Source organism: Canis aureus, chromosome 2, assembly GCF_053574225.1.
Source record: "Canis aureus isolate CA01 chromosome 2, VMU_Caureus_v.1.0, whole genome shotgun sequence".
Lineage (NCBI taxonomy): Eukaryota > Metazoa > Chordata > Mammalia > Carnivora > Canidae > Canis > Canis aureus.
The window spans coordinates 20514455-20653118 of record NC_135612.1 but is presented as its reverse complement, the minus strand read 5'-3'; the positions used below and the strand labels follow the sequence as shown (position 1 = coordinate 20653118).

Sequence of the window (138664 nt, the reverse complement as noted above, 5' to 3'; positions counted from 1 at the left end):
ACAATGAGATCATTGTGGTTTGGATTTGTATTTCCCTGATGGCAAGTGATACGGGACATTTTCTCATGTGCATGTTGGCCATGTGTATGTTTTCTTTGGTGAAATTTCTGTTCATGTCTTTTGCCCACTTCATGATTGGATTGTTTGTTTCTTTGCTGTTGAGTTTAAGAAGTTCTTTCTAGATCTTGGATACTAGCCCTTTATCTGATAGGTCATTTGCAAATCTCTTCTCCCATTCTGTAGGTTGTCTTTTAGTTTTGTTGACTGTTTCTTTTGCTGTGCAGAAGCTTTTTATTTTGATGAAGTCCCAATAGTTCATTTTTTGCTTTTGTTTCCCTCACCTTCATAGATGTGTCTTGCAAGAAGTTGATGTGGCCAAGTTAAAAAAGGGTGTTGCCTGTGTTCTCCTCTAGGATTTTGATGGATTCTTGTCTCACATTTAGATCTTTCAACCATTTTGAGTGTATTTTTGTGTCTGGTGTAAGAGAATGGTCTAGTTTCATTTTTCTGCACGTGGCTGTCCAATTTTCGCAACACCATTTATTGAAGAGACTGTCCTTTTTCCAGTGGATAGTTTTACCTGCTTTGTTGAATATTAGTTGACCATAGAGTTGAGGGCCCACTTCTGGGATCTCTATTCTGTTCCACTGATCTATGTGTCTGTTTATGTGCCAGTACCACACTGTCTTGATCATCACAGCTTTGTAGTACAGCTTGAAATCCAGCATAGTGATGCCCCCGGCTCTGGTTTTCTTTTTCAATATTCCCCCGGCTATTTGGGGTCTTTTCTGCTTCCACACAAATCTTAAGATTATTTGTTCCAACTCTCTGAAGAAAGCCATGGTAATTTTTTTTTTTTTTTTTTTTTTTTTTTTTTGCCCATGGTATTTTGACAGGGATTGCATTGAATGTGTAAATTGCCCTGGGTAGCATTGACATTTTCACAATATTAATTCTTCCAATCCATGAGCATGGAATATTTTTCCATCTCTTTGTGTCTTCCTCAATTTCTTTCAGAAGTGTTCGATAGTTTTTAGGGTATAGATCCTTTACTTCTTTGGTTAGGTTTATTCCTAGGTATCTTATGCTTTTGGGTGCAATTGTAAATGGGATTGACTCCTTAATTTCTCTTTCTTCAGTCTCATTGTTAGTGCATAGAAACGCCACTGATTTCTGGGCATTGATTTTGTATCCTGCCACGTTGCCGAATTGCTGTATGAGTTCTAGCAACCTTGGGGTGGAGTCTTTTGGGTTTTCTATGCACAGTATCATGTCATCTGCAAAGAGGGAGAGTTTGACTTCTCTGCCAATATGAATGCCTTTTATTTCTTTTTGTTGCCTGATTGCTGAGGCTAGGACTTCCAGTACTATGTTGAATAGCAGTGGTAAGAGTGGACATCCCCATCTTATTCCTGATCTTAGGGGAAAGGCTCCCAGTGTTTCCCCATTGAGAATGATATTTGCTGTGGGCTTTCGTAGCTGGCTTTTAAGATGCTGAGGAATTTCCCTCTATCCCTACACTCTGAAAAGTTTTGATCAGGAATGGATGCTGTATTTTATCAAATGCTTTCTCTGCATCTTATTGAGAGGATCATATGGTTCTTGTTTTTTCTCTTGTCAATATGATGTATCACATTGATTGCTTTACGAGTGTTGAACTAGCCTTGCATCCCGGGGATAAATCCCACTTGGTCAGGGTGAATAATCTTAATGTATTGTTGGATCCTACTGGCTAGTATCTTGTTGAGAATTTTTGCCTCTGTGTTCATCAGGGATATTGGTCTATAATTCTCCTTTTTGGTGGAGTCTTTGTCTGGTTTTGGAATTAAGGTGACGCTGGCCTTATAAAACGAGTTTGGAAGTATTCCATCTCTTTCTATCTTTCAGGAACAGCTTTAGTAGAATAGGTGTGGTTTCTTCTTTAAACATTTGTTAGAATTCCCCTGGGAAGCCATCTGGCCCTGGGCTTTTGTGTCTTGGGAGGTCTGATGATGGCTTCAATTTCCTCCCTGGTTATCGACCTGTTCAGGTTTTCTATTTCTTCCTGTTCCACTTTTGGTAATTTGTGGTTTTCCAGAAATGCGTCCATTTCTTCTAGATTGCCTAATTTATTGGCGTATAGCTGCTCATAATATGTTTTTAAAATCATTTGTATTTCCTTGGTATTTGTTGTGATCTCTTATTTTTTATTCATGATTTTATTAATTAGAGTCTTTTTGTTTTTAATAAGGCTGGCTAATGGTTTACCTATCTTATTAATTCTTTCAAAAACCAACTCCTAGTTTTGTTGATCTGTTCCACAGTTCTTCTGGTCTCTATTTCATTGAGTTCTGCTCAAATCTTTATTAATTATCTTCTTCTGCTTGGTGTAGGTTTTATTTGCTGTTCTTTCTCCAGTTCCTTTAGGTGCAAAGTTAGCTTGTGTATTTGAGTTTTTTCCAGTTTTTTGAGGGAGGCTTGCAATGCGATGTATTTCGCTCTCAGGACTGCTTTTGCTGCATCCCAAAGATTTTGAATGGTTATACCTTCATTCTCATTAGTTTCCATGAATCTTTTTAATTCTTCTCTAATTTTCTGGTTGACTCTTTCATCTTTTAGCAGGATGCTCTTTAACCTCCACGTGTTTGAGTTTCTTCAAAATTTCTTCTTGTGACTGAGTTCTAGTTTCAAAGCATTATGGTCTGAAAATATGCAGGGGACAATCCCAATCTTTTGGTATCAGTTGAGACCTGATTTGTGACCTAGTATGTGGTCTATTCTGGAGAAAGTTCCAAGTGCAGTTGAGAAGAATGTGTATTCAGTTGCATATGTATGTAAAGTTCTATAAATATCTGTGAAATCCATCTGGTCCAGTGTATCATTTAAAGCTCTTGTTTCTTTGGAGATGTTATACTTAGAAAACCTGTCATTTGCAGAAAGTGCTGTTGAAGTCTCCCAGTATTAGTGTATTATTATCTAAGTATGTCTTTACTTTAGTTATTAATTGATTGATATACTTGGCATCTCCCACATCAGGGGCATACATATTCATGATTGTTAGGTCCTCTTGTTGGATAGATCCTTTAAGTATGATATAGTGTCCCTCTTCATCTCTTACTACAGTCTTTGGGATAAACCCTAATTTATCTGCTATGAGGATGGCTACCCCTGCTTTCTTTTGAGGATAATTTGAATGGTAAATGGTTTTCCAACCTTTCACTTTCAGGCTGTAGGCGTCCTTAGGTCTAAAATGAGTCTCTTGTAGACAGCAAATAGATGGCTCTTGCTTTTTTATCCAGTCTGAACCCCTACGCCTTTTGATGGGATCATTAAGCCCATTCACGTTCAGAGTTACTATTGAAAGATATGAATTTAGTGCCATCATAATACCTATTCAGTCCCTGTTTTTGTGGATTATTTCTTTGGGTGTCCCCTTTCTTTTACAGAGTCTCCCTTAATATTTCTTGCAGAGCTGCTTTGGTGATCACATATTCTTTCAGTTTCTGCCTATCTTGGAAGCTCTTTATCTCTCCTTCTATTCTGAATGAGAGCCTTGCTGGATAAAGTATTCTTGGCTGCATGTTCTTCTCATTTAGGACCCTGAATATATCCTGCCTGCCTTTCTGGCCTGCCAGGTCTCTGTGGAGAGGGCTGCTGTTAATCTAATATTTCTCCCCGTATAACTTAGGGACCTCTTGTCTCTTGCTTCTTTAAGGATTTTCTCTTTATCTTTGGAATTTGCAAGTTTCACTATTAAATGTTGAGGCGTTGAATGTTTTTTATTGATTTTAGGGGGGGACCTCTCTGTCTCCTGGATTTGAATGTCTGTTTCCTTCCCCAAATTAGGGAAGTTCTCAGCTATGATTTGTTCAAATATGTTTTCTGGTCCTCTGTCTCTCTCCGCAACCTCTGGAACCCCAATTAAACATAGATTTTTCCTTCTGAGGCTGTCATTTATTTCTCTTAACTTTCCTCATTGTCTTTTAATTGTGTTTCTCTTTTTTCCTCAGCATCCTTCCTTGCCAACAATTTGTCTTCTATGTCACTCACTCTTTCTTCTACCTCATTAACTCTCACTGTTAGCACCTCCATTTTGGATTGCATCTCATTTAATTGATTTTTAATTTTGGCCTGATTAGATCTAAATTCTGCAGTCATGAAGTCTCTTGAATCCTTTATGCTTTTTTCCAGATCCACCAGTAGCTTTATAATTGTGCTTCTGAATTGGCTTTCTGACATTGAATTATAATCTAAATTCTGTAACTCTGTGGCAGAGAGTACTGTTCCTGATTCTTTTTTGTGGTGAGTTCTTCTTTCTAGTCATTTTGCTTAGTGCAGCAGGGCTAAAAATGAGTTGTACTTGTTAGAAGTGCAAACTCTTTTCTCTGAGTGTTCCAGCTGTTCTCTCTTTAAATATCAGGTCGAATTCGTAGGTTTTCAGTATGATTTAAAAGTTATAAGTTGGTGAGGACAGGTGACCTGGGGATCCTACTCCTCCACCATCTTGCCCCTTTTATCTGCTGGAGACCCACAGCAGAGTGGCGGACACTGAGTGCTCCATCAAAGTCCTCCTGATTCTTTTTATTTTATTTGGTATATTAATCATTAAAGAAACATGGATTTATTTATGTAATGTGATGGCAATCTTTAGTAAAATCATAAAAACAGATATTATCAACACCACTAGAATAAGTACTAAAATTTCAATTTTCTTACAGCAAAAATAGAAATCAAAATAGAAATCAACAGAATTATCAAAGAAACATAAAAACAAAAATGACACATGTTAAAATGCATGAAGCTGTCAGCTAGGACAGTAAGTGTCAGTGGGTTAAAATTTTCAATTAAAATACATAAATATTCTCAGACTAAGTCAAAATACAAAGTCAATTATGTGTTCTTTACAAAGAGACATATTGCCAAACAAAATAGAAATGTTTTAAAGTAAGATACCTAAACTATTTCAAACAAAGTAAAAACAAAGAGAAAAAGGACAAAAGGGAAAAAGCACATGTTCAATTATTAATGATGGCCAGAGTAGAACCCAGGGCAAGGAAAGAGCACCAAACAGGACAAAGATGATGATTATTTTATTTTTATAAAGGTAACTTTATAACAGAAATAAGTGATTATGTATCTGACATATCATCAAAATTTACAAAACAAAACTGTAAGAGTAATGGATACAAATTCTAATTGTTAGAAATAAATATCTTTAATTTTGTACCCCATGAGTAGAGGATAAATGATCTTTCAAGAATCTATAGCACTCTTTACAAATTGATCATAAATTAGATCAAAGTTTGAAGATTTTCATAGTAAAGTTTGGAAATCTACATACAACATGAGAATAATGTAAGTTTGAATCTTTCTCATTTCACTCTCTTTGCTTTTTATGTGTAAAGGGAAGACTTTTGTGGAGGACTCTGGCATTTGTCATTGTGAGAACTAATTTCATGGTGAATACTACCTAGAAGAAATTGTGTGTTTTGAAATAATTTGGAAGATCACTTCTGTTAGCATGTTGGACATTTATTTTTTAACTAATTTATGCTCACAAGGTATATGGCCTTCATGAGCATGTGGCCATTCAAACCACTTATCTACTTTAATACAGTCACCTCAATAGAGTTATTCAGGTGGTTATTTGAAGTTTTGTAGTATAATCTTCTTGTATGAGACTGTGCTTTTGTGGGTTAGAAATTAACATTAAAAAGAATCATGCACATGATACTCTATGTGGAAAACGCAAAAGACTCCAATCCAAAATTGCTAGAACTCATACAGAAATTCAGTATAAAATCAATGCACAGAAATCAGTTGCATTTCTATATACTAACAATGAGACAGAAGAAAGAGAAATTAAGGAGTCAATCCCATTTATAATTGTGCCAATAATCATAAGATACTTAGGAATAAACCTAACCAAAGAGGCAAAGGATCAGTACCCAGAAATCTATAGAATACTCATGAAAGAAATTGAGGAAAACACAAAGAAATGGAAAAATGTTCTATGCTCATGGTTTGGAAGAACAAATATTGTTAAAATGTCTACACTACACAGAGAAATCTATACATTCAATATGATCCCTATCAAAATACCATCAATTCATTTCTTAGAGTTGGAATAAATAATCCTAAAATTCGTATGAACCAGAAAAGACCCCAAATAGCCAAACGAATGTTGAAAAAGAACACCAAAACTTGTGGCATCACAATTCCAGAGCCCAAGCTCTATTACAAAGCTGTGATCATCAAGACAGTATGGCACTGGCACATAAACGGACACATAGATCCATGGGACAGAATAGAGAACCCAGAAATGGACCCTCACCTTTATGGTCAATTCATCTTTGACAAAGCAGGAAGGAAGGAACATATAATTGAAAAAATACAGCCTCTCCAACAAATGGTGTTGGGAAAATTGGACAGCCACATACAAAAGAATGAAACTGGACCATTTTCTTAAACCATACACAAAAATAGACTCAAAATGGATGAGAGATCTAAATGTGAGTTAGGAATCCATCAAAATCCTAGAGGAGAACACAGGCAGCAACTTCTGTGACCTTGGCCACAGCAACTTCTTTCTAGACACGTCTTGCTAGATACATCTCAAGAAGTGTCTAGTTTATCCAATGAATACCCACCATTTGCTTCCACGTGGATGGAACTGGAGGGTATTACGCTGAGTGAAGTAAGTCAATCAGAGGAGGACAAACATCATATGGTTTCATTCATTTGGGGAATATAAAAAATAATGAAAGGGATTATAGGGTAAAGGAGAGAAAATGAGTGAAAATATCAGAGAGGGTGACAGAACATGAGAAACTCCTAACTCTGGGAAATGAACAAGGGGTAGTGGAAGGGGAGGTGGGCAGGGGGATGGGGTGACCGGGTGACAGGCACTGAGGGGGAGCACTGGGTATTATATGTTGGCAAATTGAACTCCAATAAAAATATACACAAAAAGTAAAAAATAAATTTAAAAAAAGGAGTGTCTAGTTTATCAAACTCAATACCCAAAAAACAAACAATCAAGAAATGGGCAGAAGACATGAACAGACATTTCTCCAAAAAGGCATACAAATGGCCAACAGACACATAATAAAATGCTCAACATCACTTGGCTTCAGGGAAATAAAAATCAAAACCACAATGAGATACCACCTCTCACCAGTCAGAATGGCTAAAATGAACAAGTCAGTAAATAACAGATGTTGGTGAAGATGTGGAGAAAGGACAACCCTTGTATACTGTTGGTGGAAATGCAAGCTGGTGCCGTCATTCTGGAAAACAGTATGGAGGTTTCTCAAAAAATTGAAAATAGAGCTACTTTATGACCCAGCAATTGCACTACTAGGGTTTTACTCCAAAGATACAAATGTAGTATGATCTGAAGAGGCACCTGCACCCTAGTGCAGCAGCAATGTTTACAGCAGCAATGTCCACAGTAGTCAAACTATGGAAAGAGCCCAGATTTCCATCAACAGATGAATGGATAAAGAAGATGGGGCATATATAAATACAATTGAATGCCACTCAGCCATAAAAAAAAAGAAAGAAAGAAGAAAGAAAGAAGAAAGAAAGAAAGAAAGAAAGAAAGAAAGAAAGAAAGAAAGAAAGAAAGTTCTCCATTTGCAACGATATGGATTGAACTAGAGGTTATTATGCTAAGCGACATAAGTCAAATCCGAGAAAGACAATTATTATATGATCTCATTCGATGTGGTTTAAGAAACAAAACAGAGGATCATAGGAAAAGGGAGGGGAAAATAAGACAAAATCAGAGAGGGAGACAAAGCATAAAAGGCTCTTAATAATAGGAAACAAACTGGAGGTTGCTGGAGGGGAGAGGAATGGGAGGATGGGGTAAGTGGGTGATAGACCTTAAGGAGGGCACATGATGTAATGAGTGCTGGGTATTATTTAACACTGATGAATCACTAAACTCTACCTCTGAAACCAATAATACACTATATGTTAATTTAATTTAAATTAAAAAATAAAAATAAAAAGGTTCATGCATTAATTTAGGTTGTATATGATTCGTCACTCAGCATGTCATTGCAGACTACCTTGTAATGGAGGAGTGGGATTAAGTGGGAAGAAAAATACCAGAGCTCTCCTTTTTGATAGAATGAAAATTTTAAACCTTTAGGAATCCTACTTGGAAGAACATGTACTTTGGTGAAAATACAGGATTTAAATGTTATATTCAAAAGATCAGAACTTGACTTTTTTATTTCTAGATGTGAGAATAACTCATATAACTACATCAGAATCTTAAAAAGTGAGCACTGTTTCAATTTAAAATGGCACACTGTTACCATTAGGGATTCAGGTAAATTAGTTTTCAGTTGGACTTCCAGTCTCATATCTGTTCCTTGAGTTGGTCAATGTTAAAATGCAGTTCCCAAATATTTGGTAATTTCTGCCTTTTTCTCAAATTTCTGTAGCAGTTACCACTTCATTTCCTTTTTTCACCTTCCTTTATTTTTCCTTCCTATTTCAACCAAACAACTCATTATGTAATTAACAAAATAACATTTTTAAGTAGTAATAAGAGAGAGGTCAAGAATATCTTTTGAGAGTCCAGAAATATGACTATCTTAAATCTTATAACCCAAAATTATTTTTCAAAGAGTATATTATTTTAAAAATCTAGTTTATAAGGTTCATTCAGGATTTACTAGGCTTATACAAATAACATCAAGATAAAGAAAGGTAATCATAGACATATTAAATGTCTCACTTTAAAGTTGTTTTTCTCTGTGTCATTTATCTAATTTCTAGATGAATTTCTTTTTTTTTTTTTTTTAATTTATGTATGATAGTCACACACAGAGAGAGAGAGAGGCAGAGACATAGGCAGAGGGAGAAGCAGGCTCCATGCACCGGGAGCCCGATGTGGGATTCGATCCCGGGTCTCCAGGATCGCACCCTGGGCCAAAGGCAGGCACCAAACCGCTGCGCCACCCAGGGAGGGATCCTCTAGATGAATTTATAAATTCAATGGTTGAGAGCAATGAACCATATCCTTAGAAGTGTTTTCCCTCTGGTGAAATTCAATAAGATGTTGAAGTATTACTGTTTCTAGGAATTAACATTTTTTTTACCATAACAATTAAAGCAATTTGATGGGCATCTGGATTAAATGTTCATCTCTTATTTTGGCTCAGGTCATGACCTCAGGGTTGTGAGCTCAAGCCCCTCATCTGGCTCTGCACTGGGTGTGGAGCCTGCTTAAGAGTCTCTCTCCCTCTCCCTCTGGCCCTCCCACTGCTCATGCTCTCTCTCTTTCAAAAAATAAATACAATCTTTTTTTTTTTTTTTAAGAGAGAGGCAGAGATATGGGCAGAAGGAGAAGCAGGTGTCCTATGGGGAGCCTGATGGTGGACTCAATCCCAGGAACCCGGAATCATGACCTGAGCCAAAGGCAGACGCTCGAGGCTGAGCCACCCAAGTGCCTCAATAAATACAATCTTTAAAGTAACTTGAGAACAGGACAATTAAATATATGTATATGTATCAGGTTCATCTCCCAACATAAGAAAGAATAAAACTGGGACTCCTGGGTGGCTCAGCAGTTGAGCATCTGCCTTCGGCTCAGGGTGTGATCCCAGCATCCTGGGATTGAGTCCCACATCCGGCTCCCAGTGAGGAGCCTGCTTCTCCCTCTGCCTATGTCTCTGCCTCTCTCTCTGTGTCTCTCATGAATAAATAAAAATCTTAAAAAAAAAAAAAACAATAAAACTTGTTTGTTATGTCAATAATATCTCAATAATATTTTTTAATTAAAAAAGCTTCTTTATTAAATGTCTATCAATCTTCATGGATTGGAAAAAAGTGTACTTTGGAAAAGCTGACATTTTACTGCACATATTATTTATCTTTATGTTGTAGGATTTAAAGAGATAAAATACTACAAATAAAATAACATTCAAACAAATTATTTGCCACGTTCTCAAGTTAAACATATCCCTTTCCCTTCCTCCATCATCTTCTTTTTTACTTTTACAGTATAGCCTCTAAAAGTCATTGTGTTATGTATTCATAGTAGTGTACCTTAGGATGAATGCTTTGATTTCAGCTTCAGAAAAAAAAAAAAAAAAAAAGAAGAAAAAATTGAGCAATAGAATTTTGATAATAGAATACATTTCCTTAAATTTTATTCCAATCTTATTTAGATTTAACACAGCTTTACAAAGGATTTACACCTCACAAAAATATATCTATTATGTTTGAGGTGAAAGTGGCAAAGTTTGTAAACATGAGAAAAATAAAAGGCATTCTGAGTCTGAAAGATTATCTCACATTAGAACATTTGATTAAAGCTAAAATGTCTGTTATATCTTGATCAGGGGTAACCTTTCCTTACAATTACCCAGAATTACCAACATTATACACAAAACTTCACTATGCCAGTCTTTCTGTTTCATTGCCTTAGTCACCAAATTGGAGTTGTTTTAAAAAAAAAAAAATCCATCCATTTGCTTCAAACAGCTATTCCTTCTCTTTTATGAGGTAACCAAGAATTACCTATGCTATGCTGCTTGTAGATCAAGCGATTAAGAGCTAATTAGCTGGACGCCTGGGTGGCTCAGCAGTTGAGCGTCTGCCTTTGGCTCAGGGTCTGATCGGATTCCCAGGATTAAATCCCACATCCAGCTCCTTGCATGGAGCCTGCTTCTTCCTCTACCTGTGTCTCTGCCTCTCTTTCTGTGTCTCTCATGAATAAATAAATAAAATTAAAAAAAAAAAAAAAAAAAAAAGCTAGGGCAGCCTGGGTGGCTCAGTGGTTTGGCGCTGCCTTTGGCCCGGAGTGATTCTGGGGACCTGGGATGGAGTCCGTGTTGGGCTCCCTGCATGGAGCCTACTTCTCCCTCTGTCTGTGTCTCTGTGCCTCTCTCTCTCTCATACTCTCTCTCTCTCTGTTTCTCATGAATAAATAAATAAAATCTTAAAAAAAAAAAAAAGGAAATGCTATAAGAGTAATTTCTGTTTAAAAAAAAAGAGCTAATGGGATCCCTGGGTGGCGCAGCGGTTTGGCGCCTGCCTTTGGCCCAGGGCGCGATCCTGGAGACCCGGGATCGAATCCCACGTCAGGCTCCCGGTGCATGGAGCCTGCTTCTCCCTCTGCCTATGTCTCTGCCTCTCTCTCTCTCTCTATGTGACTATCATAAATAAATAAAATTAAAAAAAATTAAAAAAAAAAGATTTAAAAAAAAGAGCTAATTAGCTAGTTTTGCTAATTGTACTGTGTTCCTGTGTCCTTTGCATTGATCACTAAATACTACATGTAAGTTAAATCTTTACCTTATATCCTTAGGAACGTGAAGAAAAAGAAAAAAGAGCCCCCAGAATGCTCCATAACATAGATGAAATACTCATACCAAAATATATCATTGCAAAATTTTAGTACAATGGAAATGGTATTCTAGAAAGAAAATAACAGGTTACACAACATGAATGAAAAATCAAAATAGTTTTATACTTCTCATTGGAATAGAGGAAGTTCAAGGCTAACTGGGGTTCACTTTCAAAATTCTGAAGAAAAATTACTTCTGTCCTAAAGTTCTGTATTAAGAAAACTTTTAATCAAGATTTACTGTAGGATAAATAAATTTCAGCTAGGCAAGTTCTAAGAAATATATTTTCCCTGTTCCCTTTGCTCAGGAAGCTACTGAAGGCCGAATTCTTCAAAATGAGGGATCAAACCAAGAAAGAACTGGCAAACCAAAAACAGTATTTCCAACCCAACAGAGAGATGAAGTTAATAACCATGATGCTCATGAAGGGAAATCTCAGGACAAAAAAAAAAAAAAAATGCAGGAATAGAGGATAACTCATTCATAGTGGAGCGTGGCAGAGACTCTGTGAGAGTCTCCATTAGGAAGATGAAAATGATAGGATGAGCATTGGGTGTTATACTATATGTTGGAAAATTGAATTTAAATAAAATATTTAAAAAAAGAAAATAATGGAATATCTGATACTTTTGAGCATTTGAGAGATTTATATAACTTGTTAAAAGTTTGGATGGAATCATTCATAAATATATGGAAAGTTAAGCAAATAAGAAAAGACAAGTATTAGTTCTAAACAAATAGAGTTAAGCAACAAAGGAAAAATAATCATAATTTCCTTTCCTGGTTCAGCTGGGAATATTATTTAAATTACATTTGTAAAGCCACTCCAGCTCCCTATTATTATTTCCATGATAATTCTGTTTTCTATTATTTTACTTTCAACATATTTGTATCTTTGCAAGGGTGTCTCTTTATATAGCACATGATTAGATTTTTTTGAACCACTCTGCCATTCTTTGTCTTTTGATAAGACTATTTAATACATTTACATTTAATGTAATTACTGATAAGGTAGGATTTATGTCCATCACTTTTTTTTAAGATTTTATTTATTCATAGAGACATAGAGAGAGAGAGAGAGAGAGAGAGAGAGAGAGAGAGAGGCAGAGACACAGGCAGAGGGAGAAGCAGGCTCCATACAGGAAGCCCAATGTGGGACTCGATCCCGGGTCTCCAGGATCACACCCCAGGCAGCAGGCAGTGCTAAACCTCTGCATAACCGGGGCTGCCCTATGTCCATCACTTTGATATTTATTTTTTTATGTCTTCTTTATTCCTTTATTCTTCCACTACTACCTTTATTTTGTATCTTAGATTTTTTTCAGTATATCATTTTATTCTCTTGTCATTTATTTTATTATTATTTTTGAGTTATTTTGTTAGTGGTTGCCCTCAGGATTCCATTAAACAGCTTAATCTAATTTGGGTTAATATTAATTTAATTTTTTGAAAATGTCTTCATGCTCTCTTTATTATTAAGTTTTTAATTTTAACTTCAGTAAGTTAAAGTACAAGTTTAGTTTCAAGTTACAATATGTTGATTCAACAATTTTATACATTATTCAGCATTCCTCATGATAAGAATACTTTTAATTCCTACTGCTTATTTCACTCATCCCCCTACCCACCTTCTCTCTGGCAACCATCAGTTTGTTCTCAATAGTTAAAAATCTGTTTCTTGTTTTATCTCTTCTTTTTTCTTTTAAGGATTTTATTTATTTATTCATGAGAGACACACATGGAGAGAGAGAGAGAGGCAGAGACAGGCAGAGGGAGAAGCAGGCTCCATGCAAGAAGCCGGAAGTGGGACTGGATCCTGGGACTCTGGGATCACGCCCTGGGCCAAAGGCAGTGGCTCAACCGCTGAGCCACCCAGGCGTCCCTCTCTCCCATTTTTTACTTTTTCTCATTTGTTTCTTAAGTTTCACATATGAATTAAATCATATATTTGTCTTTCTCTGACTTATTTTGCTTACTGTTATGCCCTCTAGATCCATCCATGTTGTTGCAAATGGAAATGTTATAGTATTTTTTATGGTTGAATTATATATATATATATACACAAATATTCATCAATTGATAGATACTTGAGCTGCTTCCATAGTTTGGCTATTGTAAATAATGCTGCAATGAACATAGGGGTGTATATATCCTTCCGAATTATTGTTGTTGTTGTTTGGTAAACATGGAGTAGTGTGCTTACTGGATTGTAGGGTAGTTCTACTTCTAACTCCATACTATTTTCCACAATGGCTGCATCAGTTAGTATTCTCACCAACAGTGCACCAGGGTTCCTATTTCTCCATATCTTCCCAACACTTGTTTTTTCTTGTGGTGTGAGGTGATAGCTCATTGTGGTTTTGATTTGCATTTTCCTGATGATAAATGATGCTGAGCATCTTTTCATGTGTCTATTTGCCATTTGGATGTCTTTTTGAAAAAATGTCTGGCATGTCTTCTGCTCAATTTTTAGTTGGATTATTTGGTTTTTGGTTGTTGAGTTGTATAAATTTTTTTTAAAGATTTTTTTAAAAGATTTTATTTATTCATGAGAGACAGAGAGAGAAAGAGAGAGAGACAGAGACACAGGTAGAGAGAGAAGCAGGCCCCATGCAGGGAGCCTGATGTGGGTCTCGATCCCAGGACTCCAGGATCACGCCCTGGGCCAAAGGCAGGTGCTAAATTGCTGAGCCACCTAGGGATCCCCAAGTTGTATAAACTTTTTAATAAATTTTGGATACTAACCCTTTATGGATATATGTCATTTGCAAATATCCTCTCTTGTTCAGTAGGTTGTCTTTTAGCTCTATTAATTATTTACTTCACTGTGCAGAAGCTTTTTATTTTGATGAAGTGCCTAGTTTTTGCTTTTATTTCCTTTGCTTTAGTAGAAATCTAGAAAAATTGCTGATTTCAGAGAAATTACTGCCTGTGCTCTTTTCCAGGATTTTTATGGTTCCAGGTCTCACATATAGGCCTTTAATCCATTTTAAGTTTATTTTTGTATATGGTGAAAGAGAGTGGTCCAGTTTCATTCTTCTGCATTTAGCTGTCCAGTTTTCCCCATACCAATTATAAAGACGTTGTCTTTTTCTCATGATATATTCATTCCTCCTTTAATTTCCATATAACTGTGAGTTTATTTCTTGGTTTTCTATTCTGCTCCATTGAGCTATGTGTCTATTTCTATGCTAGTATCATACTGTTTTGATTACTACAGCTTTGTAAGATAGCTTAAGGTCTAGAGCTATAATACATCAAATGATATCTTTCTTTTTCAAGATTGCTTTGATTCTTTGGGGTCTTTTGTGGTTCCATAAAAATTTTAGGATTGTTTGTTCTAGTTCTGTGAAAAATGGTGTTGGTATTTTGATAGGGAGTACATTAAATCTGTAGATTGCTTTGGGATGCCTGCGTGGCTCAGTAGCTGAGCATCTGCCTTCAATTCAGGGCATGATCCCATGGTCCTGGGATGGACGCCCACATCTGGCTCCCTGTGCAGCAGGGAGTCTGCTAATCTCTCTCCTTCTGCCTCTCTCTCTCTCTGTGCCTCTTTTCTCAAATAAATAAATAAGATATTTTTTAAAAAATGAAGATGTTTCTGGTCATTACTTCTTCAAATATTCCCTCTGCCTCTTTATCTTCCTCCTCTTTTCCTGAAACTCCTATTATACATATGCTAGATGCTTGATGGTGCCCTGTAGGTCTCTTAGAATATTTTGAATTTTCCTTCCTTTTTTTTTTTCTTATTCCTTAGACTAAATAATCTCAATTGATTTACTTGAAAGTTCATTGATTCTTTCTTCTGCAAACTCAAATCTGCTGTTGAGCCTCTCAAGTGAATTTTTCATTCCATATATTACACATCTTAACTCCAAAATTTCTATTTGGATCTTGTTATTATTTCTATCCTGTTGTTAACAGTCTTTATTTGACAAGTCATCATTCTCAGACTTTCTTTTAATTCTTTAGGCATTATTTCCTTTGGTTCTTTCAACGTATTTATAATAGATGATTTAAAGTCTTTGTCTAGTAGTTTAACATTTGGGTTTTTTTTAAGGACTGTTTCTATTAACCGTTTTCTCCCTCTGTGTATATAGCCATACTTTCTGGGGTTGTTTGTTTATTTTTGCATGTCTCATAATTTTAATTAAAATGTGGACATTTAAAAATGTATGATAGGGATCCCTGGGTGGCGCAGCGGTTTGGCGCCTGCCTTTGGCCCAGGGCGCGATCCTGGAGACCCGGGATCGAATCCCACATCGGGCTCCCGGTGCATGGAGCCTGCTTCTCCCTCTGCCTGTGTCTCTGCCTCTCTCTCTCTGTGACTATCATAAATAAATAAAAATTAAAAAAAAAAAAAAGTGTTTAAAAAAAAAAATGTATGATGTGGCAATTCTGGAAATCAGGTATCCATTCCCTCCAGGGATCATTATGAATGCTGAGTTTTGTTTTGTTTTACTGCTTTTTTTGGTTGTTTTTAGTGATTTTCCTGGACTAATTCTGTGAAGTCTGTATGCCCTGTTATGTTTTGCTACTTATATCTTTCCTTGGTTATCTTTGTAGTCAGCTAATGTTTGGACACAGATTTCCTTAAGTGCCTGAACTAATAACTCCTCTGCCTTTTGCCTAAGGTCTCTATGTGTATATTGGGGCTTCTCACAATTTAGCATCCTGCCTTAGCCTTCACTTCCTGATTGCACAGAGCCTCTAGGTTAGACAGAGGTGAGAAATGTTCTCAGGGTTTTTTCCTGGAAATTCACATAGTCCTGCACAGGCATGGCCCTCTAGATTCCCAGAAATATGTTAAAGCTTTTCAAATTCCCCTGTTAACAACTCATTTCCCAGATAGTCTTTTAAAGTCTTTTGGCCATCATTTTGTTTGCCTCAACTGGTGTTCCTGCCTCAAGTGTCTTTGAAGTTAAACAATTTCCTGTGATTGTTTTCCGCCCCCCACCCCCCGTGATTGTTTTTGATTAACACCCTGATAATAGGGCTTTTCCCACTGAATAAGTTGTAAGTCTAGTCAAATAATGACAAGTACTACGAATAAGGATTTTCTAGCAAATTCCAGACATGTCAAATAGTGACATTCTTTGGGGATGGAACATTTTAAGGAGCTTCAAACCTGGTCAGCACCTTTCTGTAGTTGCTAGGCTGCTGGTTTTCAAGGCTACTGTGAAGCCGGTGAGAGAAGGATGGGAATAGTGCAAGTTAAAATGCTCACTGTTTTTATAAAGTTTCAGCAGTGTTTCTTGAAATACTCCTTGGATTCTTTCAAATTAATTTTCAAAGTTCTGAAAAAGTTGATTTTGACAATTTTCGCCTGTGTTCCCACTGCTTTTATGGAGGCGTGAATTTTCAGAGGTCCTTAACTCCACCATTCTGGAAGTCCCACACCTGAGTACTGTTGAAATTATAAGGTAAACACTGATTATTTTTTTAACCAAAATTATATTGTTTGGCAAGTTAGAGGGGGAGGGGGATAAATGTTTGAAGAGTGGTTTCATGTGATACAAACAGGAGTAGAGAGAAAACTAAATATTTACCTTCTTCAGTGGGAAGTTAAGAGAAAATGCCCCAAACTAAGAAGTCAGAAGCTGACATTCCAATAATATCATTTACAAACAATGCAAGTAAATACTAAATTGATTAGCTTAAGTCTTTTTCTCCCTGGCTGCTTGAAGCTTAGCCACCATCATTAACAGCACGGTAACTATCTAGACCAGGAAATTCATGACCAACTGACTACTTCAACAAAAGTAGTAGAACATCATTGATGTTCTTCACACCAGAAAAGCTACAATACCTCGAAGAGAAATTCAGGAAAAACTTGCTAAAATGTACGAGACTATATCAGATGTCATCTGTATATTTGGATTCAGAACTTATTGTGGTGGTGGCAAGACAACTGGCTTTAACATGATTTACGATTCCTTGAATTATGGGGGGAAAAAAAAACAAACATAGACTTGCAAGACATGGTCTGTATAAGCAGAAAAAGATCGCAAGAAAACAGCAAAAGGAACACAAGAACAGAGTGAAGAAAGCCAGATGGACTGCAAAAGCCAATGCTGATGCTGGCAAAAAGTGAACTGGAGATTGGACAACGGAAGGAGTAAATATTCTGCAGTGACTTTACCTGTGGTGACTGCGCAGTTTTTTTCATGAAAGGATTAATAATCCAAGAACTATAAATAAATTAATTAAGTCCATGGCAATAGAGAAGCTGTGTTGCAGGTATGACATAGATCACTAGCAGTCTGCTTGATGCTAGTGACAAGGCTCCAGTTAGACCACCTGACAGCAACTGCATTCTTGTAGGCCACAGAGAGGAGGTTTTGATAATAATGGAGAAGCTCCGGTTGAGCTCCATGACAAGAATCATTCACTGTGCTATTCCTTCTACTCTACTTCCAAGGACTGGAGCAGTGTTCAGTCCAGATTCCTTGTTGCACAAGGAAGCAACACAGGTTCCTGTGTTGTAGACAGGAGCAACCCCAAAGTTCCTTGTCTCATGCCTTGGAGAAAGGAGCCTCTTACTTCCTTCCCCTGGAGGTAATCATCTCTGTTGCCAGTGAAGAGCAAAATTCCCCTGGATCTACTCAGCACTCACATGCCCACAGAAGCTTACAGCTTGGTAGGGCTTGCGAAGTACAGTTTGCTGGTGGGCAAGTGCCGTTAGCACAGAGCCACTCACTGGCTGACTGTGCACTGTGGCCTAAACCTGGGATGTTACCACTGCGTTCATAGGTTCTGGCTTCCTCAGCAGCTGCTTGGATAGACTAGATGGCACAGACTGGAAATGCTGAGGAGATATACAGTGGAGTCAACTGCTGCAGTCACCACAAAACCAAGACCAGCTAGGTAATGGATATCCTATTATTTGTTCCCCATGTTTCCCTCCTTTATTTTTCCCTCACTACCAGATTCCTGGGATCACACCAAAAAAATAGATAGAGAAGGTAAGTTTTTTCCCTCGAACCCTGTTATCTAGGGATCCCAAGCAAGGAGACTATGGTATCTCTTAACATACCTATAAAACTATGTTTTCTTTTTTAGACTAGGTTTATACATAATGTTCATTAATATAGAATCTTAAGGAAAGAAAAGGGAGGGAGAAAGGGAGAAGGAGAAAAAAAGATACTAGATACTGTGTTACATCAAATGAGAAAGTAAACCAAGAGAAGATATTTCATCCAAAAAACATGGAATTTATCAAAAGAGAAGTCTTAGAATGGTAACTGAAGTATGGATCTAGAGTAGAGCAAGAAAATAGAGGTTTATAGGAGGGAGGTCAGGACAATGACTTTTTAAACTGTGTTCATGTATTACTTTGGTTACATTTAAAATTAATTAAAATATGTAGACAGTTTCCAGATATTTAATTTCTGAACTATGTGGTGCATTCCTAGAACTGGGCAGCAGCATGCAAAAGTACAAGACAAGTAGCCAATAGAGAGCTATAGTGAGGATGGCAAGGCCCTTACACAATGAGAAGCAGAGCAGTGTGCAATATGCCAATATGAGCTGGAGCAAAACCATAATCAGGTTCAGGATTAACTATGGATTGGAGGTGCATGGACAGATTAGAATTTGATGATGGTATCTTAGGGCTCAGACAGTGAAAGCTGAGATAGACTAAGTGGCCTCAAAACACTGAGGTGGATCAGATAGATTTCTAGGCAAATGGTTTGTATTGAGTACTAGAAAGTCAGGGATCTAATTAAGATTAATAATGGATCAAGAATTCAGATAAGGGATCAAATAACAGGAATAGAACACCCTTGAGGAAAACAAGCAAACAAAACAAAATTTGGCATTCTAAAGACATTTTGACTCAGGTCAGGAACTATTTCTGAACATAGGAACCAGCTGCCTTTATTATCTACCTTGAAGCTTTCAGCTGGAGTCCTTGAGGGTAGGTTAGATCTCTAGACTGGAGTGGAGAATGAGGAAGCGGCATTTCTGGTGTAATATAAATCATATCTTAGTGATGTATGTCATAAACTTTCAATAAAACGGCACAGTTAACATTTTATGTGTTTGATAAATTGAAGCTGGTATTCCTTCCATCTCCAGAAGTGTATAAGTCACTATTTTGAGCCAAAAGGAATAAAAAAACCCATTTTCTTCTGGGATATTTTTCTAGAACTGATGGCCTCTACAACAATAATCAAAATTGCTTTCCCACATAGTTTTATAAGGTACACAGTGGTGGGTGGCAAACCTTTGTCTAATCTAAATCGCTCCTTCTGGGTGTGAATGTTATTCCTATGCAGCAGTAGAGGAATAATCTCCATTGCGACCTCTCTCCTCTTACTATAATTCATTCATTCATAGAAATGACTAGTCAGAAACGGGTTCTCAGACCAGTTGTCCATCTTCACAGAGAAAAAAAAAAAGTTGGTTGCTAATTTAAATAATTAAGAGTTTAAGCCTTCATTACACTTCTAGAACATTCTAGAACTCTACCAGGACCATTACTACAAGGTAAACAGAACAGAGTGGCTGCCCTCAAGAAGCTCACAGTTTAGTAAGGAATGGAGGCAAGAATATAATCCTTTTTCCCCAACTGTGATTAGTGCTCTTGTTAGGATATGGGCATAATGTTATGGAATCCCTCTGGGGAGTACCTAACCTAGTCTTAGGGATAGGAAAGCTTTTTGGAGTAAAGACTTTATCCAAAAGGGTTATTGCAATCAGAGGAAGGTGACTGTTGCAACAGGAAGAATACATAGACTGTACGATCTAAAAGGTCATGCAAAAAAATTTTTTTTCCTTTTTTATAGGGAAGGAGAGAAAAGCTAGAGGGAATCAGGTGTGGGGGAGTGGGATGAGTAAGCATCATCAGATAATTATCAGGGAAGGTCTTTTCTTGCAGTCTGCTGATGACCTGGAGAGGCTGTTAAGGAGGACTGTTCTGCCCCAGAGCCCAAGGGTGGGGCAAAGTTCAGGCACCTAGCCGGAGAAGAGAAGCCTGACTAAAGTTTTTCAAGTGAAGCATTCTGTCCAGGTAGGCCAGCAGGGACAAACCGTTCACCTAATCATTTAAGAGGCAAAGAATAGGAATGGGAGGGTCTGTGTCTGGCCTTGTCAGAGGTAAACAAAGAGGGCATCAATGAGTCCTATTTAAGAATCGAGAAGACTGGCTCTTTGCAGTAAATCTTTTCCTGGAGCACAAAAGAATTGGAGTTGGGGGATTTATTAATCATAGCTTTTTCTAGTGGCATAGGGCTCGGGTAGAGTTTGATATTATCAGTATCTACAATGATACTGTCAAGCAGATCAAGGGGGCATTTGAGATAGGAACATTTGTGAGGCAAAATAAATATGGTATATCCAAGGAATATGAGGAGTTGGTGCAGTTGACCTTGGAAGTAGGAGACTTTGAATTCTACTGCAGCAATTCAGAAGGAAATGTTCACTTGAATTAAGGAGTAGTAGTCAAGTGCCAGATAAATGTTGGCCTGTGAGATGGACTAAAGCTATTGTAAAGGGAAATCTAGGCAGTGTGAGCTATAAAACTATCAAAGATTTACTAAGGAATCATGTACCTCGGTTAAGAAAGCAGTCAAAGGAGTAATCAGATCAAGAGGGTGGATACTCCGTTCTATCTGAGATAAGGTATCAGATCCTTATATACAGAAGGCCAAGAAGCAAAACTACATAAAACAGACCTATTTTCTCGGCAATGACTTTTTGGATATGATTCCTAAAGTACAGGTAACAAAATAAAAAAATAGACAAATGGCTAAAAGCTTCTGTACAGCAAAGGAAACAGTCGACAGAGTGAAAGGCAAACTACTGAATGGGGAGGGGGGATACTTATAAACCATACAACCGATAAGGTGTTATACATCCAAAGTATAGGGCAGCCTGGCTGGCTCAGCGGTTTAGCACCGCCTTCAGCCCAGGGAGTGATCCTGGAGGCCCAGGATTGAGTCCCACGTCGGGCTCCCTGCATGGAGCCTGCTTCTCCCTCTGCCTGTGTCTCTGCCTCTCTTTCTGTGTGTCTCATGAATAAATAAATAAAATCTTTAAAAAATATAAAATAAAAAAATAAAATAAAATCCAAAGTATATAAGGAACTCATACAACTCAAGGGTAAAAAAAACTAATAACCATTTAGAAAGTGGACCAAAAAAGAGAACACATATTTCTCAAAAGAAGACACACAAATGGTCAACAGGTATATGGAAGATTATTCAACAATACTAATCATCAGGGAAATGTAAACCAAAACCACAATGAGATATCACCTCATACCCATTAGAATGGGTACTGTCTTTTTAGACAAAAGAACCAATGTTGGGAAGGATGTGAAGAAAAAGGAATCCTTGTTCACTGAGCAGGGAGCCTGATGCAGGGCTCTATCCCAGGACCTTTGGATCATGACCTGAGCCTAAGGCAGATGTTTAGCCAACTGAACCACCCAGGGACCCCTCTAGCAGTCCTACTTCTAGGTATATATCCAAAAGAAATAAAATCAGTGGCCAGAATAGATATTGTCTGCACTGTCATGTTCATTGTAGCATTATTCACAGTAGCCATGACATAAAAATAAACTAAACGTCCATCCACAGATGAATGGATAAAGAAAATGTGGCCTATACATACCATAGAATATTACTCAGCCTTAAAATAAAATGAAACCTGGTCATTTGTGACATGAATGAAACTGGAGGATATTGTGATAGATGAAATATGCCAAACACAGAAAGACAAATACTGTATGTAGAATCTAAAAAAGTTGAAGTTATGGAAGCAGACAGTACAATGGTGGTTGTGAGAGAGGAGTAGGGAAATAGGGAGCTGTTAGACGAAGGGTATAAAGTTTCCATTTTATAGGATGAATAAGTTCTGGAGATCTAAGGTACACCATAATGACTATAGTTAATAATTACTATATTGTCCCTTGAAATTTGCTGAGATCTTATATGTTCTCACCAGACACATAAAAATAACAATCTAAATTGATGGATATGTTAATTAGCTTGATTGTGCTAATCATTTCATAAGCTATACATATACTAAGCCATCATGTTGTACACTGTAAATATATGTAATTTTTGTCAGTTATACCTCAATAAAGCTGGAAAATAAATATTATAAAATGTTAAAGACCTATTTTAAGCTAATTAGATGACTATGAGCCCACTGTAATATGATATACTTCAGCACTCTGTTCACATTTTCAATATCGATAGCTTGGAATTAAGCAATGCATTCATTGCTAGTCACATTTAAAGACTTAGCTAAGTTAATATATCCAGTACTAATCCAGAGCTTTAAGTACAGCACTCGTGCTAGAGGCCCATGACTCAGATATATTCCCATTCTCATCCCTAGATATGGTTGCCAAAACAATTTCCCTAAACACCATATCCAAGAAATGAAACTCCATGTTCCTAGAAGTTCCACAAAGGCAAGACCACATTTCTTCCAAACAACAAACAAAATGAATTACTTGCCAAAATCTGCTTAACATAGTCATTGTCAACAAACATTAATATTAAGGTAGCAGAGTTTCTTGGGGTATGGGTTTTGGGTTTTTTTGTTTTTTGTTTTTGTTTTACTGTTTGTACTGATGAAATCAATTGGGAAACTATCACTTATCATTGGATAGCTTTTGCATATGCTATAGTCTATAATATTAATCTTTTTAGTAGACCTTCTCTCTTCTATTCATTTATCCAGCAATTACTGAGCGACCATGATGTGCCAGGAAATGTGCTATGTTCCAGGAATACTAAAATGAATAAGACAAGGCTTTATACTCAAGGATTTCGTGATAATGAAAAGGGTAACCATCTATGTAGTTATACTATATATGCATCATGTACTAATTTACAAACTATGATGTGAGCTCTCTCATTCCCTAAAATCTCATTCAGTTCCTGGCTTGTTTTTGTACGGTTGAGGAGTTAAGAATGTTCTTTACATTTTTAAAGGTTTCTAAATAAGTAAATAAAACAAAGAAGATAAAACAGATTCCTTATGTGCCTGTAAAGGCTAAAATATTTACTATCTGGCTGTTACAGAAAAGTTTGCTGACCCCTGCTCTAGACCAGTGATTCTTAAATGAAGGTTTTCCTCAAAACTGTCTGTGAACTTTATTTATTGTTTTAAATACACATGGTGGATGGGATCCTGGCATTGGTATTTTCACTAGATTCGGGTGATTCTTATGTGTACTGTGGTTGAGAAGCTTTGCCCTATGCACTTTGTCTAAGACAGTTTCCAGAACGCTGACCTGGGTTTACGGAGACTTTCAGGAAGGATTTTTTTTCATTAACACAGCTTACCCTGTATACCACAGAAAAACCTTTTACCTTATTTTACATGCCTTAGTGGAATAGCCCCCTACCTCTTACATAATAACATTTTAAATTAACACTGTTCTTTGAAAGGCAGAAAACACATTCACATCTATTATATAATTTGATCTTAATTATGGCCTAGAATTACTACTTTACAGATAAAAAAAACCTGAGGTTTAGAGAAGTCAAGTGCTCAAGGTCATATAGGGCTTCTGGTTCCTACTTCATTGTTCTTTCTCCACATTGTCTCCTACTTACTTTTTTCTGATTCTCCACTGAAATAGACTAGACAGTCTATTCTTACTACCCAGTAGCAAAATTTCATTACATTCCATAAATCTGTTAGCTAAAGAACGTAATTCCTGTTTAACTTGAGAGCCTGTATGTCTTAAGGCAGACTTGTGTTACAATAATTCCTCTAATTTGCAAGCACTTTTTCACATATATTATGTACTTGAAATAAACTAGAAGCTAACTCCTACTCGGGTATAAATGGAGAAAAAAGTATCTCTCTAGAGCATTATTCAACATAAAGCTCATGAAATAATTTGCCCAGGCACAAGGTTCATCCTGCCTAAGCAAATTAAACAATTTTGTTAACCCTGATGTCTTTTGTTAGAAGTGAAATTTATGATAACTGTATTGGCTCTACGTAGCACCCAGAAGTCTTTGTTTGCTCTCAGCTAGAGCTATTTATATCCCAGGATATTGATATTCTTTCACTTAATCAAAAAATATTCCAACTAAAATAAATATAAATGCCACATTCTTTTGAATATGCAAAGCCAAAACAAAGGCAAAATAACCAAAGAATTATTTGCAAACACTTTGGATATATTCTTACTTCATTCTTTCCACAAGTCTTTAGTTTTGACCAATCCTTATATTCAGAAGCTGTCAGAAGATGGATAACTCAAATGTATCCTGTATTAGATTGTGTGTTTGTCAGGTTCATTGATAATGTTGATGTTAGAAATGAAAGAGTAACACATTTTAACCCTGTATTGGCGTAACTTGGGAGAATACTTAATGCTGCCAAACAGGAAGTGTCACGATATCGGTGTTGGTGTCCAAGGTGAGAAAGGGAGGAAGGGTTCAGTTAGGAATAACTTTAGAAATTCAGGCCAAAGTGGAGAGTGGAAAGTAGAATTCCATAACATCCACTGTATGCAGAACAGAGAGGCAACTGCTCAGGGGATTCTGAGTACATTTTTTAAAAAAGCAGACTTCATTTTTAGAGCAGTTCTATGTTTATAGAAAAATTGTGCAGAAGTACACACCTCCCCTCCCTTCACTGTTCCCCCATCATCAACACCTTGCAATGGTGTGGTACATCTGTCACAACTGTTAAACCTACATCGATGTATTACTGAGTGTAGCTTTTAGAGACAACAAGTTCAAGTTATGTAAATCAAAAGAAAAGCCTATTTCAGGATAGTAAGAAATTAATAATGGGCCTTTTGAAAAGGATATTGGAGGAGGTAAAGTATCATAAAAAGTTTTCTAAGTCAAAGGAAAGAGAATGAGATTAGCTTTTCTGGGGGCTTCTAAGAAAGAAGGTTCTTCACTTTTCTGTAGCTTCCATGAGCTAGCCTTCTCTTTCTACAGCCATTTTGCCACCATAAGAGAAACTCACTTTAAGATAAAGATGACAGGGAACCCTGGGTGGCGTAGTGGTTTGGCGCCTGCCTTTGGCCCAGGGCGCAATCCTGGAGACCCGGGATCGAGTCCCACGTCGGGCTCCCGGTGCATGAAGCCTGCTTCTCCCTCTGCCTGTGTCTCTGCCTCTCTCTCTCTCTCTCTGTGACTATCATAAATAAAATAAAAAAAAATCAGATAAAGATGACAACGTAGAAGACAGAGAAGAGAGAATAATGAAATAAAACAACCTTTGTTTTGATATCCTTGAGTCACTGGATCAAACCAATCCTGAAGCACACCTATATTACTTTATAATCGAGTGAACCAGTAAATCCTCTTTTTTTATTTTTTAGTGTTCAATGACTTATCAGTTGTGTATAACACTCAGTGCTCATCACATCACAAGCCCTCCTTAATGCCCATGCCAGTAAATCCTCTTTACTATTGAAGCTAGTTTCAGCTGGATTTTCATTGCTTACAACATGAAGAATTATAATGATGTGATAATTATATTTAAGATAACTGCAGAGTCATGTTGTTTTTCTTCACTGTTCACATCAAACACTATTATAGATGGATATCCAGATCAAGTGGGTGCTTACCTGACCGCTACAATCAAGATGCTACAAACTGGTTGCAAACTAGGTAAACTGCAACTTATGTGCCAAAATTTCTTCCTTAATTGTTTTCATTTCTGTCTGGGAGTAGTTGCACTTACACATGGTTATTAACCATGCTGGGAAAGATCACTGTGCCTGAAGAAACATCAGGGGTATGACCAAAGGCTCAACATGCGAGAATATTTCGAGCACTCCTTACCCCACTTAACCTCACAAAAGGCATGAAAGAAAAGAGCTCACTACCTAAATAATTTGGTATGAAAAGTAGAAGTGGGCACATACGGTACGATATTCTTTTTTACAAAGTTAAAAACAAAAACATGTTTTAACTAGTATTTACAAATGTATTAAAATATACAAAAGAAAGCAAAGGAACCACGAAATAGGAGGTAAAAGGATGGCTATCTCCATTTGGAGATGGGTTGGTAGAGAACCACAAGGTTAATTGTAGGTTTTCGTCATGGTCCTAACTTTTGTGTTGAGCAGGTCTTTGCAGATGCTTACTACATTATTGAAAAAACAAAACATGAATTGAACAATAAAAATTTTTAAAAACTACAGGGTATATTTTTATAAAATATATTAATATCTTTTTGTTTCCCTTCTGGAATTAAACTTCAGAGATTAAGCTGAATAAAAAGGCCTAAGTAGGAGACCTGTTTCCAAAAACTTTGGAATGACATATGGACCATCTTTTGGTCTGCCTATTTGCTGAGGTTTGAATGGGACAGGTAATGGCAAATAAAGTTAGGTTAGTCAAATCCAATCTCCTGCTTTCTTCCCTGCTATCTTGTCCCTGAGGATGCCTAGGAATAGATTTGCAGTGACTGTATTAGCATGCTCAGGCCGCTATAACAAAATACTATGGCCTGGGTGGTTTAAACAACAGAAATGTATTTTCCCACAGTTCTGGAGGCTGGGAAGTCCAAGAACAAGGTGCCAGCACGTTTGCTTTCCGGCGAGGACTTTATTTCTGCCTTGCAGAGCCACCTTCTTGATGTGTCCTCGTGAGGAGGAGAGTGAGAGCTCTCTGGTGTCTTTTCCTCTCCTAAGGACACCAGTCCAATCAGATCAGGGCCTCCCTTCTCTGACTTCATTTAATCTTAATTACTCCCATAACGGCCCAGTCCACAAATCCCGTCACAGGTAAGGTTTCAACATGTAAATGTTGGTGGGACATAAACATTTGGTCTATCACGGTGACAAATACCCTGAAATTTTTTTTTTCTTGGTAAAACTACTTATCTAGTTATCTTAGTCCTTTAAGTTACAATTGTAAATAGCTTTTTCATACTTTTATATATAAAATCAGATAACATTCTGAGAACAGATTAGTAGATTAATCAAATGGAGAATATGCTTGGGTCTCACTGCCAATCTGGCCACCCTGGCACTGGTGTGTAGATGTTGGTGTTGGTGAGCAGAATGCTCTGCCCTTTGCTATAGATAGAGTCTAAGAAGCAAAGAGCCTGGGATGCCCAGATGGCTCACCGGTTTAGCATGGCTTTCAGCCCAGGGCATGATCTTGGAGACATGAACTCGAGTCCCACGTCAGGCTCCCTGCATGAAGCCTGCTTCTCCCTCTGCCTGTGTCTCTGCCTCTCTCTGTGTCTCTAATGAATAAATAAAAATCTTAAAAAAAAAAAAAAAAAGCAACAGAGAAGCTGTGGCCACAAACCAAACTCTACTTATCCACACTTCTAAATATGTTTGATTGATTATGAGATGCCCTTTTCAGCTATACCTGCATGTGAGGATAGTAATCAATGTCAATAATATTTTCTTCTAATGTAACAGATAACTATATATGTAAATTTTTTATATATGCAAATTTTATATATGCACAAACACATACACTTAATTTGTTTCAGAAATAATCTTTTCTCTTCAACTAATCATTCTTTTAGTGGCACCAAAATTCCCAAACCCTTTTATGCAGTACTTTGTCCCAAACAGGTTTTCCAAATTTGGGGTGGTAAAAATCCAATTTAGAGTTGTAATAAAATCTCATGCATGTATATTTGTAAAGTAACTTCATGTATTTTAGGTGAGCAAATGGCAAACCTGGGACTTATCTTTTGACCCCCAACTATGAAAATTACCCTATTTCCTTTGTGAAATACCTACTATTCCTCTATAGCTAACTTTTAATTGACTTATCAATGGTGAAGTCATTTTTTCTATTCTGAATTTAGAATAAAGTTGTTGAACTAAAAGCGGATTCTGGCTGAGAAACAAGATGTACGGGAAAACCTCACAGTGTAGTATGACACTAACACTGTTTCAACAATAACTCTCATGAGAAGACTTTATTTCCTTTAAAATTACAGATGAGAGGTGTGGATAGTTTCCTCTTCATATGTCATTTGAGTTGGTTATTTCACTTAAAAAATATTTATAGTTCGGGTACATTCAAATCCTTTAAAGCTGGTATTTGAGAATAACAATACAAATTTAATTAAGTTCAATATAGTCTCTTTTCTCACTGGCAGCCTGCATATTTCGAAGTTTTAGCATGAATATGAGAACTTCAAATTGAGAGAACTGTTCTAGATATGTACTGAAGAAAATTTAAAGTCCTCTGCAGTGTCTCTAGTTAATAGATGTGAACAATAGACTCATACCTGCAGCGCATGAATGGGGAAAGCAGCTTGTGCTGGGTGCAGGAACAGGATCACCAAAGGTCTTATGGGTCAGAAATGGAATTTTAAAATCACTCCACTGCTTCACAAGGAACCTGTGTAAAGAATAAAGTCAGTACAGTGTGCTCTGAGGCTGGGGAGAGAGTTAACAACCTGGTGGCAACTGCCTTCAAAAGCTGTGCAGAAGTGCTCTCGTCCTCTAATGTATTCCAAGGCTGGGGCACGGCATCCCCACCTACTGATCCTCAATTCTGATGAAAATACAACCAAAGTACTTTGCTGACCCTGAAACCAGTTTCTTTGGGTGGCCCCTGAGGTTAAAGTGGAAGGTTAAAGAAGCTCTAAGTCTAGACACCAATAAATAATGACCTGGGCCTCACAAGTCAGCATTTCTGCAAACTGCAGCAGGCTGTCTTTGGTTTCTTAAGCCAGCTACTACTTTAGGCATCCTTAGTCTATGGAAATTGTAATAACTTCATCTCTAACTGACTTTTTTAGAAATGTTGAAATGGAATAGCATGACTGTGTTTAAGGAGGTCAGCTGTTTGTTTAACTATGGGGGATCTCTTTTGTTCCTAACTAGTAAATTAATAATTATAAGTGTTATACACAAAGAGTGATTTAGAAAGGTTCTCCTTCACTAATAGGATTTGTGTCCTATAGATGTTCAAATGCTTTGCTTATGTCACACTGTAACAGTTAGCACTTCAGTGGAGGAGAAGTAGAAATATTTGAAAATCTTCAGTGATTAGCAAATCAAAGCCATTAGGGATTTTGATTGTTTTTGTGTATTTCTTGCTTTCCAGGATTAGTATTAAGTAGAAGGAATAAGATGCCTTTTAACTTGGAGGAAAGGCTGACATGATCTGATATGGATTGACTGAGGACAAAGTTTTTAGATACATCCAAAAAAGCTGAAAATAAGATTAAGAGGAGGAATTTAAATTTCTTAAAAGGATGAAAAAATTTGTATTCGCCTGGTAGTGATTATAAAATTATCCTCACAGCAAAAATTTCAGGAAATGTAATATCTCATAAGAATAACCATTAGTTACTAGTAAAATGAATAGCATAATCTAGTTGCTGGCAAAGGAGGCTCAAGCAGTTGATATTTTCATGGGAAACTACTCATTTCTGGATTACAATTGAGTTTGGAGAGACCTTTGAAAAAGCAAAGTGCTTTCAACCATGCCTTGGTGTGTTATTTTGATTAAAAAAATAGCCCCTCAGGTAAAATTTAAATACATTTTCCAAAAAAGTCATGTTATATGTTTTCTAGCAAATTCAAACAATTGCTTAGAAGTACACTCATCAGTATTAGCAATTATTAGTAATAATGGCAATTAAATATATTTATATGAACAATGAGCACAATTATTTCCCTTTAAAATTTACTTTGTAATCAAGCAAGCATACTCTCCACCTGATAAAGTGTGCACTGGTGAGCAAACATTTTTTCATTTAATATCCTTATTCGCATTTTTCTTGATGCTTATTTGTATATTTCTATTGATATAATAGTTTGCAAGAAAAAGAGCTCATGTCTGTGCCTGAAGGTGGAATCTTATGAATATGCAAATAATGTTTTGATGTGATGAAGTTTTTCTTTGGAATGGAACTGTGCCTCTTAAGTTATATTGAATATTAGCCGTAGCTTAGGAAGGACATAAAGCACATGAAAACCTGAGTTTTAAAGAAAAAATATCTGAGAAATAGTTGCTTTCTAGTCACAAAATGCTACATTGTTAAATCTGGTCTTCTTAATTTAGGTTAATGCTTTGTTGTAAAAAAAAAATTACTGCTATTCAATTTTTATTGTATAGAAGAGTAGTGAACCAGTAATATGCAAAGATGTATGGATTATCTACCTTGTATGTTATAGTGCACTTCGCAAAATGCAAATTCTGGGACACATCTTGTAAGAGTTTTAATTTAAGTGATATGACATGTCCAGATGGTTTTAAAATTTTCCTTTTGTGGACTCTTAAGAATAAACTAGTTTTTCATAATATCTCGTACTGTAAAAATATTCTACTGATATTTAAGTTCAACCCCTGACAAAAATCATGCACACAAAGCTATGGAAATATTAGGTTGAGGACACAGCAAGACAGCAGAATTGGCTTCTCAAACCGTATCAGCGTCTCAACAGGCTGACTGTGTGTTTCCTATTCAGGATTATATTCGCCCTCAGTCTGAACACCAAACCAATGGTTCTCAAACTTTGGTCAGTAGTAGCAAAACCATAGTGTTAAACGTTGCACAGTAATGTCAAAACAGTATCAAAAACACCTGTGGATCTTGATTAAAAATATAAAGGCTTAAGTCTTTTTTTTTTTTTTTAAAGATTTTTTTTATTAATCATAGTCACAGAGAGAGAGGGGCAGAGACACAGGCAGAGGGAGAAGCAGGCTCCATGCACCGGGAGCCCGACGTGGGATTCGATCCCAGGTCTCCAGGATCACGCCCTGGGCCAAAGGCAGGCGCCAAACCGCTGCGCCACCCAGGGATCCCAAGGCTTAAGTCTTAATTTAATGAACACACATCACTGTTTCTTTTCTTTTCTTTTTTTTTTTTTTTTTGGCTGCCTGAGATTCTGATACACACCAAATTTGGGGAACCATTACACTAAAATAGCCTTTAAGGAAAATATTAGGAAAATAAAAAGCCTGTGATGGAGGTCAATCCATTCTAAAATATTTGAAGTATGGCTATAGCTATTTAAAATAATATTTTAAAGAAAGAGAAAAGCATAAGATTTTTATGAGGGAACAATGAAGTTGTCTCTTTCTTTCTCACTTTAAGAATTTGGAAAGAAGATTGCCCTCTGAGATTTAAACTAATACAAATTTACAATTAAAGAAAGAGATCAGGCCATTGTAAGTAATCCAAGATACTGAGTCTAAAAGTGAGATCGAGATTTGGAGCATTCTGAAAATACTCATCAGGATAAATTCACGATTTTATTTATTTAATCATGAGAGACACAGAGAGAGAGAGAGGCAGAGACCTAGAGAGAGAAGCAGCCTCTCTGTGGGGAGCATGATGTGACATGTGACTCGATCCCAGGACCTTGGAATCACGACCTGAGCCAAAGACCTATGCTCAACCACTGAGTCACCCAGGTGTCCCAATCAGGATAAATTCAAATATGACTGTAACTTTAAAAAATGAAATTCTGTCACTTACATTCTGTTCCATCTAAGGAAAGAGTAGGTTAAAAAGATGGATGGAAGGCAGTGGTTTAGCGCTGCCTTCAGCCCAGGGCGTGATCCTGGAGACCCGGGATCGAGTCCTGCATCGGGCTCCCTGCATGGAGCCTGCTTCTTCCTCTGCCTATGACTCTGCCTCTCTCTCTTCCTCTCTCTGTGTTCTCATGAATAAATAAGTAAAATCTTAAAAAAAAAAAAAAAAAGAAGAAGAAGGATGGACTAAAGGGGATATTCAGATAGTAGGCCCATAAAAAGATGCTCACCATCACTTGTCACTATGGAAATGCAAATTAAACAGCAGTGAGTTACCACTGCACACCAATTAGGATGGTTAAAAACCAAAACACTGACAATATCAACTGCTGGTGAGGATGTAGATCAAGAATTCACAAAACAAAATGGCACAGCCACTTTGGAAAACAGTTTTGTAGCTAAACAAAGCTAAACATAGTCTTGCCATACAATTCAGTAAATCATGCTTCTTCCTCAACTGATATGAAAATTTATGTTCACACAAATATCTGTACCTGACTATTTAGTCATAATCACAAAGAAGTTAAAACCCCCAAGATGTCATTCAGTAGGTAAATGGGTGAAGAAACTCTTGTACAGGGGCGCCTGGGAGGCTCAGGTGGTTAAGCATCTGCCTTCAGCTCAGGTCATGATACCAGAGCCTGCTTCTTCCTCTCTCTCCGCCACTCCCCCTGTTTGTGCTCTCTCTCTCAATTAAATAAAATCTTTAAAAAAGAAGAAACTGTTGTACATCCATAAAATGAAATACTATTCAACAGTAATGAGAGATGAGCTGTTAAGCCACGCATAGATCAAGAGGAATTCACTCTGAAAAGGCTTCATGTATGATTCCATTTATAAAACATTCTGAAAAAGGCTGAATGCTACAAACATTGTAAAGTTCAGTGGTTGCTAGCAGTTTTGGAGACTAAGAGAAGCACAGGGGAATTTTAATGTAGTGAAACTCTTCTGTATACTATTGTAAAGGTAGCTGTGTGACACAATGCATTTGTTGAAACCCACAAAACTTTACAGCACGAAGTTTGAACCTTAATGTGTACAAATTTTAAAATACCATTCAGGGGGTCAAGGGATCCCGGCATAGAATGAAGACCATGAGGTAAGAATCTAACTATACTATAAATGTATAAAATACTCTCATTAAAGGCAATTGGGAAATAAGTTGGAGACCTAAGGAACTTTGGAACTGAGTAGAGTTTGTAAAACCAAAGGCAAAAACAACTGTGCATAAACACTATATTCTAGTTGATCAAATTGTTTTCTATAGGGTATGGGTTAAAATGAAAAAACCAGTATACATATATATTGGATTGAAAAATTAAGTAAACGGATGATGGTCAGTAGGAGCCAGGTTTCTCATCGTTGGACTGGGTGGGAAGTTACCGATTAGCAAGTAGAAAAGGCTAGAATGATCCATATTGTAATGGATTAGAGTTAGCAACTTCAATATGAACTCATGTTTAGCTTTTTTTTTTTTATGATAGTCACACAGAGAGAGAGAGAGAGAGAGGCAGAGACACAGGCAGAGGGAGAAGCAGGCTCCAATGCACCGCGAGCCCGATGTGGGACTCGATCCCGGGTCTCCAGGATCACGCCCTGGGCCAAAGGCAGGCGCCAAACCGCTGCGCCACCCAGGGATCCCCTGTTTAGTTTAATATACATACAGATGGATATGTATAGAGATATTTATCAATTTGTGTATATACACAGGTTAGTATACACCCATATATTTCCTTGCTTTGTTAGCTAAGGAAACCTAGAAGGACACCACAGCAGAAATGAGCACATGTAGAAGCCAGATCTTGGTTTCTAATACTATTCTAATAAAAAGAAGCAAGCCTCCTTGCAGAAATAGTCAATTCTAGAACTGGGGAAGGAAATACAGAACAAATCTAGAGCATCTTATGGTGCCAAAAAAAAAAAAAAAAAAAAAGGAATTGCTGAAAATACAAAAGTAGAACCAGAAAACCATAATAAGTAAGCATATTTTGGGGAACACAAAAGCTAAGTGAAAGAATTCCCAATGGCCAAACTGGAAAAATGTGAGCAACTAAATAAACATGTGGTATTGGATCGTAACTGAAAGTATAAAATAAATAGCTATGAGTCCATATAGGAATAGATATATAATTATATGGATATAACAAAATATTTTTAAAACAAAGAAATAAATAATAAGTCGGAGGAAATAACTAAATCGCCTATGCGGAATTCCAAATGATTTTTTTTAAATTTTTATTTATTTATGATAGTCACACACAGAGAGAGAGAGAGAGAGAGAGAGGCAGAGACACAGGCAGAGGGAGAAGCAGGCTCCATGCACCGGGAGCCCGACGTGGGATTCGATCCCGGGTCTCCAGGATTGCGCCCTGGGCCAAAGGCAGGCGCTAAACCGCTGCGCCACCCAGGGATCCCGGAATTCCAAATGATTAATGTAGATGCTCAACCTTTAAGGAGGTGCAGTTTAGCACCTTATACTCTAAGTGTGGGCTAGGTACAGTGACTTCCTTACCAAGAGTTCAGTATGGAAACGGGAAAAAGGGTAACTTTAGGGTAGATAAATCTGACAAACATCCCCTTAACCAGATAATCAAGGGGAGCATCAACAGGGATGAGTTATATCAATAATAGTACGTGTGGTTTTCCTCTCTCAAACCCATAATTCCAGTTTAATCATGAGAAAAATATCAGACAAATTCTAATTGACAAACATTCTACAAAATACCTGACCAGTACTCCATAAAATTATCAATGTCATTGAAACCAAGGAAAATCTAAAAAACCATCACAGTTAACAAGAACCTAAGGAGACAGGACAACTAAATGCAATGTGGTATTCTGGAACAGGAAAAGAACCTTAGATAAAAACAAAGGAAAGAAGGTTTTTAAAAAGATTTTTATTTGTTTATTTTTTTAAGTAACCTCACACCCAATGTGTGGCTTGAACTAACAACCCCAAGATCAAGAGTTACATGTTCTACTGACTGAGCCAGTCAGGTGCCCCAGGAAATCTTAATAAAGTATAGACTTTGATTAATAATGAGGTATCATTATTTGTTCATTAGCTATATGAAATGTACCTCATCAAGGTAAAATGTTAGTAATTGAGAAAATTTGGTATGGAGTATATGGGAATTCTCCATTCTATCTTTATAATTCTTTTTGTAAATTTAAAACTGTTCCAAAATAAAAAGTTTAAATATTTAAAAAGGGCATGGATTCTGGAAGAAAAAATATAAAACAACAGCAATAATCACGATCTTATGCCTCCTTTTACTAAAGATTTGAGGAGACTGAGGAGTGAACAGTACATGTAACCTCATACTGAACTTTCACATTCCACTCTGTCCTTCTCACTGCCCGTGTTCTCTTTCTCCCCTACTTTATTCTCTGCTGTCTCTCCATCCACAAATTCCTGTTCATTTCCAGGTCAAAGCCATTTAATTATACTGTTGCATCCTTGGTGCCTGCTAATCTCTGACCTCAGGATTTCATTTCCATCTTAAAAAGATACTACATTGGCCAAGGCAACTCTATTGCCCCATAGGCTCCTTTACCTTTTCTCTGCTGCCTACAAGGCCTACTCCAACCAACCCACTCTGTAAATGCCCTCTTTCTTCTGATTACCTTCAACAAATTAATTTACACATTTATTTTATATTAATTATATTTCTGTCATGTCTTCTTGAGATTATAGCCTACTTTTATTTCTTGGATAGCAATGCACTGAATCATTTGTTTTCTGTTTATTAATATATAAAAATTTACTTCTAAGTAGTACATCTTTCATGTTGAAACAGTTTTCCCATTAGAAGCTGTATTAACTAAAACTAAAACATATTTTCATTTTGCTTATTTTAAGTAGGAAGCTCTGCCTTTGGAGGGGTTCTTCAATATATATAGTCTCAAGGGTCAGAAATGAGATCCCTTATTCCAGGTAAAAAGCCATTTTCTTCATTGGTATAGACTGGGCTACAGCAACAAAAAGACTCAAGTTCTTAAAGAATGCACTCAATTTGCTTAAAGACAATATTTCTTTTTTATATGATATTCCAGGGCAGCTGCTCAGAATGGCAGGAATAGCTCTCTACCGCATGCATTTATGCAAGACCCTAGGCTACTTCAACCTGGATCCACTGACCCCTAGTGCTTCCTCATCTGCATCCAGATAGCAAAAGAGAAAAGTCCATGCTGAAGCATGGCCCTGACCTGGGAATGGTATTTCTTCCATTCAAGTTCCATGGGCTAATCTACCTGCATGATGGGATAGGAAATGCAGTCTTTCTTTCCGTTCAAGAGGAAAGAATAATAGTGGACATCTAGCAGTCTCCTCTACATCCAAGTAATACTATCTGAAGCTTGGAAAAGTTTATTTAGTAGAGCCCAGAGCTGCATGGTCACAAGGTCTCCATAGTTGAGAATGTGATCAAAATCAACAGGTTCCTCTATTGGTGAGTTCTAATTAAACATTTCTGAGAAAAATTAGAAGACTTTGACACCACATTTTCCATGTCATTCATCACTGAAGAAAGGAATGTCTTGGATTCATCAATATAGTAATACCAAAGCTGATGAGGCAATAATGGATCCACTTACCTTATACAACTACATAGAAGTCCATTCACAGGTATAGATTTACTTCTAGTCATAGCTCTTCCATTGAGAGAAGAAAATAAATCACTATAAGGAGTTCTGCTAATTTCAGTGGGTGGCTCAATCCTACTTGGATTTGGAAGACAGGACAATCACCTATCATATGTAAGCTATATTATATATATTTGGCCTTTTTTTTCCTCCTAAAATAATTTCTGTAGGTTTCTTTTCTTTTTTTTTAAGATTTTATTTATCTATTCATTAGAGACACAGAGAAATTGGCAGAGGGAGAAGCAGGCTCCTGTGGGGAACCTGATGCAGGACTCAATCCCAGGATCCCGGGATCACGACCTGAGCCAAAGGCGGACGCTCAACCACTAAGCCACCTAGGTGCCCCTTTCTGTAGGCTTCTAACATAATATTTTTGTTTGTGTGCTTCGTGAAGAATATCCTTAACTTCTTTGTGGGAGCACCTTCCTAAAAATGTAGCCTCATACACATAATAATTATGCTCCAAAGACAAAATACTTTTACGATCCTTTTCCCTTTTAAAGTCTTTTTTACAGCTAATTTATAAACCATCCAAAAAAATTAGTTGTATTAGTTTATTCTCAGACCTTAATTTTTAATTCAAACTGGCTTTAGCTAGGTTGACCAGTCAAATCTAATGTGATTTCAAATGATTCCTGGTTCTTTCAAAATATTAAATCCATGAATTGACACCTTTGAAGTTATTTAAAGAAGTTTGCCACAGGCTTTGAAATTCTAAAAACAGTTCCAAAAACATTTTTTTTTTTCAGTTCCAAAAATATTTCAAGTAGTTGCAGCAACTTTGGACTAAGTGTCTAACTTCTCAAGGAGAATGGCTCTGAAAGGAAACATTCATTTGATGTTTAAGTTCTGGTAAACTTGATTTTAAAACAACAATAAAACAAACATTACTTTATAGTGAATATATATAAGAAAGTAAAGAGTCAACATATCTGGTATGAAAGGTGAAACAGTTATACAGATAATTGCTTTATCTAATCATGGCTATTTTTACTTATTTACTTTGCATTTTTCACTAGAATCATATATGCAGAGTTTAAAATGTAAAATACATTTATTAGCCTTCTTATAGAGAAATGGCAGTCCTCTATCTTTTCTCCCTGCTCTATTTCCTCTTTGTCAGGAGCACTTCCAACATTTTTGGCTGATCTTTTGATATTTACCTCCATGTCTCCAAATAGCATGCTGCATAGTTTCTTCCTGTGTTCACAGTTTGGGATATTATCTATAGATCTACTGCAACGGAAGGAGAAGACCTCGCTCGCTTTCCTTCATGCTCTTATAACACATGCAAACCCTTCTCATTCCTCATTCTCTCTGTATATTTCTACCTCAATTTTGTGCTGACATTATTATTACTATGGAAACATTATTCATAGCTGTGCCATGTAGTAAATCATGATTCCCTTCCCTTTCCTGTACAACTTTTTCAATTAATCATTTTGTGTTGTTTTCCTGGTTTTCTCTAACTTATTTAACACTAATTCAAGCCCAAACTCTATGTCAATTGTCTAAATTTCTCTCAAATATGCTAAGATGTTGGAAATGTTCTATCAGTTTTATTCCCCATTCTCAACTTTATCTTCTAGAAGAACTCTTTCTCGAAGCCTTCTGGCTTTTCCCATTCTGGATGTACTGCTTCCTCAAACCTGCATTCTGATGGTTTGGGATCTCCCTCCACCATGATCTTGAGATTCTCTTTGCCTTATTCTGCTAATTCTGCTGTGTTCTCTTTCTTAATTTTCTCTCCCTTTTGATGGAGCAAATCCTCAGACATTCTTCTGAAAAAAGATGCATGGGAAATAATTGAGATCTTACATGTCTGAAACTATCTTTATTCTGTCCTGAACCTAAATCAATAGTTTTCTAAGTGTAGAATTAAAGCATAGAAATCATTTTGCTTCATTATATTGAAGACATTGCTCCATTGCCTTCAAGATTTAAGTAGTGCTATTCAGAAATTCAATGCCATTTTCCTCTCTGATCCTTGGTTTGTGACATGCCCCCTCTAGAAGCTTACCAGAACTCTCTGTGGTCCACAGTGTTCAGATAATCTAGTATGGATCTGTCTTCAATTTGCTAGCCTATATTGAGCTTTTTCAATCCAGAAAATTATGTGTTTTAAGTCTGAATAATTGTCTCATATTGTATCTCCGATGATTCCCTCCCCTCCTGTGGTCGGCAGAACTCTAAGCCAGCCCCCCTGATTCCCACTCCATAGTATACATGCCTTTATATCCCCTTGCGTATAGACAGAACTTGTGACTTACTTCAAACCAACAGAATATGGCAAAGGGGATGAAACTGCAAAACAAATATAGCAAAGACCCATGATTACACAGTGTTATATGGCAAAGTGAAGGGAATTTTCAAATGTAATATAGATCCCTAATCAGTTGACTTTAAGTTAATCAAAAGAGAGATTATCCTGGGTAGACCCGACTTGCAGGTGATCCTTTTAAAGGAGAGTGTAAAGGTAAAAGTCTCTTTCCTGCTGGCCTTGAAAAGCAAGCTGCCAGAAGTTCTAATGCTATAAAGAAACAAATTCTGCCCCAAAACACATAAGCTTAGAAATGGACATTGAGCCTCTGAAGAGACCCCAGCCCCAGCCATCATTTATCATAGTTTTGTGAGACCCTGAGCACAGGATCCAGTTAAGGGTACCTGGACTTCTGACCCAATGGGCCCAATTTTTCTGATCTGTTTTTCATTTCTGCTAATATATATGTATATATAAAATTCCAGTAGCTTATTTTGTTCTCTGAATGTTTTCATTTGTTATAGTATCCTTTTTTAAAAAAGATTTTATTTATTTATTCATGACAGACACACAAAGAGAGACAGAGAGAGAGAGAGAGGCAGAGACACAAGCAGAGGGAGAAGCAGGCTCCATGCAGGGAGCCCGACATGGGACTCGATCCTGGGACTCCAGGATCACGCCCTGGGCTGAAGGCAGGTGCCAAACCGCTGAGCCACCAGGGCTGCCCTGTTATAGTATCCTATTATTGCTTCATGGTTGCAAGGATTTTTTAAACACTTCTGAGTTTATTAATAACGTGATTTATGTTTTATTTTGTTTTTGGAGTTTTGTTCTCCACTTAGGGCATGTGTTCCCTCTAAGTTGCTTTTATCTGTTGCTTTATTTTGGTCTCTTTACCTTTCAAATTGAAGATTTCTCCCTGGTGATAAAGATAACAGGTATCTGTGGGGGCGAGTGTTGGGGAGGAAGTGGGAAAGTGACTCATCCTACAGTTTTACTTTAGGGTAATCTGGCTTGGCTATTTGGTTGAGGAGCCTAGGATGCCAATATCTTTAAACTTTTTCTTTTGAGCTTGTCAGACTGCATGGAGATGGATCTTCCAATCTCCTGGCTGAGGGTAAAAGTCTGTCAACTATTATTCTGGAAGGTAGGTAGGTAAAAAGACTTAGGGTTTTCAGCATTTAGCATGTATATTTCTACTTCTTTTCCCCACTTTCCGTATCCTATTCTCCCCTCCAACCCCCATCCAGCCAAGAATCTGTGTCTCACCTTCCCCAAGGACTAGATCTCTAGTTCTCTGCCAGGGTTGGCGGGTTATTTGGCGGGCAGAGGAGGGAGCAATGGTTGCCTGGATGCTGGGAGTTGAGGATGTCAATGATAGATCTGACTGATTTTTCCACCTTCAGCATATTCTCCTATTTTTCCCACCCTCCTTCAATCTCCATTTCCAAAGACATCTAGTGCTGCCAGTCTCTGCTGTAAAATTGAGTTAGTCTACAACTTTCCTCCTTGCCAGCTTTGGGATCTGTATTCTCAGGTCCATTAAGTTCTCTCTACCACTCATTCACTCGCTGTCTAGCCTCCAGGTCGTTTGCTTGCTTGTTTGTTCTCTGTTGTTCTGCTCTTCTGTTCTCCCCGTCTTCGCTGGTTTGTGCTTCCTAAATATGTATCTTACTACCATTTCTGGGGTTTGGGAAGAAAGTAAGAATAGACGTATATAGTCAATTTGCCATAATTACCAGTAAGTCTGTTTATGTTTTACTGGAAAAATTTTATGGTTTTGTAGGGAGAAGGTATTCCAGATAATTGCTCTATGGAAAAACAAATATAGCAAAGACCTACATGCTCTGTCTTTTCTGGGATCTGTCTGAGGAAGTACATTCTTTTTCCTCCCCAAAGCTTTGACTCAGGTCAGTAAATTGATTAAACAATTTTAGAGAGTGATTCTTTCCTCTGGGGAGATAAAGAACATTTATTTGTCAATAAATATATGGACTCTGAAAAAAAGTAAATGCCTCTTCATTGATAATTAATTTTTCATGCTCACATAAAACTGGCAACTTCCACTCCCTGAGAGATTATTTTGGAATACGGCTGCTTGAAGCTGAGGTTTCTTTCTGTTAAGTACTGGCTTTATTCCATTGTTGACAGCCCAGTCCATCAAACCAGAAGAGCTTCTGACAAAGTGATGAAGAACCAGCATCGCCTTTGTCTTCTCTATTTTGTTTTTAGTACTTGTTCACATAGCAACTACCCAAAACAACATATAAGCCAATTCGTAGTTGTAAAAGAATATTCATAAGTTAAAGAACTATCTCCCTAAAAATGTGGTCACACATATTTGGCAAGTTTAAGGTTGAGAACATCATCAAAAAGATTATCACATTTGGCATTTAAAAATCTTTTGTCTCTACGGGCATTTTAATATCTGTTGGGTTCTCCCAACATCCCAAACCTTGGCAGAAATGGCCCTGCAATATTTGTTTTTATTTTAAGAACTCTTATGAAATTCATTCCCTGAACAGGGTGTCCTGATACTGTACTCGAGGGATTTTTCTCTAAGTTATAAATCTACGTCTCTGAGGACCGTGACCTTCTCAGAGAAGCCTTTACTGCCCACCCTGTCCAAAATTGTCCCCTGTCTGCAGTCTATAACTCTCTTTCATTTTCTTTATAAAACTGATCACATTCTGAAATTCTGCTACTTGCTAGCTGCCTACCCTTAACTGTCTAAATATCCTCACCAGAGGTAAACTCCCCTAAGGCAGGGCCCTTGTTTGGTTTGCTCTCTGCTGGACTCCTAGTTCTGTACAGAAGCGTTTGCACTTCGTTCCTCAGCTCCAGCTCTCCCCCGCCAGCCACTCATACTACTTGCTCCTCCACATTCCTCCTGCCCCAGTTCAAATGTCACCTCAGAGAGGCCTCCCTGACCACTATGTCTAAAGTTGATCTCTCCTAATTACTGTCTATTCTCATCAGGGCCTTCAGTCGCAAGCAATCAAAGGTGACTTCAGTTGGTTAAACAGAAAAGGAGTTTAATAGAAGATTATTTTGCAGCTTACTGAACGGTTGAAAGAGCTGGAGAGCTAGGCTTGAGTTCAACTTCCAGACTAGCAACCAAAATTATGTTGCAGAACTGATTTGATAAAGGAGTAACTCTAGCTGCTAAGGACAAGTTGGTTCTTTTATGCCAGTTAGTATCTTATATCCCCAGTTACTATTAAAGGAGGGAGGGAGAGAAATAACCTGAATTATCTTTTTTTGCATCACTAGCATCTGATTCAAATTCTGACATGGCTGTATCTAATTAGTGGAACCCAAGTCAAATGCTCTAGGCATAGGTGCAGATGCAAAAGGCGCCATTAAAAACTATAAACTAAAAAACAAAAAAAACCAAAACCAAAAACAAAAAAACCTATAAACTATAGGGGGAGCTAATCTTTACCCAACACCAAACCTCAAACTATGGAGCATTCGCAAAGCATTGAAAAGTTTTTATATGCGTCCATCATAGTTTCACACCCAACCTGCTTTGTCTGGCAGCAGAGGAAGAAGTTTTGGGTAGCAAAACTCTATCAATAGCCCATCAGAGAACTGGCCCAGATTCACTTCTACACCTGCCCAGTGCATAATGCTGTTTTTTTGACATGGAAGACTGGACCCCATATTTTCTACCTGTCCTGACCAACTGAATCTATATCACTGGCATTCAGATGTAGATCATTAGAAAATTCTTACAAATTTGGAATCTCAGAAACTGATGGTGACCCTGAGATGGGTAATCACCCTCGCAAACAAATTTGAAGTGTGCCTAATTCAACCAAATCCATAACATTGTGACTGCTCAGCCAACTACAATTATTTATCCTCCTTAGTGCAACCCTCTAGATGTTCCCATGTGTGTGCAAGCATGTGTGGGCAAACTGAAACACAGTCAGCAGGACATTTCTTCCCAGAAAGCCAATTTTACTAATAGCAAGTCAATTCAAGCACATTTTTCTTGTAAAACAAACACGGACCTATTATGGGATAGTATATAACCATTTCTTACATTTTCAAGGTAAACAACCACAATATTTTAAAGACATTTCAGACTTGCTGCTTTGGGTTACCTTCAACAGCCCCCCTAATTTCCTGCCATAACTGTGTCATCCTATTGATGGAATTTGGTCACCCAAACTCACTCCTTTACCATGATTTAGGGGGTATGTTGATGGAAAATGCCAAGAAAACTGCTCTAAACCTACCTCAAGTACCAATTACTCAGCTTTCAATACAGTCTAAGAATATACAATAGTCCTTTTTAATCTTTCTGGGGTTGGAACTATCACTATGAGAGATCACTTGAAGGTGATATTTTGCAGATATCACCCAAGGTTGATAAAATCCAGAATTCTCTACTAAAGTTTATCAATACACAGGTTCGTGGGTCAAGAAATTGCTACCAAGATCCTTGGGCAAAAAGGAGACAGAGCTTTTCTTGGTCATCCTCCTACCTTCTTTTCTCTACGAATTCAGAACCTAAGGTAACCACAAACTTTCTACTCTGGGGTCACATTCTGGTATGCCTTCTCAAAATTCTCCATGCTCTAAAATTCTCTCTCACTTTTAATTGTTCTTGCTCAGCTTACTGCCCTCAATCCTCACCATAAACAATGAAACTGAGCCTTTACTAATGAATATCTATCTACCTAGAGCAAAGAATCAAGAAAACGAATTATTCATCTGAAGTAATTCATACCAAAATATGAATGGCTGATAAGCTGCTTCTGTTTTGAAAGTAGAAATAGAATGGTTATTCAAATTAGTTCATTCAATAGGGTGGGTATTGTGTCTGTTTTGTTCACTCTCAGGACTCTAACACAAGTGCCTGGAAATAAATATTAAATATTTGTTGACTGGCAGAATATTTGGGGATGGCAGCTTTGAGTAAGGAAAACATGTTGGTGCCCATGTTATTCTTCGACCGCCTACATCCCTACTTATTTTGACAGGCAGAAAAATAAGACCAGTGATTTCGGTTTTGGTTTCTTCTTCACTACTCATAGCTAAAAATTTGCTTGTATCTCATCTATAGCATTAAATAGTAACAAATACATGGTAGGGTTGTTAGTAAGGTTTGGGCTGCGGGGTCGTTTAACTTAGAATTTCTCTTCCTCCAAAAGATGTTTAAAAAATTTCCTTCTAGAACTTTCAGGGGCACACCCTAATATAAGAATAAGCCCATGAGCAGGGAATTCGAATGCAATCCTCTATAGCACTTACACTGACAGAACTGAATTTGGGAGACAATATGTAGGATGCAGAGTCTGGAATAAAAAGTCCAAGTTTCTAATTCAGACTCAGCCAGTGGTCTGATCCCATGCAAGTCATCTAACTGCTTTCATGGGTTATTTTCTCCCACTATTCCCATATCTTACCTGAAACCTGCTAACCTGCAAGGCTTAAAATCTCTTATTAAAATTGCAAAGTAGTCCTCCTTGTTAGCAGGAGTTTGAGCCAAGACCCCCTGCGGATGCCTGAAGCTGCAAATAGTACTGAACCCTGTATATACTGTTTTTTCCTATACATACATACCTATGACAAAATTTGATTTATAAATTAGAGATTAACAGCAATAACTGATAATAAAATTGAACAATTCTAGCTATATACTGTAATAAAAGTGATGTGAACGTGGTCTCTTTCTCTCTCTCAAAATAACTCAACGTGCTGTACTCACCCTTCTTCTTCTTGTGATGATGTGAGATGTTAAATGCCAAATGATGAGATGATGTGAGGTGAATGACGTAGGCATCAAGTCCATAGAGTTAGGCTATTTTTGACCTTCTGCTGATTTGTCAGACGAGGATCACCTGCTTCCAGACTACTTAAGGTTCACCGTGGGTAACCAAAACCACAGACAGCAAAACTGAGGACAAGGAGAGACAACTTCACAAAATTGTTTTCAGAGAAAATAAAAATGACAACAATGACACCAATTATACAGGTTATGAGTGTGTTACATTTCCAGAAAGAGATTGAAGATACAATATATAAAATATCAGTTACGTAGTGGCAGTGAACTATATTTTTAAGTGAATTCATCCATGTAACTAGTAAAAGCTAAACACAGAATATAACATGGCCTCATGCTTAAGGGGAAATGCATAATAATGCCCACTGGGGAAATGGAACAATGGAGATGTAGCTCTAACAGTGATCCTGCTTACCAGGCTTTTCCTGTCCACCTTCTCCTGCCTTTTGTCATCCTCTTCTTCTGGGGGTACACTTTCACTGGCAAGGAGTACAAAAAAGCCATTACAAAAAGAAACTGGTAAAGTGATAAAGTATTGACCCAGTGGGCAAGGAAATGAATTATATAACTATAGAATGGTGTGTGGGAAAATATGTACAGACAGGAGATGAATAAAAAGAGGCACTGTGCATGTTATTAACTTGGACAGGAATAAAAGAAAAGGATCTTATCATCTAACTTTTTTCTCTGCCTTATTTTTCTGGATAGATTTGACAGCTCGGAATTCCTCAGTGACTTTCCCTTCTTTGTTTTACATCTTTTGGTTCATCTTTCTTCCCTTTCTTTCACAGTTTTCAAGCTCCAATCTTAAACTCAAAAAAAAAAAAAAAAAAAAAGTAAAGTAAAAGAACAAGGAAGAAGAATGCTGGGCCTGGGGCTTGCACGTAACTCTGCCAGACTCAGAAGAGTCTCGGTTTCTCTGCACTGTGTTTCTCCATCTGTAAAGTGGGGATGATGATACTTGTCCCAGCCATGAAACAGGAATGTGTGACTAAGGAGTGGGAGGACGTGAGCAAAAATTAACCTCTCAGGCATCATTGTCACTATCTCTCCTCTAGAATCTCTCCTCATTTGGGAGAAGCCTTGGTGGTGGGGCACCTCTGAGGACCATGTCTTCTCCACTCCCACAGCCACAACTCTTTATTTACCTAGTCCATAGACAATTGTGTTTTTTGCCTGGGCTATGATCCCATTTTATTCTTTCTGCTTCTCCCATATTTTTAGTTGAAATGAACTAATATCTCATTAATATCTGTAATCCATTTGTCTATGATTTTTTAAAGACATGTAAAATCCTAATCCTATGTGAGATTAATTGCCAATTCTAATTCTTAAATTGGAACCATGTGACATTTTCTTTAAAGTCTATTAATCATATTTATCAATAAGAAAGCTTACTTTTATACTCTTTTATATTCATTATAGCTAATGACTTTTTGTTTTGTTTTTGCCCTCTCTGACCTGTTTTGAAACTGCCCTTTCAAAATTACCCATAGTGTCCCAAGAAATAAAGTAAGTATGACAAATCCCAAAACTCCTGAACATTTCTGTAGGAAACACGTTTTCTTGACACTGTCCACACCAACTGAATATTATGAAACCTTGTTTCCTTTCATCTCTACACCCTGAAGAAAAAAAATAAAAAGTTCGATTTCCACATTACATCAAGAATTTAAATTTTCCTGTGGGATATGGAACTCTGTAACACCTCCAGCAAAATAGTCTATACTTCTCCTTAAATCTTTACAATTATTGTTTTTAAGAAAGCAAATTAAACAAAGCAAATGGTGACATTGGATTGGAGTTCTCTAATGCAAAATGATAGATCTCAGAGGGCCTTTTAAAAATATACCTTACCTAGTTGCTATTTATTATCAAACATAGCTAAATGTTTGTAGTGTGTGAATATTTTAAAACAAACCTATCAGGGTGTCTGAGTACAGAGTTAAGTCAATAGTTTGCAAACATCTCTTTGTTTCTTTAGACGCATTTAGCTACTGATATATCTTTTTCAGTGAATGAAGCAGACCTGCACACATACAATAAAGGAAAGCAAAAATTACCAGGTTTGGACTTTGCTTCACAGCCAGAAAGATTCTGTTGAGCCTGCCAGCAGGACATCTTGCGTATTAATACTCTACCTGGAAGAGCTGACATGTTGAAAATGAGATTAACACCTTCCTGTTTTACATTAACTAAGGCTAAAGTGTCATTTGCCTTATCAGGAGAAAAAAAATTCAATACTGAAATGATAGGGTTGCCAGCAAGGTATGGTTTTAAGCAAATGTTGAAATACTAAGTAGGATTTTTTTGTGTGGTGGTGGTGAGTCTTTGAAGATAAATGCGTTGTGCGAATAAAAGTCAAAATAATCAGGATGACTCCAAGACTAAATACAAACACGTGGAGCACAGCAACTCCTTTTCAGGCCAATACTAATTGACATTTGGCTCGTCGTAAACAACTCGTCAGAGCACTTAAAAAATAATAAATAAATGAATGAATGCACGATGTCAAAGAGTACTGATGCCTTAGTATGTGTTGCCAATTCCAAACCAGCCTAGAAACAGAAGAGCTAATATAAATGATTTATTTGTTCAGATATAAGATAGCACTTTTTAATTCCCTCACTTCACAACCCATCCAGTTATGTATTTACTAAAGATGAGCATTTAGATGAAAAAATATTAAAAATTCTAATGTAGGGAAGTCTCTGGATCATTGTCAAATACGGTGTGGGAGGAGTGGGCCAAAACTGGCTCCATGTTCCTCTCCTCCAAAAGGACCCCAAACAGAAACTGGTGGGCTTTTCTCAGGCTGTGAAGGCCAGGCGGTCATCCACACTATCAGGGATAGCTCCCTTCTGCTGCACGGGGCACACTTGTAGGAGTGGCAGAGAGTCCAGAAAGGAAGACAGGAGTTCTTTGTCCTCCAGGCCTCAGAGTCTAACTAATTGTACTGACAGGTATCAGTGATGGCTAGAGTACAAAGTGGACTCCAATCAGAGCAGAGGCATAAACACCTGAAATGGGAGCAGTGAAAGGAGGGAGAAGAATACTCCGGGGACGACCTGGGACAATTTCCTGGAGGAGATACGGTGTGAGCTGGATCCTGCAGGATGAATAGGATTTTAACAGGTGGGAAGGGAAAAGGATGGTGAGGGCTTTCTAGGTAGAATGGACCAATTCATTATATTTTGACACCATGATCACATAGAGCATTATGGTTAAATAGACACCTAAAATACATCAATGGAAAATATGTTATTACAGAAAATGCTGTCAGCAATCCACTTAAAACAAAAAAACTACCTATACATGTGGACTGAATACACAAATGGTAAGAAAAAGAGAGAAAATGAGACTTTATTCTCCTTGCTAAATGTCTACTATTCGAACCTTAAGAATAAAACATACCAGTAGCTATTGTTTCTATTCATTTCAGAGCTTCTAATTGCTGCTATCTCATGGGGTCTCCAGGAGAAGGAAGGAGGAAGGGGAAATGAAAATGCACGAGATTTTCAGGAATGCCAACAATGTGAAGTTGGAATCCCACTCTAACTACTTTCATTCATTGTTCCAAAGGTGACACTGGTCCTTGTGTTCAAACGGAGCAGGAGGAGGACAAGCAGTTTTAAGGTGGCACAAAGGAAGGCAACTTGATGCCTCCTTAAGGAGAAGCTGCAGAGGGCTGTGCTGGTGGGGACGGTGATAACAGCAAAAACAGCAATGTGAGATGGAAAAGAGTGCTGCGGTGGGATGGAGGGGGGGGAGCAGTCCTGCTAACTTGGGATGAGGTAGGAGGAAGAGGTGGAGGTAACTTGGACAGGTGTTTGAGGAGGATCTGTGAGTGATGCAAATGCAGGGGCAGCAGAAGCAGCGAGGCAGGATGCAGGAACATATCCAGGGAGCTCCCAGGAATAATGGAGAGCACACGTTGCATCATCAGGATCATTGAGACCCGAATCCTCTGGGGAAGTCATGTCTTTTTTGTACTAAATGTTTTGAAGCAGAGCTTGGGGGTGGAGTGAAAGAGGAGGGGAAAATCACTGGGAAAAATTAAGCAGTCTGAAAGGAGTGTAAGATTATGAAGATAAATGTTTACCTCTCTGCTGCATTGTATCTCTTGAAATGAAACTGTTTTTGAATAGTGCTGCATCCGTACTGCAAGAATGTGGGCATTGTGAACAAATTGACTGTCTCAGATGATTTGACACATTTTGATTTCTGCTTAGGAAAATATCTGTTAATCCTATTAGAAAGAGAAGGAGAGGGTCCTGAGTAGGAATGTAAGAGATCAAATCACTTACCATCTTGCTCACACTCTCCCACCGCCAAGGTCTTAAAGTCAGCATTTCCACAAGACCTGGCGCCTCCCCCCTGCCCCACCTGGCACTGCATCAAGACCCCTACTCCACCTCCCCATCCTTGCCATGGCCCTGGCGAAAATCAAGACCAGACTGGATGGTTGCCTTGTCGCTGGCAAACTAAAGCAGAAAAGACCCGATTTTATGCTTTCTTTTCATGTAGTTTTGTTTTCTTTTCCTCCCTCCTCCCTTCTATCCTTTTCTCTTTCTTCTCTCCCCCCCCCCCCTTTCTTCTTTATAAGGTTCGCTGTTTGCTAATATCCAACTCCAGACCATTCTTCCTGTTTGGCAAAGGAAGCAGTTTTATTGTTTGGTATCCCCAGGGGGGATATGGTGTCTATGATGTTGTCTAGGCCCAGCCTCCCCTAGGAAGGTTAACTACCTCCAGCTTACTCTCCGAGGGGGCAAAGGATGGCAACCACACGCTTGAGCACCAGCCATCCTCTTTTGCCAGAAAGTGGAGCTGTTCCCGCCCTGGTCTACCTCTGCTTCCCACGATGGTGTATCTCAGCATCGTAGGGCAACTCACTGGGACCAGTCGCCTGGAATCTGAGTCGATAGAGTACAAATTAGGAACAAGGGAAACAGAAGACTTTTCCCCCCAACTACTTCCTGAAAAAGGTTCTTCTGGGAGCAACACCCTAGTCTGATCAAAGGATCTGTTCATCTGTCTCAAGAGCCAACGCTGGAGCCCAGCATGTAGCTAAAAATATGCACTCACAGTCCTAGAAAATTGTATTCATTAGACTCTACCTACAGGTCCTCACCCAGAATCTGCTCTATGCCAAAGCAGCGTGCTGCTGTTAATCCTCCTTTATAGATTAGGCAGTAAAATAAAGAGGGTGGGGCTGAAATGCAGGGGAAGCCTGCACACGTGTTTGGAAAGGAAGAAAAGCAAAAGCACGGGGATTTCTTGCTCTCTCCTTTACGTTCCCAGTTGCTGGGGTTGTCCAGAGAGATGCAGGGCTTTTTCATGTTTATAGTATTTTCACTTCCACGGGGTTAGTGCTACTTATAAAATGGGAATTTAGAGACAGAGCAAATAAATGCTTTTCAAACTGGGGCACGTTATTATTTTGGGGGTCCATCTTCCCCTCTTCTTTATATGTGAGGGAGGAAATAAAAAGCACCAGAGCTGACATTACTGAGCACTTACTACGTGCCCAGCACTGGGGCGAGTGCGTTATACATGGAATCTCCGTTCCTTCTAAGATACCTGGGAGGTAGGTACTTCTGCTCACCACCACTTTGCAGAGGAGGACACTAAGCTTGCAGAAAGGTGAAAGAACTCAAGCAAGTGAGTGGCAGAACTGGGATTCGAACCCGAAGCTTCCAAAAGTCTTGCTCTTGATATCTGCGCCATAAGGCCATCTCTACGTAGTTCCTGTAAAAATACGTCTTACGGCTTTCTTCTGAGATCTCGGTGACTGCATCTTAATAACAATTATGTCATCATCTTCCTCTTTACGATTTTCTGCCCTCAAATAGTAGGGTTCCCTGAAGGCAGGGACTGTGTCTCCCTCACCTCTGCACCTCCACGACCCTTAAAACAAAGTATCTTGCACAGAATAGGAGCTAAAGAATTATTTGTTGAAATGCACTTTAGAGTACCTCTGAATCTAAATAAAGCCCATCTAAACAAGTCCATTTCCCAAACACTGGGGTTTTCCTCTTCTTTGTAGCCATCCTCTTCTTGTTTTGTTTTCAAAAGGTTGATTTTGAACTGGAGGGACATTGCAGTTGTCTTGTCACTTAGCGTGATTTGAAAGTGAGAGTCTGTGTAGTGCTTTAGCCTGCCCTCAGCAATCAGGCCTCACACTCACGAGGCTCTGATTGTAGGAGTTGCCTTATTTGCATTGATGAGGATGAGCCAGCTGCTAGAGCATACAGAACTGCACCTGACACAATCACCGAGTTCAGGATTAGCGCGGGGAATCAGGAATCCACTGCGCTGCGTGGCAATCTCAGCCCTACATTAGAGTCACTCATGCAAAATGACCCAAATTTGCAATGAGCACAATTAGCAATCCAAAGATGCATGTTAATTTGGGGGCCGATATTTTCCTACATTTCCCTAAATTAAAAATAATAAATATACTCTTTCCTAGTTGAGTCTAGGCATGAAAATAATTCAGGGGATTGTGAGTTTGTACAAAATGCATAAAGCCCCCAAAATGTGGATTTCTCTGGGTAACTAGTCCCCAAACATGCACACACACATATACACCGGAGGGAGGTATTAAGTTTGGCATCAAATATGGTAAGATCTTTGTGGTGTCACGTTCCTTTTTGAGTCAGTAGAAAACAGCCATTTACAAGGATAAAAATACTAGAAATAACAATAGCTATGATATGTGGAAAAGGAAAATCGAAGCTTTAAAAAAGGGATTTGATATTTTCTATTATGTATTAATATTTCTGAGGCTATGTTTGGGTCACATATAACCACAGATACACTCGGTGATTTCAGGATTTTCTAAAAGTGCAAGAGATTATGTCGAATTTTTATTAAAGAGAGTCTATAAATCAAATGGAACATTCTCAAACCCTGTACTGTGTTTCCATATGTCTGCAGTCTAGAGGTATTGAAATGCTCACCTATACTTTAGGAAAAAAAAAAAAACACAACATTTTGCAAAAATGGAATAAATGATCATTTGAAGCAAAAGCATGCAGTTCAAAAGCTAAACCTCCCATTGGAGAACAGAAAATTTAATGAGCTTTTAATGGAATGCAATGCTCAGAGTAGTAAATTATTTGTTAGTTGACGATGCAATCAGCATGCTGATTAAGGTTGCTTGGTTTTTTACTAAACATTAACTGAATGAAAACGGGTAGTCCTTGTTCTGCTTGGGGGGCTTTAAGGAAGCAAATGGACTTTCAGAACAGAGATTGTCAATAAAGGTGAGTGCACTCCAGGTGTCATTTGAATATGATGATAAAATACTTCTGATAAATATTTAAAAGCATTTTAAATCCACAATGTTCGCCTAGTGTATTGTGGACTCTGTTTAAAGAAACAGTGGGCCTTAGCAGGCCTAACGACCATCCCTCTCTCTCTCTCTCTCTAGAAAGAAATATCTAGATCTGCTTTCTTTTATTGCAAAAGAGAAAAAAGGGAGGGTGGTATGCTTTGAAAATATAAGCCAGCATGGACTCTGAGACCAGGAACTGTTTGGAATGGGAACCTACAAAAAAAGACAAAAAAGGACAAAAATCAAAACAAAGGAAAATATTCTGACAGCAAATAAAGGAAGAGACATCTGTTTCTCTGGATAGATTAAGATAAAATTTTAATGAAGCAGTTTTGATATTCTGATGTTTTAAAATAATTGCCATTAAAATACATATATATTTTTAAATCTGTAAATGACGGCATTCTGAGGGCAAGAAGTATTGTGATATCGGAGTTATATCCTGTCTCATTCAGGAGGTCTGAAGGGGGAGTGAGAGAAAAAGAACAAAAATTGTAAATAAATTCTATAATGCTTATTTTTGTTGTTAGATGGTTGATACAGAATTTATAAGGTCTGTCATTTACCATATATTAATCGATATATACATTTACTATAAATTATTGTTTCTGAGAGGGATTTTGTTACTAACTCTGTTTAAATTGCTAGATTTCTTCCCCCCTCGAAAGAAGGGTGTTTTTTTGTTTGTTTTGCTCTCTACCAATTGCAGAATTATGGGTTTGTAGGTTAATTTTCTTTGAACAGCTACAAAGTTCTTTTTCTATAAATCCTAATTAGTTTCATCATTGGTGATTCTCTGGCAATGATCAGATACCCTTAAAATCCGATAAATAACTACCTCTCACTTTTAACTATTCCTGTTTATGACCCAAGAGGTTAAAAGCCTTTGACTGGCATTTGACTTCTGACCTCATATAAATGTTATCTTATCAGTTCCTGCTTGTTAACTTGTATTGAGTGCTTGTCCCTGATGGCTTTTAGATAAAGGGTTGTGGGCTTTTTTCTTTTTTTTTTTTTCCTTTTTAATATATTTCCTATAGGAACTAAACCATTTGCTTTGTTCTATGCCTAGTGCACTCCAGTCTAGAGAGTAACCTGCTATAAATCTGTGATAAAGCCCTAAATACACTTTTATTTATTCTCAACATTATTTTAGTTTAGCTTTATGGGTGGGATTTGATCATTGAGAATATATGTTTATTATAATTAAGAGCAGTAATTACTAGAGATCTTAATCCTTTAACATGTTAGGGAACTGGTTAGCTTGGTATTCTCTCTTTTTTAAAGAAATGCAAAAAATAAAACACACACACACACACACACAACAATTTTAGCTTTGCATTTTGCACCAGCATGAGATGAGTTAGAGAGATAATTTATGGAAATCTTGTCTCCCCAGACTTTAGAAGTCTGCCTAATGAGAGAGTCATCAGTAAGATATATCTTTTTTAAAAAATCGAATCCAGACCAGGAACAGGGCATTTTCGAACCTTTGGGGAGGAAGGAGGTGGCCTGGAGCCCTCCTTTGCCCTTCTGTCCTAAGAATTAAGAAGGATTTCGGCCTTTTATTCCATTTGCAGCTGTGTGTGTGGCTCACACATTCAAGTGTGTATGTATGTGAGTCCAGTTACTGTGTACAAATCTAAATACATTTGAATGTTTGCATTTTAATCTCTCCATACCTCGATGGCATTGTGAGAGCATTCTAGGCAGATATGGGTGCCTCCGAGGCTGCCTCATTTGCAAATGACCTACAATGTGATTTCTAAACAAAATATTACATTAATTTCTATGTGGAAAACAGGCAGTAAGGAGGGGAAGGAGGAAGGGGCAGCCATCTTGGAGTCATTTTGCCTTTTAGCCTCTTTTCTCCTCCCCAGGCTCGAGAGTTAGAATATTATCTTTATTTTTAATTGGCCTTGAATGTAATGCAGTAAGCACATACAAGAGACCTTTGTATTCGTGTTTGGGGTAGGAAAAAGTTGTAACCTCTTTGGACTTTAAATAATAACTGCGACTATAGACAAACTACACCTATTCTTCTCAATCCTTCTAAATAAATATACATATAAATGAAGCATATGCCACAGCTTGTAAGAGACCTGTACAAAACCTATTAAGGGAAACAAATGTCTATTTGGACCATTCATTTACTGCTATCTAAAGAATTAATATGTCAGTAAAGTTATCTGCCCTTCCTCGTCTCCCATTCTTTCTCTTCTCCCCAAACACACTCTCACATGCACACACACAAACACACGCATTCAGACACCCCCAATCTGCAGAAATGGCAACTCTGGAAACTTGCTTGCATTTTTTTTTTCTTTTTTTAAATAGGAATCCCCTTTCTCTTAGGTCTTAAGTATTTCAGAAAGTAAAGAAGGCCAGCTTTTATTTTTTATTTTAATTTTCTGTGTGTGGAGAGCTGCTCTGGCTCTGTAATGTCCTAACACTGCTTTCATCATGCTCATATTCTGGCGACACACAGGTTTAATACAATTTGTCCTAACTTTTCATTTCAACCATTGCTTTTCTCAAAGTGGCCAGAGTTTAAAGACTGCAAAAGCAAAGGGAAAAGAAATACCACGGCAGGGGGAAAAACAAACCAACCCCCAAACTGGTGCTGGTATTCACAGCATTGACACATTCTCAAATGTTTTCTCTGTAGTTATAACACAAAAGCGCTTTCTTCCCTGTTTTGATGTGTTAAAGACGGGAAAGAGAGAGGACACTTGGAAGTGGTAAAGTAAGTATTTGGAAGCACAGAGAAGGTGTTTCTCCTTTGAATATCCAGCATGTGTCAATAACGTGTAGTTGCTTACAGTTGAAGATTAATTAAAATTTTTTAAATGGAGAGGGGATGAAAAGTTAAATCTAAGCAAGTTGTGTCACATCTGCTGAACTTTTAAGCTACCAGTGTTGCCTTTCTGTGTGTAATTAGAAGTAGGTCCGAAGCCAGTCATTCTGCTATCTCTGAAATAAGGATAACCAGGATGCTAAGTCCCTCTGGAAAGGGTGTGAGGGGATCGATAACAAATTATCATCTAATTTTGGTATTTGGCAGAAGAAACCACAAACTTTTTTTTAAAAACTCCTTTAATGTCAGTAATCTGAAGCAATGTCAGTTATTTTTCTAGCCAATATTATTTTGCAGATTGTTTTACTGGGTGAAACAAATAAGGATTTGAAAGACAAATAATGACCTGATTCCTAAACACTCTCTCCTATTCTCATGGCCAAATTCTCTGAGTTGAATCCCAGAGTTTTTGCCATTGTATTTTGTATCCTGGCTTTAAAAAAATAAATAAATAAATAAATAAATAAGATTGAAACATGTAAGCTAGATGATTCCAAAACTGGTGTAAGTTACACTACCACTTTTTAAAGATGTAATTAATACATTAATATAGAGAGGTGAGCCTTAGTATACCCAAAGCAGAAAAAAAGTGTTCACTTAAACCAGTTTCTATATCAATCAAAGTGAACTGCCCGAAACATTTTTGGTATAATATTTTGAAATGTAGTTAGAGGAAGAAGATGAAGGGGAATCAAGGCCCTTGGTTTTTCTGCAGAGCTGTATCACCCAGATTTATAAAGTTTCCTAAGGGTGTATTAAAATATATTGCCTTTGTGTGTTTATATGTTTATAAACTTACCTCAGGAATATATTAGGAAAGACAGCCCATTTGATTTTTTTCCCCCCTGTTTCTTGTCAAAGATCAAACCTGCTCTCTCTGGAAAAAACAGAGACTTCTGGGTATCATGGCCTTTTTGTATTTCAGCAAAGAAGTAGAGGACCTAGAGTCAGAAATATCAACATTTCTAGGACTCAAGTTATTACTGTCAAGGTTTCACTTCCTTCCTTTGTAAAGACTGATGGAAATGGGTTTCTGATTTCCTTGGTTTCTGTCCTCTCTTTTGCGTGTTTTCTTTATTTGTGTAAATTAGCTTTGTCCCTTCTTAGTAGAATGTTTAGTTTGGGCACAGGCTTTCCCAGATAGATTCTCATTCTCATTCCCCTCATCTTCTCTTGATTTTGGAATGGGGAGTGTGGTTCCTTATTTTAAAAGCTTTGTAATTCAGACTCAGAGAGCCAGTACTCCTTCTACCCATCTGCACGCACTCAAGGGTCATACCCAAGATCATAAGCCATGTTTGTATCCTTCTTATGGGAAAATGATAAAATAATATCCACAAGGATATCAGATACTACGGGCATGGCCTGGACACACACCTTGCCTCTTCCCCTTGGCCTCGCCTGCCCTGAAGAAGGAATACATCCATCTCCAAAGTTGATGCTTAGGAGTGACCAGTCAGATGCTAGCAGGTCAGCTGGCTGTCCTCTCGGACAGAGGGGTCCATAAATCAGAGACGTGTTGGTGTGGTTGAAAGAGGAAGGTAGTCTAGCCCGAGGGAAGCCACGTAAATCTCTCCCAGAGCATTGTTCCTGGTAGGGAGTGGGGGTGAGAGTTGGGGTAGCTCCTGGGGCCGCGAGCTGTTATTAATGCCCCGGCCCTCCTGCAGTGGGTGCTAACTTGTTGTGCATGAGAGCTGCCACCACCCTTCCCAAACATCGGGCGCTTGGAAAAGTCAAGCACTGCTGAGCCCTGATTTTCATTTAATAGTCAAAACCAAGATGCATTTGGGCTATGATGATAGGACAGCTCCCTTGAAAAGATTATTTGAACTACAAAGGCATTCATTTAGGGCTAGCGATGTTGCAAAAGGGCCTGCTAGAAATTAGCAGCCTGTCCCGGTATTTGGAGAGCAAGAGTGACAACTTATTGGAAGTTCTCAAGGAATCATTTATATTTCACACTCCACTAGGCAGCTGATTTGAGATTGTCTGTTAGCATAACAAAGGCTCTGAGCCTGTGAACTTCAGAAACCTTTCGACCTCTTAGCTGCTGGCATGAATAGCCCCCAGTCCTGCCTATAGAGATCTCCCAAAGCTCCCCTGTTCGTGGCTAAATTGTTAATCAGGGTAATTTAATATAGTTTTCAATATGCCTCATCTCTTATTGGGAAAGGTATTCACAGCTCCCCTACCCCTGAAAAAAAAAAGTTCTTTTATTCCAGTGTGAGGGGCAGCTGCAGACAGACCCCCGCCCCTCGCGGCGGGCCCGCTCCCGCTCCGCGGCCGCCCGGTGCAGGCCCCGAGCAGGCCCCGGCGCCGCCTCCGCACGCCCGGCCCCGCCGCCCCGGGCGCCTGCCCGTCCCGCCACGAGCCGGCGCAACCCAGGCCCGCGCCGCCGCCGCCGCCGCCCGCTCGGGGCCGCCCCGCGCGCAGGCACAGGCACAGGCGCACGCGCTCCCGCACACGCCACACCCCCTCCGCCGCCCCTCCCCCCGCTCCCCTCCCCCGCCCCCTCCCCCTCCGCCTCCGCCTCCGCCTCCGCCTCCCCCTCCCCGCCGGCAGCCCCGCAGCCCCGGCCTGCCCGCCTCCCCTCTCCCCTCCACCTCCCGCTCCCAGGCCCCGCAGCCTGCAGCAGCCCCCTGCCTCGCCTCCCCTCTCCCCTCTCCCCGCAGCCCCCTCCCCTCGCCTCCCCTCTCCCCGCAGCCCCGGCCTGCCCGCCTCCCCTCTCCCCTGTCCCCGCAGCAGCCCCCTCCCCTCGCCTCCCCTCTCCCCGCAGCAGCCCCCTCCCCCCTCCCCCCTCCCCTCCCGCCCGCAGGCCTCGAAGCCCGGGCCTCCCCTCTCCCCTGTCCCCGCAGCCCCCTCCCCTCGCCTCCCTTCTCCCCGCAGCCCGGGCCTGCCCGCCTCCCCTCTGCCCGGTCCCCGCAGCCCCGTCCCCCCGCCTCCCCTCTCCCTCCCGCCCGCAGCAGCCGGGGGTCGGGGCCCTCAGGCCCAGGCCCCCTAGTTAGCGGGAAAGAGCCGGGGCGCGACGCGTTCCTCTTAATCCACTGAAGACCCAAGAGGTCTCCTAGGATAGTGTCCAGCGGTTCGAGAATCGAGTATAAAACTCAGATTGTCGCCACACTGTCTCCTCCCAGACAGGCCTGCAGCCGGCCCGCGCCTTCCTTCCCCTCTCCTCCCAGCATATAAGGTACAAAAGGCAAGTGAATAAAGCCCATCACGAGCGAATGAATCCCCATATTCAGGCAGCCACGGTTCAAATATTATTATTTTGTCTTTTTGTTTTGTTTTGTTTTGATGTTGTGTTTCTCATTCCCCGTGTGCAAAGCCAGAAGAAAAAAATCATACAAGGAAGGGGGAAAATTGGAGATCACGCTTTTTCAAAATGGAAGGATACAATCTCTTATTTTTTCCACGTGAGAATTTTAAGACACCTGAAATCTTATATTTTTACATGGGAATTTTTAAGACTTCTGCAAAATGTTATCTGAGCATGTCCTGATTGCTTTGGTGGTGATTTTCTGTGCAATTGTGCTCTGTCTTTGTGCGGGTTGAGGCCCTGGGTCTTGCTTCTCCCTGGAACAGCCATTTCTCGTTAGCCCTGGCTTGGTTGGTGTCCTTGCCTCCCAGCCTCCCACACTGGGATAAAACCAGGATCTAGTGCCTGAACTATTTTCTTGGAATTTGCTCTAGTTAGAGTGGTGTCTGATGAGGGTGTGGACTTCCTTCACTCACTTGGGATCCTAGTCTACCCAGCCTCTCAAAACTGCTGAGATGGGAGACGAATTCTGTTTATAGGATCCGAGACAGAATTACTAACCTCCAAAACCTCCAGAAGTACAAATAGAGACCCATAATTAACAAAACAAAACAGCTCAGCCTCTTTCTCAAGATAATCTTTCTTGGAGCTAAAATAAATAAATAAATAAATAAATAAAAGATTTTAAAAATCTGTTTTCTAGTCAATTTTAATATCTAAACACTGCCCAGAGGTGACACTTGAGAACAGAACAAATAAATAAATAAAGTGTGTCTGGTTATTATTTTATATGGCAATCCAAAAATCTGCATTTCTCTTAAAAAAAAGAATCTGACCACTTAAATTTCAATAGTGTGGAAGTTTTTAGATCATAAGCATTTTTGTCAATAATATATGCTTGTCAATAAGTATGCATTTTAATGACAGGCCTTTTAGTTTATTTTTCTGTAAGTAGGGATTTTCATGTTCTGATGTCTCAAGCCAGAATATTTAGAAAATGTTGATAGTTGCCACAAGTCAGTGAATCAGTATTTCTGGTTTCTCCTTTAAAAAGCCCCCCTCCCCCCAAATCATTCATATATAAATTAACAGAAATTTAACTTTCAAAAGATGGTGAGAGAGAAAAAATATTATGACTTTTAGACCCAAGAAAGAAAAAATACACAATTTGCATTTTTTCAGTGCTTTTGCTTAACATTTTTTTCATTAGCCTTTTCTTCATTAGAATTTATGATCCATGTCCATCATTACACTTTCACATCTCTGATTTCTGTTAAATTTTCTAACAAAGGTTAATAAATATAAAAGGGTAAAAAGGCCTATTTACTTTCATCTGAAGTGCTCAATATTTCAAGGTTGTTTGTATTTGCATGTAAATTTTTCCATGTTCTAATTTAAATTATTAAAATTTGACTGGAATTAATTCTATTCAGAGTTAAGAAGTAACAGGGATTTTTTTTTTTAAAGAATTAAACAATGTGATTTTACTAAATTATAACATTTTCTTGGTGTTGGGCCATCTAACACCCTCTCTAGCATGGCACAGTTTGGGCTTCACATTTATGGAAGGAAAAGGGTTGGGGGGAGAGGGATATATATTTGGAATGGTGTTTGACAGGGGGAATGAACGCAGACACCAGAACAATTATATTACAATCCCACTGGGAATGCCAGCACCAAATTTAGCCAGACTGATGGGGTACTGTCTAGACGGTCCCTTTTGTGTATCAGCTGTTTTTTCCCTGCTTTATTGCACTGCCTGAATGTGTGAGTTGAACATGCATATGGATCCCAAACATAACCATTCCTACAACCATACATTGCTATTAAACTTCCTCTCATTTGGCTCAGAATCAAGGGTTGTGTATTCCTACTGTATTCCTTTTACAATATTTTGTAATTAAAATGCAGCTTCCAGAACTAGTGGTTTAACAAAGCTTCTAAGACAAAGTACAAGGTGCCTAGACTGTTTTTTAATATGAAAAAAAAAATGTACTAGGTAAACATTTCTATCTTCTCAAACATGTCCACCTCTTTTCTACAGAAGTTAAAGAAAGCCAGGAAGAAAAAAAAGAAAACAATGAGATGAAAAAGGCATAGCACATGTAAATTACCACCTTTCCTTTTGAAAAGGGCAAGGATAGAAATAAAGAATATTTATTAAATGTTTACAGTATAATTAATGGCAGTGTGTGTGGTTTTCCTTTTTTTTTTTTTTTTTTTTTCTTTTCTTTCTCTCTATTTGGTAAATCAAATAGAGTTCAGGAATCAGGGTTCTTGTGAGGGCTTAGAAATAGATTTCTAAACTCTTTTAAATACATGCTTACAAGATTACTTTAGTGTTATTGGGCAGATAGGAAATCCCAGAGACATTTCACATCTGGGCAACTGTCAGGATTTTGTTTTGTTTGTCAAGATAATGCAGGAAGGCTAGTTCCTACTTATATGTGATTACAGTATCCACACAAAACATTCATTGTTCAGAGGAGCAAGAATGCACCCCTAAACAGGACATACATTCCATGGGTGATAGGTACTAAGGTTGGATGCCTTTGCTAACAACCAAGAATTGAAATGAGCACAAATTAATTATTCCAATTAGAAGGTGAGAAATAGAAAAACACATTAACGTTAATGAAAGTAGGTATCAGATCTACCTCTGCCAATGAAAGGTTTATCAGCAACTTTTGTCTACAATCACCAAGAACTGAAAGGTATAAGAAATTGGAATTCCACAAAATATGTCATTATAAATAAAAAATCTTGCCTTCTAGTAGGAGTACAAATGAACCCACTGTTTAGGAAGAGAATCCTGTAGCACAGATAACTTTCACTAATATGTACACACAAACAGGAATTTTGTGTTCCATTTGCTTTAATTTTTCCCCTTAACAAGAAGAAAAACAGTAAAAGTTTTTGCCCTTAAGGAAAACAAAATCAAAGGTAAAGTTGGTCATAGAAAAAAAAATTAAGAGATATATTCTGATTTCCCGAGCTAAATTTTGTCAGTGACTAAATGATGGAATCTGATTTTTTAAATAATAATTTTCCATGCCTTACCTTTAGAATTCAATAACTACCGCCTACTCAGGACAATGAAGATTTTATCCGTCTTTTGAGGACTGGGTATTGAAGAGGGCTGGAGGGAAGAGAAAAAGTAAATTTTATTCCCAATTTTACTGAACAGGATAAGGCTAGAAGTCATCTATTTTTCACTTTGAAACATCAGATCACAAATCAACAATCATACAGTATGATGGGTGACACAGGATTGGGGAAATTTCCTGGTTGGAAGAGGTTGAGTCTTGAACAACTGACACTGACCATAGAAATCTTGAGTTGTACTTGTGGGCATCCCTGAGGCCTAGGTTTGTTATGGTTGAGAAAAATAGAACCAAAGGCAGTGACAAAGAGCAAAAGAAACCAAGATGGGAAATAAGAAAGCAAGAGAAAAATGGTGTGGGGTGGGGAAGAGCGGGGGTGGAGCCGGGGGTGGTGGCATGCAGGGGCAGTGAGCGAGAAAAAGGAGAGAATGAATATTCTAAGCATTGTTTTAATCTAAAACAGAGATGCTTCCAGGAGAATGCATTTCAATGGAGCTGAGCCAAAAATAATTATAGAGATTTTCTTGTTTTGTTTTGTGAATGAAGAGCATCTCTTTTCTCTGGAGATGAGAGAGAGGGAGAGGGAGAGAGAAAGAGAGAGAGAGAAAGAACTAGAGCCAAGAGATTGAAGTGATGCCCCTCTGCCCTTTTGCTTCCACACAGCACAGTAGCAGACCTTTCTTTCTTCCCTTTTCCAAAAGCTATTGGCACCAGATTGTGCTAGGAAGAGAGGGAAGTGGCAGCAGCCCTCAAACCTAGCTGGGTTTTCTATTCTAACAATAGCTTGTTTACTTTGATAAGGCTGAAGTATTGAAATTGGAAGCGATATTGGGGGGGGGGGCAGAAATACATATTTTAGGTTCTAGAAACAAAACTGAGCTATTTGCAACTAAAAATATTCCCCTATTTGAGATACCTGAAACTTCCTTTGGGGTTTGTTATCAATTACATTTGTTTCCTTGTTTTTCATCATCAGTAGCAAGCTACTACAGGAAACAAAGTATTCTCTCAATTTTTCTCCATTTTTTTTTTCTGTGATGCAAAATCTTTATCTTGGAACCTTTTTTACAGGGAAAAAATTGTCATTTGTTAATATAGCTTGGGCTATGGCTGAATTTTTATGAAAGCAACATAATAAACTCTTCATGAGAGGTGGAATAAAAAATTTTATACTAATATGAAATACATAGGATTGGGGGAGAAACCCATCAACATTAACAGACTTTGAGGAAGAAAGTAAGTAATCATAATTCAGAACACTACTGAAAGACTATTAGTTTTCTTAAGTTAAATTGATTTACGTACAAATCACACCATTAAGTACTGTCTGAACCTGAAATATCCTCTCCAAATCTCTTATATTAGGTGTTGTGCCATGCTAATGACCTTGTTGTCATTTTTATCATTCATAGATGTTAACTCTATACGTAGGTTTAAGGTACTACTTTTATCTTTGTATTACCTGAATTTTTAAAAAACAATTTCAGAAACCTAAGAACCAGCTCCTTTCCTCCACATTATACTTCACAACTTATAAAAATTAACTTGTTTGTTTTTAGGAATATTTGACCTGTTAAGTTAAACAATTTAGTCATCCAGTAGGAGAATAGCATAGCGACCTTACTGGGTTAACACCAAATAGGTAAACTCAATGGGTTAACATCAAAATGACCTTGATGTGAATTTAAAACAAGTAAAGCTACTTGTGTTACATTAGTAGTCAAGATTATCTATTGGGTTAAGTATCAACATCCCAGAAAGTAGCAAAAATGGATATAACTTCCTTTAAAACTTTTACATATTAAAATTGTCCCAGGTTTTCTGTCAAAAAACTCCTGAAATGCATAGTAGATGGCAGTAAAGTTATATGATTCTATTATGTGGTTAAGTTTTTTTTTTCTTAAAGATGAAAAATGTCTTCATGTACATGGGACTTTATTTAGGGATTTTCAAAACATGTTTTAAATGTCACTGTGAATATATTGTGTAAATCTATGAATATGAGTTTTATAAATCCACATTTAATTTAATTAATCATATTGATTCACTTGACATTTTTCTCCTCCTAAATCTCCCTTTCTCTTTTTTTCCCCAATCTCTCTATTAAAAGCAATTCTTTCACAGTGGTAGACTAATTTTTGAAGCAGATTTTACAAAATAAAACCTACAATGGTTTTAGAAGAACTTTTAAAAGCATTCAACTTAAATTTGTTAGAAGTGGTTAAAATGATTTTTTAAGAATTCAGAGTACTTAATCACACTAATCTTCACATTCTATGTAAAGCCCAATACCCCAAATGAGCAGATCTACTTTTTTTAAAAAGAGCACTTATTAATATTAAATAACCAGAATCATCATTAATATATACTTTAAGGCAAAACAAGTGATGAGATTAGCAACAAATACTTATTTTGCCAAGTTTTAAAAGAAAACTTTACCTCTTAAAAAAAATAACCTGTAAAACAGAAAAATATTTAGTGATATTTAGTATCAAAGCCCCCAATATACACAATTTGAGAATTTCTATTTGATTTTACTACATCATTAAAATTGTCAGGGAAAATATTGGTCTACTAAAACATTTAGAATATGGTATATAATAATTTATCATTAAAGGCAGTGCAATATATCACAGCAACATATGTATTTACTCTCAAGCTCTGGAACTAATTTGGAAATGAGCAGAAAAAGATAGATTTACACTTGGTAAGTGTCCCAAAGATATTAGCAATATTAACCAAACTAAAATGATATAGAGCCCCAGGTATCTGCATCAAGGTTTCTATATTTTATAAGAATATAGAAATATAGGTATACAGATAAGCTAAATGTAGATATATTCGTCATTTGTTTGCAGCGGTCATCACAGTATAAAATGGATTTTTAAAGGTTCTATTTTGATCACTTCTTTTCCAGCCCCAAATTACTAAACCAATTTCAAAGCTTTGCTCAGAAAAGTTATATTTCACTTAAAACCAACCATAGAAATTGCCCCAAAGGAAGTCTTGTTTGCTTGTTCTTTTCATTTTGTAGTGGTATGGAGTCCAACACGCAACCGAGGGGGTGCGTGGGAGGGGGAGGAAGCAGCAAGAAGCAATCAAAAGGATTAGGATGGAAACTTCCTCAAGCTTCACGGGCTTGTTTGCTGGCCACAGATGCCATTATGGTGTATAGATAAGATATGTTTAATATTAAGACTTTAAAAAGAGCCTTCACACTCCTGAAAATTCAGAGGCAAAGCCGAGCCTCTTCTTTAGCCCATATACTTCACTACATTGGCCCAGGAAGCCTGGCTAAAGATAGTTTCATCCAGCTCACACGCTTGGTTTTGTCACTTCATGTCATAACCTCCACATTACTTAAATGTAGTTTTAAAATGTGTTAAACGGAAATGCTGATATAAGCCTAAATGTAGCTGTACTTGCTGTTTCTGCTCTAAGTTCATTCATGGTAGTGGATTTAGTTAAAGAGCCCAGAACAGCCATGCTTAACTGTAAGGAAACAAAATCCTCCTGGCTTCAATGGGGGCAAGGTATATGTCAGAGCAGAGGGAACTCACTGTAGATATTTGAGATAAATACCTTCTGTAGAAATGGACACATTTCATTGGTGGCCTGTATAATGTAAAGAAAAATATGCTGCATTACAAATAAAGCCCCATTAGCTTTTTCTTTTCTTTTTTTTGGGGGGGGGATACTAAATGCTATTTTATATATCTTGGACACAGAGAACATGCAGTAAAATTTATGATAGTAAATAGCCGACTCCAAATAAGAACTGCTAGGGATCCTAGGTGTCTATTGAATCATAATCAAGGACTACCTGGTTAGCAGTAAGCAACAATAAAGGGTATTCTTACTAAAATATTAGATGAATTGATAATAGAGAAAATGGTCACTTTCACAGAAAAGCCAACAGAAAATAGCAGTAATTATGTGTGCCTTGTACACGAGCATCCTGCATTACACCCAGTATGCAGTGTACTATTATTAAAAAAAAAAAAAAAAGTATGGTACCTCGTCTGGATGATCCAGCTGTATTAGGAAGTTTTACAGAATGGCTCATTTTCCAGAGCACAACATTTAGCTTTTCCACATGCTTTTTTTGGTGGAATTTCTCCTCCCAGTTAAAAACTGGTTTTCATCACACAACCGCATAATTATTTTTCTGCAACTAGCGATAATTACTTGTTTTGTGTATCTCTACTAGAGTGATTCAGTGTTTGCTGTTCTACCTCATAAAATGCATCTGTATTAGAGGCATGTGAAAAGGAGTATTGACCTTATATAATATATTGCTATATTGGTAGGGGCACACAGCTCTAATTCTTTGTAAAAGGCACAAAAGTCTATATTGCTTTGGGTTTTCCTTTTTGAATGCTATGTGAGTTTTCAGACTAAAGCATAAAACTGGAGGTAACTGAAGACAAGAAACCTCACAACATGGAAATTACTCAGTACACAAAGAAACTCCCTCTCAGATAAATGTACAATGGGTGACTGAATAAAAAAGGCTGTTGGAAGGATTTGTTGATAGTGGCATCATAGAAAAGTCTGGAATCAGTGTTTGTGAGATTTGTCACACCAAAAAATCAAGACCAGATTTCAAATCATTCAAGAATATCTAATCATTTTATGTCACTCACAAAGCTCTCCACAAATACAAATGAAAATTAAGCAGAGCCCCTCCTGCCAGTCTTCTTTTATCTTACAACAGCACTTCGCTTTCTCTCTTTTCCTTCCAACTCTTATTTGTCTGAGGTTCTCCTTTCTTTCAAGTTCTCTTTAATCCTTGCTTTCCCATGTCCCTGTTTAGTTTTATTCACCAGTGATGCCAATAAAAATAAACAGTCTATTTAAAACAAGTGAGTCAATGCCAAAAAATGCATGATTGATGTGCAGCTTAATATTTTATTTTTATTTTTTAGTGAAACTACACCTGTGGCATTGTTTTACTTATTTATTTATTTTTTATCATTTAAAAAACACAACACAAAGGACACAGCTGAGAATTGAAGGGCTATTTGAGGTCTTTGGGTTTATTTATAAATATATGTAATGTTAAATGCAGTGAAATCCTTGTGAGACTACTTTCGTGCTTACTGATCCCAGGGTACAGAAAGAATTAGCTTATCCAGGAAAACTCAAAGTCATAATTAGTCTTGTGAATTATAATAATCGGGTCTCATCCTACATTTCTTTCTCATGTGGTACTCCCAGTGGGAGTTCTGCAAGAAAAAGGACTACAGGATTGGCCATTAATAATGGTATACCTGCGAAATACGAGCATTTTCCTATCGTGCCAATCAATGAAATTAGAAATCTGCCCCCATCTTGGTTCTGTGCCCTTCAACCAATTAAAAGATTAACATCAACAGATTTTTCAAATTTCAAAAGGAAATCTTATTCTTAGTTTTAAAAATACCTCTTAAAATCATAAAATAAAAATAGAAGTTTTTCCCCCTAATGAAATATATCTTCTATTCTTGACTTAGTTATAAGGTGTAATTAATTCTCACTTTTAAGAGTTAACGATGCTTATGTTTTAGATAATTTCCTCAAGGAAACAAAAACAAAAGAGAAAGTAAGAAAAGTCAGTGAAACTCAGTGGAAAGCTATATGTAATCTCAAGGCTTTCAGATCAGCTATGCTTCCTAAATTGATTACTCAGGGTTGACTGACTGAGATGACCAGTTGTTTTAATGTACAGACCTAGCCTAAATTAAAGGGAAAAAAAAGTGTAATAGTTTACCAATCCCAAGATGCTGACGTTTTGCCACAGAAGTGTTTTTTATATGAGTTGCATTATGATGGACTGCTAACTAGTCTTAGAAAAGTAAGCAGAATGCAATCATACTTGCACATCCATCTAAAGCCCAACCCTTCAAGGCCCTCATAACCCTAAACATTTAGACAATAGTCCTTCAACAGGTGAATGGATAAACAAACTGTAGTATATTAAAACAATGGAATACTACTCAACAATATAAAAAACGAACCTTTGATACATTTTGCATATATGGAAGAATTGCAATGTAAATATGCTGCAAGAAGCTAGACAAAGAAAAGGGTACAAATTCTTTATGTAACAATCTAGGAAATTCAAATTAATGCATAGTGACATAAAGCAGACCAGTAGTTATCTGAAGGAATGATCAGGAGGCAGGAATCCCAAAGAGGTAGGAAGAAACATTTGTGGGTGATGGATATATCCATTGTCTTGACTGTGATGATGGTTTCACAGATAGATATATCTATATATAGAAATATATATTTCACATATACATATATGAAAAAACTTTAAAAATATACAATTAAATATGAGCAGTTGGTTACATGTCAGCTTTACCTCAATAAAGTTGATAAAGATAAATGGTGTGATTAGAATGGATATAGCAACCAACCAGAATGGATGCTTGCCATTAACAATAACAAAAAATTCAGACAATAGGTATCAGGATTATCCAGGTAATTGGGAACACATATAGTTGACCACAAAGAATTTGGAGATTGAGATGGCCCTCTTCATCCCCTCCCTGATGTTTATGATCCCTGGTTTAATTCAAAACCATTTCCCACATTCTTCTGCTAAAATTCAATACAATTCTGAATGAGGTGAGCATCACAAGTTCTAGATTCTACCTCCAGCAGTGCTACAAGCTGCGTGATTTAGGAGGTATCGAACTAATGTCAGACTACTACCAGGCAAGTGTTTGAGGTAAACTGAAACATACTTTCTTCTAGAGCAAATCGGATCCATCTAGAAAGCTTTTCAATTTTACAATTGTGTGTTTTGCCGCCACTTTTCCAAAGATTTTCTCTTCTCTTTCTTTACTACCATGTGTATGATAAAAATGGAGTGGGGAGCTGAACTGGGGATACTGTTAGCAAAACAACAGAAATTACCAGAAGATATTTGTCTCAGCTCAGTATCCTATGTGAGCTGACCAATTTCAATTCAATTCAGCAAAAATGTGCTAAAATCTGCAATAAGGGGCAAAATCACCATACTGCAACTCTATTCTGGAATGGAGGACAACTGTTTTGAGTTACCTATCAAAGTGCTTTGTGTAGAACAAAGGACTGAAATAACCGCAGGTTATTATTTTTATTGTTCTATTTTTATCAAAGCAAATGTGCTTGCTTACTTACAACTAAAATTTTAGATGTGTAACTTGAGTTAGATCAGTGCCCATCTCAGGCACAGAGGAAAAAGAGCCCTACATAATTTTTAAGAACCTCAGGGATAAACTGAAAGTCAAAAAACATGGGGGTGGGGAACTGGAATCAAATAAATATATGTGCAAATTGACATTTTATTAAATGGACATGCTTAAAACTTTGGGTTTATCAAACATATATCAATGAAATTGAAACTGAAATCTCTTCAGCAAGTAGAATGGGTTTCTGAGTGCAGAAATGTATGTTTTACATTACCTGAAATGGAAACATTTTTCCATCTTGTTCCCATTATGACGTATTATTCTGATTTTAGAGCTGTAATGTTAAAAAAAAAGTTAAAGAAAACATTTCTGTTTAAGGACTTAAATATATTTTAGTTTTTAAAAATGTCCATCTTTTTGCCAGGGTCAATCCTCACATCTCATAGTTAGATTTCCACATTAAGATTTACAAAATGAAAAATGTGCCATTGATCTTGGATTTAAACGTATAACTTATGTTAGCATGTAGCTAATTCCTGAATTTTAAACCTGTGTACAATAGTGGTTAAATATTTTTCTAGATATTTTTTCAAAATGGAAAAAAACCCAGAAGTTCAACTTTGTACTTTGTTCATGTCTCCTAGTTTTCTTTTTCATGTCTTCTTTCCTCTGCTCTTACCTTCTTTTCCTGTCACTTCATTACTTAGCCACTGATTTTTTTTCTGCTATTGTTAATGTGGGTCAGTGACCAAGACTTTGTCTTAACCTTGAAAACGCAATTGCTTTAGGCAAGTCCCCGCACGATTTCTTGAAAAGAAATTAAAAGAGCTCTTCAGATACAGTGTCTGTGAGATTGTTTTCTTTTGTTACTTTTAGTACTGGATTTTAGCTTTAACCAGGACCTGTTTGGTGAGAAAGAAATTCAAAAGGATCTCAAGAAAAAAATAATTTAAAAAACAAAAAAATAATAATTTTTTCTTAAAAAAAGGTTTTTAAGAGGTCCCACTACTGCCTACTTCCTGCCTGATATCCGATGTTCCAAATAATCTAGTGAGATGAGTACACATTCTTCCCCTTCAGACTTTTGGGAAGGGTCCAAAACAAGCTGTCTAGAAGCTGATACACAGAGGGGAAACCCAGTACTTAGGTTTCTGGAACTGGGGAGTCTTGCTAGAATAACCCAAAGAGTCTCTTGGTATAGAGATAAGTGAAAAAGCTGCTTTCTTTGCTCTAGAAGACTGTCAACTTCCATTCCTCCTGTATCCCATACCTGAAGGGAGGTTTAAAGTGGCCATGATACTTTATGGCCACATTCTAGATATCTATGTTTTTTTTTATCTGTATACATTGGAAAAAACCCACCTTACTCATTCCATTGGATTTTCTTTAGGGCTCAATGTGGTAATGTATGTGAAATCACATTGCAAACTATAAAAGAATGATTAAAAATATGAGTATTGTTTACTGGAAACAATAGAACATTAGAAATGGATATGGTATTAGTATTATCAGCCAGGTACATATTGATCAATTTGGGACCTCCAATTTTTAGATCCTGACACAAATACCTTGCTTGTGCAAACCTTTTTTTTAGTTCACAGAAAGTCAGATCATGAGGTAGAGCTAAAAAACTGCTCTTTGGGATGTTTTCCCTGTAATCTGGAGGAAATATTGAAAGAGTTTGTCAGCACTGAACCATTTGGATATAGGAAATCGCAGCAGAAAAAAAAATCTTTTCTTAGTGAATATGTGAAAAATGTCTATGGACAAACAAACCCTATCCTCTCTTACCACATTCTCTCCTGCAAACTTAAAGACCTTCCTTTTCCTCTCATCGATCCATTAACATATAATCATTTTATAATTCACTATTATAAGTAATTACAATTAGAATGGATTTATTAATTAATGTCTATTATAATCATTATTAATTAATCTTAACTATACAGCATTTCATATAATCTGTTCCATAACTCTTCATCTTTTGAAAGATAGAATTCAGAGTTACCACTGAGGACAGTGGAACACAGAAAATCACTTAGGGACTATAGATAGAACAAAGAAATAAAACTATTTAGCACTTCAAAATGAAGTAATAAATATAAATCTTTGTGTTTATCTTGCCTGCACTGGGTTAAATTACTTAAGATTTAAAAAATCAATGTAATATTCAAATTCTACTGTATACATTACTTTTATTCATCAACTATCCAAGGAATGTGATCATCTCAAAATTTTACTTATATAGAACTATAATATTTAGACATAAATATTCATCTACTTTCATCTACTTTCACTAAAATTTCTGCAAAATACAAAATCAAGAGAAAGTAGTTTTTTAACCCACACCTAAGAATTATTTGCAAGATGTTGACTGGGAAACAAAACATTATTTCAATGTATGCCTAAGGAAAGTTATAAGAGCATTCTAGAACATCCAAGTTTCATGCATTTACTTTACCTAAAATGACATCCTTTGCTAACCACATTATTTATCTGTAACTAATTATTTTTACAGGTGTTTACTGTCCTATCCTACAACCAACATGTCAACACTTTTTCTAAAATAATGACAAGAATAAATTATACAGAATCCTATTTGAAAGTAAGCAAAATTATACTGTGGGGATGCCTGATGTAACCTAAGCAGAAATAACAAGCAGACACAGAGAGTGAGACATGAGATAATGGCAAAGTTCTTTGCTTTAAGAGATCTTAAAACAAAAACTGAATTAGAGGAGATACAAAAGATATACAACTATACCTAAATTTTACCTTTTCCCCAGGTAAGTAACTCAGTTATTCCCTCCTACTGATGACTGATTTATGGTTCAATCCAATAATCTCTTACTTTTAGCCACCATGGAAGGTGCTAGCTGCATAACTCCTGCGTATAGGGAAAGAACTTGAGACCATGTATCTCAAGAAAGGTGCTCCATGACATCTTTTCATATGTCATTTACACGAACCAGCAAGTATGCACCTGGTCCATTAAAAATGGCCTGGATAAGAAATGGGATAGTCTGCAGAATCCGCCAAAACTCACCGCTGCTACTTCCCAGTTTCTGTCAGTTAGCTTGATTGGTTTAAAAAGTCACTGATCTTTGGTTCTTGTTTTTACCTCAGGCTTTGGCATTTCCTGCATGACTCCTGATAATCAAATTGAGGAGCCCACCATGACCCATCTGAAACTCTTTACCAGTACTCTCGCTGCCTTTTCCCCAGTCTTTCCGTATAGTACCATATTATGCACTGACAGCTATGTCAGGTGTTCGCTTTTATCTATGTTAGCACACGTATTTGGTCAACTGAGAAAAATAAGCAGTTTATTAAAATTATTAAATAATTTTTATTAAAATTATTTTTTAAGATTTCACTATTTATTTGAGAGAGAAAGCAAGAGGGAGAGTGCACAAATGGGGAGAGGAAGGGCAGAGGAAGAGGGAGATGCAGACTCCAGCCTGGGCAAGGAGCCTGACAAGGGGCTCAAATGCAGGACCCTGAGATCATGACCTGATCTGAAGGCAGCTGCTTAACAGACTAAGCCACCCAGGGGCCCCCAGCAGTTTATGTTAATACTTAGTTGACCACCTGGGCGGCCAATTAGGAAATAACTGCATAAGATAGTCAAAAGACTGTAAAATTCAGAACTAAGATGATAGCAATAGGGAGGAAATATGATGGGGCTTAAGAGCTACTGAAGAGATAGAATCAACAGGATTTGATGACTGATTGGTTCACAGAGATAAAGGAGAGGGAAAAGCCATGGATCATGCCTTAATTCTGGCTCAAGAAATAGAGGTAATCATGAAGCCATTTATTAAAATGGGAGACACAGGAGGAAAAGCAGATTTTGGCTGAAGGAGATGTGATGAATTCAGTTTTGCATAATTGAATCATAGGTGTGTCTGTAAGACGTCTAAGTTGTGATGCCCAGTGTACAGTTAAATATTAGGTCTGCACATCAGGCAAGAAATCTAGCTTTGTGATACACATTTGGGAATAGAGTATTTTAAGAAACTAAATGGTCAACAGTGCTTTTTAAAAAAAGGAGTCAAGAAGTCACATAGGACAAATCACATAGGACAAGGACAAGAAGTCACATAGCACCAGGACCCACTGGGTTTACCACAAAAGGCTGTTGATAAATATGGCTAGTAGAGTTTTAATGAAATGATGGAACAGAAGCCTGGAGGAGTAAATAGAAAGTGAGGGAATGGAATTGCCCTAGCCTTACAATGAGAACAGTATTTTTTTTTTTTAATTAAATCTCAGGATTAAGAACCAGAATTTCTTACATTTTTTTCTAAAAAAATTAAGATGAAGTATTTTTTACCTTTCTCATCTATTCTTTCAGGTATCTCTGCTGAGGTTTTTTTTTTTTTTAAGATTTTATTTATTTATTCATGAGAGGCACACACAGAAAGAGGCAGAGACACGGGCAGAGGGAGAAGCAGGGTCCCTGCAAGGAGCTGGATGTGGGACTCAATCCCGGATCCCAGATCACACACGGGAGCTCAAGGCAGATGCTCAACCACTGAGCCACCCAGGCATCCCTGAGGTCTTTATTTTAAAGAGACAATGTGCATAAAATGTTTAGCATAAAGTCTAACATAGTAAATGCTCAAGTAATATAACTGCAGGCATTGCTAGATATCTGAATCTATCCACTTCGGAAAACATGTGGGAAAGCAAAATTTTTTTGTAGCAAGAGCAAATATTTCATTATTTTAAATGGGAAAAATAACAATGCATTCTTAGTACAAGCCAAAGCCCAAACCAGTTCCCCTAAACATCATTAAGGCACTCTGAAACATCTATATAATAATCTACTAAGAATTTATGCTATTGTAAAAATATATAATACTTGATTATGTGACATTTAATGAACACACTGGTGAGTATGTTTGTATGGATTGCAGACAGGATCAGATACATATTACATTTTCCTTCTACACTGCAATGAATATGTGTTCTAATGTAAATAAGCAAGAAGATACATAAAAATACATATTGAATGCAAGTAACAACAAAATAAACAAATGACTTTTTTGTTTTGAGTGGTTACTGTCAGAGTGAGAATCAGCGATAAGGGAGACTGTTTCACTTGATAATGCATAACACCTTCAGACAAGGCAAATGCAAAGTACTGTTTATTCAGAGAAATATCAGAGATACGAATGCAACATATTTTGCACTCTCCTGTGTAAGTCTGTGGAAGTTACATGGAAATTCATTTCAATCTTAGCTTCAAGCACTAAATTCGGGGTAAATGTTTTTAAAAGTTGCTATAACCATTATTAGTGTTACATACACACCTATGCTGTGACTCCAGAGCGCTCTTGTGGGACGTGTGCAAAGCAGAGCAGTGGTTCTCAACTGGGCAAGATTTTTGCCTCCCAGAGGATATTTGGTAATGTCTGGGGACATTTGTGGTTGTCATAAAATAGAGGTCAGAGATACTGTTGAACATCCTACAGTGCACAAAACAGACCCTCCTAACAGAACAACCCATCCCAAAATGTCAATAGCGCTGCCGTGGAGAAGCCCTTGAGGAGAGAAAGAATGGAATCAAACCAATAGTTCAGAGGAAACCTCAATTGGAATAAGGAAGACACTGAATATTGCAAAATCAGAAGTTGGAATGAATAGATGTTATTAGCTTGGGGAACTATGGCACATGTCCTTTTATCTATGGCACTAATGAATCTAAGAAAAGGAGCTACTTTGGGAAGGTACTATGAGGAAAAATATTAAATTTATTTTTTACTACGTTATACTTAAGGTATTGGGGAAATATCCAAATGAACTGAATAATTTTAAGTAATTTTAATTCATGCAAGAGTTTTTGTCTAAGTTTTTTAGTTAATTCTTTTTTAAAAAAAAAAAGTGTTTAGGGGCACCTGGGTGGCTCAGTTAGTTGAGAGTCTACCTTGGGCTCAAGTCATGATCCTGGGATCCTGGAATGGAGCCCCACATTAGGCTCCCTGCTCAGTGGGGAGTCTGCTTCTCCTTCTGCTTGTGCTCTGTCTCTGACAAATAAATAAAATCTTAAAAAAAATAAAAAAGCATTTAGGTACTCTTTAGGTTTTAAGTCAACTAATACATCTAAACTCTAACTCTATGCCATATGGCATACTTTTTTCACATGCAAGCTCAACCTTCAAGAAGTTGCTGGAGAATGATATTACTACCTCATTTAATGAATGAGAGAGATAAGGCTTAGAAAGGATAAGTGACCAAGGTGATACAGCTATGAGATCATTATACTAAGATTTAAGCCAATGTCTTCTAAGTCTTAAGCTTTTTGCTAAAATAATTTTCTTTTAGTACTCACGCATGCTCCAGTTATTTCAGACAATCTCCTGCAACCACATCTTCACTGAGCTTAATAAGTGACTTCCTCCAGCTACACACACACACACACACACACACACACAAATACAGTAATGCACATACACATTTTACATGTATTTTGTTGTTGTTCTTATAAAAGTCATTTATGTCAATGCAGAAGTTTGGAAAATATAAAGCCTGAGTCAAGAGGATAAAAATCATCATTACTTTCACCACATAGAAATATCTACTAATAAATAACTTTTACATAATGATTTGAATTTTTACTGTTTTTCTCTGTTGATGGCTTTGCTGATATGCAGTGGCTAAAATTAATCATGAGGAATTAGAAAGAGGAGATAAAGGGAATGATGGTACAGAAGCCAGAGAATTAGCTCTCAAATTTATAAAGAACTTTGGGTGAGGTGAGGGTAGTGGGAAAACATGGGGAGGGTAATTTCTAGAGCCTCTCTTTGCCCAAGGAGTTCTAGGGACTTAATAAGTCTTAGTTCATCTGTCATCTCTATGCTCTGCTAATGACAAGATTAAATGGAAGCTACACATTTCAGAGTGCTTATCATTTGCAGACTCGGTACTAAGAGCTTTACTCACATTATCTCATTTTATCCCTGCAGCAACTTCGAGGAGGATATTCTTATTTCCAACTTAGAGAAGAAACTTAGGCTTAAAGAGATTTTAAAAACTTGCCAAGTTCCACATCTAGTAAGTGGGGAAGCGAGGATGCAAAAGCAAATGTGGCCACAGAGGCAGTGTTCTTCCTCTTTGCCCTGCTGCCTCCTCTTACTGCAGAAAATCAAGTGCAGAAAGGTACGTAATTCAGGAAAGTGAGAGCAGAGCATAGAACACCGTCTCAAGGTTTCCAGCTTTAGATTTCCATTTCTTTTCTCTTTGTAGGAGTGGGTTGACACATGGCCTCCAGAATACAGTTCAAGTTTCAGTCACTACATGTTTTACATTGGATTCCATTGGAAAAATACACTGTGTTAGATAATGCACATGAGAAAATTACTATGTGCCCAACACAAGAGTTTGCCGAATAAAGGATCAGAAGAAGGGAAGTCTACTAAACTGAAGATCCCTTCTCTGGAGTAACATTAATAACAAGTTGAGCCAGACACCTACCAAAGCTTACCACTTATCTATCTAGAAATGCTGCATTTTAACAGATAGATGTCAGCTGACTGAAATTACTACTCCCTGCTACTTGTCTTGAGGTCAGACCACTGTTCATGGAAAAGAGATGAATACCAGAGTTAAAAATTGTGGGATTGTCACATTTTGGCTCAAATTTAAAATAAATAAGCATAATTCCCTTGGTTCTGACAAGTATTTGGAAAAATGTCGTCTTTGGTTTTTAGCTTTAGTCTGTAGGATGGAGCTGATGTAGAAAAGTAGACTTTGAGTAATATTTTGAGTGCATTTTCTCAGCTAGCTGTCTAGCTTGGTAATATTCTGTGGTCTGTGGAAACAGGCTCTTCCTGTGAAGCTCAATGTAGATCATTGGCTTTACATGAAGGCCTATATTAATCTAATCACTCATGGACATTTTTATGCATAATTGTTAGGTAATAGTCTGTGGTCATTTTATGCTAAATGTTTCAAAGCTACTGTTCTCTGGGGTTCTCACATAAAGGAAAATATTTATCTCATTGGAATTTTTTTAAAGATTTTATTTATTCATTCATGAGAATACACAGAGAGGAGAGAGTGAGAGAGGGGCAGAGACACAGGCAGAGGGAGAAGCAGGCTCCATGCAGGGAGCCCGACATGGGACTCAATCCCAGGTTCCCAGGATTAGGCCCTGGGCTGCAGGCGGCGCTAAACCGCTGAGCCACCAGGGCTGCCCTATCTCATTGGAATTTTAACCACACTACAATTAAAATGAAATGCAATAGATAAAAAATTAATGCAGGTATGTTTGAAGATCAACTACTTAATGGTTAGGCCCCTATCTATTATTCTCTAGTATTCTGAAGGTCAATATATAGCATAGTCAATGAGTCAACCAGCAAATCAGAAGCACAGTATCTGTCTAATTGTGGGTCTATTATTAATTGCTTAATGAAGTGCATGACTTGTTGATCAGAGTTTATGCTGGCTATTCTCTTTAAAATCTTATGCCAGGCTGGATTGTTCTTTAAAGTCTCAGATAATTGAACATTTTTTTTAATGCTAGATATCATTGTAGCACTATAGGAAGTAGATAGAATCATAGGATGTGCAGGCAAGAAATGGCTATATAGATCTCTTCTCACTCTTTCTCTTAGAGAAGGGGACATTGAAAATCAGAGCTGCTCAATGTGACACAGTTAGTGGTGGAGCTGACCTGGAACTCAGGTCTTCTAGGGTCTCCAAGCCACCATGCCACTGAATTGCAACTTGTGAGCCTGGTCTTTTGTTTTCCGTGTTGTTTTCTAAGCAAACTGAAGTAGGAATTAAGTAGGTAAGGCATAAAGGAGCAGCAGCAGCTTGCACTAACTGGAAATTCTATGTCACAGCAGCAGGTGCTATGGAGATTTTTTGAGGCTACCTTTGGTGAGGATGAGCCACCTATCTCTCACTCAGCAGTGAATGTCTGAAATGACTAGCACCAACTTTAATCTTATAAAAAGTACTACCTCTAGGTTCCAGGCAGAAGGATAGAGCTCCATGGTGTTTCTGCCAAGTAAAATGGATTATTGAAAAATAATGATATCTCAATTGCCATTATGGTGTTTTATGCTGGCAGTAGAAGTCAAAAACTAACAATGAATTTTCCCACTAATTTCCATTGCCACTTTCTATGTGAGTCAGTTTTAATTATTCATTTTACTTAGTGCTGGATAACAAAATGATTCTGTGCTTTGGTCATTTGTGTAACTCTAGCAGCACCCTACAAAGGAGAAAAGAAAGTTCTTGAACTAAGGTTTTACTCTAACCGTACAAGCCTGTCACAAAAAAACAAAAAAAAATAATTAGAAATTGCTATTAATTTCAGTTTTAAAAACATTTATTTTCATCATGCAAATGATCACTGGGCAATTAGAACTAGTTAAAGATAATTAAGTTTGGCAATATTACCAAAACTGCATCAATTCTCTTATCAAAATACAGCTACTGTGTCAAACTGATCCCAGAATTTGACTTTCAGCTCTAGCAAAAAAAAAAGTTTCAACTGATTCAATGACACTTTTTGATTTGATTTTTAAATAAAGGTCTTTTGAAACAATCAAATCAGATTGGCCAGTTGAATCCTAATTCCTGCTCTTATTCCCACTTCCTCATTACATTTTCATGTCTGAATAATTTAGCCAGGGTTATGGAGTAGAGAAAAGAGTCAGTTCTTCCTACAAGATGTTTGTGTCTCAGCTTTTTGAAGCACCAGAAGAGAAATGGACCTCTGGGTCTTTTGTGTATCTGTAAACTGAAATGACTGGTTTGCAGTATAATAAAGTGTTACAGCTGGCAGGGGTCTTGGACAACATTCAACCCCGTGTTTCCCAGGTTGAGGGACGTGTATGCACCATTGGTGTGTACAAGATAATTTTAGGAGGCATATGGATATTCGATATCCATATCGAATACACACACACACACCATTAGTGTGTACAAGATAATTTTAGGAGGCATATGGATATTCGATATCCATATCGAATACACACACACACACCATTGGTGTGTACAAGATAATTTTAGGAGGCATGTGTTATTCGATAATAACACAATAAGAAGATTTGCATCATTTCAGGTTTTTTGAGACTTCTAATTATATCAGGAAGAAAGTCACAGGCTGGTGCTGACAAAGAACTCTCTAACACTTTTCTCTTGCTTTTTAAGAAATAGAAAGTAAGCCTCAGGCTCAGTCTTCAGCAGACAGCTCTGTGGAGCTAGAATTTAATAACACTGTATGGTTTCCATTAAATTAATTTTGGCCATCTATTTATGGCAAGGACACAAAACTTCCTTTTAAGATACATTTAGTTAAATTTTTTAAGCTAATTAAGGACAAAAATTAAGTAAACATTAGTGCAGTGAATATAGCAATGCAAACGTTACATAAAGGCTGTAGGCACTGATACAGTGAAGATCACAGAGCTGCTGGGGAGCTGGAGACTGACTCACTGAGCAGGTGGGAGATTCAAAGCTTCAAGAGGGCAGGAAATCCCAATCAAGACAGCAATGCACAAGCCATTCACCAAGTAGATGCCTCCCCTTTATTTCATTTCCAAAATATTACTAATTTGAATCATTTTCTTTAAAATGGCCTTTCCCCTCATTGCTTTGTGAATAATATACTTTAAGTTTGAGCTTGGAAAACAATAAAGGGCAGAAGTGATTTGATAAGATTATTTAGAAGAAATCCTATTATTAGGAAAATTAAAGTATATTTGAGAGACATGAGGGGCGCCTGGATGGTTCAGTTGGTTAAGCATCTGCCTTTAGCTCAGGTCATGATCCCAAGGTCCTGGCATTGGGCTGGGAATCAAGCTCCCTGCTCAGTGGGGGAATTTGCTTCTCCCTCTCCCTCTGCTACTCTCCTGCTTGTGCTCTCTGTCAAATAAATAAAGAAACTCTTTTTTTTTTTTTTTTAAGGATTCATCAGGCATGAGTTAGAAAAGTGGAAAAAAATCCCCAGTATAAAACTTTTTAAATTTAAATTAAAAACTAAACTAGTGTTTTTTCTCTTTTAAGGCTAGTTTGCCTAAGCAAATCAAAATGTTTTGTTTTATTTTAAATTTACAAGTCCTGAATACTTGGAAAACTAACAAGACTAATTTTCTAAGCTATATATATATATATATATATATATATATATATATATTCTAAGAGATATAAATATATATATATATATATTTAACATGTACAGGCTTTCATTGAAATATAAACCTAAATGCTACTAGAAAAAGGTTTAAATTAAGGGAAATTATGTGTCTTGTAACTCTTAAAAATATAATTAAACTTACAATTTGAGAAAAGAAATCTAGAAGTTTTTGTGAAATCCAAAGATTCTTGACAAAGTATTTTGGTGAGGTCTGAGAGGGACGGACGAGCTACTTTTACTGACAACTCATGGCCTCCTAAGGTTCTAGCCACTCCAGCTGAGCAGACATTCTAGAGCACAGGGAACAAAATTTGAGAATGACAGAAGAATGATCACTGAACTACTGACTTCTAAAAATAAATAAATAAAAACTTTCCTCTTACCATCTTGTGCACTTGAACTGAAGCCTACCCCCCACCAGAGAAGTAGAAGAGTTGGTGGGTAGCAGGATCAGGCTAGTTAATTAATCAATTGGGTGTTGAAATCTATGCTGTATATGGAAAGAGATGAAACAAAGAAAGGCATTTAATATATTTAAGAATTCTAGCCAGATGAGAACTAATTCCTTAACTTTGCACTGCCTCAGTTTCCTTTACTTAAATATTGGGACTAATAAGCATCTATGTAATTGGGTTGTCTAAAGAAATAACTAATATCTATTAATGAAATAGAAAGTCCAAGGGCTGAAATAGGAAATAATTAGACTGATTCTCTTTTTTAAATTAATTTTATTTTCAAGGTTTTGTTTATTCATTTGAGACAGATACCACGAGAGAACATGAGCAGGGGGAGGGGCAGAGGGAGAGAGAGAAGCAGACTCCCTGCTGATGTGGGGCTGGATCCCAGGATCTGAGCCATCCAGGTGCCCCTAGACTGATTCTCTTAATGCCTAAATAACATTCAGGTTGTGAATGAGGGAAAAGGAAATACACTACATTTTCCAAGTAACTAATACTCTCCCATATTGCGGATTTCCACTCTCTGGGTCTAACATTGTTGTTCTTGATTCTGAGAGCCCAGCTGAAGAGCCTTTAGAGAACTTCCAGTCTCTGGGGATTTCCAAGGTGCATACCCCACCCCCACCCCCAATCCCACCCCCATCCCCCCATTGCATGCACAGCACAGTATCGGTGTATGGGAAGTTGCTGGGCATAACTCACCAGAGAAGGAAGATGCTGCTACACCCTCTTTGATTTTCTCCCAAGATTTTAGACTCATTTCTGATGCAGAGTCCCTGAGCAGAGCAAAAATGTTAGCCATTTGAATTGGAGATCACTAGTGAACCATTCTCACAAAAATCTGGAACTCATCATTACAGCCCTTCGCCTCACTCATGAGACTGCCACAGGTGACATGGTGCCACACCATTCAGGACTCATCTCAGGTACCCAATCTTTACAAATTTCTCTCCTGCAATCTCCCCTGAAAAGGGGGAGGAGGGTAGACTAGAAGCAACACTGAGTAAAGATTCCACAATACCTCTTTAGCAGTTCACACCAGTTTGAGTCAGTTTAGTGTATGTGACTGCAAATGATTTTTATGACTTTGCTCTTATAAGTTTCAATTGTTTTATACATCCTGAAAATCTCCCCACTTCATCAGTGAGGAATCGGACACCCAGAGCTATTTACTTACGAACACCAAGTCATCCCATAGCTGGGTCGTAACTGGAATCTGCTCCAACACCCAGCCTCCCATTTAAATGTTTCTTCTACAGTGCAATTCCCAGCGGCGTTATCTCTCTCAGCTTTCCCAATATCCCAGGTCTGCTTGTCCTCATCATTTATGAAGGATGTTACAAGGCCCCATTTACAAACGAGGGCACTGAGTCTCAGGGAGACTAAAGGACATACCCTAGATGACAGAGAAGCCACCTTGGTCAGCTGTATAGCGTATTGATTCTTTTCAGTTAAAAAAAAAAATCACTTATCCTTGCTTGCAGGGTTTCTGACCCAGGGGCCTCCAATCTTTCATGCCAATCCTTCTTAGCTGGCCTACTTCTTGGTTCTTCTGCTCAGCAAATACAAGTCACGTGATTCAGCTGAATTGAAGTCACCTGGCAGATTTTTTCCATCCTCATCAATAGCATACATACCAATTGTCCTTTAACCAATCACAGAAGAATTTTCTTATTCTTTATTATCTTTTAAGCACTTAAAGAGAGCTTTAAATAATTCTTTTTCAAAGGAAGCCACTATCATTTGCAGCTTTAATAATTCATTCATAAAAAAATCAAAAATTTGTAGTGAGACATTATAAATTGAAAACGTTATTTGATCCTTTGGTTTCATCATATTTGCTTGAGGAAATGACCAGGAGCTTAAAAACCTGATCTAATGTTGACAACCTCAGATATATAATCATCAAGGAAAGACTGAAGACCTTGGAATCATTAGAATTTGTTTTTGTCAAGACAGATGCCTTCACCTTGTATATGTTTTTCCCTTCTTTATTAATAGTACAAGCAGATAATTATAATAAAATAGCCCAGGAGAGTTAAAATAGCCTGAATTAATGAGAGAATTCTCATGAGAATTAAAATAGCCTGAATAATAATGTGTTTGATTTTTTTGCCCACTTTGAAAGGACAAAGATGTGGCCTCTCCAAGTAAGGCCCAAGGAGAAAGTTTTCTTTCTTTCATCCCTCCTTAAAGAAGACTGAGTTGCTGTGCTAGAGGAGGCAGGAAAAATATTCCACAAAGAGGGAACAATTCTTCAGAAGCGCAGAAATAGGAACATTGGAGATTTTAAGTTCAGGAGGTAAATAACTCAAAAACTCAAAATTTGAAGTCAAAGTTCATCAAAAATGTTTTCTCTCCTCCAGTCTTTTAACAAGTCTAATTTGTTGAGATAGCGATATCACTTTAATCCAATGCATCATTTAAATTCCTTCCATGAGCAGACTTAAATAGTCTTTTCACAGTATCCCTCCCCCACAAACTCTGGTGGGCCAGAAAGGTGCCAATAGAAAAGTGAGTTGACATAAGGAGGCCTGCATGGTAACCGACTGGTCACTTTCTCCAAAACACAGGTCCTCATGAAAGAGCATGTTGTAAGATGTGGAGTACCCTAGAATAGATGCCATTATAAAACCACATGGACTCGGTTAGTGAAATCTAAGGTTAATGGGTCTAAATTTTGGAATCAAGAGGTTTTTAAATTCATATAGAATCATATATGTGAGGCAGGGAGGTGATATGAAAGTGGAGACCAGTGTTTTTTCACAAATGATTATTCAAGGTAGTAAGGCTGTCATGGAAGGATTCTTTGCATCAGGAGACATTTTGGCATGGCATGAGGTTGTTGTACATTCTTTAAAAGCATGAGGATTGGGATGCCTGGGGTGGGGGGGCCTCAGCTGTTAAGTGTCTGCCTCTGGCTCAGGGCGTGATCCCAGGATCCAGGATCCAGTCCCACATCGAGCTCCCAGTGAGGAGCCTGTTCCTCCCTCTGCCTATGTCTCTGCCTCTCTCTCTGCGTGTCTCTCATGAATAGATAAATAAAATCTTTTTAAAAAGGCATGAGGATTATTTTTTTTTTACTTTCCTTATGATAGTAATTTTACAGTTAGATAATCAAATATAACTGAACAGCAAATCATCTACTTTAGGTATCTCCATGCATTTATTCAAACTGACTCTATAGAGCACATTCTTGGGTGCTAGGGATACAAAAAAGAAAGAGAGAAAAAAAGGCCAGAATTCCTGCCCTTCAGGTGCTGCCATTGTGAGATTTGAATAATATGTTAATGTGCCAAAAGGCAGTGTGAAGATTATGAATCATGCTTACTTTTGGGAGGTACTATAGCAGTGGGAATGGTTAAAACTCAAAAGAGAAATAATTCCCATGGGAAACCTACAGTCATATGAAACGTATTTCCTTTAGAAAGTATGAACTTTTTTTCTCATTGGATTCAGGATCAGCAAACCATCACATCTTGAATAATCTGGAAATCTCAAGATGCTATAAAAATGGGCGTCTAAATACATGACTAGAAAAATACTTTAATCCTTAACACCACTCTGATAAACCTAAAGAATCCATGCCCTACTACTCCTACTATAACCATACACATGAAGTAATTCATCAGAATTAGTGTTTTTTGAAAAAGACTTTATTTATTTGTTTGAGAGAGTATAAGCAGGGAGAGGGGCTGAGGGAGAGGAAGAAGCAGACTTCCCATTGAGTGGGAGCTCTACCCAGGCCTCCATCCCAGGACCCTGAGATCATGACCTCAGCTGAAGTGAGACACCTAACCAACTGAGCCACCAGGCACTCTGATTTAGTGCTCTCTTTGATGAGGCAATAATGAGCGGATATCTGATTTGCTATATATCGTAAGTAAATTATGCCAGCACAGAGAAAGTGGGCATTGTCACTGATATGCACTGAATTAACCTTACATAATACAAAGACCATCCATAAACTACATGTAGAATTTTCATGGGATTTGAGGAGTTCTTGCATCACATTTTAAAAGCCATAAGTCCATTGTGCTTTATGCTGGTGTCTTCTTGGACAGTGTATGTCTAGGTATATATATCTGGAAAATCCATGACTCTAAAAACGCAAGAGATGGAAACTTTTGGTGTGCAACTTTCAGGAAAACCTCAGAAAAAGCTTCAGGTTAATATATTCACACTTTCTCACTAGATTGCCTGGAAAGGATTTTTGGTCAGAATAGGTTTTTGGGTTTTTTTTTTTTTTTTTTGAAAGTGTAGGAAGTTGCTTTTTTTTTCATCTGTGATATTTAGCATTCCAGCCATAGAGGCATACTTTTATCAGAGATGTTTAATCATTTTTGGTTTACTTTTCAAGAAACCTGAAATGAGTTTGGGTTTTCTATGACTTTGGTAAATAAATATGTAGTAGAGAGAAAGTCCACCTCATTTTAAATTTGCATTTTTTCTCCGGAGAGAGCATATTTACCAGTCTCTATTCCCCAATTTTTGTCATCACTGCAATAATAAACCAGACACACAGGCATGTGTGCATTCACATGCACCTGCACACACACGCATACACATTCCCATGCACATCCTCTCCTACCATGACATAAAGTTTAGTAGTTTGTCATTCTGATTCCCACTGGTTGAATTCTGATTTCAAAAAATTATGAAACAAATTGAAAAACCTTAGACTTTACATCATCCATGTACCCAGCAAGAGAGATAAAGCTTAATTTGAAAAATGGTGGTGATATGGACTAGATTTCCTATCCAGCAGGAAGATTTGTAGCATGAGTGAGATGCCAAGAAATGAACCAATTTGGTACAGTGTATGGTTGTTTTAAAAGGGGAAAAATATTCTACAAGACTCATGAGCCATTATTTCAAATGCTTGTGTAAATATGGTTTAGTTCATCATCACCTTTTCCAATTATGTATACGTTCATCTCCAAAGTACAGCCTCTGCTTCCTTGTTTGAAATGCCACCAACTGAACTAGCATTTTCATTAATAAAATGTTTACAGTGCCCAGAAATGATGGTAGGAATATAGGAGTCTTTTATTATTTGTAAACTAAACATACCCTATTAGTTTCAGCTTAGCTTTTTGAACAGAGCCATTTAAAATATTACAATTTTTAGGTACTTCATGAAATTTTCATATTTTTTTATTTTTTTAAAGATTTTATTTATTTATGAGAGAGAGAGAGAGACAGAGACAGAGACAGAGACACAAGCAGAGAGAGAAGCAGGCTCCATGCCAGGAGCCCAATGTGGGGACTCAATCCTGGGTCTCCAGGATCACCTGGGGCTGAAGGTGGCGCTAAACCGCTGAGCCACCTGGGCTGCCCAAATTTTCATATTTCTATAAGAATTATTATCATCATGTAAGTAAAACAATATATTTTATTTCTAAAAGTATCATTGCATACTAAGGAGATTAGGAATTAAATCATAGTTTCTTAATAAAAACAATTTTATTTTTCAGGTGAGTTATGGACCCACTACATACTTGGAAACTACCTATAGCTCTGTTTGTACTGAAATTTTATTCTTGGAAGACTGTAAAATATTTTAACTGCATTAAATATGTAATGCAGCAAGGCATTATTGCATAGCTGTTAAGAGCAAGGACTGGAAGAAGATGGCCTGGTTTCACTAACTACCTGCATGACTTTGGGAACTTGCCAGACCTTTGGGAACTTGCCTGAGGAACTTGTAGTTTCCTCATCTGTAAAATGGGATAATAATAGATTCTATCTCAGAGGTTAGTTGTGAAAATTAAATCAATAAGCAAGTGTTAGAAGAGTGAAACAGAAGTGTTTACTTTTGCTTCTATGGCATATCACGATAGTAAAGAGGGGTTCAAGAAGGAATAAAATGACACAGAAAGAAGACGTTGCAAGTGCTAGTTTGTGAAGGATGCCTTTACATCTTTGGCCCACTCCAGGAACTAGAATATTATCTATAAATGTAATTGAATCTTCCTGATTCAGGCATCATTCCTTAATAATACCTTAAGACCATGTTTTTAACACTAAAAGATCATCAAAAGGTTAATGAAGAATACCTGAATGCAGAGCTCTCTGAGGGTCACGACTGTCCAGGGTCCTCAAGGTCGATGTTTGCTTTTGAGTCTTCTTCCTTCCAGTGTTTAGCTATTGGCTCATTTGGGCTTTCTTTCTGATCATTCTAATTTAGTCCAAACTTGGGTCATTATCTGTCTTCTCTGTTCAGAGCTACTCCTAGCTGTCAGCTACTTTCTGTTGCTCACCCTAATTCCACCTTTCTCAAATTCAAAAAGATTTTTTAAAGGAATATATGCTTATCCTACCTCACCTGGTTGCTTATATCCAGCTGTCCTGCTTCTGTAAGCACAAGAGACACACCATGTGTCATGAGAGTGAATGATGGTTACTGCTCTGCTAGTTCTCAGTAGTAACAATCCTAGTTGATTCCTCACCAGCACCTCTAAATCAAAATAGGAAAGAATGGTTTTATGGTACAATATACTAGTTTAAAGATACTGGTCTGCTCTTACTGCTTAAAGTCATAGGTTAGAAGAAGAGGGAACCATCTATCTTTGGACCTGGTGTCCTAGACATGAGTTCCAGCACCTGTTAAATATCCCAGAGCTATTCTACTAGCCCTGAAAGTGATGCCTCACTGTTCATTTGAAAACAGATGCTAAGGATAAGGAAAGGGACATACCGAAAACCAAGCCTGAACTAAAGACCTTCAGAAAATCACTTTAATATTTGCCTAGCCACGCTCAGTGGGAAGACTTGCTCTATTGAATCCATACTGTATCAGAATGCCTTCTCAGAAGACACCCTGGTGGAAGAAAATAAAACATAAAAGCCTTGTTCAGCAGAAAGCATCTTAGATAATAGAAGGCAACAGGGCCAAAGATGGTGTTTATTCCATGTCACCATACCTTCTTTGGTCCCTTTTTTCACTGAAATTCAGGCAAAGTAGTATGGTGGGCAGAATGTGGTGGTATTGTGGAAAGAATCCTGGACTAGGAGATGGGGTCAGGGTGTGGTTTCAATATCTGTTTTCTGGAAAAGCCATTGCTCTCTCTGAATTTCAACATCTATTCATATTAGGAGGTAATAATATCTACCTCACAAAACTGTTGTGAAGATTAAATAAGACATTTGTGTGTTACAATAGCAATATTGGACATTATTGGTTTTTATTAGTGACAAATAATTTTGATATTACAGATCCAAATAATTAAGGTCCCAAAGCCTTGTTTTCTACCAAACTAGATGCTTGAAGTTTTTGGAGTTTTTTTCCCAGAAATTCATTAATCTGCATATCTTCTGGATACAGTAGGCAGAGTGCAAAGAGCTCAAGCATTGGAATGTGAGAGATCTGAAGTCAAGCTGTGGTTAAGGCACTCTGAATTCACTTACTAGTTAGTGCCAGTCAAGTCTTTGATCCTTGGTTTTCCTTTCATAATATGGGGCTAATGGCATTTTGCATAGTTGGAGAGAGGATTAGAGATAATGTCCAATGGAGCCTAGCATAGGGAATAGTTCACAGTAAACAATCATATAGGATATCCAATATAGGATTTTTTTTGGTTTTTCATTCCTTTATATTATTATTGACAATATGGGTTTTCCTTTGTTCACAGTTACTTTATAGGTTCTCAAGCAGTGTGCTTAATGGGCAGTAAATTCTGACAAGATTACACCTTGACAAAGAAAAGTCATTTGGATTAATGAATCATTACAAAGTAACATGGGGGGGGGGCTCAAAAATTATTTTCTCTTTAGATAACTGGAAATTCTTTAGAAATTCAAATTATTAAAGAATATGAACATTGATAAGACACGGTTAGTGCCTTCAGGAAGCTCACATCCTAGCTGGAGGAATTTCTTTCACTAATATCTATGTTCAACCAAATGTAGTCTTTGTATGATGACTGGGCTGTGGATTAAGAAAAAAATACTTTCAGAAATTAGGCAAAAATCTGTGAAGTCATCTTTCTGTCAAAGGGGATGGGTGGGGGATCCCTGGGTGGCTCAGCGGTTTAGCGCCTGCCTTTGGCCCAGGGCGTGATCCTGGAGTCCCGGGATTGAGTCCCACATCCGGCTCCTAGCATGGAGCCTGCTTGTTCCTCTGCCTGCGTCTCTGCCTCTCTCTCTCTCTCTCTATCATAAATGGATAAATAAATCTTAAAAAAAATAGATAAAAAAAAAATTTAAAAAATAAAGCTAATACAATTTAAAAAAAAAAAAAAAAAAAAAGGGGATGGGTGACAGGGACCTGGGTAGTGGGAGAATTAAAATCTGTTAACTGTATTCTATGTGTCAGACACAGTACCAGGCAATTTAAGTTCCTTGTTTCAGCTAATCCTAAAAACAAGCCTATGAGAAAGGCTGTAAAATGTTGACTTTTTATTTGAAAACAACTGTGAATCTCAGAGAAGTGAAGCAATCTTACTTAATATCATACATCCAGTAAATGTTGGAAATGGTATTCAAATCATTAATGGGAAGACTGGGGTTTGAATGTGGATTTTGTCCTATTTAACAGATTTTAAGAAATCTGAGTATTTCACCTTCTTCAAAAAATGCCTCCTTTTCTCTCCTTGGTTTTCTCCTTTCCTTTTCTGTTGGGCCTGATAGTGAGTTCAATTCTAGACTTTGGAACCCTCTGATCAGGGCTATAGCTATTTTTTCTGTGCACATAGCCCAGAGGGCTTATCCTATTTTTTAATTTACAAAAAGAACTGATAGCCACTTCAGATGTGCTAGTGTTGAGTGTTCAAATAAAAGGAAATTCACCCAACATGAATTTAATTGTAGAAATGTGGCACAGGACAAGCTCAATTAAGATACACAGTTCAATCATTTATCCTTTTGTTTAACAAATATTAGTGATTATTGCTCTCAGCCTCCAATAAGTCTCAAATCTTTATAAAGCAGTTTTAGGTAATCAATATAATCAGCCACAAGTAACAAATTCACATGGCTCACAAGAAGGATGCTTTTTTTTTCTTTTATGTATCAGCCAATGTGAGGATGGATAATCTGGAATAGGTAAAGAAGAAGGGCGAAGAGGTGAAGGAATCAGAAATTGTTTTGCTCGCTCTGTGTGTGCGTGTAGAACACTTAACAGGAGGTCTATCCTCTTAGCTAGAGATCTGCTGTGCAACTGAATCTGTCTCTTTTAAGAAGACATTCAGGGGAACCCAGCTAGCAACTTCATCTCAGTTCATTAACTTACATCTTCAGTCAGAATCTATCACATGGTTACTCCTGGGAGAAAGAACTCTGTTGTGGCTTGGAATGTAAAATTGGAAGAAAAAAGTAGTATCAGACACAAAGAAGTCTTTTTCAAATGTTAGGAATTTTAGTTTTCTAGCCTCCAGAATAGAGAAAAGCAAGGCAGAGAAGGGCTACTACGAATGGCTTTGAGGTAAAGCTATCAGCTCCTCTACAATGCTGACCACTGGAAGCTACTGGTCTTCCCCGAGCCATGTATGGTGCCACAGAGGGCATTGTGGTTCTACTATTTACTGTGAAACTGTATTAAAGGTTCTTGACTTCTGCCAAGCTTAGCTTCCCTATTTATAAAACACGGATAACTAAAGTGTTTATTGTAAAGGATTCTTGTGGCCATTTTATACAATAGTGAATGTTAAGTGCTTAACAAAGTACTTGGCACACACTGAACTTCAATAAGTATAAACAACTATAAAGATAATAATCATTCATATTATTAATACTGACACTTCTCCTTGACCAGAGTGAGCCTTTTTACATTATCTGTATATTGCCAGGTTTTCTGCTTTGTTTTTTGTTTGTTTGTTTCTGTTGTTGTTTGTTTTGGTCCTAGGAATACCCATCCCGAGCTTTGGATGTGTCCTTTGAGAAGGTACCCATGACACAGACCACGCTGGACACCAACTCACACATTGGGGAAAGGTTCTATGACACTTGAGTGTGGACCTGCCGATCACAGAGCTCACTGACGCACAGTCACTAATGTCTCCTCTTGAGCTGATAGAGGCTGGTGCTGCTTTGAAGCATTGAGAGATGCCACGCCAATTCACAGCAAGGTCTTTATTGTCGAAACTCCTGCATAATGACATCTTTATTCATGTGAAAATACAGGATGAATTTCAACTATATGATATTGTTTATGTTCATCAGAAATGTTATTTGTCTTTACAAAGTCTGGTTTCAATGAACCGGCTATGTAATGGATATTAAATAAACATGGAATTTTACACATTCATAATATTTGGTTTCTTGTTGTGATTTTGATGAACTACACTTTCAAGCACTGTCAGTTCATCCTTATTTACAAACGAAACATTTGCTTGTAGCAGAGTGATATAGTGTCTTGCTTTATTTTAAGATAAGTCAACTTTTCTATTCAATGTTTAATGTGAAACTGACTCAAAAATGTTCTTTTAGGCCACAATTACATTTCTCTCTGTATAACATGTATTATACTATTTTAACTTAATGCTGTGAGCTATATAAGCCAAAGACATTCTAATTCTGTTTTTAATGTATTTTTTCCAAGATAAATAATTTATAATGTACTAATAAAACTAAGGAGCTCGTATTAAAAGACTTATTTTATATGACCTACTGAAACTGATCTATGGGAATTGACTCTCTTAAAAGTAATTTTGTGAAATTATTTCGTATAAAATTGACTTTCTTATATGAATTCTTGACAACAAATATAAAACAAAAAGAACTTGAAATTTCTCTCTCCATCCTTCTACACACTGAAGAGAAGTAATCAAATACTTTCTAACTTTATTATTTGGAGATTTCTTAGAAAAAGCAAGCAGATGAATAGTAAACATTTTATTTATGCATATCAGCCTCTGGCTACCTCTTTAAAATAAAACTCCCTTTCAAAGTACACTTAGTCTTTTCACATCTTTAAACGGATACAGTTTTACTTATGGGTTTATTTGTAAAATGTTCTCATTTTGCCATCCAGGGGAAGAAACGTCCTTTTTTTTTTTTTTTTTCAATGTGAAAATAAGTAACCCTAAGCCCATGTTCCTTCATCCTTTCAGCCTTGGCTCCTAACAGGCACCCTGTAAGCACTCATAGGCATCATGTGAGGTAAGGAAAGCTCTGGAAGGACAATATTCCAAACATTAAGGTTCCTTTTACATTGAAAGGGCTTATTTATTTATTTATTTATTTATTTATTTAATATTTAATTTATTTATTCATGAGAGACACAGAGAGAAGCAGAGACACAGGCAGAGGGAGAAGCAGGCTCCCTGTAGGGAGACCAATGTGGGACTCGATCCCAGGACCCCGGGATCACGACCTCTGCCGAAGGCAAACACTCAACCACTAAGCCACCCAGGTGCCCCAAAAGGGCTTATTTAAAATGGGTACTCATGGCATGCCATGAGCAACGTATGTCATCACATGGGCACGTTTTTGACATTGCCTTCACGGGGAGGCACCAGGAAGGTGCTGGGAAGGGAAAGCTGACAAGCTTCCAAGAGGGTTTCAGAGGGGGTGACGGTATCTGCATACCTAGTGTCTAGTCTTCAGTTTCAAAGCTTGAGGTGGTGGGATTGGAAAGGGAAAAAAAAGGGGGAGGAGGGAATTGAATAAATGGAAAAGCAGAATTGAAGGAATGAAGGAAGTCTGTAGGAATTTTAGGGATCAAACGCTGATTCCTGTGAGCATACTTCAGAACATTCTCGTACCAGCTTGCAAGGGCTAGAAGAATAACTTAAAAGAGTTAGAACTTTTTAAATTCCATAAAAAATGCTTTTCTATGCCATTTCTTGGATTGGGCTACTTCTGTGGGTGACTAACCTCACCCATTCCTAGGATTCTTTCCTTTTGACTAGTTCCATTTTTCAGGCAGCGACCCTTCCCTGACCTCAGCCCGAAACTCTGGGTCACCTTGCTATAGCCTTGGTGTAGCACTGAATAGAGGGTTTACCAGATTGTTGGCACCGGATAAGTGGTACTGAGCACAATCGTCCTCTTTCATGAGCTGGAGGGAAGTTGCCTTTTCTAGGGTTCAGAGAGCTGGGTTGACTTATGCCTCCTTTTCATTCTGTTGCCCAGTAATTTTCCCTCTGGCCAGATCTGCAAACTGGTTGCCTTGCAGGAAGGTGACATGCACCACTGATGCAAAAAGGAAAAAAAAAAAAAAAAGACTATTGGCATCTGCACAACATTCAACGGTACTTCAAAAGTTTCGTTTTACAGTGAAATAGGTCAATTATTTGCTCAAATAATTAAAAAGTTTAATTGCTTAAACTTAATCTCAGATATCTTTATGTTCCTGTGTTGTTATTATACTCCTCTTCTGAGTGGAATCATTATCTGAACACCTGCTTTGCCAGTTTTCCAATCCATCCCCCAAATTAACTCAGATATCAACTTCCTCTTCTTGAAAAAAAAAAACCACCTCTTTTTCCCATGTTTTCAAACATAATAAATGAATGAAAAATAAATAAATAAATAAATAAATAAATAAATAAATAAATAAATGTTTGATTATACCCCAGAGACTCTACATTACCTCTATCACTGGCCCCCATGTTGCCACATAGCCATGGCTCTACCAGCAGGATGGTGATTTCTGATATTCTAGACTGTTCTGCGTCTTTTCTAGGAAAAAAACCTGATGGGTCTCCATGCCAGGACTCAAGGGCTACAGTGAATAGCGAATTCCGATGTCACACTGAAAGGCAAGTGCAAGGTACCAGCCTGTCTCTTTGACATAAATCGATCCTGCAATATTGACAATTTCCCAGGCTATCTATATTCTGTATTGGCTCCCATTCTAAGGATGTTAGCACTAAAAAAATGACCAAAAAAAAAAAAAAAAGAGAGAGAAGGATCTCAATGGCAAACAGGAAACCTCAACTAATCCCTATCTCGTCCAACTTTGTCAGTTCTTGGGAAAATAGTGCTAGAAACTATTTTTCAAATGAATAGACTCATGTCTTACGTTTGGACATTTAATTAGGCCTAAAGAGGGGAAAAGGTGGAAGTTTTAAATACCATTTTGCTAGGTAAAATGCTCATGAATATTTCCACCATATTAGGTAACTCACCCTCAAATATACTTGTGATTCCAAGTGGCTTGGCCGCAGGACCGCAGAACGCAACCATCATTCACTGTTAGCTCCGCGCAGGACGCATTGTGCCCTGCGCGCTCTAAAGCAATCAAACGAGTCTGCAAATGTTCTTCAAAGAATACGTGTAGAATGTTACTTCGTTAAACATCTCCTTGGCATTCATTCTATTTTCCACTTTGAATTGCTGCATTTAGTTTTGTAATGACCTTCTATAGCAAGGAGGTTTTATTAACTCTTTGATCTTCTAGCTTTGGGATGAAAACAAAGAAAATATAAATGAGCACTTTGTACACTGTCTTATAGAGGAGAGCAGGAGAAAAAAAAAAGGAAATATGTTTTCATCAAACAGATTGGTCTGTGTGGAGACTTTCAGCCCTTTCTGTTCTTTTCTCCCTTTAAGCAAAATGCTTATCAATGTTGTACATGTGTTTGTTTTAATGTCGTTTGTATAACTAAGTCTTTGTTTCTCTTCTCTCTAGCTCCTGTAGCTGAGGTTAGGGTCAGATATCTCTTTGTGGATTTTCTTTTTTAAGGCATTCTCCATCCTTGGTTTCCTCTAACCCTAAGTGCAATTCTTGGGAAATCTGCCATCCTATTTGTGGGATGCTGGCAGCCCTGCTCTGTTTCCAACTGTTCCTTTGTGTGTGTCCATGTGAGTGGGGAAGGGGAGGGGATCCCTGGGCAGGTAGTTGCCTAATACTGCAGTGCAGAAAACACTGGCAACTCTGCATCCCAATCCCAGTTCTGTACTTTGTTGTGACTGGGTCTATATTCTGGAGCAGAATCTCAAAATTTAGTTATCTTGCTCCTGAAGTCCAACACTTATAGAATTATTAATATATAGATGAGATATTGCCTTTCACACTATTTTTTTTATCATCCTTTAACATGCTTCCTTGAACATATTCATTTGATTCTATCTTTTAGTCTTTAACACAACTTTGGAATCAGAACTTTAAGTGCGATATTTTAAAATACCAGCATTTTATGATATTAGTTCTAAAGCATGAAAATAGGTATCAATCAGAACAAATCTTTTCCCAATATTATAAACAGCTACTTATTATAACATACACATTTTCTCTTGAAATTTGAAACTCTTATTTGTTGTTGTTTTTTAATGATTTTATTTATTTATTTTTGAGAGACAAAGAGATTGAGTTAGAGACATAGGCAGAGGGAGAAGCAGGCTCCCTGCAGGGAGCTCAATGCAGGACTCAATCCCAGGGTCCCTGGGATCACCACCTGAGCCACAGGCAGACACTCAACCACTGAGCCACCCAGGTGCCCCTGAAACTCTTGTTTGTTATTAAATCGAAAGCATCCTGAACTGAGAGCCTGGGAATGTTCTGGATTTCCTCAATCTAGACTCTAGAATAATAGATGATCCGGTTGTATGCTGATAATGTCATCTGGTCCTAATGCAGTGCCTTAGGTTTACTGGAAATGGAAATCCATGTTTTATCGTGAAATGGATTCATTCTGTTTTGGCGAAGGTTTTCTTTTCCCTGACTCATTAAACACTAAGCGTTCATTATGGTAGTGATGTGCCTTAAGTGTTAACCTATATAATTCACCAGTCTTACTTCAGAGATGAAAAAAAAAAAATGAGTGACAGTGTACTTAGGTTTCCTGTCCAAGGAAGCATCACCTTTTCGTTTCTCTTCTGCTTTAACTTGATTTTCTGGGTCAGACAAAGAATGGGAGGAAATGATATACTATTGCATTGGGAGACATTCAGCTTTCCATCCTTGGTGTTTTCTCAGTTGACAATCCCATCAGTAAGAGAGGTGGCAACCAGCTTGGTGAACTCCTTTTCACATCCTCACTTGTTGCCTTTCAATTGTTTTCTACTTCTTTTCTTTTTAAGATTTATTTATTCATGAGAGACACAGAGAGAGAGAGAGAGAGAGGCAGAGACATAGGCAGTAGAGAAGCAGGCTCCATGCAGGGAGCCTGACGTGGGACTCCATCACAGGTCTCCAGGATCATGCCCTGGGCTGAAGGTGGTGCTAAACCGCTGAGCCAACCGGGCTGACCGATTGTTTTCTACTTCTGAGAACATTCCTTCTTCATCTAGGCAATTCCTTATACTGTTGTATGTTTATTTGTCTAGTCATACTTTAAATTATAACTTCCCTAAGATGAAACCTTGCTTATGTTCTAGAATGTATTCTAAAAAAAGTTTCCAATGATATTAATAAATATAAATGGCTAAAAACTCAGACTAGTTCTTTTAGGAAATTTAAAATTATAAATAACTTACTTTAAAGGTGTCAGTCTGGCATTTATGATCAGATAAAAATCTAAGTTATATACGCATGAAGAATATTTCTAAGCATTTTACAGAAGTACCTTTTTATAATAAAATAAATAAAAGAGCAATCAGTATTTACATACATGCAATGCTTTGACCTTAGGCACAAAGCAAGAGGACAGGCAAAAAAGAATAACTTAGAACATTTATTAAATAAAAATTTGATTAACATATACATGAAGAAATGCTAAAATTTGAGATCTTAGGGGCCTGGGTGGTTCAGTCAGTTAAGCACCTGCCTTTGGCTCAGGTGATGATCCCAGGGTTCTGGGATGGAGCCCTTAGGCAGGCTCCCTGCTCAGCAGGGAATCTGCCTCTCTCTCTCTCCATCTACTTATCCCCCAATTCATGCTCTCTCTCACACTCTCTCTCCTTGTCTCTCTATCTCAAATAAATAAATAAAATCTTTAAAAATTGTTTCGAAATCTTGAAATACTAATTGTTTTAAATGGTCCCAGAAAGATTGGAAAAGATTGGGAGAAAAAAAATCAAGTTACTTACAAAATTCTCTTCTACTTTTACCTTTTGGTGGCCCATTTGAAAAAATATTTTAAACATCATATAGCATTTACTCAGTGGCTAATAGCATTTTAAACCTACTTGATAATATTTTATACTTCTTTCAAAAATCTCAAAGTATACAATCATAGAATAATATTATGGAGGGTGTACATAGAGTGTACACAAACAAGTGAAGAGGAAAATGCTTTATAGAAGACAATTATTTATTTAGATTTTTTTTCAGTCATGTCACTAGATCAAAGAGTAAGTTTGTTTTTCTACTTTGCAAAATGATGGGAGAAAGAGAATGTAAGGATCAAGGGCTCTTGTGAAAAGTTCTGATTGCCTTGATGCTTTAGAGAAAAAATTCTAAGGAGCTCTTGGTTAAAAATGGTGAATTAATCACATGTACTTAACTCTTCTCCTTCTACAAACTCTGCCAAAATGATAGCAAAGGAAAAACAAAGGTATTTGCCTACAAGTAAAGAAAATGAGAAAGAAAAAAGAGTGGACATGGGATTTCAGCAACTACATAGAAAATAAGCAGATAGAGAAGTATAAGCAGATCAGAGGGACACAGCTAGGAGGTATGCCAAAAGGTCCTGAAAGGCTGAATATAGAAGAAAGGATAAAGTGCAGGGCTGAAAATTAGAGCAGTGATGGAAAGTGTGAATACAGACAAGATGAAACCTTCCTACCCCTGCCTACACAAACAGATATATATACATACAACACACACACACACACACACACACACACACACACACACTACCCATCACCCTCTCCCAAGCACCAAAGAGGAGGTTATTTTCCAATGAAAATAAACTATACTGGCCCTAGTTTTAAGGATTTCAGGCATCATAGAGGCTGAGGCTAAGACACAGGACTAAAATAAATGAAAATTTAATATTTAATTGTAAAACCTCCATCCCCTTCTCTGGCTCAGCTCTCAAAATGCTGACAACCAGGAACATGCCTTTCTAGGTAGGACACTTGAAAATACCTCTCTGAAAAAAATTAAATGGTCCTCAAGAAAAGACCCATACAAACTGAAATTTGGGATCTCCCAGGAAAATCCTGGCTTATTAATCAATCCCCCTACAAGGAACTTTACTATTCATAAGCTCTGACCATACATGCAGATTTTTCACTCAGCTTTAAAAAGTCCCATTTTAAAAATATGATTGGTAACTAATGATTACCACACACAGAAAAAAAGTCTTCAATATGATAGATAAAGACAAAAAATCTAAACTGAGAAAGTTACCCAAATAATAGAAAAAATTCAAGATTACCTATAGTTATGTATATTCAGATATATGAGAAAATACTGTGTCCAAAAAGCAAGAACAGAATGTTATTTAAAAAGGAACAATAAAATAAGTTTTTAACTTTTTAAAAAATTTTTTATTTATTTATGATAGTCGCAGAGAGAGAGAGAGAGAGAGAGAGAGGCAGAGACATAGGCAGAGGGAGAAGCAGGCTCCATGCACCGGGAGCCTGATGTGGGATTCGATCCTGGGTCTCCAGGATCGCGCCCTGGGCCAAAGGCAGGCGCCAAACCGCTGCGCCACCCAGGGATCCCTAAAATAAGTTTTGAATACGAAAAATGTATCTATAGTCTTAATTTAAAATTCAACACAAAGGTGAAAAGATAAAATTAAGAAAATAATCCAGAAAGAATAGCTAGTTAAAGAATTGGAAACCAAGAGAGAAAAGAGATGAACTAAGAATTATATCTCAATACATTAAATATACAAAGAAAATACATTGCTCTTATAATCATGTCCATGAGCTAATGGTAAATATCTTGTGTGGCTGCAGTTATGGTTGCCTTGTGAATTCTGCAACGGAAGAAAATGCTACAATTTACAGTGAAGCGCCTTCAAAGACTTGAGAAATGGCCAAGCTTGCTATGTACCAAACTCAGTGTGGTCCAGACTTGAATAAACACAGTTTCTCATGAGTTTATGGACTCCAGATTGACCCAGGTCACTCCTCGTCCCAAGCATTCTCGGTATGGTAGCCAACTGATCAAAAAGACAATGAGAGGGACCGAGTCAACTTTGGAATCTTGGAGCTACCCACAATCATTAATGAGATACTCAAAATTCTAGTGCTTCATTGATTTATCTGTTCATTCTTTGATTCTTCAAACATTTAATTACTATCATTCTTCCCTCTTCCCTGTGCTCTAAGACATTTGGTCTTTAATATGCAAAATAACAAATAAATGTAGTTAATTGTCATTGTAACCATCTTTGGTCCATCTATACTCTCACCACTGCAATTTATTGCTAGCTCACAGCCTCCCAACTTTTTCAGAAAAAAGTCACATTAAAAGTCTGTCTCAAAAAAAAAAAAAATTTTGTCTCATACAGCACTGCCTATACAGTGCTGGTTTATTATAGTAGATTCATCTCTGAAATATTTTATATTAACTTGAATACACGTGGTGGCATATGTACTGTTGGCCAAATAGTCTTGTGCACACAATAGAATTATATTTCCTTTTCCTCTTTGAAATTAGCTGTGTCCAATGAATTTGAGCAAAAGTGCTTTTTCCCTCTGCCATGGTGACTGGATATGTCCCAAAAGCTTTTATCGGAGACTAAAGTAAAGATGATAAATAGCAAAAATCCAAGTAAACTCATGGATAAGTAGAATGAGCAAAAAAAAAAAAAAAAAATCTTTGTTTTATATAATCTCTGAGATTGGTGGATTATTTATATTATGGCAAAATCCAACCTATCCTGACTGATACAAATGTAATATAAATACAAATATAAACATATACAGGGTTTTTTTCATAGTAAATAAGCCAATATATATGATGGGTATCATTCTAAGCTTTCAGTTAGTGAGCACTGATATGGCATTCTGCATTTTTCCCTGAATGGTACTTCTCTCTGTTGTTTGTTTAGTTCTGCCTTTAATTTAGTTCAGGAGAATAATTTTAACCAATACTGATAAACAAATATTGCAAATGATTCACGTAAACTTCCTATCAGGCTAGATGTTAAGCTGTAAACCTTCAAAGAAACAGAGGAAAAAGAGGCTGAAGGCCAACAGGTAATTAGAACTTGGTTGGAGATAGGGGTACCTGGGTGGCTTGGTCAGTTAGTTAAGCATCTGCCTACAGCTCAGGTCATGATCCCACCCTGGAATCTGGCCCATATCAGGCTCACTCTCTTTCAGGAGCACTCCCCCCTCCCTCTCAAATGAATGAAATCTTTTTTTAAAAAAAGAAATTTGTGGAAGACATCTGACATGAAGTGCAAGCATCATTGCAAGCTGGCAGATGTTACTAACAGTATGAAAAGTAGCTGGAAGAAACCATGGCCAAACACCTGTCATAATTCAGGTGTTTTGAAGATAGAGGCTGTTCATTATCTCTTGCTGTATAACAAATCTCCCCGCATTAGCAGGAATTTAGAAGTGGTTTAAATGGTGGTTATGGCTCAGGGTTTTTTTCAAGTCTGAAAAGTTCCTTGGCATAAGAGTCTCATCACAGGGCTTCTGGAATGACCTTACAACACAACAGCTAAATTCTCCCAGAGCAAGTTATACAAGAAAACAGGATAGAAGCTTGAATGTTGTTTGTGACCCTACACTTAGAACTTATCCTCTGTCATTTCCACAAAATAAAGTTTGCTACACAAGTCAACTCCATTGAGCGTGGGAGGAACTAACAAAAGGATATAAATTCCAGAAGACAAGGACCATCAGAGGCCACGCTGGGGACTGGCTACTACAATGGAAGAACCTTCAACAAAGAGTAGTGCAGTGATTGCATCTTTGCAAAGGATTTTTGCTGTGATGGCCTGTTTCTGTGAATTCAGTGCTCCTGTTCTGGAAATGCCATCTATCCATGTCATCTGCACCTGCCTAATGGGATATAATGAATAAACATATTTTAAAAACATAAAAAATGACTGATTGATTGAAACCCCACAAGAGCTACTGGCTTAAAAAGATATTGTACCCAATATTCCACAGTGTTTTGCCATTATTTTCATAAAATTGTAAATAATTTAAAAGATTGAACTCTTGGTGTCTCAAGGAAGTCTTTCTTTGTTAAGTATAATATTTTTCTATCATGTAAATATAAATATAGGTTAATCAAGAAAAGCTAAATTATAATTTTTCTAAAAGTAAAGTCTGAAAAAATAACAATTTACATCATATAGTACTTACTATCAGCTACAACTGTACTTTTGGAATAATTATTTCCTCAGTTTATTCTGCAATGACTGATAATCATCGTCTTAATTTCCCTCCTTTTCTCATGTTGTTGAAATATTTCCTAAATTTCATTATAATGTCAAATTCATTAAATTTTAAAAATTCTCATTTGAAGTTTTTATTATTTCACAAAAAGACAAATATAATGAAATATTTCATTTACAAATTTTTAGTAAAGATATTACTTCTACCCTTGTCTGAAATTAAGATCAACATTTTAAAATTCATGTTGATTTTTTTTAAAATTTTTTATTGGTGTTCAATTTACTAACATACAGAATAACCCCCAGTGCCCGTCACCCATTCACTCCCACCCCCCGCCCTCCTCCCCTTCTACCACCCCTAGTTCGTTTCCCAGAGTTAGCAGTCTTTACGTTCTGTCTCCCTTTCTGATATTTCCCACACATTTCTTCTCCCTTCCCTTATATTCCTTTTCACTATTATTTATATTCCCCAAATGAATGAGAACATATAATGTTTGTCCTTCTCCAACTGACTTACTTCACTCAGCATAATACCCTCCAGTTCCATCCACGTTGAAGCAAATGGTGGGTATTTGTCATTTCTAATAGCTGAGTAATATTCCATTGTATACATAGACCACATCTTCTTTATCCATTCATCTGTCGATGGACACCGAGGCTCCTTCCACAGTTTGGCTATCGTGGCCATTGCTGCTATAAACATCGGGGTGCAGGTGTCCCGGCGTTTCATTGCATCTGTATCTTTGGGGTAAATCCCCAATAGTGCAATTGCTGGGTCGTAGGGCAGGTCTATTTTTAACTCTTTGAGGAACCTCCACACAGTTTTCCAGAGTGGCTGCACCAGGTCACATTCCCACCAACAGTGTAAGAGGGTTCCCTTTTCTCCGCATCCTCTCCAACATTTGTTGTTTCCTGCCTTGTTAATTTGCCCCATTCTCACTGGTGTGAGGTGGTATCTCATTGTGGTTTTGATTTGTATTTCCCTGATGGCAAGTGATGCAGAGCATTTTCTCATATGCATGTTGGCCATGTCTATGTCTTCCTCTGTGAGATTTCTCTTCATGTCTTTTGCCCATTTCATGATTGGATTGTTTCTTTGGTGTTGAGTTTAATAAGTTCTTTATAGATCTTGGAAACTAGCCCTTTATCTGATATGTCATTTGCAAATATCTTCTCCCATTCTGTAGGTTGTCTTTGAGTTTTGTTGACTGTATCCTTTGCTGTGCAAAAGCTTCTTATCTTGATGAAGTCCCAATAGTTCATTTTTGCTTTTGTTTCTTTTGCCTTCGTGGATGTATCTTGCAAGAAGTTACTGTGGCCGAGTTCAAAAAGGGTGTTGTCTGTGTTCTCCTCTAGTATTTTGAGGGAATCTTGTCTCACATTTAGATCTTTCATCCATTTTGAGTTTATCTTTGTATATGGTGAAAGAGAGTGGTCTAGTTTCATTCTTCTGCATGTGGATGTCCAATTTTCCCAGCACCATTTATTGAAGAGACTGTCTTTCTTCCAATGGATAGTCTTTCCTCCTTTATCGAATATTAGTTGACCATAATCTTTTTTTTTTTTAAAGGCACCAGAAAACATCTATCATGATGGTGACAAGACCATAACCATCTAAGTGGCACCTACATTCCGTTCTCCTCCTCAAACAAAAACGCACTCTATTGGCTTTCCAATAGTATCCTAGTTGACTGATGGGACTCATTTCAAAGTTCTTTTTTAGTTTGGTTTGTTTGTAATCTGGAATGGATATCCTATAGAAACAATGTTAAATATAGTAGTGAGGCAACCAAATTAGTCCTTGGAAGCCCTCTTAACCAGAGAATTCCTCAATTTACCATTCTGCATCTACAGAATCTAATCCCTCTTGTGTGGGAAAGCCCAAAGATGGGGAGGTTTATTGGAAGGATGTGCTACAGCTTCTTGTGGTTTAGAGAAAAAAATTAGTGGTCTTTTTGAAAAAAAATTTTTTAAGATTTTATTTATTTATTTATTTGAGAGAGAGGGTGCACAAGCAGGAGAAGCAGAGGGAGAAGCAGACTTGTCACTGAGCAGGGAGCCTGATGAAGTGATGCTCAATTCCAAGATTGAAAAAAATATCATGACCTGAGCTGAAGGCAGATGCTTAACCAACTGAGCCATCCAGGTGCCTTAAAATTAGTGGTCTTAAGATTCTTTCTTTTGTTTTCTTCCTGGTGACCTCCATATATCTACTTTTATTCCCTACTGTTAAATCTCTTTGCTACTTTCTAGAGTGTATCTGCATCCTTGGTTCACAATAGATACAAAACTTACTTCTTAAATAACAACAACAACAATAACTCCCACCACTTCTTGAGCACTACTGAGGATTAGATGCTGGTCCAAGCACCCTGTGCCTATTATCTTATGTTAGCCTCACAACAACTGAGGTGGAAGGCATTATTTTCATTTTACAGCTGACATAACTGAGGAATACAGAAGCTGAATAACCTCCCTAGAATCATGTAGTTAGCGGGTAAGGGGATAAGAATTTCAACTTAAGTAGTTTGATTGTAGATTTCATCTCTTATTAACCACAAGAAAATAGATAATAGATTAGATGATAGATAGATGATAGAAAGATAGATACACAGACACACACAATTTCATCTCTACTAAAAATGAAAACAGACGGAAATAACACCTTTTTTTCTTTTTTAATTTAGCAGCAGTGGGAAAAGTGAAGTCTCAGAAATCAGTAATAACTTGTACAGGTCATCTCCATATCAAAGTAAAAAAACTGGTTTTCGGAACTGAGGCAGTAGCACTGGGTAGATGAGGGAAGAAATCTGATAGTGGATTCTGGCCTGGGTATGGAAAGCACAGCAATTTGTTGGAGAGATCTGAAGGGAGCAACTTTTCCTTTTCCATTCATCATGGGACCTTCTCGTCCCCACAAACCTGACGGTGAAATAGCCTTCACCAGTCCCTGGAGAGCATGATAAGGAGGCTTTGGGATTCTGAGCTTGCCAGACCTGGAGGGAGCCCTGTATCAGGATACACTTCAGGTTGGCAGTATGAGGAAGAAAGAAGAGGTTCAGAAGAGAGAAAAACAGCAAGTAGCACACACTCGTTTCTATCCTTAAAAAAAAAATAAACAAAATGTATAAAGCGAAATTTGTAGATGCTATATTTTATATAGAATTTAACTGAAAATTCCTTATTTGATGCTAATATATTAGTTCATTTTTTTCGTCCATTGCTGATATCTGGGAACAGAATCAAATATCACAGACACCTCTTGAGCAAGTCATGAGTGGCTGTGAAGCTAAGCCGTTCTCAGTTCCAAAAATTAGAAATACTTTTCCATTATGCATTCTCATATCCTTGCCAGGCAAACAGTGACATTTCCTCTCTAGGAACAGAACGAGGTCACCTTGGCACAGGTCATCAGGAACTAACTCAGTACCAGACATTTGTCTACAGGAAGATAATAATATTGTTATTAAAGATTTCTAACATTTCCTTTTTTAAAAAGATTTATTTATTTCTTTTTAGAGAGAGAGAGAGAGCAGGGTAAGGGGCAGAAGGAGAAGGAGACTCTCAAGCAGAACCCCTGTTGATGCAGGGCTCGATCTCACAACCTGAGATCATGACCTGAGCCAAAATCAAGAGTTGGATGCTTAACTGACTGAACCTCCCAGGTGCCCCTCCATCATTTCTTTAAAAAGAGAAGACTAATAACATATGGAGATTTAATTAATGTCTAACAAATATGAGATAGCAATTTAGTTTATACTGCCAGCTAAGTGATTGTGTTTAAAAAAAGAACAAATGAATGAATAAATAAGCAGTGCAACAGTCAAGTAGTCAACTGACTTTCTCTAGCTAGAGAGAAAAGCAGAAAGTTGCAGAAGTTGCAAATGGAAATAAAATCCAAATAGCAGTCTGTTGGGGCACAGAGAGGGACTGGGCAAGTCTTCACCAAAGGAGCTATGGAGGTGGCTGGCCATTGCCGGGGAAGCTAGACATCCATGATGAAGGCAAAAATTTTCTCATATACAAACATAGTATATGTCAGAGTCTGGAATTTGGAAATTCACTGGAATCTTGAGAAAATTGGTTTTCTTCTTTGGGGTCTTGGTTTCGTCTACAAAATGAGGGAGTTGGAAAAAAAATCAACATTCCCAAGGAGTATGCTTTGAAATAGTCGCTCTTTGGGATCTAAATACACACAGCAAAAAAAGCCTGAGTTTCAGTCAAATTGTGTATTGGTTAGGGCTTTCTAAGTTGCAAGTGACAAAATACCTGACTCAGGCTGGATTGATAAAAAAAATGGGATTTAGCCTCTCAATAGTTGGAAAGTTCAGGAACAGAGCTGGCCTTTGGTATAACTGATTCTCTGGCTTGAATGATATCCTTAGGAACTGTGGCATAGGCTGAATAATGGCCCCCCAAAGAGGTCCAGTGCTCTAGACACTGAAAATTGTGACTATTTTATCTTAGATGGTAAAAGAGATTTTGCAGATGTGATGAAGGTTTGAGATGGGAAGATATTCCTAGAGCCAAACTTATCTTGCAAATCCCTAAAAGTGGCAGTGGAGAAAGGTGACATAGGAAGCACTCAACGTGCTGGCTTTGAAGAGGGAGAAAGGGGGCTACTGCCAAGGACTGTGGTGGCTTCCGGATGTTGAATACAGCCCTTAATTCAATAGCCAGAAGATAATGAAGGCTAATCAAGGGAAAAGAGTACCTTCTAGCATCTCAGTTCAGTGCTTTTAAATTGGGCAACTTTAAACTGCCAGAAGGAAAGATTTTCACTGGTGGGGGATGAAATGAATGAAGGTAGAGGGGGTTAGAAGAACAAATGGGAAGAATAGAAAACAAGGAACCGTGGTGGAATGTGAGTTGTGGCTTTTATGGCTAACTAAACCTAGCTGTTTTTTCCGTTAAGTCTTATGTTTCAAGCATTCCACATAGTTTTCAAAGTTGTTTCACATTGCATTTGATTCTTAAAACACCTTGGGAGACCGGTAATGCAGTACCTTATTCGTCTTCCACACATGAGGAAACTAATACGCAAAAAAGTTCAAGTGTTAGAGTCAGAGAATGAGTGGTATAATGGACCAAAGATGGATCTTGCCTGTAAATTCTGTTTTCCATCTGAGCAGTGCCATTGGGAAGGAGTTGCATCAAACCACTGAGCTTCTTTTTGCACAACTGTCAAATGGAACACATGATATCTGCCTTATAGAGACATGAGGATGAACCGAAATGGGATGTACAAACACCTAGGATACAGAAGAGCATGGACAGTCAATAGCCATAAATTCCTTTTACCCTCTTCTCCACCCAGAGCTCATATTCAGCTTATCTAACTCCAGATTGGTCGTTATAAACCACATGGCTGCTATTGTCATTCACACATTCATTCATTTCCATACTGATGTAATCTTTGGTTTAATGAGAATCCAAAAGAGTTGCTTTGGAGAAATTAAGTTTCTTACTTTTTTCATACAAAATCCCCTCAATTACGTCATTATGGTTTTGGAATGCTTCTTGCTAAAAGGGGATCCCTGGGTGGCTCAGCAGTTTAGCGCCTGCCTCTCGCCCAGGACGTATTCCTGGAGTTCCGGGATCGAGTCCCGCATCAGGCTCCCTGAATGGAGCCTGCTTCTCCCCCTGCCTGTGTCTCTGCCTCTCTCTCTTTCTCTCTCTGTCTCTCATAAGTAAATAAATAAAAAATTTTTTTAAATTACCAACAGTGCTTCCTGCAGATGTACTAAGAGGGTTAGCAGAGTTTCATAGTTTTGTGGGAACAGAGAAGAAAGAATGCATTACTTTTGTGTTAAACAACAGTACTATCAAGGTATAAGAATTGTTTTAGATTTTATAGCTAATATTTTACTGTGCATCACATGCAAGTCTACTTAGATTAGAGCATAAAGATTGAGAAGAGGCTGGGGAAAAATTTACCATGCATATGATCTAAGAAATTACTGTAATTTAAAATTTTTTGTAAAATCAATGAGTTTAATAACTTTATCATGATGTATATATAAGTTTATATATGCATATATATGCTGATCTGATGTTTTAGTGTCTTAAACAGTGGTTGTTTATGGAGATGTATTCTGATAGCAAAGAATATAGAATTTTTAAATTGATGCTAGCACTGTATCTCCATATTGAGAGTAAACAAATGCAACAGGAGTCTTTTTTCATATTTTTAATATTGCAGTGCTGCTGACATCATTATCCATTGGTCATGTTAATCTCAAAATGCACAAAGTATTTGTATGATTTTTATAATGTATACAAAGTGTTCAAAGATGTGACAATATACAGCTTTATTTGGGCATTTATTATCAGATTATTGTAATGTGCGTCTACTTTAAGGAATCTGATCTGAAAACAAGCACCTTTTTAAAATACTGTATCACACAGTGTGCTGGAAGTGGCTATAGAGAATCTTCTTTGCATTTCTGGATCTATGCAAAAACCCACTTGCAGCTAACCAATAGCTGCAACAAAAAAAGAAAATTTGTAAACAGCTGGTTTATATAGATTTTTCAAAAGGCTTATGCTTTGATTCATAATATGTGTGGAATTTGTATTAGGTTTGGGGAAGGAAAAATGGAAGTTACTACAGCTGTGAGTCAAGAAATTAATTCCAGGGAAAAGAAATAATATTTCTTTTCTTTAAAGATAGCAACAAAATGTGTTCTTGGTAAGGATGCGTTTCTTGATTTTGTGTTATTGGCTATGAAATATACCTGCCTGGAAGAGCAATAGCATCTAATATGAAATTATTAGCCTATTTCATAACTCTAATATGGGAACAACCCCACTCATAATGTTTAGTTTATAAACTGACCTCAGTGGAAGTCATCAAGGTAGTAAAAAAAGGTTTTACAGGATTTGCAGAAATTCTTTGCCTGTGTGCATGTGTTTAGTTCATATAGTTTAATGTCCATGAAAACTGGATAGTAAAGTGAGAAGCTTTGTTTTTGGGGGGATAAGAAAAGCTCAGGACATAGTTTTACATAAAATAAACTCATTAGAAAAGATCTTGTTTGTTAACAAATTCAGTTGTTCCATGGTTAAAATCAGTTCACCATGTCACTCTATCTCAGAAAATGTATTTACTTGGGTTTGATCCTTATTCCTTAAATTCACATTTGAAATATAGCTCTCCCACATCATTATGTTAAGTTATCGTTTACAGGTGTTGTAAGTGACCAGTCTCTATTCCTTTTCCTGGACAAAGTTTCCCAAAGGCTTCATTTTTAGTAAACACTGCAGTAGCATATGTAAAAATATACAGTTTAAGACAAGAATTGCTTCAAGATATAGTACCCGTTGGTTCCTTCTAAGAGATATATGGATTTATCATTTTTACAAATTTAACTTTAATTCAAAGCCGAACCACAGTGTTTCTGTATTTAATAAATTACTAATGAAGATTCTGTACAAACTTTACAGTGATCCCTGATAATAAAAACCTTTGCAAAAATGTACTGCTTCTTCTAATATAATGATTATATGGTATAACCATAACTCAGAGCCTAAAAAAAATATGTATCAGTTTCCTTTAGTAAACCAGACCTAATTTAATGATTAATTCAATATTATATCAAGCTATGCTGAACTGTCAAAAGACATTTTTTGTAATTTCTATAACCCTTATTCTAATGATTGTTTTTATTCATAAAAATAGGATAGATATTTCCTTATCCTTCCTTTACATGGCATACCTATTTGAAAAAAAAGTTAGAATACCAAAGAATAAAAATTAATGTGCTAATATTATCAATAAGATCAAAAAATAAAAGTCTAGATCTCTAATTATTGGAGACTACTTAAGTTATAATAGATTCATATAATGGAATAGCATGCAGGCACTTAAAGGATGTTGTCAAAGGATATTTATTGAAGTGAGAACTTGGCTATCACTGATAAGAAAAGTAAAACCAGCATATATAATATATGTGTATATATACATATACACACAAGCACACATATACATATATATATGATAAAAAAACTAAAAACAGAATATGTGGTCAAGATATACCAAGATCTTAACAGAGATTATATTTGAGTGGTCATATTGGTGATGATTTTTGTTTTTAAAATTTTCATTCTTCCTTTGTACCTTTCTGCATTTAAGTTACCTGCATTGGCTCTTTCTTATTTTTGAAATTAAAAGAAAATTATTAAAATATTCTCATTAAAGAGCAAAAGATAACATGACTGTAGAGGCCATAGCAGTATGCTTTGCCAGCGAGCATGATGTTGTAGTTAAACCCATCTGTCTTCTGCCACCAGGCCCCTTTCATGACAAGTAAGAGCAAGGAAGACTGGTTAGGGGCCCATATCTAAAACATTCTCAGGTTTGATTTTGATTGCTCAAGCTAGGGGAAGAAGTTCATTATCTGACTCTCATTATTTACTTTTCCCCCCAAATGTTGGGCTTAAATATCTCCTTTTACCATTAAACTTATACTGAGCATAACTGCTTTATGACTATTAGGTGTATAATAGTGCTTTTATATCATATATATAAAAAAGCACTATCTTCATTTTAAAGCTATGCTTTTTAAAGTATTTTGCAAAGGCAAAAGCATTTTTGACTTATTTAGCAAACTAAGAGGAAAAGAGAGTTTCTGTTAACCTTTATCTTAGCTCGATATTAAATCATCTGGCACATTTGTCATTTCCTCCGCGTTTGGCATTTTCTGCACGTTGTTAATGCTGATTCTATCTGGTCATCTGCCAAATAGAAATCAGGTGTCAACAGTCGATTCTGTGTTCCAGAGTTCCTAAAAGAAATAAAGACACACACTTTGGTAAAAAAAAAATGAAAAATTGACAAATTCTTACAGCATATTTTAAACACAGAAATTTAATTTAAGGATGCTGAACTTATAGTATAATTTTGTTAAGTATACAAGTTCTCTGTAGATATGTGGGCCAAAGAATAAAGATAGGTTTGGAATTGAAGCCTACTCCCTTCAAATCCTAGGATTTTTATTAAATCATTGTAAGTAAAGCATTGAGAAAAATAACCCAAACTTCTTGCTTTCTTTCCTAACAGTTGCTTTTAGGAGACCATGAAAAAGTAATTAAAATAGTAAAGATAATCACTGGATAGAGAAATCATCTATTTAAATAGTTCTAACTAAGCTGCTTTGAGTTATCCACTAATGGACATGGCTATGTACTCTTCCTAGGAGACTAATACCCTAGGAGTCAAGAGCCACGCCTGTTCCACCCAAACCAATAGTGCGACCTTGAGCGAAACCAACAGTCTTTCTCGGTTAAAGTTCCTTAGTCACACTTTACACAAAAATTTTGATCACATGTTTGAGTACATGTTTAATGGTAAAACTGAGTATTTCTGCCTATAATGATAATTTGACTAGATAATTTGTCAGGTGCATTCTAGCTTGAAATCCATTAGATTTTATATATGTGTGTATTATGTTATATAGATAACATTTATAAATTTTAAAACATAAAGATGTGTTAGAACTGAGAGCTTACATATCGAACTGCCCTACTTTTCTATTTGCAGCCAATTACCACCCCAATCTAATGTTTCACTGTATATAAATTCATTTATTCTTTCATTCATTTCAAATATGTGATGATATAGCTATAAAATCAATGTTTGGTTATTTTGAATAACCCAAAATAGCAAATAATTTAAAAATCACTTCCACTTGACTTTGGAATCTATTACATGCATTGTTTTTCCAGAAAATTTACCTCATAATTATGTTGTGTGAGAGCGAAATGAGTTTCTATTCCAAATTCACACATTGAATTCTGACTGCTGGGTGATGAGGAGAAGCATCCCAGGGTTAACACTTGTCATGTTGCCACGGATAATTAGGATTGCTTGAGTGTGTCTTTAACTCTAAATTTGGTATCAACTCTTATGAGTACAGGTCATCATCCACTGTTTTATATTTTTTGGACCTTGTCAGGATCTCGCCTTTCCTTTTGTAAATTTATACACTTTGCTTTTGGAGACTCTATTTTCCGTACCTCGCCCCCCTTCTTGCTTCTATGAGTTACCTCTTATGATAAAAGGTAAGAGATCCCTTTAAAAAGGAAACTCTTCCTAATGTTTACTGTATTTACAAAACATTACTATACAAGTTAATTCTTAACCTCACCCATAAACCTTTACTATGATCTTAACTCACTTCAGGTGAATCAAGGTAGAGAGTTTCTTAAGCACTGCTCTTCTCACTTGCTAAATTTCCACTTCCAGTTATCCTTCACCATCAGAACTTTGAACAGGGCTCATTCCATTCACTGTATATATTTGCTCCCTCGTCAGCCTCTCTTAACCCATCTCCAGGTTTGTTTGTTTTTCTTAAGAGTTTATGTCAACCTACAACCTCAAAAAACTTGATTTTGTGTATTATGATTCTTCAGGGATCTAGTTCCCAGAGCTAGTACAATATATTTTGACCACAGAAATACGATCACCTGAATTTATTAGGCCCTTTGCAGTTGACACATTAATAATTAATTATTGCAAAAAAAAAAAAAAAAGCTCAGCCTGCTGTTACTTTTAGTAGTTTTATTGATTGCTAAATTTCTAAATATACTTACTAAAACTTCTGGGGCTTCATTCATGTATTTTTACATTCAGCAAATATGAACAAGTGTTACATATGGACCAACATTGTTGCAGCTGCTACGGATACTGTGGTTGACATAGCAGATCAAATGCCTGTTTTCAGGGAGGATATTTGTTTACTTGGGAGAGTTGGACAATAAACTAAAAAAGAAAATATCAGATTGTGACAAGCTATGAAAAAAACCTAATAGGGTAATGGTCACAGAAGACATCTGAGGAGGGCACATTTGAGTTGACCCCCCCCCCAAACCAGCACCCCCTCAAAAAATAACAGCCAAATGTGAAGATCTGGAACACTAGAGGGGATGCAACTGCCGTAAGAAGGTGTGAGCTTAGTGTGTTCACAGTGGGTCCTCTTATGCAAACATCATGAAAGAGAAACGTGGAATGAACTGAGGTTGGGGAGGCCAGCAATATCTACATCACATAAGAGCATTGCAGACTATGGAAGGAGGTGGCAGTGGGAAGCCATGAGAAGGTTTAAATTAGTGAATGTAGACTCCAATTTAGATTTTCAAAGATTATTTACTGAGTAGAAAATAGACTATAAAGCAGTGAATATGGAAGGAAGGAGATCAGTTGTAGGAGGTCTTTGCCTCCTACAGAGATGATGATAGTTTGGACTGAAGTGGTAGCTGTGGAGGTGCTGATGAGCGGACCTATTCAGAATATGTTTTGAAGGCAACACTAATAAGACTTCTGAAGAACTGATTGCATGTAAAGGGATCATGTGAGGGATGATTCCTAGTTTTTTTTGCCTGGGTTGCTGGGTGGGTGGATAGTGGTACATTTTGCTATAAGAAAGATGGCCATGGGAAAGGAAATTGCTGGAAGGGGCAGGAACCAAGCACTAGCTTTGGACATGCTAAGTGTGAGATGCCTATCGACTTCTAGTGGAGACAGCAAGCAGGCAGTTGGCCTTTGAGTCTAGAGGTTAGGTGAGGTCAGAGCTAGGTATATAAATATGGAAAGATAAATGAGATCAAATAAAACCTTGCAGTTAAATCTTCAATTTTTAAATTGCACTCAATCTGATCTCATTTTCTCTTTTTTTGGGGTGGGGAGGATCAAGAGGGAGTCTAATCATTTTGTTCTGAAAGTAGAAGTAGATGCAGAAAGCCATTTCCTTGAGGTAGCTCTTTTCCAAGCACATTTATTTTAAGGATGGAAAATTCATCACAGCAACTTTATTCTGATGTGCTTAAATGATCAGGAGAAAAAACCTCCTCAGTCTCAGATTCTGACTTAAGAATCTCTGAGGGAAAAGCTGTTCACATGGTAGCTACAAATATTACTGACATCACAGTACATCATCTAAAAACAAGGGTTAGAAATTCCATAAGCAAACTTCTTGTAAGATTTCTTGGCAGATGTTATAGATAGAAAAGTTCACCCAGAATTCCACTAAGCAGATAAATATTTGCACGGTTTTCTATTTTTTAAAAAATGCACTTTATATCTTTTTTTAAAAGATTTTTTTATTTATTCATGAGAGACACACAGAGAGAGGCAGAGGCATAGGCAGAAGGAGAAGCAGGCTCCCTGCAGGGACTCGATCCCAGGACCCCGGGATCATGACCTGAGCCAAAGGCAGACGCTCAATCGCTGAGCCACCCAGGTGCCCTGCACTTTATATCTTTAAAATTTCCGCTTGGCTTATTATCACTGGAGGAGTGATATTAGGGCATGGCACCCAATAGATATATGATGACATAACGGAATAACCACTTTTAGTGACACTTTAGTAGAGTCTCTTAAGTATTGGAGAGATATATATAACTTATGTAACTTTTGTATATAACTACAAAATCATGCTAAAGACTATCCTCCCATATTTTTATTTTTTTAATGACACAAGAATATTGGGATGTATATTATCAAATTTCATGTTTTAATGCTATACGTTAAATGAAATACATCTTGCCATATTAAAAATTTTTAGAAAGGATAAATGAGGTTTCATTCTTCCACACATCATTGTTAATTATATTGGAATCACTCTGAAAATTCTCATCACCCCTTTCACTATGACTGAAGACTGACTTGGACAAATAAATGTCCAATTCAATGAATTTACCCAATGGTGTATATGTGTGCTGTTCTTTGTTGAATTATGTGTTGTTTTGGCATATAGTAAGTCCTTCCGGAGAGGGTCCACTGTGATCCCTAAGGAGGTGGGAAGCAATGAAAAAGTATAACCATTGCAACCAAAGAAAACTGTCCTGTTCCCTCTCCCAGCCAAAGGCTTTCCAAGCTCTCATAAGTGTCAAATAGCAAGCTTTGAAGTTGTGGAGTCTTCTGTCAGTAGAACTGATTCGACCAATTCATTGCTCTCTTTCTTCTTCTAATGCATAGAATATTAATTTGCATCAGGCTCCTTTTTAGCCTAAAAAAATCTCTAATGCCACAACAATCTCACTCATCAATGTTTCAAATTCCGGGAAAAGCATTCTTGTTATTACTTGACATATGTGCAACATTTAATGTCTGTTATTTAACTGCTGTTTATTTGCTCTTTGCATTTCAAATGAATTGTGACATTTTCTTTTCCATTGTCTTATTAATAATATTCCAAATGCATTGTGGGGAAAATAGTCATCTCTATAAGACAACAGAAAAATTCCAATCCTTATTGTATAAATGGAAATTCAAAATGAGACTAATAGATATATTTGGGTAGATAATAAAAAATCATTCATTCAGTCAATGCATTTATTAAATCCCAATTATTTGCTAGTGATTGGGGATATAAAGAGGAATAGGATACAGCCCCTGATCCCAAGAGGCTAACGACAGAGTGGAGGGACACAGACACATAAAAGAGTAAGAACACCAAAGTATTTCATGAACTATAATGTAATATGTGTAGGGAGAGAGGAAAGACTTTTCAATTCTGCCATAATAGCATTCATGGGAAAAGTGTCTTAAAGCTGTGTGTTATCAAGGAAAACAATCACATTTTCAGCATAGTCCTCATCCTTTTATTGAATAGTTTTATTTTTTAAGAAGCCATCTTTAACAATGTTTTGCCTTTATGATGCCAAAGCAATCCTCTGAAAAATAAAACTTTAAACAACGGATTCTTTAGTTTACCAGGATGATCTCTTCAAACCATCTAGTCAGTAATTATAATGGCTGGTTTTAGAATGATTTAGATAGTCTGGACTCTGGCCAGGAAACTGGAAAGTCTCTGAAGTTACAAGGTTTCTTGCCATTGTCCAGCCAGTTGATTCCTTCAATAGAACTGAATTCAGTTCAACTGTCACTTGAGTGCTAGCTGGTAGCTATGAAAACACATATCTGTAAAGTTTATGTTTTAGGGTCTAATGTAAATTCTGCTGCTTTGGGTTTCTATGTAGGCTTTAAGGACAAGGTTTTACTTGCAGATTTTTTACCTCTGATTTTTCTTTTACAGAAGAAACAATGTCACTAAAAAATAAGGGGGAAATAAGCAGGATTTCTAAGAAAAATGAAAGGAGAATGAATACAAGAAAGGTTGAAACTTGATTCACTCATTTTAAAAAATACCAAATGAATCCTGGTTATTAATTTTGGAATTAGCTAAGCTATAGGCTTCTGTTAGAATGTGAGGGTCCCGGGATCCCTGGGTGGCGCAGCGGTTTGGCGCCTGCCTTTGGCCCAGGGCACGATCCTGGAGACCCGGGATTTACTATTTACTATCATAAATAAATAAAAATTAAAAAAGAAAAAAAAAGAATGTGAGGGTCCCCTTTCTTACTTTTTTTTTTTAAAGATTTATTTATTTTATTTATTCATGATAGACACAGAGAGAGAGAGAGAAGCAGAGACACAGGCAGAGGGAGAAGCAGGCTCCATGCCGGGAGCCCAACTCAGGACTCGATCCCAGGAGTCTAGGATCCGCCCTGGGCCAAAGGCAGGTGCCAAACCGCTGAGCCACCCAGGGATCTTCCCCTTTCTCACTTCTTATTCATCTTTCAACACAAAGGTTTCTGCTCCGACCAGTTCATTACAAATTTCTCTTGACAACGTACCTTGAAGATAAGCCCAGGGGACCCCTTCCATCCTCCTTTTATTTGAGCTTTTGGCACTATTTGACATCACTGGCAGCACCCATATTCTTTGAAACCCTGCCACCTCTTGACTTAACAGGATTCTAGTTTTTCTTTCCCCTGTTTGGCCACTCCTTCAAAATATCCTTTGAAGACTATTTCTTCAAAATGTGTCTGTTTCAGTGTTTTTGTTCCCAGGTCCTCTTCACAATTGTTTTTGATTGTTTGTCCCTCATGCATTTAAGAATGTGAAAATAAGCTATGCACTCACTCTTCAGGATGAATACAGAAACATACAAAAACATTTTATGCATTATTAAAATGGATTAATAGACATACCCCCCTGCTTCACACAATTTAGTAACATAATCTCCACCTAACATTAATATGCTAATTCCCAAACTCCTATTTCTCCAAGATCTGTTTGACCTGTATGTCAGACTCATATATCCATGTCCACTATTCACTTGACTCCTCTTATATGTCCCTCTGACACCCAAAACCCAACATGTTCAAAATGCAATTTACTATCTTCTTTCCCTAAACCCGTCCTTCCTCTGTTTTGCATCTTAGGACATGATATCATGATCACAACCAGCAACTTCTTTTAGTCTTCTCCCGTCCCTCTTGGCATCCATCACAAGAACTATGAATTCCAGCTTCAAAATGTCTCTGCAACATCGCCATTTCTCTACAACCCAACGTAGACCAACCTCTGTTGGCCCACTATTTTCTCTCTCCTAATCTGCTGCAACCACCTACAAACTGGTGCTCCTACCACCTTTTTTTTCCCCTACAATGTATTTTCTGTATCCATGCAATTGGATCATGTAATTTTCCTCATCCTTCTATTCCTAATTAGACCTATCATCAAACCTGGTTTATGGTTAGAGGAGAGTTGATACAAAGAAAGTTTAACTGGCTCTCTGTAATCCCCAAATCATTTACTCATAGGACATAGAGCTAACATCTTCTGATCTCATCCCAATTCCCTCCTCATAGGATAGGAGTTGTATTAACACCTGCCCTTCCCAGCATTTTATGAAAAAATGAGGGAGTAACAATTCTAAAAACTCCCATTTGCATAGTGCTTTACAATTTACAAGATGCTTTCATAGATGCTTTGTTGCAATAAATGTGAGAATACTTTGAAACACTGAAGCTGCAAGATAAATAGAACACTTTTTATTTTCCATATAATATTTCATATATGAAAGTCACTGAGAATCAAGGTGATAGGACAGGAGAGGAAACTAATGTTCCTCAGAGTAAGCTCTTTCCAGCTGTCAGCAGACTGCCCCGTGTGTAGCTGGAGGTCTTCCCAGAGAGCCACAGCCCCTCCCATCCATAGATGGGCTGGGTAATTTTAGCGTCTAGACTGCCTACACTGGCCCTTGAAAAGTCACATTTAGTAGAATCTTTAAAAAGCATCCTCTTTGTTCAGAAACTATTCCATCTGGAATATGATCTCTCTGTGACTTCGCACTACTTGTGGCAGTAATTTTATCTTTTAGTAGAAAGCCTGCAATAATATTATGTCCTTGGAGGAAAGAGAAGGGAAAAAAATTCCACATCACAGCAAGTGACTCAAAAAATACAAAAAATTAATATAACAAAACCTTTAGAGAAGGCATAGAAATGTATATAGAAAACTGCTCTTTTCCTTTCTTTTAAGGTTTACTTGTTTTTTATGGGAGATCTTGAAAAGACTGAGGGAAAAATCTTTTAGCTTCTCTCTAAGCTACTTCAAATTCGCTGTTTGGAGAAGACAGACTATGCAGTGGGAAAATATGGGTCTGGGGTAGTTTAATTCTGCCCTTCCTCCACAAAGCATGACCACAGCTTCCTACTTGATCTGAAAGCATGGGCAGAGGAAAAAGCAATGGCTCAGGAAGGCATGAAAAGTTCCTGAGGGCAATTTGTAGCCATGTCTGTGAAAAGAGATTCATGTCATCACCAAGAGAGATTGGCAGGGCCTTTGCACTGGAAACAGAAGTGCTGCGAGTAGACTCACTGAGTGTTGTAATGCAGTGAGTCCAGGCTCCACTGACATCCACAAAACCGTCCTGGTATGCAGACAGAGGTAAGACCACTTTCACAAGGCTAATATTGGCAGTTCCAGGGTCATCAAGGGGGTAAGTAGAAGGTCGTTCGACTCTGGACTCACAGTCACAAAGATGTCAAATTTAGACTTTTGACATTATTTCCAAATGAGGTCACACATGCAGCTGCAAAGCCATACTGACAGGATTGAAAGAGGTTCATTGTGTCCTTTTAAACTTATGCATTGCCACTGAGACATCACTGTTGACAGCCCAAATCAAAGTCCCTACATTTTCCACCTGAATTACTGTGGGAGCCACTGAAACAGTCTCCCTACTTCCATTCTTGCACCCCTACCGCTAATTTTCCAAAAAAGCAACCAGAGTGATTTTTTTCAGAGCGATTTTTTTAAATGCAAATATCATAATAACCCTGATTGCAATCTTCAATGCCTTCCAATCAAACCTAGAATAAATCCCAAGTCCTTAGTACAGCCTGTACAACCTTACGTGATGTGAACTTTAGCTGCCTCCCCTACTTCATTTTAATAGACTCTATTGCACTCTAAGCAGAATGAACTCCTTGCTCTTCGTGGCACATGACAGGATGTCCTGAGGGCCTCTGCACTTGCTGATCCCTTGTTTGGAAAAGTCTTTCACCAGATATTTTATTGCTTCTTTTCATTTATATCTTTCTTCAAAAGTAATTTCTTCAGGAAGATGTTCTTTGGACAACCTCTGCCACTCTCTTTTCAGGATGCCTTAATTTTCTTACACACACAAATACACACACATTTATTTTGTTTATTTGCTTTTTTGTCTTCTTCAAAGACTATAAGCCCCATGAAGGTTGTTAACATTGAAAACAAAACTGCCAGCTGTTTTGCCAGGAAAAGATGGCGTTTAGTTGAGAATAGCAGAGAACTACAGTCCAGGACAAGCAAACTACAGCAAAGCCATAGGAAAGTCCAGAGAACAAAGGAGAAGAGCACTCTTATAGAGGAAAGGGGAAATTGGGCAGGGCTGTTAAAAGCAAAAAGTCTATTGGAATAAACTGGGGGGGGGGTCTAAGTATATGGCTTCTCATTAGCTGAGCTGTAAGTGTCTCTCATTGGCTGGGTTGTTGCCAGAATAGGAGAGATCTTCCTTCCTTCTGCCAGGATAGTAAAGTAGTAGTCACAGGAAAGGTTCCTCTCTTCTTATTGAGCCCATGAAAACCCCCTCTGCCTGCCTCTCAACTCCACTCTAAATGAGGCTCCCTTTTATTAATTTTCACATATCCCCCTTTTGACTAAGATCTTTCTTTGAAAGCATCACTAATCAATAGCCAGGTTTATATATATATATATATATATAAACTATATATATATATATATTTAGTGGCTTGTCCCTCAGTAACAAGAGGGACCTTTTGTAGTTATCATGTCCTACATCAGAGGGAGAGGACATAGTGGTTGGAAACCAGTGAAGGCCACATTTGAGTAACAAGGAAGGTTAGGAGGGAGAATCTTTCAAGGACTCTATTTTTTTTTTTTCTTTCAAGGACTCTAATCTAAAACTCATACTTTCCCAAGATCATAAGTGTTGGAGATCATCTCAAAGCACTGAGCCAGCATTACTTTACTGGGTACATCACTTTTTTTTTTTTTTAAAGTTCAATAGTTAACAAAATACAAAACTTAAAATAATTATACAAAACAAGGAATGTTACAATTCCAAGGTGTGTATGATGGTTCTAAATCAGGGCTCTAGGGCTGAAAGTAGCCAACTGAAATATTTATTGGCACTTATTTCAACTTAGGGAAGAAAGGTTCTTCTTATAAAGTCAAACCCAGAGTCATGTATGTTTACTGAAGTCTCCACTTAAAGCAACCATAAAAGCAGGCAGGTGCTCACTGAAAGAATTAACCAAGTTCTTTTGGGAAGACACAGTTTAGGTATAAAGAAGCAATAGTTGATGAACTTTTTGCAAAACAGCAAAATCTCAAAGATGTTTTAATACAGTATTATCTCAAAGAACTCTTTGAAACCAAATGTGTTATTGATAATACAGCTTGTATTACAAATTCAGAGACCATGAATGTGGAGAAGAATCCAAAGTCAGTTAATAGTTCAGATGAAAGAAGACTTTCGTGAATTCTGAACCATCTAAACCTTCAGAAAAACAAGTGAAAATTACCTTGTCCCAGGATCACAATGAGGCTGTTTCTGAAAGGCCATAATCAAAAGAAGAGGTTTCCCCTTTTCACAAGGGCTTGGGAAGTACAAAGACATGGTTTTTCCACTGAAAAGAGAGAAGAAACATCAGTGAGAAAAAGAGATACATACCCAGTCTGAACATCTTGGAAAAGCTGTCTCATCAGATGTCATCTGCTTCAATTCCAGATCTTATTTTCAGGTCACCAGATGGTGTGCAGGTCTAGTCAGGGTTTGGTGCTTTCTTTAGATGCTTCATGCGAATCCAAGAGTCCATTCCCTGGAGTTTGGTGGCACAAAGATTGTTTAGCAGTTCCTGATGAGGGCTTCCCAGAGAGGCTGGAGAGTCTTTCTGGAGATGTTTTTTCCAATAGACGAAATCTCCATATGCTTTAGGTCATCATCTCCTCAGAGGGCACTGGGAAAAGACTGCTTTATCTAATCACAGTTATTTTTAATAGTAGCAATTAGGCTTTTACAATATTGAAGTATATCTCCTTTTATTAATTGTGGATCAGAAGAGACAGGATCCAAGTACATTAGACATCCTGAGACTACCTCAAAGATTGACAAGTCTCAGTTCTCAAGGGGGTAGATCTGAGATTTAGAAGGATCAAAGGCTATGCTTTCAGCCAAACTTTTTGGAAGTTCTCTACAAATTTTGCCCGTTGAATCTTAATAGTGCTGTTAATGAGTGCAACAAACCCTGATGATTAAGGATGGTATGCACAGTGCAAGTGTAGCAAAAACTGAGCAAACAGCACATACTTGTTGCAGCATCCGGCCAGTATATTGGGTTCCCTGATCACTATGAAGTTCAAGAGGGTTCCCTCGGTAGGGGTAATCTTTTCTAACTGAAGTGTGGATGCAGTGAGAAAACATACAAACCGTGACTAAAACATATTTATATCCATGAGATGGGGACACTGTATGAAATCCATTTGTACTAACAGGTTTCCCTGGATTATACTTTGGACAGGTGGGACAAGTGATATTAGCATTTTTGAGGCCTAATTAACTTTTTCCCACCAATATGGGTTCATGAATGCTATAATTTTGTCAGTAGACCAATAGTTTAATGCATGTACAATTATGAGAAGTGCAAATTTAAGGATTTCTGGTAGAGTCAGATTGTTATTTGGTCCAAACCAGTGTTCTGTTTTTATCAAGCCAACAATTATTAGGTTTCCATGTTGTTTCTCTCTCTGGGGCCAATTATTGGTTATCTCTTGTCAATTTTTCCAAAATTTATAACTTGGGAGAATATCCCTTGGATCATGACAGAGGTTTGGCTATGGGCCTTCTTGTGAGAAACATTTTTGGTGGAAATATCAGCAAGGTGGCTTACTTTGGCCCCCAGGGAGTCAGGTCCGGAAAGCTTAATAATAACCAGAGCAGCTGGCAAAAGTATAGCATCATAAATTTTGAATGTAGGAGCCATTTTTTAAGTTATTCTCATAACTTGTTGTTTCTATAATATTCCAAAGTCATGAGCTATCCAAAAGGAATACCAATGATCAGTCTATGTGTTTGTGCTTTTTCCCTGGCTAAAGTATAAGCCTGGGTAAGAACATATAACTTAGTCTGTTGGGCTGAAGTACCTGGTGCTGCCTCAATGACTTTAAAGGGAATTGCAATAGCATACCCAGCACCACATTTGCTATTTTAAGTAAGAACCATCAGCAAACCATGAAAATTGGGCATTGGTGAGAAGAGCTTCCTATAAATTGTCATGGGTACTCAAAAAGCAATCCGTCAGCTTTAAAGAGTCATGAGGGATTTCATGTGGGTCCAAATATAGCCCTTATTTCAAGATCAGAAGACCTAAATATCTAACCTGAGCTTGAGCAAACTGCAAATTTTCTTTGGAGACTTTAAGTTCCTTCAAAGCCAGAAGTTTTAACAGGTGGATGATGTCTTCTTGTGAAGAGGTTTGGGAAGAGCAGAGAAGCCAATCATCTATGTATTATAACAAGGTAGAACCTACAGAAAACTTTCTATCACCCAAGTCCAGTTTTAAAGTCTGTGAAAAGAAGACTCTCTGTAAAACCCTTGGGCATGACTTACTGTCCAGGTGTATTTCTGTTCTTCCCAAGTGAAAGCAAAGAGATATTGACTAGCCTTTCCATCTGGAACACTAAAATAGCACTACGTAGATCAATTTTGGTCAAAAATTTGCTTTCAGTGGGAATGGATGTTAGCAGCACATGGGGGTTAGGAACAACAGGGTGCCAAAGGATAACAGTGCTATTCATTGTCAGAGGTCCTGGACGAACCTTCATCCTCAGCCAATGGGTTTCATCACAGGTCAAAGAGGGTTGCTACAGGGACTAGTGCAGGGGATAATGAGACCCTGAGCCTTGTAATCTTCTATTATGAACTGAGGGGCTTCTGTGCTTATAGGGCATTGATTAATTATGGAAAGAGTGTTGAGAAATCTATTTGAATCTTGATGGGAGGTGCACAGAGGAGGTGCCATTATCACTTGAGGATTTTGCCTGTGAAGAGGATGGTAGTTGATCCCATAGGAACAAATGATCAGTGTCCCCAGACTGCACTACAGTGCCATCAGAGACAGAACGAATAAAAGATGTCAAATAGTCATTTAATTTCCTGGATGGCTATTTTGATTTCTCTTGTCAAATTCTAGAATTATTTCCCCCTTTCAGAAGAAATTCTGGCATGATACATTTCTTAAAAATCTTGGCCCAATAAGTAGTGATGGAGTAATTAAGGAGAAAAGCGGTGAGTTAGCTCTCAGAGGATGTAGACAAAAGGAGATAGGTTCAGAGACAGGACCCTGTTGAGGTTTATTAGAGACCCCTACTATCTGAAGTGTTTTCATACTCTGAGGCAGGGGCTGCTTTACAGCAGTGGGGCTAAGCACCCGAGTATAGCTCCAGTGTCAATACAGACAGATAGAGATTGATTCCCAATCTGGAGAGTGGTTTCTCCAAGCTGATTAAGAGGGAGGACCACCCCTGTAGTTCCTCAGAGCCCCGCCATTGGGAATTAGGACACTGGAAAAATTGGCTAGAGGGTTGATGATGCCTGAGGTGCTTAAATTTGTGAGAATTTTCTTTTTCTTTTTTTAATGCATTCTTTGTTTTGTTCTGATGCCCCAAACCAGGTTTTTGGTTTTGTTCAGGGGCCTTCACTTGCTGGAGTTGAAAACTGAGAACTTTAGCCTTCTTTCTAGATGAGGTGACTCATCTAGGATGTTAGCAAGCGGGTTTTCCATATTAACTAAGTCTGCAATGGGCAGTTTCCCATTCCATCCTAGTCTTTGATTTTATTTCCATCTTGGTCGTTTTAATTAAGAGAAAACTCCTCATTCAGTCCACTAATAAGCACAGAATTAAAAGCTACTCAGGTGGATTCAATATTAAAGAAAGGCCAGAATTTTTTGAAAGACCATTTGGAGCTCAATGTAATAATCATGAGCAGATTCTCAGGTTTTCGTGCACAAGCCCGAATTTTGTTCCAATCAACGGACTTAAGAAAAGCTACTGTGATGCTTGATGGAGATTTCCAATGAGGTTTCTAGCCTCTTACCAAAATTTAGGGGTCAGGGGCACCTGGGTGGCTCAGTTGGTAAAGCAACTGATTCTTGGTTTTGGCTCTGGTCTCATGGGCCATGAGATGGAGCCCTGCCCTAGGCTCTGCATCCAGCGGGGAGTCTGCTTAAAGATTTTCTCCCTCTGCCTCTCCATCCACTAATGCACCCATACTCACCCACTCTCTCAAATAAATAAATCTTTCTTGTTTTGTTTTTAAAAAGTTAAGCATCTGTTTCTCTAAATCCTTTTCAGGATCTTCCTATTGGGCTAATTTCATCCAATGTTTGGCCTGGTTCTCACCAATAAGCATGTGGACTAATTGACATAAATTTGAGAAACCAAGTTGATAAGTTTGAAAAAACTATATTAAATTCTTCAGAAAATTAATGGGGGTCCTCAGCCCCTTTGGGGACTCTTTAATGATGACTTGCAATTTGGCCTTAGTCCAGGGAACACAAGAAACTTGGGTTTTATCAAGATCTTCAGGACACTTAACTTTAAGGGTGTAGGTTTTAGTAGGTTCAAGAGAAGAGGGAGCAGAGGGAGTTTCAGAGGAAAAGGGAAAGTTGACAAAAGGACTGAAATGAGTGGGGGGTGGGGAGGGAGTACAGAGGAAATGGGAAAATACATTAGGAATAGAAAAAATGGCACCAAAGGTGAGACCTGAGCACAAGGTGGCTGCCATGTGTCTGCAGGCAAATAAGATGGGCGAAGGGGAATAGGAGGCCTCAGAAGCCATGATGACGTCTTTCAACTGTTTGCCTCAGTTAATTTAGAAACAGTCTTTTGCAAAAAGGCAAACGTAAAATCCTAAAAACATCTGGAAGCTTCAAAGTACCATTTAAAATAGGCATTCCATTCAGGTTTTTTGAAGCTGCCACTAATTTAATTTTGAGTTAAACAAGTTTGGAGGGATTGAAAATTCCCCCATCATGGCCTCTGAAGTTCTCAATTACTTTTGGTTAAATCAGTCGACTTAGTTTTATCGGTGTGCATGTGGAGGGGCCATACTTTTTAAAACTAAAATAGGCTGGAGTTCCAGTAGGAAGAGGCACCCTCAAATCATTTTGACTTAGGTTTTTCTCTAGAACAAAGAGAAAACGTCCAAAACAGCACAGTTTGTACAGGAACAGCCTGGTTCCAGAAGGGATCAGACTAACGGCCAGCAGAGTGCTGGTAGGAGCAGACCAGCTCTGAGAAGGAGTCAGACTAAAGGCCAAATGAGTACTCTCAGAGATAAAAAAAAAAAAAAAAAAAAAAAAATTAAAGCAGGTACAGAATTAAGCCTGGAGAGTTTAGACATAAAATGTGGAGCTCAAAATCAGGGGGAAAATTTACCCTCAACTCCCCGGGCCTGCAAAGAAGCAGCCCGCCCAATCAGCATGTGGGTACCAGCACCTGCTTAGACACTAGCCCCGAATCTCTTGGGTGTCTTCTCTGCATCCCACCACTGATCCCCAACTACTGTCAGCCTTAAAAATAAAACTGCCAGTTACTTTACCAGCAAAAGATGGGTTTATGCCAGACGACCCAAGGACTGCAAACCACAGCAAGACCAAACGCCAGGCCAGCAAACAAAGGAGGGGCAACAGAACTCCTTTTATAGAGTTAGGGAGCTGCGCAGGGCTGTCTGTTACAAGCAAAAAGTCTATGGGCGTAGACTGGGGGGGGGGTCTAAGTATAGCGGCTTATCATTGGCTGAGCTGTAAGTGTCACTGTCTCCCATTGGCTGGGCGGTTACCAGGGTAGGCAAAAATCTTCCTTCCTCCTGCTGGGATAGTGAAGTAGTATCCACAGGCAAGGTACCCTCTCTTCCTGTGGGGTCTGCAATGTGGAAGAGGGGTAGGTGGTAAGAGTGCCCCCTGCCTGCCTCCCAACTCTACTCTAAATGAAGTTTCCTTTTATTAATTTTCACAAAGCCGAAAACTTTTTTTTTTTCATTGTTGTATCTCTGGTGCTCGGAAGAGTCCCCGAGACACAGAAGGTGCTCCCTAAATATTTGGTGTCTGAATGAAGGAATGGTCATTGGATCATGCTGCCTATGATGAACTAAGAATTTATTTATTATTTATGTTTTAAAATAAAATTATTAAATTGCTAAATATGCATGCATGGCATGCTTCGGGATAGCTGTACCCTTCCACGCTATCCCCAGCTTCCTGTCCTGTCCTCCAGCACAGGGGCCTCATGCATGCATGCCTAAGCCCTAGTCACGCTGCTTCCGCCCAGCTGTCCCTCGGCCAGTCCCTCGCAGCAAACTGCCACCCTCCAGGAACTCCTTTAGCATTGGGTGTGTACACCAGCAGCAAGGGTTCCCTGGGCAAAGAAGACCACGGGAGAAGGCTGTACAGCCCTGGAAGTGAGCATAAACTGTCTGAGTGGGGAATTCTGGAGTTCTGAGGATCTGAAGTATGGTCTCTAGCCAAGAACATGAGCTATATAAGTGGAGATGTCCTCTGGCACAGGGAAGGGTGTGGCTGAAGGACTATAAAACGAGGACCTTTTAAAGTTATCTAGCTACTAGTCACTTGTGGCTGTTTAAATTAAAACTTGAATTAATAAAAATTTAATGAAATTAATTAATTCCTCAGTTGCACTAGTTACATTTCAAATGTTTAATAGCCACATGTGGTTACCATAACCCACGGTAGGCAGATATAGAGTTTTTTCATCATCACAGAAATTTCAAATGGACAGCACAGCATTAAAGCACAGGCCATTAGAGCCTCTCATCCAGGTTTAAATGAAGTACTCCATAAGTTTTGTTAAATCGCTTTGATTTATTGAGATAATATTTACTGAGCATCCGTTATGTTCCATGTGCCATATGGATTATTAGAAAATCAGAAATGAACAAAGCACAATTTCTGTTTTCAAAGACCATGCCATCTTGAGAAGGGCTATGGCTAAACCACTATCAACATGAAGTAAAAAGCCCCCCACAGAATGCTTTGCAGCATCTTTGCAGTTCTACTAAAGTAGCCTCAAGTAGAATCCAGGTGTTCTATGCAGAGAAATGACATATAGGAAAAATGGGATAATATGCACAAAATGTATCCAGTAATATATAATCGAAGAAACACAAGATCCAGCACCTCTTATGTAACAGAAATTTCTGTCTTTTAAATTAGACTAGAGGTTAAAAGAAAGCAGATTAGGTTTGGTTTCAGCTCAGGTCCCCATCTCAGGGTCATGGTATGGAGTGTCCCCCTCCCCCGCAGGCTCCTGAACACAGCGTTGAGTCTGCTTAAGACTCTCTCTCCCTTTTCTGCTGCCCTCACTGCAAATAAATAAACCTTTAAAAAAAAAAAAAGAATAACTGAAGAGAGAAAAAAATAATGGCTTTTTAAAAAACACATTTTCAAAGTTTTATGTCTCTGTGGTTTAATGTTTTACTAGAAAAAAAGATTACCTATTTGTATTTGTAGTCCAAAATTTTCCCAAGTATATATTTTTCAAGGTTTCTTCCTTCAACTTTTGTCCTCTAGTACACAACACATAGAAAAGTCTAATTCAACTAATAACTCATTTTTCCACTCGAACTGAAGAAACCTGTTTTGAAAAAAATTACCTTGTAAAGTTAAGCCCGGATTTATTTTTCTGAATTGGACTCATTTCATTCTGGCAATTTGTTCCATTCTAAGAGATGTATTAAACAGTCCTGTGTGGATGTTGTGTGAGAATAAACACAAGGTTTGTATAAAAGTCCTTACCTGACTTTGGAAATGGTTTCAGGTCTTCCTTCCTACTGTTTGCCTGGCCATTAAATCTAAAACCTGAATGGATCCTCCCAGAAGCTTTTGAGAAACCAGAACTAAAGCAAAGGTAGGTTTCTCAGCAACTCCAGGACTGTGGGGCTTAAGTTTAGTTAATTGTTAGTTTTGTTGATATTCCTAATTAGTGCTACATTGTCAAGTCAGTTCTTCATTTCACATAAACTTCTAATAATTGGCACCCTTCAGCCAGGCAAGTTTGATACACGTTATGCTAAAAGTATGAGGACATATGTTCAAATACACATTCTCTCTTGGGGATGAGTGTACAGGCCAACAGAATACCATGCCCATTGTAAATTTCCTCTCATTATCATAAATGTGATATTTTATACAAAGATATTGTCTAAATAAACTAACTTGCCATTTATAATCTATTAGCAATCCCATATGCCTTACCCAGAATGGATTTTTGCCCTTGTTTGGTCTAGATTCTATACTCTAGAATTTCCATATGCTTCATAGAGTTACAGACTGTATATTATAGTGCTGTATATCCACACCAACTTATGGATTTATATTAAATCCACATTCACATTTATATTATTGCAGAATATTTATTCAGTTTCAAAATGTTTATTTTCACAAATTTTAAGCATATTTAATATGCACAGGCAATTAAATCCTTTAATATCATTTTCTAATAGACTAACTGTAATGAGTTTATTCTGCAGGAAAACAAATGGAAACATTATAAACTAGTTTAATTCTATTTATATTGCCTATAAGGAAGATTTATTTGAAGTGAAAAGAAATTGCCTTTGGAAAATTGGTGAATGTGTCTCACTTTCAGGAGAATATCAGAAAGACAATAGTAGTACTTCTCTGATGAGATCCTTTTTTTTATTTTTTTGGAGATTCATAAACTTCTCTAGTTGGATCCCTCTTTCTTCATAAATGGCATAGATCTGTAGAATATCATTGTTACTGTCACGTTCTATTAAATACATATTTTAATTTCCTTTCAGCATAGCATCATAAATTGAATTGACAGCCCAAACTGTCACTTATCCTGAGCACTCATTTGTGGGGTCCAGAAAAAGTAGCTATCCACGAAGAAGATATATTGCATTATAATATTAGCTATTATAGAGTAAAAACAAAACTTTCAAATTTAAAAATAAAATCCTGGAAGTATACTATTATCTTAGCCTGTATCTAGACATATTGACTAGACCTACTTAGGATTCGTTTTATTCATTGCCTATATTTCACATTCTAAAAATTTAACACATCCCTTCACTTTTAAGAGGGATTTACTGTGTTGTTGAAAGAATACACCTTAGCAGAAAACATAACAACAATTTTTTTCAGGAGATGATTCCACCTTCATCTACCTGGTTGAATCAGCTGATAAAATTATTTATATGTGAAAATCAGTTTAGTCATTTACACTGTTCTTTCCCACAATGTGCCCAGTAGTTCTAGGATTCTAGGGTTCTAAATCGGCAAGCCAGAACTTTGATTCCTTAAGGAATCCGTGTTCCAGAGCATAATGTTCTTGGTTTCCCTTTAACATCAGTCTAGTTAACACGTCTGCTAGAATTACCAGTAGAAATGAATGCAACAAGAATAGTCTTAACTGACCCTCTTTTGACTATACAATACTGATGATTGCCAAACTTCGTACTCTAGGACTCAGGTGTTTCTACTTTGTTTCATTTTGTTTTGTTTTGGAAAGATGACTCGTATGGAACAAACAACCATTATAAGAAAATATGAATAAAATACTGGATTTCTCCGATCCAATAGAATGGAATAGGCCTTCCTGATACATGAAGATGCCTATTTCAGCTCAAAGAAGGAAAATATAGTAGGCAGTGTTTCCTACACCTATTTAATAACAGAATCCATCTATTGAGATACCCCTTTTAACATCTCTCAGAATCAGTGCTTAATACACAGTAGATTCTCAAAAAAGGTTTGAGTGAATATATAAATGAATGAAGGAATGAACAAATTGAATTTGCAAAGTGTTAACAAACATACGATCTTATTTCTCTAACGTCAGAGAGCATTTCTAATTTATAATTTCAGATGCCTGCATCATCCAAAAGTTTCGTGTGACTTATGAACACAAACACAAAATAAATCTTTGCTATTGTTACTGAAAAAATAAATGAAGAAATTTGATTTTTGCCTACATATTTTTAAATGGCATACTAGGAGGGCCCAACTGCTCACTTGTTCACCCACAAACTAGTTTTCAAAAGAATATGTATTAGTACCTTCATAGTTAGCACAGTTGAAAGTGAGTTGAGTTAATGATATAAAAATGAAAGTGACAACTGCACCTAGACAGTACATTATCCATGATTAATATTTTAACTATCAAAAATATTAGAGAAACATATTCTCACGAATGGGCTGCAGGAAGGATATGATATTCTTGAAGCATTCTCATTGAGGCTCTTTGGTGGGGATAGGTAGAGACATCCTTAACTTCCTCTCCATGTTCTCTCTTTGGTAATAAACGTCTAAGTGCCAGTTTTAACACTCAACACCACTGCTCTGAGAAGACCATCGAATGGACCCAAGTGGATATTGCCTGGCCACCTCTGTCTCTCCAGGAAAATGCCCTGGAGTGCACAAGATTCATTACGGCCTTGGCAAAACACCAGCGCACACCAGCTGTGTGTGGGACTGCTCAGCCTCCTGCCCAGTGGAGAGGAATAGAAGTCGTCAGTCTTCCTCTGCAGGTTTTCATTAACTCTCTGCTAATCTAGAGCATTAATTCTTGGACTTCTGGGAAAACAGAGTTGTTTAATCCTAAGATCTTAAAGGCAAACATCTTTCTTTTCAAATCTACTTCTGGAATTTGTGAGCATTTGAAAGTAACATTCACAGCAGATTTGCAATATCCACTTTTTGTAAAGGACAAGTTAATGGTGTGAGTTCCATCTATTACCTGTTATCTGAATGCACTAAATTAGAAGGAAAAATAGGGGGGCTAACATGGGGGGCAGGGTGGGAATCTGTTACTTCAGTTAGATTTACAGGGAGTCCTTGTAAACAGGGTGCTAAAAAGTGTGTTGGATTTTTTTTAACCTTTTGTGACACACAACAGAGCTGTGAAATCAGTGAATTAAATAGTTCCAGTCCCCTGGGCACACATGAGCAATAGCATAAAAATGGACAGCACCCATTATAACATTACTGTTATGGAGCAGATGGACAGCTTCGGTTTCAGTCTTTTGTCCTTTCTTCAGAATGGGGCAGAACTGGGAAACGACTGTAAATTTTCTCAAAAGAGATGAATAGGAAAGCTGTTAACTTTTTTCTTATTAAAAAAAAGAAACCTGGAAAAATTCCAAATTACACATTTTGCAGCTCTTTGACTGCAATTCTTTAGCTTTTGCTGCAAAACATCTGTAGGTGGTTAAGCATTTCCCACCCTCATTTCCCAAAATGGAATATCTCATTCCTGGCAAGACATCCAATGCCCGTGAAGACATATGTTTACCAAACCAGTTCACTGCCATATGTGTGCCACAGTTTCTCCAGAGCATGATGCATGTGAGTTGATTGGCTTAGCTTAAGAGACTCAGAAGAGAGAAACAAGCAGGAAACAGATTGAGAAAGAAGTAAAAGATGGTGAGAGAGCGAGTGAGAGAAAGAAAAGAAAGGGGAAGGGAAAGAGAATTATTTTTCACTGTGCTTTTAAACTTAATTTCTTTTGTAGTGAATGTTGATGAGAAAATTTCCAGTCACATCACAGTGGTTTCTACTACCGGGTAATTTCCAAAAACCCTGAGTGTCAAAATAACGAGAGTACCAAATAGATGAGCCTTTAGACTTGAGATATTTTGATATGTAGTCATCTCCAAGTTTATTCCTTTGATGCATGTTAAGATTATCAAATGAAACAACATTAATAACCACTTGAATTTAAATTTTAATTTCAAACTTAGAAAAGTTAGCATATTTTGAAAAAGTGCAAAATAGAACCTCAAATGCAATATAATCCTATTAGACCCAGTGACTAATTCTAGCCACCAAAAAAGAGCGGTTATCTACATAGTACTTCAAATTCACTGAAATGATTTTAAATTTTAAGATAATTTTGCAAAATAATAAAAACTTACCCTTTCAACAAGCAAAACAAAAAACAAGGCTGAGAAAAGAAAATGTATACCTTATTTTTCAAAAGTTTCTGTTCTGCATATTAATTAAAATAGTCTAATAAAAACCTAATATATCAATGGTGCTAACTATTGGTAGTAAATAGCTTCTAAATGTTAATAAACAAACATATTGATAGTCTCCTGGGGAGAGAACAGTTTCACTTAAAAGAATTTTGCATAAGAAAAATAATTTGAAGCATTCAAAAAGGACAAGAGACTAATATGAGTCCGGATATAAAATTGATTTTGTTCATTTTTCGATCTTGACTCAGGCAAATCACATTACCTGTATTACGAAAAAAATCTATGAGAATTTGCAAAGTTTTATCTACTCTGATTTTTCTACCATCTGGTACTATTATAGTCAATGGGTGGGCTAAGATATATAAGATAAAGCTTTACAATAATAGAAATGTGTCAACACAAGCAACTCTGATGTGTTCCCATAAAGTTTATGTTTCAACTTTTGAAAAGCTTTTGCTATCTCATAAGATTTAGCTTCTTTCTTACTTTTAATCTCATTTTGCAGTTGCAAAAAAAAAAAAGTAAAGAAAGAAAAAAATTTAGTACTGTTCTGCTATGTTGCTATGTTGTCATGGATACACAAGTATAGAACATCACTACCACCAGTAAGTAAACAAGATTCTCAAAGAGCACTTGGTAGGACATACTAACCTTGTAGTATTGCAGCTGCAGAGAACGTTAAATAAGCAAATGGTTTGTGGTTTTAAAGTAACATATATTAGTGGAAGGAAAGAAGTTAGACTAATATCCACTTTTTGTATGTGTTTATTCAATAATCTTTAGAGGAATTTAAAATTGCATAATGCCCTTTCTTCTCTACTTTGACATTGCGTATCAGTTATTCTTACATCATTAACAGAAATTGTCATTAGAACGATCAGTTTCTGTTTTCTATGGCCATAATAGTACTTCACAAGTACTATTATTTATGAGGAGAATAGTAAGTGTTCTTTATGTTTATGCAGGTCTTTCAGCAGGTGTTTGGAAGATTACATTTAACATCACAGCCTTTAATGAAATTTCATTTTTGTGGTTAGCTTTATTTTTTGTTCGTTTGTTGTTTCCTTGAAAGCAAAGTTTACTATGCATCCAACCTAAAAAGTTAAAATTTCATTATAACAGTGAAAACAGGGTGCTTGATTATAGCAAATGAGTGTCTTATAAGGATGAAGTAATGGCGATTAAAACCTTTACATTTGTATTTCAAACGAGAGGGAAAAATACATGGATTATTCGGAATGGACTGTTTAGTTCTGTGTATTAAACTTGGCAGGAAAGAAAAGTCTGTCCCATGATTAATTTTTCTAGCTCATATGTGACAGGAAAAAAATTTGTTAATCCAGATAGCTTCAACTTTAAATACTTTTACCAGACACAGAATAATATGCTATTATGTCGGTGTGCATCCTGTGAATAACCATGAGCACATTGTTTGGGGGGAAAGTTTCTCCTCTATGTAGTTGTAGAAAGATCTCAAAGCAGGACATTTTACACATTCCAGTAGGCTTCTTTAATTTTTTTGTTTGAATGAATGTATCAATAATGAAAAGTCACCCAAAAACTTAACTCGTGAGTTTCGTAAACTTTCTTTAAAATATGCATAAAGCCATGCAGATGAGGAAAAATAACTGTATTCCATTACAGCCAGGAGTGGAAGCTGACAATATTAAATTAAAAGGGTCTGAGTATTGTACAGTTTTCTAAATTATCTTACTCTAAGTCTCACAGCAAAGAATAATTAATCCGGGGGGCGGGAGGAGGGAATGCAGTTAGTTCCCTAACGGAGGTTTAAAAAAAAAAAAAAAAAACCTAGCTGAAATACAGATGTGCAGATGAAAAGATTTTGCAATAAATCTGGACCTACAAAAATTTTCCAGGGGAAAATACAGGTTTGTTTCTCGTCATTCCAAATAGATCTTTCTCAATTTAATCTGCGAAAGACTGTTACACCGCAGGCCTCCACGAGAACCACCGCAGCTCCTTGTGGGGACTATCTTATTTCTATTTCCCAGATACATGTTTTCTCCTTTCTCAACTATTTTGAGAATTGTAAAGTAAGCAGGGCTCTGAAATTCAAGTTCAGTGTGCACAGAGTTAATTTAAATTTGATAACAAATGGCTCTGCTTTTGAAATGAATGTAGCCTGGCAACTTCAACTGGGAACCCTTCGGAGGGCCTCAATTATGTATGCAGCTTCTTTGAGAAATAGTTTCACACATCTGACCCAAGGACCACTATGTTGTTGCCATGAAATAAAACTGTACGTAGGCATTGTTTCATTTCTGTACCCGCTATACACTGCCAGACTCCACTCCCTGCCCCCACCCGGTGCATGCATGTACACACACACACACACACACACACACACACAAACTCCTTTATTGTCATTCTGCTGCTATTTTTTTCTAGTAGAGCAAATGCATCTATATAATTATCATGAGCATAATGGACCCTGATTACTTTTTTTTTTTTTTTTTTTGGTCATAAAAATATTCTGATTCTAAATGCCTAACTGTTCCGGTCAAAATCAGGAGTGGGAAAGCTCAGCTGAGGAAAGGGTTAAGCCACCCACACCATTTCATTTTTTTTCAAAATGGCTGCTTTGTCTGTGTGCATACACCAATAGCAAATGTCCTTCTGTTATTGTACAGCCAATTTGATGTGTCAAGTATTCATATGCTAATAACGGTACAGTTTCTCACTTTTTCACAGATAAATGGTAAAGATTGTTACAGACAGTGAAACACAAGAATAAACAGCTTTTATTTCAGACGCGATAAATTACTTTCCATTCAAATAACATGCGACACACGCTGCTGACCATTTTGTTTCTATTCACTGTTAGTTTGCCTTCTGGGTGTGTTTTTTTAGAATAGTTTGAAAATATTTAACAGATATGGACAGAGTTGTTACTAAAGACTTGATTGCATTAATTTGCTTTGTAGTCATTTCATCACTCGAAGTTCATTTTTATGCTCCGTTATTACAGGGGGAGAAAGTTTGATGGAAAATCTGACACTGTTTCCCTAACATGGTACAATCAAGTCTTTTTAAAGCTGGGTAATGACAGTATTTGAAGAATGGATATCTTCCTTTCCAGGTTAGCAGAAATGTCATTTAGTAAATAAAATCCCTTGCTAAGAATATCACCTAAAAAGAGGCACTTGAATGAAATGGAAGTTGTTCTGTCAGAACAAAGTGGAATCGTTTTGGTTTTCTGAGGCATAAATATGTCCTTCACAAAAGGCTGAGTAGGTTAAATATATATGATTAAAAATACTGGTATTGTTAGGATGGACAAATTAATGCAAAAACGGGGGGGGGGGACGGGAGGCTAGAGTAAGAGGTAATTAAGCAGTCCTTAGAGAAATATTTTTTAAAAGAATGTACTCACGAACGTGCAGGCATTGATGACACAATTGTAAGTCAAAAGAAACATTTTGGATCTACTTTTCATCAATTTAACACAAATGTGCTTTGATACTCCAGGTGTAATACTTTCCTCTAGGCACAAAGACTAGAAAACTTAGAAATAAAACTGGTGATTCTTCCAGCTACTTCTTCAAGTCACTTTATTGTGCCTAGATAGTTTGTCTAAGCTTTACACATGACCACTATTTAGCTTATAACTGGTCCCCTGTAACTGTTATCCATGCTTGGTTTAGTGGCGACTTTTGATGGAAAAGCATACAAAATAAACACAAAACAAGTCATGGGATTCACTAAGCTGAACGATCACGGCTTTTAAAAGTGGGTCAAACAAAAGTTATTTTTTCTAGTTGCTCAAAATTAAATGCACGCATGCACACACACACGTGCGCACACAGAGATATCCAGACAAAATCAAATTAGAGAATTTTTAGAAGTACAACCCTTGATCATGTAACAGTCTGCCTTGAGACATTAAGGATTCCAAAGGTAACTATGACATCGGGTCAATGAGGCTGCAGCTCCCTAATAGCGTAATCAGCAGATTGCAAATTTTTATATAATTCTAGTACAAAAGCTAGCCATTTAAAGGCAGTCCTATAATCTCAGACCTTTTCTCTGAACTCCAAAATACCAGAGCTGACGATTATATCATATCAATGAAGAATAATGAACGCCAAGTGACCACTTTTATATCAAACATGGACAATCAAGGGGTTTCTCTACTACAGGTCTATGCAAGGAAGCTAATAAAACTTTATTCCTCCTTTCTTCCCTTCTGATGCCATTGTTAAATCTATAAATTAATAGGATCAACTTTCAATATCTATTTTAAATCTTCTCTGTTACATATATTAACATTATTTTGCTACAAGAAGAGTAGTTAATGGCAGATGAGATACTAATTTTTACTTTATGGGACACCCATCAAAAAGTGTAAGCTAATTTATCAAAATTGAAATAAAGTAGGACACGAGTAACTATTTCAAGAATTAATTTAAAATGTGATATATGCCACATAAGCGGCATTACTCGGATTGTGTTTTTTAATTTAAATGTTTCTTAACTAATTACGAAGACTAAATGGAGAACTTTTCCCCCATTGTTTCTTTTCTTCTCCCATCTAGTCTCTCTTTATCTGTGTAAATACAATTAGGTGTCACTCAGAGCCCTGAATCTCCTATTTTTCTCCCTGTTAATTCTTGTCGTTAGTGTAATTAGCACCTTGGTCACAAGCACAGGAATACACAACAGGAGTTGACTTTCCTGGCCTATTTTGGTATTGCTTCCATCTCTATCTACTGTATGCCTTTGCTCTGGGAGCTGCCTTTTTTAAGTATAGCGATTTAAATCACCAGCTCAAATTTTATACAGTGGACGCATGGTAACTAAGAACCACTACCGAAGGTGGCAGCTGCCTGTAATATTTGATCTTTCAAAATATCCTCCTGCAAATGAACTCCAGGCAAACTGCTTTGCGTTCAGGTAGTGGCATTCCACCCTCACTCATGACGGGTTCATTATAACTGAGGTTTCAGATAAAAACAAACAGAATGGAGCGCCAAAATTCGAGGGGCTGCCAATGGACTGGAGGAAACACGCTTCTGTCTTCTGGCCTCAGAAAGTACAGGTTGTAGGTATGTATTATAAAACATCCTGCAATTCCCACCAACGGACTAATTTTGAGAGGAGAATTGTAGTTTTCTTTCTCAAGAAGCTTGAGAATTGTGTTTTGAGTTTGGGGGTTTATAGGCACACAACTTTTCTCATTCATTTATACTCTCTGCCGCAAGTTTCCAGCCTGTCACTTAAAAGGAAAAGTATTACCTCGGTAAGGTGGGCAAAAAAATGAAGGGACGGTCAAGTGTCATACAAAATCACCGAGCTTCTCAGTTCCAAGAGTAGAATTATGTACGAGGACTAAGGATATTCTGTGCCTGGAATTGCCTACACCCACAGCTACCAGCTGAAAGAGACAGTGTGACACGCTTACTTCTTTTTCTTGTAATCAGATGGACCAGGAGGTGTTCCATGATATTTGGGGACGAATGACACTCTACAAGAATGCATTATCTGTACTCATGTGGCCTAAGATACATACTTCTTGGATCTCCGTAGATGCAGCTCTGAGAATACGGTGCCAGTGTATAGTTTAGGTTATAATTACACACAAAAAAGGCAAATGGAGACTCCAGGCAATAATCAACATGAATCAAGTGTGTAAAAAAATCTCACATCTCACCTTAAGTATCTGCATATGTTAAGCAAAAAAGTTTTTTCACCTTTATCTAGAAATTGATTTAATTGCGGATTTTTTTTTCTCCACCGGTTCTATGTTACTAAACTATTATAAATGTATAGGTGTGTGATTATAGATTATGTCTCACATAAAATTGCAGTGTGAATTTAAGGCCAGGACCATTAGGATAAGAAAATATTCCCATTAAAGACAAATATACAAATGTTATATGAAATGAAGAATTGAGGCATTATCTGAACGGTGCAAGCTCGAAGCACTTGCTATTGAAATAAGCGTCGGGGGCCCAAGTTATCTAGATAATTGTCTTAAGTATTCATGTTATTTGCATGGGTCCGTTCTGACCAACTGTACCTAAACAGATTCACCGGTGGCGTGAGGATCATTAAACATGACGAACTTAACAGACGAGCATGTCCCTCAAGCTTTCCAGATGGATATTTTCTGCATCCCTTTTTGAAGTAGCAAAATCCCTACCAGGAGAGATTCTCTCATGGACACACAGGCTCTTAGGTCCAGTGTTTGCCACATATAAAAGCTGATGGTTTTGGTGGTTTGGGCCATAAAATGAAAGTCACTTTTTTCCTTCTATTTGGTCAGCGGAATGATGAGTACTGTGAGTCACCAACAAAGGAGAGCAGGACTAATGAAGAGAGAGTAGGGGCCTTCTCTGATTGCTCCCACACGGATGCACCACCCTGGACGGCTCATTAGGGTACTCAGCAGAATACAAAGAGTCTTTTAAATAAAGCTTCCTTGTTCCAAAAGAGTGTATTCATCACCTCATGCATATCCAGGATAGGAGGGCTTTCTCCTTGGACTCTGAATGAAACAACCTGTAATCATTTGTACAGAGATGTTGCTAAACATATTTGTAACCTCAAAGAAGTCTTCATTCATTGGAACAGGGACAACCTCAGAAGAAACGGATTTTCCCAAGGGTACCACTTGTGTTTTGTTTTGTTTTGTTTTTAATGTTAGTACCTTTGTAACCTATTGGACCGAGGGCACTGTGGGAACAGCCTAGAGAGACTTTGCCCTTTACACAGAGAAAAGAAATCTAAAGGACAGGAGCCTCGTGACAAAAAAAAAAAAAAAAAAAGAATGAAAGAAAGAAAAGGACAAAAGTGACTCATGTCCATCTAGTGCAGCAGGCACCTAACTAAGCGATAATTGCAACTTTTCCACGATTGTGTCAGAGGGTCCAGCCACAGGCTGGATTTTGGCACAGTGTTAGTGTGCGAAATTAGAAGTTACCCTAAATAGAAGGGAAGCCCAGGAACACAAGGTAGCATTCGTGACTTGGACTATTCTAAAGGCAACATGGGTTGCCTTGGAGTCAGATGAACTATATTCATTTGTGTCTTGGCTATGGCCGGCCGTGCTGCTTTCCTCTTTTAGGCTTGAAGTTAAAAAGCTATGGGATTAGTCTTACCTGCCAGAGAGAACAATGGGCTAATGTGACACAAGCCAGGAGAGCTTTCTCGAATAAATGATGCTGTGCTCAATTTACAATAGCTTGAAAATAACAGTAATTATTATAGGTGGAGAAGACATTCTATGGCACTGTGCTGAAAAGTCACAAACCTTCTGGGTCTAGCAAAAATTCCTGCAGAGGTTCTCAAGTTAAAGTGAAAGGAAAGGACTTAAGTCATGAGCGTCATCTCACATGGGTGCAATCTCAAGTGATCAAGCAGGTACTCGAGAAAAATCGTTCTATAAATTCAATTTGGGACTGAATCTGGCAACTTCTTCTTGGGCCCGGCGGATGAGTGGTGGTGTACTGAGCAATCTCCATTTCTTCATTGTTGAGGCCAGTGGCAAATGAGAATGCTTGAGGAGAATAAGAATGCAGATACATACCCTACGTGTCATTTTTAGATTGAAAACTTCTTACAATGTTATTGTTAACAATAATTGTTTAGGGCAATATTGATCACTTGTATTCATTTTTGGATGAGCTCCAAAGCAGTTCTAATGGAAGAGTGAGGCCCTCCCGGCGGTGTCCTCCTGCTGCCTGGGTCTGGCGGTGGCTGCTGCTGCTGCTGCAGAAATTTCTCCTGACTGGGCTGCGGGTGCGTCTTCACCTCCAGGAAGGAGAGTTTTGCAACTGAGCAGATGCTTTACATTAGCAGCTGGACAAGCTATTGGCTGATCCTTGGCACTTATTTATCAACATTCTTATACCAACTCGGCACATGTACTCTTGAGGCGATGTGAAACATGACAGAATGAAATATTCAGTCGTTATCTTGCAATTTACATTTTACCATAATTAGCAAAGAGGCATCAATGAGGACTCTGGATGTAATTCTAAATTTCAGTTGAATTTTCAGTTTTCATATTAAGAAAACCATAATTAATCCTTAAACTATGTTGCTGCCTGAACATTGGGAAAACTGAGGGGATAAAATCAGTGCTATGTGCTATGGATACAACATAAAAAAACATATTTTTTTATATTTTTATATTTTGTAACATGTATGTATTTAGTTATAGCTGCAAATAAATATAGATCTGCAGAAATATAGATCTGCAGAAATAGATATTTAGATAGTAGAGATATAGGATTTTGTTGTATGTAAACCTGAAATAACTAGAGATT

General features: G+C 37.5%; 2 long non-coding RNA genes across 5 annotated transcripts; both read left to right on the top strand.

Annotated features, from left to right (window-relative positions):
- The first annotated feature begins 20225 nt into the window (after positions 1 to 20225).
- On the top strand, positions 20226 to 44808 carry LOC144290174 (uncharacterized). Its single transcript, XR_013357978.1, has 3 exons — positions 20226 to 20367; positions 43148 to 43252; positions 44571 to 44808. It is a non-coding gene; the product is annotated as an uncharacterized LOC144290174 (long non-coding RNA).
- Positions 44809 to 51637: 6829 nt separating this feature from the next.
- Positions 51638 to 90107, top strand: LOC144294081 (uncharacterized). 4 transcript variants are annotated; one of them, XR_013361481.1, is made up of 4 exons: positions 51638 to 51791; positions 70761 to 71028; positions 75214 to 75406; positions 89703 to 90107. It is a non-coding gene; the product is annotated as an uncharacterized LOC144294081 (long non-coding RNA). The 4 variants fall into 4 exon arrangements; XR_013361489.1 differs by lacking the exon at positions 89703 to 90107 and adding an exon at positions 85336 to 87874; XR_013361488.1 differs by lacking the exon at positions 89703 to 90107 and adding an exon at positions 75494 to 76909.
- Positions 90108 to 138664: the final 48557 nt, after the last annotated feature.